Source organism: Phaseolus vulgaris, chromosome 2, assembly GCF_051622355.1.
Source record: "Phaseolus vulgaris cultivar YP4 chromosome 2, ASM5162235v1, whole genome shotgun sequence".
Taxonomy (NCBI): domain Eukaryota; kingdom Viridiplantae; phylum Streptophyta; class Magnoliopsida; order Fabales; family Fabaceae; genus Phaseolus; species Phaseolus vulgaris.
In genome coordinates, this window is record NC_143499.1 from 34,670,014 (window position 1) to 34,806,618 (window position 136,605).

Sequence of the window (136,605 nt, forward strand, 5' to 3'; positions counted from 1 at the left end):
CACATTCTTCATAGGGGGTCCTCCTTTGTCATCGCTTAAATACTATCTTCATCTTTTTCTTTCAACTTGTAACATCTAACTCATACCTCAAACATGTTTTCAACAATTCAAAATCCTTCCTGTATAACATGCAATCATTAGGAAATGCATGTATTTTTTTTATACATCATACTCATCAGACAAAGAATCTTTTTGACCTCATAATTATGATTAGGTAGACTATTTTCCTGTAAAAGCATTTCCTTCAACAAAACAAGCAATTTTGTGAAGTTTTTATCGGTACATCCATTAATTGCCTTCAAATTCGTCAATCATAACATTGTCGACAAGCATGTAAAATTAGTTGATCCAGGATACAAGGGAACTTTGCATCGCTAGACATACTTTCGTATGATTGGTCTTATGCAAAAGACTCAGCTCCAACATCACAAATCATGTCCTTCAATCGGTTTTCCTTCGCTCCATTATCCATGGTAGAATCAACGTATTCTTGAGATTCACACATACTTACTAAAGGTAATAATTCACCGTGTCATACGATGCTAAAAATTATTTAGATTCTAAATTTGGTAGCAAAAATTTTGGTTTCTAATTAGATACCAATTTAGAAACCATTTAACAATTATAGAAACTAATTTAGAAACCAAATTTTTTTTAGTTTCTAAAATGGTTTTCAATTTAGTCACTATAGCAACTAATTATTTTTTGTCTATAAAAATTGGTTTTTATTTCATAACTTTCTAGTAGTGACACTTAAAGTTCCATTTATTTCTTCTTTTGAATTTGCCTCTCCAAACAATTATTAAGTCAATAGATGTTACATTTTGATATATCTTAACAAGAAAAAAAGAAAAGAAAAAAAAAAAACCAAAGTTTTGAGAATTTTAAAGAAAAAAATTTACAATTAATATTTAAGATCACATATTTATACTCAATACTTCTTATTAATTTAAAATTTAGAATTCTCTTCCTTTTTTAAGTAAACAAGAAAACACAATTCGGAACTAAAACTGTATATTAAAGTACCAATTACTTGTAAAAAGACTATTCTTCCAAAAAATTTAATTAATTATTTAACAAATTTTGAATGAGCTTTTCTTTTTTATTTATATAAAACTAAAAAGAAAATAAATATCAAAATCACATCCAAATTTTAAGGGTATTAGATATAATTTTTTTTCCAATATTTCCTTCCGAGGAAAATCAGAAATAATATATATATATATATATATATATATAACAAAATAAATTAGTTTATCTTCTTTTATCTATCCCTTTCAAATCGACCAAATATTTTTATTTTATTACTTTTTATGTTTGAATTTAGTGTGTGTGTATATATATATATATAAAACTCACTTAACAATACAAATATTTTTCAAGTTAAATTAATTAATATCTTTAATTAAATAAATTGATAAGCTTATTAATTGCAAATGCTAAATTATTTGATTATAATTAATAATTATAGAACTTAACTCCTAAATATTTAAATTATCTACTGACAAAACATAACATAAAATTTATAATCTTTTAAATTAGTTTTGTATTTGAACTCTAATAAATTAAAAACAAAAGAAAAAAACAAGGACCAGGCGTATGAGCCGGTGAAATAGCATTAGATATCGAAATCGAAGCAGTGGGCACTGTGGTTCAGAATGAGTTGCATGCTACAACCTTTATCTATTGCCTAATCGTGTACGCAATTCTTTTCTTCAACAATTACACTTTCCATCATTACATACGTAAAATACACCTTATCTTCAACCTTATTTTCATGTAACTTTTTTTAATAATTACTTCAAATATAGTGATTGATTTTAATCATATAATCTCCAACAAACTTGAATTCGAACAAAAATCAATAATAAATAAAATAATAAAAAATACAAAAGAATAATTAAAATATGTAAAAAAAGTATTGATATATTTATATTAATCAACAGCGCTGCTTATATGTGTTGTATAAATAAATATATAGAAATTGATATGTATATATATATATATATAGTATTTTATCTCATAAAATTACAATCTGTGTCTATATATATATATAAGATACATTTCCCTCCCTGATCTCTGTCTCTGGTTCTCTCTGTTTCTGGGTTGGAGAAGTTGCAGTTTGTTGAAATAAAGGCATGGCGTTATCTTCAAAAGAACGCTTGGTATTCCGTGTTGTGTTCGTAGCTGCTGTGTTGTGCTCGTTCATCACTCCTTCTATGGCCGAACTTCCCAGATTCAAACACGCTCCTAAGAAGCCACAACAATCTCTTCATATACTGGTGGTTGGAGATTGGGGAAGACAAGGAACAAACAATCAATCTTTTGTAGCCGATCAGGTTTCATTTTCCTCTAATCTCCCTCTTCTTTCATCTCACAAAATTTATCATTCTCCTTCCATGTCTTCTTCTCTGCACATCTTGCTTCTCTCTTCGCATGCACATCGTGTTTCAGATTACGACGTCACATGTGTGAAAAAAAAACTAATACCATTTGCAAAATTCATTTCAAAAAATTGATTCGATTTGAACCATATCATCCAATTTTTTAGTTATACATCGATACCGATTTCGATTAGTCTTAATCAGTTTATCAAATTGAATTCGTGTTTAGTTTTTATGTTAATATATTTCATCAAACTATATCAAAATGTAAGTCTGATTTCATTTACAAACGCAAGTTTAAGGCAAATTCGTGAAATTAGTTATACAACCATCTTAACTATTATAAATATATATTTTTGGTTTAGTATTAAACCAATGTTATAAAATTGATAAATATGATAATCCAAAATCTCATATTTATAGTTTCACTTTCGATCAAGCCAAAGAGAGAATCGAATGAAAATTAGCTCAGAATTGAAAAAGCAGCATAAAAGAATGCAAAACTATAGGTGCCATTTTGCTAATTAAGTTATAAGTTTGTTACAATATCAGCATCTATCATATAGAATTATAAAAAAAAATAAAAAAATATGAGAAAGAATATTTTTTTCTATTTTTTCCTTTCTTAAATTAAAACAGAGTATATAAAAACAGTACACTCATTCTAGAGGTTGATAAAAAAGACAAAATATAAACAAAGAGTCATTAAAAGCTATAATAAAAAAAACTACACATATAAAAAAACAACAAAAAAATAGAATAAATAAAATTATTATTAATTTTCTTCTAAAAACTTGGTATCCATAAACATTTTTTTCTAGAGTTTTTATAAAATATATAATTAAGCTATTTATTAAACACCCTCTTAATTAGGTAGCAGTTATTAACTGATTGAATGAAGGAGTACGTATATGTGCTCTAATATCTCTTTGAGCATATTCCATATGCTTCGCATAGATGCTGATACCAAGTTTCAATCAATCATCTCTGGCCTTTATTATGCCTTCTCCTTTTCTCTTGGCTTTATCATTATGTTATTATATATATTAAAATGCATTTTGCATACTTTTTTTAGTTATTTTTTTCTTACCATATTTAATTTATTATGAGATACTTAAAAAAGAAAAATTAATTATAACATTTATTATTTCATGTTTCTCTTCCAATCCATCGTCCACCCAAAACAAAAAAGGTTATCCATAACCTAATTTTATCAGTTACTTTTTTTCATAATATTCTTCTGTCTATCTCTGTCTTCCCCTAATTACTTAAATACAAACATGTCTCTGCATCATCCTTTGCCTTTTTTCATAGTGGCAGTGGCATCTTTTAACTTTGGGATATAAGAGATATGCTATTTTTCATTCCACTTAATTTCTACATATTATAATTTCTATACTAAAACTATGGTCTAACAAAGAACTCCTGAACCAACTTTCCTATATTTAAGAAAAAATAAAGTTACCATCAAAGGCATTTAATAGACTAATTTTACTTTTTTGAAGATGTCTTCATACTAGAATTTAACAAAGGTTTAAATCTGGTCCTGGTAATGAGCATAAAAATAGATATTTTTGGGTTCAAGAGTAAACATATTAAATATGAAATTAAATATTTATAAATACTCTAACAGTAATTTATCATAAACGATATAATAAATTCAATAAATTTCACTAAATAAAATTAATTTAATTTTATAGAATTAATTTATAAAAGGTTTATTTTTATTTATTTATATATTATAATTTAAACATATTTATAGGAGAAGAAGGATTTCCAACAAAATCCTGCTACACAATACTTGCAAAAATAAAATAAGTACTCTAACTCTCAAATCCATCAATAACAATATGTGTAAGAATAAACGTAATCTTCGTTTAATTAGATGAAATAGTTTATCTTTCAACTTTAATAAGGGAATAGTTAACAGTGGCAAGATATTCTAGAAAAAATTCAAATATCAATGTCTTTCTTTCTTTCTTTTATAAGTGATAACTTAAAAGGATATTTTTCAGTTGTGATAGTTTTTACAGGAAATTTTTCACCAAATGAATAAGGTCATCCTCATCAAAAAGAGGTAGGACTCTCTTGTGGTGAACCCACCTTAGTCTGATAATACAAAAAGTAATATAGGAAAAGAAAAACTCATTAATTATGAGATGATAAAAAAATTATGCTTAAATAATAATTTCAATACAAAATTTTCAATTCTATTATTTTTTATTAAAAAATTACACAATTAATCATAATTTTAAATTTATTAACAAAAAATTACTTAAAAATATTTATATATTAACATTAATTTCTCTTTAATAAGCACACAATTATTAAATAATTAATACAATTAAAAAAGTTGTACTATTTTTTTTTTAATTTTGGTAAAGTTTTAAATGCGTATTTAATGCATTTGGGCAACATTGTGCGACCAATGGTTTCAGTTGCACATTGCAAAGACTTTACCCAATACCTATTATTTATTTTAATACCTATTATCTTCACCTTGAATATGTTGGAGATAAAACCCATCCATCTTCCAACAGAACACCCAATTTCTCCAAGGTATATTCCAATAGAACATAATGATGCTAGTAATTATTGCAATACACGTCACTTGGAATCTTTGAAGAGTTTCAGAGGGACAAGCATATTCCAAATATGATTTTCTTAATGAGGTCCACACTTCAAAATCAACAAATTATTATTCACTCCACCCACTATGTTGTAGAGCCTATGATTAACCCATGTGTTGTACAATATTTTGCCCTTCTAAAAGAAAATATAACTGGTCCTATGAATTGTTATTATATTAAAAATTCTGATTAATTAAATACCATCTTAACTTATTTAAAACTTGACAATGATAACCATTATATAATGTGTTGATTTGAATTTTTTTAATAATATAGTAAAGTATGACTAGACGCTAGTATAAAATTGTAATTATATTCATATTCATTAAAACGAAGTTAGTAATTTTAGTTGTTAAATTATGGAAGCTTATTTTTGCAGAAATAGAAAATATATGTTTCATGAACCTATCCATTAGAATAAAACAAAATACACATGAATACTGTAATTTAGATTAGTTCATGACAGCTCTGTTATTTTTAAGTACATTTTTTTTTTTACTTTTGGTTATGGACTAATAATCAATTGCTTGATTTTTGTAGATGGGAATAGTGGGGGAGAAATTAGATATAGATTTTGTGATCTCCACTGGGGACAATTTTTATGAAGATGGGCTAAAAGGGGTTGATGATCCAGCATTCTACAGTTCATTTGTTGACATATACACTGCCCATAGCTTGCAAAAGACATGGTACAGTGGTAAGTTAACTAAGTTTCAATATTGAAGGAAAACAATTAACATTACAAATACTTTGGCATGGTGTGCAATTGTCTAAAAACAAATTGATCTTCCTTTTCACTGTGGCAGTTCTGGGTAACCATGACTACAGAGGTGATGTTGAGGCACAACTGAGTCCTGCTCTAAAACAGAAAGATAGTAGATGGCTTTGTCTGAGATCTTTTATTCTCGATGGAGGTATAAATTCGTTTAATGAATGTTTGATTTTGATTATTTCAAAGGGGAAAAAATGCTACTTTAGATTCTCTGAATAAGATTATAATAAGCTGTTTTAAACACAAAAGAAATCAATGCAGACATTTGTGTTTAAGAGATAACAGTTGAGATGATCCATTTTTGTTTACTCGTGCTTATTGCCCTTGTTTTTGTATAGAAATTGTGGAGTTTTTCTTCGTGGATACGACTCCATTTGTGGACGAGTACTTTGTGGACCCAGGAGAGCATACCTATGACTGGGAAGGCGTGCTTCCTCGCATGTCTTACCTTTCACAACTCTTGGTGGTTAGTTACAGCTTGCAAATCCAAATTTGTTGTCAAGAAATAGTGTCTGGTTAAAATTGGGTCATTTTCGTATTCAAGATTTTAAAATGAACTCAGTAGAAAACAATGACGTGGCTAAGGAACTTGTAACATCACATAGATTCAAATAAGTAAAAGATTAATGACATTGAATTTGCATTATTATGTCTTTCATGTCACTGCGCATTAGCACTTGAAAGGAGGGAAATGATGGAGTGTCCTTGGTATGTTTCTGTAGGATGTTGATTCAGCTTTGGCTAAATCAAAGGCAAAATGGAAGATGGTGGTGGGTCACCATACAATCAATAGTGCTGGGCATCATGGTAACACTGAAGAGCTCAAACAGATACTTGTTCCCATCTTGGAGGTAAACAAATCAAATTTAACATACAATACCATATATAATTCATTTAAGGTTCAATTTGTTAATCCAAACACACTGTTATTAAGTAATAATAATTCTTATTGATACGTAGACTACTCATTTAGATTATTCATATTTTTGGTTGGTCAATTATAAAAGAGTATTGCATAATCTCGTAAGCAAGATAAAGACAATAACATTGATGTGACTTTTTTTAATTTCCAAACATGTGCATGTAAGACACCAACATATCTAGCAAAACAATTACCGAATGCCTACTTGTCATAAAGATGAAACATGGACATATAGCTGAGACCATCATAAATCATAACGAAACATATAGCTGAGACCATATTAAAACTTCAGTTACCTAATCATTGTTGAAACCATGGCATGAAAATGTACAATTTCTGACCAGTTAGTTTGTTCACTATTGGTCCAGGCATACAATGTTGATGCATACATAAATGGACACGACCACTGCCTGGAGCACATAATTGACAAAAATAGGTAAGCATGTCTTACTATTAAATCGTTAGCTTCAACATCATCACAGTTCTGACATCCATGACTCTGTGGTTTGCATGAACAATCCAGTGGAATTCACTTTCTAACAAGTGGAGGTGGATCAAAGGCGTGGTCAGGCGATGTCAAGCCGTGGAGCTCGGAAGAACTGCAATTGTATTATGATGGGCAAGGTTTCATGTCTATGCAGATCACCGAAAGCAATGCAGATATCATATTTTACGATGTTTATGGCAAACCCTTGCATTCATGGAGCATATCCAAAGACCGTAAAGAATCAGCCTGGATATAATAACCTATAGTAGACATACATATTACAATCTGTGTTATGAAAATAGAGCTCCCTCAGGCAGAAATTTCGGACAACTTAAAAATGTACTATTTGTGATGAAAAGAAAAAGAAAAAGAAAAGGATGTGTAGGAACGTGTTAATGAGCTTGCAGTATGTAAATTGCACCTAAACTCGTGCATATATTTAAGAAATGTATACAGTCGTTTGTAGTTTATTCAACCTAGTATTGAATATTGATGCAGAAAAATAAGAGTGCACCACTTAGCAGGATACTCCCAGTCCTAATTGCAGAGACTAACAACCCAACCTACATAAAGTATGAATAACACTTACATTTATGATAAATCTTGAAATATCTGTTCGTCGCATTTCTCATTTCTCCGAGAGCACATTGACTCGAATAGTGCTATCATGGATACTACTCATCTAATTGGACATTATAGATAGATTCATACATTCTCCAGTAAGGAAACTGTAAATGAATTTGTTGGCTTAAGTTCACTGCATAATCTTCCCAAGCAGCTACTGCAGCCAGAATTCCTGACCAGTCAAAGCAAATGCACCCATTTTCTTCCGAAAGCATATTATAGAAAACTTTGGAAGCAAAATCATCATCATTCGAAAGTACAGAATTCAGACCACTGATTTTCTCTCTCTGCACATCTGTCACTTTTACTACCTTGGAGTCTATATTTGATACCTTATTCAGTAAAGCTGAACCTTTCCAACAATAGAAATGCACAACCTGTTAGAGTAAAGACAATCACTGTAGTTAAGAAATTTTTCCAAAATCAATATATTATTATTAGAAAGAAACCAATGATGCATAAACAACAGTAATAGACATAGTTGAATTAAAATGAAGGAATCAGATTAGATCATAAAATGAAAATTAATCAGAAAAGAAAGGTCAATTTTAAGTCTCTTAAATATTAAGGAACCTTCTATTACCATGCCAAAATAGTTAGTACTCACAAGAAAAGAAACACGTCCTTCACAACAGAAGTCCAAAAACGATCTAAATTTAAGTTTAATTCTTCTTAACGTTAATATATAAAAAGTCTTAGTTGACATGATGCACCCAGGTTGACAGTTAGCCCTATACTTTCCAGAAAGCATTCTCTGTATATTAAAAAGCAAGAATTTGCCACACATATATGTTGACAGATGGTCCGACTGTTCTACACAAAACATTTTGATATTCTTCATCAAGTAAACCAACTCCTCTTTATAAAAAAATCAGTCTTCAGACACATGAGTCTCCCCATTTGGAAAACTAAACTTCTAGTTAGTATTGTTTGCCTTGTCTAGCACGGCAAGACTAAGAGTACCAGTGGCATTTATAAAAACTAATTTTATAGAGGGTCATAAAGAAGAGCAAAGATCATGGTCAGTTTGTATAGGCTTTTGATGTATTATAATTATGTGCATTTACACTTGATCTTTTAATATTAACGGGGGAAATGCAGATAGGATTATTTAAAATACCTGAAGTGCATGCATAATATTGACAAATTCCTGATCTAGCAACTCACTTCCCCTCACTAAATGCACTGGCTTTACCAGTAACTCAGAGACATCAGACTCACAGCCACTGTCTTGAGAAATATATATGTCATATCCAAGAACATGCAGTCTAGCCCAGCATATATTAAAACCAAACTGGTGATCGGAAGCTTGGCCATGAGAAAACCAGTACATATTATCGGATGCGGGCAAAGGTATGTATGAATCAGCCACGTTCTTACGCAATAGGTGTTGTGAAAGAAGAGAAATGAGCTTCTTGTCCTCGTCATGGGAGCCATCACGACTGAACCATAAAGCAACTGTGAGCCTTTCTCCTTCAGTTATCTGACAAAGATAACTTCAGATCAGAAAAAAAGATTTAATAAGGTCATACTTTTTTGAAGATTGAACTACCCTTTGCTACCTGATAGAGTGATTTCACATCAGTTTAGTTCTTCCAAAACAAATTTATTTACAACTGTTACCTATATCAGTCTCAATTTATTTAATCCCTGTAACAGTTTTGTGCCTGGGGGTGTCATAAATGCAATTAAAACATAAAATAACAGACTGCATATAGATAAAAGCAGCCTACTTACTCTTTGCACTCAGTGGAAAGGGAACGAAAATAATTTCTCGTGTTATGGATGATGTGTAATAGTTATATACTGAATCGATCCCTTTCATGGACTAGGATCAAAAAATAAAAGGAAACAATGCAATCAAGGAAATATTACACTAAATCAGGATTGTTAAGGCATGGGTGACCTAATACGAATCCTATATCAATCAATATAGTCTTGTTTAATACGCCATTGGTTTTGATGATAACAAGTAATAATAAGTTTTGGTTGATCTGATCAAAACTACTAAGTAGATGAAAGATTAAAGTCTATACAAAAGCGTGAAGCATTAAACAACATTACATGAAGCTTAAATGATGTTATGCAAATCTTAGATGATGCAACACACAGCGTTAGACGCTACACCAAGCTTAGTGGATGCTACACGAAACTAGACATTCACATGAAGCTTAGACGATGCGACATGAAGCTAGATGTTCAAACAAAGTTGAGATGATGCTACACATAATCTATCCAGGAGCTCAAGCAACTAGACAATCTCCAAGATTAAATGAAGACTACATTGCTAGCTAAAATGAAGACTAGATAATATCCGAAGACAAAACAAATTCTAGAAGACATCAACATGAGAAGTAGATGTAGTATACACATGAATATCACAAGACACAATTTTGAATTGTTTGACCATCCTTGTCTATACACGCCACAAGTCTATCAAGCGATTCCTTCAAAGAGAACTCCACTTGTTCTTGGACTCTCTTTGAATCTTTAGCTGCGTCTGTTGATGCCTCCTTGAATTTCTCCTAGGTCATAGAGACTTCATAAAAAACATCTCTATTAACAATCACTCTTCTTTCAGAATGTGATCAAACTCAAAATATCTTCCCTCTACAAACACTCCCTGGATCTAGGCTAAAACTTTCGATTGTCTACATGGTAGAAAGTTGGACACCCAAATACCCACAACGTTGAGTTGTTCACTGGCTAGCCTGACAATATCTCAAACGAAATTTTGTATTGTATGGCAGCAAACGGAGAACGATTCACTAAATAACATGATGTGCTCACAACCTCAATCCAGTAGTGTTTGTCCAAACTAGAGTGCGATAACATGTTCCTTGTTCTCTTCAACAAGCTCTTGTTCATCCTCTCGAGAATTCCATTCTTTTGTGGCATATGACAATTAGTCAACTGTCTCACTATGCTTTTATCTCTACAGAATTCATTAAATTATCTAGAGCATAATTCCAAATCATTTTTAGTTCTTAAACAATTGACAATTTTCTCTCAATTTGGTTAAGCATTAGGAGCACCCAATGCTTAAACTTCTCAAAGGCTTTTGATTTCTACTTCATCGTGAACATCCATATGAATCTTTAAGGCCTAACTTTTGCAATGGTTTAGCCTAAGAGAAATAACAATAAACACTTTACCATTTTCTCTCAATTTGGTTAAGCATTAGGAGCATCCGATGCTTAAACTTCTCAAAGGCTTTTGATTTCTACTTCATCAATGACATCCATATGAATCTTTAAGGCCTAACTTTTGCAATGGTTTAGCGTAAGAGAAATGACAATAAGTTAACATTAAGGATGGTAAAAATCGGGGAAAGAATTTACCGGAGTGCAACCTCGCAATTCCTAGAACATGAGCCTTGATACCACAACTTATGAGAATACAAAAGGGGGGACCGTTCTGATATTCAATTTGGATAAGGACATTGGCACCACACTCAAGAAAGATGACAAGGTGAGTGATAAGTCGTGGGGTTAATCACCACAAGATACCTTTATAAAATCAAATTTGGGTTCTTAGAACTCCATAAAGTTCTCACAAAGAGAAACTCAATTTCTCTCATAATTCATGTCTACCTGATTACATTACATCCTTTTATAGGTTAAATTTTGTAAGACCCTCTACATTTTACATTAATTCCCACTAAATAGCCTTTAATGTCACTAGAGCTACTTCTAATTCCCACTTTATGCATCATTATTTACCATCATGAAAATATGAATGATTTTGTAATTTTCCCATGTGACAATTCAACCACTTAATTAAAAATATAATAAAAGTTACAAAGAAAACTCAAAATTATATTGACACTCTCAACATCACCTCACGTTCTTGCATTTGCAAAGGCATCTTGTGATTTCCACATGTAAGCTTCGTCTACTTCATTTTCACTTGTGTGATGTAAAAAGCTTCATCTATTCTTCGAGTAGGGTCTGTCTCTTTAGCTCTTGTATAGATTGCATATGGCGCTTCTTGTAGATTGCATCTTAGCTTTGTATGCATGTGTCTAGTGCTTCTTATACATTGTGTCTACTCTTCTCTAAAAGACTTCATATAAGATTCTTATGCATGTGTCTAGCACATTCTTATATCATATGTTTCACACTAAGTAGAATTCTTAACACAAGAATAGTATTATTTCTTATCATCAAAACTGTGGGTGTGCATGTCAAGACTCTAAGATTTAAACTTGTATCTAATTATATGAAAAATCACCAATGTTTCACCCCCACATCCTTTAAATTATAACAAAAGGGGGGGAAGTATATAGTTATACAATTTTGTATATATTATATAACTTCAACACTTATAGATTTGTATAATTTACATTTTTTAGCTTAAACACACATTATTTTGTTATTGCATTAAGAATCACGCAGAGTCTTCTTTATTCCTTTTAATGCATAAGTGTCTTTTAATTCCTTTTACACAACTTATATTTCAAGAATCAAAATGATATAATAAACCTACCATGCAGGGGAGGATGGAAGAAAAGATAGTTATAGTTAATGCTATACTCTTGAAAATGGTAACTTAAAAGGAACAAACAAACACCACCACAAATTTTGATGATTTCCTCTATGTTGATTATCAATGTTGACTTAAAACGTTTATTATTCAGCTAACAATCCATATTCATAAACAAAGAAAATTGACTTCTCATCACTGAAAGAAAAAATAATACTGAAGTTTGATCTTTGAATATACAATAATATGTTGTAGATGTAACAAACTAAGAGACCACAAATAAAGGCTTATAAGATGATGGTCTGTATATTCTAAACATATCCAGGACCACTCCATGGGTAAGCATAGGTCCAATCAAGAGGAAACCTTACCAATAGGTGTAAAATATAAATGTCAAAAGATGAAATATTTAAATCAAGTGGAATCCTCCCTGCTGGGTTAGTAGGTTTACCCTGATCTATGTACCCCCAAGTATGAATTCATCACCTAAAAATTTTGCCAAAGACAACATGAAAGTGGAACCAATGAACTAGTACCAACCTCAATTTTTTAAATAAGAACTGTATAAGCTCTCTTACTGGTTAAGTATTGATAACAACACTCACACTGTTGAAAAACATTATTATGTCATAATGAATTAAGGTAATGTGTTATCAATTCAATTTCTTGCAGATACAGTCAGACTTTTTCATATCCATGTCCAAAAAAACTAATTGATATTCATTATCGTTATACTCTTTATAAGGGAAATGATTCATGCTTGAATTAGGGAAATTAATTGTTGGGATGGCAATAATCAAGATCAACTTTTGATTAAGGTTTTTGATGAGAGAAATGATGAAAACATAAGAAGCCAAATCATGTTAATTCACAAAGAATGTTTGTTCTTAGGGCCCTGGCTCAGAGGTTAGGGAGGAAGCAATGAAGATTTGATTCTATCAAACACCCTAAGAATACAACAAACTAATTAAGCGCCGCAAAGAGGACACTTGAATATACCTCATCGACAGAATGAATGTTATGGTCATCTGCTGTATACATCACAACATCCTGAAATAGACAATTAATCATTCTCAAGTTCAAGAAACATAAACAGAGTGAAAGACTTGTTTCTTTCCTACTTCGAATTATGAATGAACACATCATAGTTCAATAAAAAAATTCAAACACATATGCAACCGTGGGAATGTCCACAGCAGATTAATTATTAAATAACATTATAAAAAATAGGGAAAACTCACTCCGGCCTTTGGCACAATTGACGTGGGCTCACCATCCTGGAAGTGAAATATCCCACCACTGAAATCCTTGCCATAAGTATTTAAATAGCACACTGCCTTTCATGGTATTACCAAAAGGGAGAAAAAAGTTATGCGAGAGAGTGTAGAGTATAACCAAAACTCACTATCTTAAAAAGGGGCTAATTGGTTGAATGACACTCACTGAGAAGTGACGTTGTTTGAGATAGGGCCTGTTATTATCACTATGCCATCCAATGCTTGCTCCTTTGCTCCAGCTGATTCATAGCACCATCAAACAATATGGTAAAAATGCATATTAACAGAGAATAGAAGCCAAACATTGAATTGAGGTAAGGTAAAGGATAACCAACCTGATTAAACCAGTGAATTCAATGAAGAGCTCATACTCACACTTGAAAAACTCCTCTAGCCTGTCTTTCAACCTTTCTGCCACCAAATTTGAAAACAAATAAGGTAAATTCAGTGAAATAAATTTCAAAGAGATTGACACATTTTGGGTGGGGGGAATGAAGTTTTGATGTAATGCCTCTAATGGGTATAAAAGGAATGACGAAATGGGAAGAATTGGTAGCTATGAGATGGGAGAGAGTGGTGGAGAAGACATTGGGTCTGTAACCCACGGTGCTGCTACTCTTGTGGATGAACTCCAATTCCTTCACCAAAATCAAAAATCAGAAAGAATAAGGACCAAATTTTAGCAAAGAAAAAACAATGAAAGGAAGAAACTAACTCTGCATTCGTCAAGGGAGAGAAAGTTGGGGATGAAGAGGCGTGGATGTTGAGGTTCAAAATCAACCTCGGACATTACTACTCAACTCAACTTTGCTGTCGTGTGTCTCTGTTTCTTCAAATATTACCTCGTACAAATGGAATTAGCATATCTCTTTATACCTCGTACAAATGTACACACGGATATGTACACTCATAACATGGAAATACGTATCATTTTTAACTTCATATAGAAATTTCTATATATTATATAATTATAATTATATAAATTGATAATAAATATTCATGTATATAACTATATTTCAGATTTTCTTAAGAGAAAAATATGTTTTTATGACTGGTTCAAAAGAATTGTTTTTTATTTTTATAATCATAATAAAAATTTATACAATAAATGAGTTTTTAGAAAATTATTGTATTTATTCTTTTTAAAATTTTGTTAGAATCGTGTTAGAATTTTCAGAAATCCAATAAATATTTTTTGAATTAAACACTTCACCGATAAGTGTTTTATAAGTGTCATACGAGTGTCAACATCGATATGTGTGTCTGACAGGGATACGTCATTTCAAAGAAGTGTCCAAACCTCGTTGCTTTATATTCTTAGCGTAACAAATAATTAATAACTGCCTCCTCCACATTCCGCATTCACTTTGTCATGTACTTTACCCACCTTTGTTACCAACGGGTTAGGGTTTAAGTTATTCAACTGCAAAAATTATATTTATATTATACATAAAAATAATGAACTTGGCAGCGGGGCGGGCCGCAAAAAAAAATTGACTTGGCAGCAATGGTCAAGTGGAAGAGTCACAACTTTGAATGAAAAAAAAAATAGGTTTTCACTCAAAATACAACGCAGATATGTTGATGTGATTCCAATAGCCTCATAGAAAAGGTTCTTGACCTTCTTAGGAATCACCTTGAGTTGAACATTATAGAGGCACTTTTCTTAGAGTTGGATCATTGTTCTAAGACAAGAACTCACCAAAAACTAGTACCAAATCCCAAACTCATTTGGATGTTCCAATTATAGTCAAATTGAACCGATTAAAGTGGAAGAAAAAGCAATTGCACCAAACATATTACTTAAGGAATGAATTGAACCGAACAAAAGAGCTAGAAAAACAAAGGAACAAGATGAATGGACAGAATTATAAAACTGCCGAACCAAAAACTCACAAAAACAGCAAGAACACCAAACCAAAACTCAAGAACACAAGCTAACAAAAACAATTGAAAGAGGAGAAAGGAAGGAGAGAAGAATTGCTCATGAAGATGGAAGAATGATGGATGATCTCGCCACTAGAAGTGTGGAATGCTCCTAGATGAGAGTGCTGCAGCCACTTGAGGACTCCATGGATCCATCAAGATAAGACTAGAGAAGAAGGCTCAAAAGCTCTCCAATGATCACTCAAAATTTGAGTAGAGTTTTCTTAGATTAATTCCAATCTGAATTTTACAAAGGAAGCACCTCTATTTATAGCCTATGGTGCTGAAAAAATAGGTGGGAAATTTCAAATAAACTCATTTGAAATTCCCACAAAAAACAAGTCAGATGGGAGGTGTGACCTTTTTCTACTATGACACCTCCCAAAAACTACACCTACACCACTATCCTAAGTCACATGGGTAATGTGACTTTATTTTACATTTTCACACTTCTTTATTTAAAAACCACACCTCCTAAAACTATACAAGAGTATTTCAAAGCTTGGCCTTGCCCCTCATGGGATGGACTTGGGTTCTTTGGGCTTTGGCCTTCTTGGGCTTGGGCTTGGGCTTTGGGCTTGGGCCTCATCTTTATTTTATGTTTTCTTTTAATTTTGAGAAGACTAGAAGGAAGAACTTCAAATGTGAGGGTGGATGTCCTCTTCCTCCATTAATAAAAGCCTCTTTTATTTGATTCTCATCATACTCCTCGAGTTGGAGAGAATTCGTTCACGAATTCTGAATCCCTGCATATAACAAAGTCAGTTTAGTTTTACAATTAAAAGTGGAAGAAAAATGTAAACATGACTTAGCATTTGTAAATAATGGGATTTCAGAAAAGGAGGTTCTATAAATCGACCAAGTTGGAAAAATTTGTTTGGGAATGATGTGATGTTTTGGAAAAAGACCTCTTAAATGGTGACAACCATTAGGAGGTATGAACAAATTATCCGTAACAGTTTTTAACCAAGATGGTGGTGAAATAGGAACCTTGGGCAAGGAAAAAGATAAGGAAGGAAAACACCTTGGAGGTGAAAGGATTAGATCCATGTCAACTTGGCCTTCTTTGTCTTTTTCTTTTTTACTTGTGGTAGGTGGGTGAGGTAGGTCTTGTTTTACCTTTTTTATCATTAAGATTTGCTTTTGTGGACAATGAAGAGTTATGTGCCCAAAACCTAAACATTTAAAACATTTGATATTTGAAGGTTGGGTAGGTGACTTAGGATTAGAAGGATTTGTAGTAGAAACTTTCTTTGGAAACATGGTTTGTTTGGAAAAATTGGAAGGACAATTTTGAGTAGACATTTTGTTGGCATCCTTCCTAGAAGAGTTGTAGAAATTATAATCATGAGTATTTTTGAAAGTTGTTTTCAAAAGATAGGATTCTACCTTGATGGTTTGGCGAAACACTTTCTTTAAAGAAGAGTACTCATTTAATTCTACAATTTCTCTAATATCTCTTCTCAAACCACGTGCAAAGCATTTTAGCTTTGACTCTTCATTAGCATGCATATTCATTTTAGTCAAAGTTGTTTCAAAATCTTTAATGTATTCTTCTACCATCCTATGTCCTTGAGGAAGCCTTTGGAACTTCAACAAGTGTTCCTTCCTAGAAGGAGGAACAAACCTCGCGCGCATACACTCTTTCAAAGCATTCCAAGAAACCACAGGAGGTTTCTTGCGATATATAATGTCCATTACAATTTTATGTCACCATTCTTTGGCATAGCCCAAAAAGGATGAAGAAACTATCCTAAGTTTATCGTCATCTTGGACCCTATACACATGAAAATAATGGTCAACCTTAGTCTCCCAATCTAAATACACATTAGGATCACTATCACCATTAAAACTAGGGACTTTTTTACAAGCAATGTTGAACACTTGGTGATATCTTTGGTCACAGTTATAGCTCTCTTCATGAGAATGATGGTGATGCCTCCTTCTTCTATGTTCTTCTTCACCAAGGACTGAAGCTTTGGAAGGAGAATGCTGTTTGTAAGATGCACCACTTGAATAGCCAGCCATTTTGCAAATAAAAAACAGCAAACACACAAAAACAGCAAACAAGTTAAGAAACAAAATTAGCAAAAACAGTGAGCTTGACAATGAAATTGCCGAAGTGAATGGAGGCAGAAAAAAGAGGTCACTCTCAAAGAAATAATGTCCTTGCACCAATCTGATCTTGAGGCCTTGGAATCCTCAAATGAAAGATGTCAAAGCAAGCACACCAATCTCAAAAGCAACCACCACAAAACCAATGAAACAATAAAGACAAACAATAAAAGGTATAAGCAAAGAAAGGTAATTGCAAAAGGAATACTATATGTAAGACAAACTCAAAGATTAATGAATGAAAGACAAGCAAGAAAATAAAGAACTCAATGAAGAAAGAAGGCACACCAAAAGAGTCCTAGAGAAAAGTACTAGAGTAGATTTAAGAAACAAAAAAACAAGCTACTGGAAAATATATTTTTTATGCAAACTGTCCTATGTTTACAGATTTAACTGGAACGATTGAAAGCGAACTGGAATGTGAAAAATTAACCACAGAAACTTCAATGTCTCAACTCAATAATGGCGCTGGAACGAAGTAAAAACAGTAAGCCAATTGAGAGAAATAAATTTTTAAAAATCGCTGCCCAATTACCGTATTTTTTTTCGGCAGCACTGTACACTTTCCGTATTTTATTTATCATTTTTTGTGTACTTGGAATTTTTTAGTACTTCTTTTTTCTATGCTTTTATAACACTTTGAATATCACAAATCCAGAATTTCAGAATTTTCCAGTGAGTAAATCAATTGCAATAAGGAAAACAGTAAGCACTCTTTTTCAGAAACAAATGCACACAGCACACGACGCACTCTCCATTGCAGTGTCGTCGCTCGCTCCACCTGCGACTCCGTGCAGCTTCGCCTGCAACTGTCGTTCCGCTGCTGAACACCGCTGCTGCCTCCAATCCTCCTCCATGTTTCAAAAAAAATTGTGGATCAGTCCGCGAGCCAAACCGCATGCGGGACGGGCCATGAAAACCAGCCCACATTTTGTATGCGGGGCGAGGCGGCCCGCCTTGCCACCCCTACACTTGATGGGTTTTGAGACAAATCTATTTGATGAAAAGAAACAAAAAAAAAAACAAGAAAAAAAAAGAAAGAATATCAGAGTGCGATGAAGCATAGCGGGACGAGCCCACTCTGATACCGTAATGAATCCATGAGATTGAATTGGCTAAGAAGAAAATAATGAAGAAAAGAGATTGAGGCAGTGTGAAATCTGAAAATAATGTTATATTCTGGAAAACATAATTTTATGTATATTCAAAAGTGCTTGTAAAGTTAAGAAACAAAATACTTAAATAAGAATACAAACCTAATAATTTGGCCAAGAGAGAAAACGACTCAAAGACCTACAAAGAGAAATCCAAAAAAATCCAAAAGAAACATTGAAATTTCATTAGGTCTTTCTATCCAGGTGTTGGTAGTCCGCATCTTCACGAACATGTCTATTTCACCAAGTCTATGTTACGTCTTTCGTGCAGGTCGGAACTTATCCGACAAGAAATTTTGCTACCTTAGGATCGTTACAATTACGGTTGTCGTTCACCGAGACTTCAGTTGTCGGCTCCCCTATCATCAAGTCACCAACTTCCTTGACCTTTCGGCACTAGGTAGGCGTCAGCCCGCATACATGGTCTTACGACTTTGCAAAGACTTGTGCTTTAGGTAAGCAGTCGCTCGTGCCTGGTCACTACAACCCCCTTTGTGAGGAGGCACCCCTTCTTCCGAAATTATGGGGCTATTTTGTCGAGTACTTATTATCCAAGGTTATTTTGCTGAGTTTTCAAAATTATGAAAGTTTAGAAAACTTATTTGTAATGTAAAGTTACATTTTCAAAATTTTAGAGAACTTAGTTATAAAATATATTAAAACTATATAGTTTTTAATTATTTATTTATAAATATATTTAATTATATTTATTTATTGAAGTTTGAAAAATTTGGAGTGTTTTATTAAGGTTCTACAATAAAATCTTTGAAATTTAACGAAGGTTAAAAAAACCTCTATTATTTTGTTGAGATTTTATAATAAACCTTTGAAACTTAACAAAGGTTTAAAAGACTTCTATTCATTTGTTGAAGTTGTAGAATAAACATTTGGAACTTACTCAAAATTAAGTTAAAGCCGTTATTTTTCTAAGGTTTTAGAATAAACCTTTGAAATTTAACGAAGGTTAAAAAAATCTCTGTTTATTTTGCTTAGATTTTAAAATAAACCTTGGAAATTTAACAAAGGTTAAACAAACCTCCATTATTTTGCTAAGGTTTTAAAATAAACCTTGAAAATGTAACGATCGTTAAAATAAACCTTGGAAATTTAACAAAGGTTAAACAAACCTCCGTTGTTATTTTGCTGAGATTTTAAAATAACTTTTGGAACTTAACAAAGGTTAAAAAGATCTCTGTTAACTAAATCAATTCTTAGGGTTATATTAAATTTCACTAAATAACTTCCATTACAAAAAAAAATTCTTGTATTATTAGTTGTTGATTGTTAATGTGATATGTTATCTTTCTATTTAAAATTATATTGTGAATAAAGTTATTAAAGGAGTTTTGGTTGAGATGACAAATCACAATACTTTTTTTTTTCTAAGATATGATAAGATACATTGAATGAATATAAAAGATTGGATTAAAAAAAAGATAAAAAAAGTATATGCTTCTTCACAATCTTCAACTTGCTTCGCACTAAGAAGTTTAAAAACATAAAATTGTTTGAAACTTAGATCTTTTCTTAGGTTGCAAACCAATGAAAAGAATGATGAAGGAATAATAAAATTAGAGACCTTCAAATTGGTGGAGAGGGAGAGACTTTTAAAAATTTATGAGAGAAAAATATTTAAAAGAATGCATACCTCTACATTATTTTAATTTGTAGATTAAAATTTCTCCATAGCATAAATTTGTAGATTAAATTTATGCTTTTGTAGAAGGACCTGAATAATGTTTAGACTAGGTTTCTAAAGGCAGTTTCTTCCTGCACCCCTACATTTTTCTTCCTGCACCACCACAATTTTGTAAATTCCGAAACTGACCCCCACAATTTTGGGATCTAGGAGTGTGCTACGGATTCATCAATCCGGAAGTGAATCATGTTGCATTCCGGATGAGGGGGTATTCCGGAAGCAAAGTTTTGCATTAATTATTGATTTCCAGATTGCTGAATCCAGAAGCCTAATTTCTATTATGGATTGGTGGATCCGAAATGATTTTTTTCAATTATGGATTTCTGAATCTGGAATGCATATTTTGAATTACGAATTGACGGATCCAGAATGGTTTTTTCAATGGATTTTTTGCATTTTTTTATTTTGGATTAACACTATCATTCATGTACTACCGGAAGCATCAATCCGAGAGATTACCGGATGCGCCAATTCAAAAATTTACCGGAAACGCTAATCCGAAAATTTATCAGATTTCGTAATCTGGAATAAAAATAAATAAATGTACAATTTATATAGGGACACTTTTGTCTTGGAAGAAAAATGTAGGGGTGCAGGAAGAAACTGCCGTTTCTAAAATGGTGCTGTATCAGTACTGTTAATGGGTGTTTCTTCCTACACCTCCAACAAATTTATCCCTACACCCCATCATTTTCAAAATAGGTTATTTTATCCTTTTAAAAATGACTTCTAAAATGTTTTCCACAATACTTTATTAATCATATGAATTCCAAATTTACCATTTTAAAAGTAAAAAAAATAAAAATAAATATGTTCCTGAAAGAATATTTAAGAAATATTTTTATTTTCTAGATTTTCTATTTCAAAAACACCTTTTACTTACAAAACAATCCCTATTCCAAAATTATCAAGGAAATCTGGATATTTCGAACAATGTAAGAAACAGCCACTCTTAATTACTCAACTGAAAAGTTTCAAATGGGATTGAACCTATTACTAATTTTATTTACCCATTTTCAAAAGAATATGTTGGCAACTTCTATTTCCTACTCAATAGGCCATTCTGCATGCTTTCAACTGGTTTTAACAAATCCAGTTACAACACATACACTATTAATGCTACTACTACTAGATCAAAATTAACAGCAACTGGCATTAAAATAAAATATGAAAGGGAAAGACCAAAATTTAGTATTAAGAATGCGTTTCCTTCCTGTAAGAGTTGGTATTTTAAGAGAAGCAAAAAGGAATGGAGCAGAGAAAGGATTTGTATAGAACCAAAAGTTCTACCTCCTTCCCATGTTTTCCCCAGCAGTATGATGACATCTCGTGTTGCCGCCCTTTACAATTGTCTCAAACTCAAGTTAAGTTCACAACCTATCATGTTCGTGTCACAAGCTTTCCTCTCTCTCTTTTCTCTCTATGTACGTTACATCTCAATCCTCCCTAGACTCCAGGGCTGCTTCATCTCGAGTTCCATCAGTATGGCCATTGCATTCTTGCTTTTGCACCTTTCCTTTTGGTGAAGTACTACTACTATTATCATCATTACTTTTCCCATTTTCCTTCTCCTGCATGGTTGTTGGAGTTTCGATGCTTGGATTCACTTCAGCCAAAGTACCTGCTGGTAACTGTTGCTGTGAGTTACCAGACCCCGGCGGAGGTAGAAAGACTCCTGTGCCAGGAGCAGGGATTCGAGGAGGGGGATGCCTTGGAGGAGGAGCTGTTGTCCATCCGGCGGAACCAGGTGGGATTGACACAGGTGCAGGATATGGCATGGGAGGTACAACTGGAGCAGCAACAAACAATGGTTGCATGCCAACTTGAGCTGGAATTTGTGGTCGAATGGGAGGAGCTGGCAGTACTCCAGTAGTTGGAAGTGCAGCATAATGCTTGGAGCCTACAGAATGTCGAACATGATTGGGTGATCGGCTTGGTGGCGGACCCCACTGAGAAGATGCTGCTGGCAAGTAAAGACGTTGAGCATCACTTGGTACTGACTTTTTTGGTTGGGACTTTGTGAAGGTAACAAGTATGCGTTGCTTGCGTATAGAAGGAAGAGCATGCTTGGCAAAATCACAGGATTTCCCTTGCATAGCCAGAAGGGACCTACAGCAGCCAGAGTAAAAAATCATACATCAGATCTCAAGTATAGAATCAGCATAAGGGGTGCTCACATTTCAGATTATATTGCAAGTGTACAACATTAAAACATTTAGCTCTCCCCTCATATTGAATTCTGCACACACACAATGCAGAACGCACAAGAGGTCTACTCTCAAAACATTAGTCCTACAGACTCATTCAATAAACAAAGAACACTCCATGTGATAAACAAAGCCTTCAAATTGTAAGTTATAAATACCCATGATAAAAGACTAATATTGTCACCCATAAAAAATAGAGCATTCTCTTGTGCATCACACATGTATAGTCACGGTCACTAGAAACAAATTACAATTTGGCTAAGATCATACTCTTTCCAAACAATATCATATCATAGTAAAAGATAAGGTTCAGAAGCATTACCCGGGGACGAGAGAAAGCTTGAGACTGCCCCTATAATCCCCAGGATGTTCTGAGGCAATTAATCTTCCGAAAGTCATTTCACATTCTGTTAGGAAAAGGGTGTAAACGGGCCTTCCAAACCATGATGGCCAACTGTGGGGCTGTGAGTGATCACCCTATAGACAATTGTTTTACCAGATTGGATTAGCAACTCTGATACCAATAATACCCCAATAAATAGAAAAGAAGAATGCCAGCAAAACATTGTTTGCCACTCTTCTCAGCACACCATTTGTTATTGAATAAAATCCATGTGAGACCTACCAACATGAATTTCATCCAGTAATAGAATTTTGAAACTAATGTGTCAGCGAGTGTTGCTAGCTTTTCACATATAAAATAGAATGTTATAAAAACCAACCTCATTATAGAAATCCACAATGCAACAATCAGGCTTCGTAGTCATTACTTGTGACGAAACCATACGCTCAATAATATCTTCAAACAGGGAAGGTATAGGTTCCACATTCATAACTGCCAGATTCAATTGGTAAAACATTCATCAATAAAAGACAAGGATGGCAAAAGACTGCATATGGGGAACTTTTGTAAACTATAGTAGATTGATATCGAAACAAAATCACACAATATAACATGCCTTTGGAGGCTCCTGTCATGTTTTCCCCTTCTACTGGGGCATCAGCAATTGGAACACCCAACTGAATCATTTCCCTTCCATGCCCTTTCATGGGCCTTCTTGAAACTACATATGCCTGATTTCCTGCTTATAAAAAAATATTTAGCAACTAAAAAATATATTTTTAAAAATAAAAACAAGTTTGCATGATCTATGGTGAAATCATTTCCCAGCAGGAGGATATAAAAATAAAATTTAACGATCATACTGAACATCATTGTCTATGTATTGCATGTGCCCAGTTTTTTCAATTTGAGCATCGACCAATATGAATGTCAGATAAAATAGGGTGAAGTTTATTCCTATTTTCTCCTTATCTCCTCATTAGTCCATTGCAAACCTTATTGTCACATTCCTGGGTATGCTAAGACATTCTATTTGCTCTTCAATAGTTCAATATTTTTATCATTATAAGACATAACATATTCACATTAATGATAGCTATAGTCAAGAAAATACGGCTTGGACAAAATATTAAGGGCACAAATTACATTATCTCTCTCCTCTTAACTCCAATCCATAGATTGAAACTGTGATGACATTTGCTAATGCAAGAAGCTCCACATTGAGTGAAATAGACAACTTAATCTCACAACTCACAACACGTATAATATTCTACAATTGTTATTAACGAAGAATAGTGCAAGCTGACTCTTTTGTCCATGACTTTTCAACTATTGAAATGAACCAAAGACAAAATATATACAAGTCAACCACATTTTCTTACAAACCAACTTCAAGAACATGGACAAAGGACCTGCTGTGCAATTGGCACAGCTATTTGCTATCAATGAAGTCCTATTATAAAAAGTGAAACAGTGACAATGAAGTACATTTACCTTGTAACTGTCCTTTTTTCCCAGAAATCCTAAGATCATTGACCAATGAAACAAGGTTTGAAACTTCGGTGCTATCAAATATATCTTCATACAACTTCAGTCCATCAGCCAAATTCACCTAAAAGTGAAAGAAATAAAAAGGGACATCTTAAATATAGAAAATAAAAGATAAAAGGAAAATAATTGAAAACTTATGAGAAGGCATATACACATCAACAAAACTAAAGAAATATTTTAAAGGACCCTACCATCTTCCCGTCAATCATTTCATTGCCAATAAAAGTCTTTGCTATGGTAGAAAAACTTTGGCTTTGATGTTGACTTTCCACAGAATCTGAATCATTCCCTGAAAACACATTTCACAAAGTGTTAAATATCATTTAACTAATAAGTGTGCAAGTAAAACAAAGACGTTTAGGAAAAAGAACCCAAAGTTAAAAATTACTAATTTCAAAGAATAGGTAGATAAGATTTGAGACAGAAGAAATTTTAATATAATATCTAAACTAATTAATAATTTGAAAATGTTAAAAAAGTACTAAATAAGGTTAATGTGCTACAAAAGGAAAGAGAATAAAAAAATGTCTTCACATTCATCAGTAAAGACATATTTTATAATATAAGGATAAGGATTGATGATAAACATATATTAAACAAAAATCTGCATAAAAAACAAGTACTGTAAGCTGACTCCGATCTTATAAGTGCATGAAAATTAATTCTCGGTGTATGATCAAACAAGGGGGTCACTACCTACACTTTTGTTAATTTGTACCCAAATTTAAGTACATCACATTCATGTAACAGAAAATGAGGTTTGTACAGTCCAAAAATAACTTCATGAATGCAATACTACTAGCATCACTCTGCTGCCCTCAACTAGTTAAAAATGACATATAATATATCTTCACTATCATCATTGTGAGGAGGAAGAAACCTTTAGAATTAGATATAAATTCATCATTTACAACAACAGCTTCAGATTCTAAATTGGACAAATATCCTTCAGAACTCCCTGTGCTCTTCAAGTTGCCATCAGTTTGATGCTTTATAATAGCATCTGCTCACACAAGCAAGAGAGCAAAGAAGTTAATAAACTGCAGCCATTTCACATGTATTAATGATCAGTGAAGTTATCCTTCTATTTTCCATTAATAGGATGGCAGAAGGCACCAGATCATAAGAAATAAAAAACAGAAGCTTGATTTTAATGATCAACCCTTTAAAATTTTAGTTAGAGAAAGTTTAGAGTCTTCCATGATTTATCTTTTGCATTTATTCTAATTTAATAATAGAAAAGGAGTCTTTCCACAACGTTTAATTAAAAAAACAGGTTCTTTACTTTCCCCATATCAAAACTGAATTCTTATATGCAAACAAATGCATAAAATGATCTGATTATCTCCACTGAATTTTCTACAGCCCAACAAACACTGTTGGCACTACTTCAATATAACCATACGGTTCCATTTGAAAGGCCTAGCAAACGAAGCCAAATTGAGAAAACTTCCTATTTCTAAATTGCACCAGTAAGACAAGGCTGACGCAATTAGTTTTCAAGAATGCCCCAGAAACTCAATCATTAAGGCTTTATCACGTATTGTTTCAATATTATCAACAAAGAATGGCTACAACACAACAATGTCACTACTACTTGGATTATAATGAACACAAAAGGCTGTAATAAAGACAATCACTCAGAGTTCCGGATTCGCCATATCGTAGCATAAATAAGTGCATAACATACAGATTGATTGAGCCATTCTTACCTTTCTTCTCTTCAGGAGATGCTAAACCCTTATCCCCCACTTTCTCAACCTTGCTACCAGATTTATGTTCTTCACTCTTATCAACAGTTGGAGTCCCTTTCTCCATGCCTCTGGTAAACGTGGCATTTCCATCGTGACTATAAGACTCTACACTAGAATTATAACCTTCCTTTGAAGGCTCAAACCTATGCCCATACCGGTATCCCGGACCAGGTTTTCTAACTTCCTTTGCACCCACTTTAACTGGATCAAGAGGCCTCTGTTGCTTCCTCCACGCCACTTGCTGCAGTGTATACGTCACATCAGCCACAGAAAAGTATTGCTGCATAAGCAGGACCTGATTCCAATTACACCGCCTCTGCTGAATGGCCCCAATGACCATATCATACTCCCCAGGGTCCCCAACCACACGTAAATGGTGACATAGGGAGTCTATGATCGCATTGGCAGCTGCAAATTCGCTTCGCAGCCAACCAATAAGCCCATCCCTCTCATCAACAAACCATTGCTGGCGGTAATGGTGCTGTTGGATCTCTCCAACACCGGCACCACCTCCACCATTTGGAAACTGCATTTTGTCTTGTATAACCACATTTCCCGATGGCATTGCCATGAGAACTCACTACAGAGAATATACTACAACCGCATATAAAGCATACCCCAACACAATTAGATCTAGATAAGGAAACAACGAGTCTATAACAAAAAAAGCAGCGCAATTCAAGAGGACCCCACTAAATGAAACGCAGAATTCAGAAATATTAAAGCAAAAAGCAGCAAACTTGTTCAGAAACAAGATCACCCAGCAATGATTCAGGCCAAGAAAGAGTGAAAAAAATGGATAATATGAAATGGGTTTGGCGTTGAAATCTGTCAGAGCGTTAAGGTAAGAATTGTTGAATTGGATAGATCTGAGTTTGAAAAGGGTGAAAGTAGGATTGAAAGTGAGAAAGTGGTTGAGTTGGGGTGACGCAAAGGGATGAGCTTGAAGAGGAAGATCTAGGGTTAATGAAGAATGTGGAACAAAGGGAATGGCTTATTGATCACGCATATGTTATAGTCTTAAATGGTGGCTCATATTCATAAATCGCGACACAACACAACACACTCTCTATTTGTAGTTGCTGTGCATCTGAGGACTGATGGGTGCTGATTTTGGATTTTACAGAGAATATTCTGGAAGAGAATGGAGATTTTCGTCATTGCCTTTCTATATTTAGCCATGGTTGTTTGAGATTGAGTCTTAAAATAAACAATTTTGTAAATTTGTTTCTTTGAAGTTCGATATTTTTTTAAAAATAAATACTCATTTGTAAAATTACAAAAACAGAATTCTTCCAAATTTAATTACAGAAACATACTTTGTAAAATAGGACCCAATTCTGCCTCATGTTTAAAATAATATTTAATAAATAAATCTTATTTTTTATATAAAATTTATAATTTATTTATAATTATATTTTAATTAATTTTTTAAAATATAATAAATTATAAGTTAACTAATTAAAAACCATTAATAATTTTTAAATAAACTAGTAAGTTGAAATTTAATTTATGCTCCCTTATTTTTTAAATTTAATTATCTTAATTCTTAGACTTAAATAATAGGAATAAACTAAGAGTAAGTAAAATTGAATTCTTATGATGATTAATTTAATAAATTATATTTTTATAGAATTTAGAAAATCATTTAAATTTGATAAAGTAATTGATTAAAAGAATTTCTTAGAGTTGTTTTTTAAGCTGCAGTTATTTTTATATATATTTGTTCTCATACTCTAATATTTATGTCATTAAATGTAAAATACTATTTATATTTATGAGGAACTTTACTTTATTTTTATTACACCAAACACTATCCTTCTTTATTATGCTTATCTTTAACTATGTCTCTTAATAATCGAACAAAGAGGTTAATTTCCAAAATGTGTTAAATAGATAAAAAAATTATTTTTGCAAAGCTAGTATTTTTTTTTTCTATTTTAATATCGTTGTCCTTAACTTCAATTGTCTTGTAATGGTTAGCCTAGACAATTTTAAAAGACAATTAGGTTCACAAGATAGATATTTTCAAATAAAATCAACAAACATTGAGTATCATGAGTGAACTTTAAATCCCACTATGATTTATGGAATTCACAAATTTCATTTGTTCTCTTCCTCTCAACACGATTTTGAATATAGTTTGCATCGCAAAACCCTTATAATATGAAATTAATATCTTTCATGTAACACAAACATAAATTAGTGGTTCCCACAAGATATTAAAGATTCATTTTACAACCCTGAGATGAGAATCCTTAAGATCGAGTTGGAATCTTTCACATAGACGGACATTATGCATAATGTTAGATATATTGGAAGTAAGATAAAGTAGAGAGCAAATAATACATTTGTAGATCGTCTAATCTACTTTCTTGCCATTGCCATCCTTACTTAGGCTTTCAAATGTATGTATTGGTGTCTTCGTAGGCTTTATGTCTGACTTGTTGAACTTTTTCAACATCTCCTTTATGTATTTTTACTAGTGAATAATGACTTATCTTTGTCTTTGACGAATTTGGAGCCATAAAAAGAACTTAAATTCTACCATCATGCTCACTCAAAATTCTCCTTATATCAACTTAGAAAAATTATTGCACAAGAATTCATTACTATCACCGAAGATGATATCATCTACATAAACTTGTACTATTAGAAAGTCTTTTCACTACACCATTTTATTATATATTAATGTTATTATTTTTATTAATGGTATTGTAATTATTTTATTATTATTAACAATCTCTCTGTTAGAGAGAATCGAATTCAAGTCTCATGAGTAAACATAAAACCTATAACTACAACACTAGACGATTTTTGTTGACAAATTATGATTATTATTATTAATATTATTATTGTTGTTATTGATAATATTATTATTATTATAGCTATTCATAAGTCACATTTGTAGTGTTGTCTTTTTAACTTTTAGACCACATTTATATGTTTGTGACCACTTTTAAGCCAAAATTTTATTGTTTAGCCGACATATTAAAAAGGCAACACTTTAAAAATGTGGTTTAACTAAGCAATGGGTTTACAAACGTGATCTTTGGTAGTCATTAAACCACACTTGTAAAATTGTTGCATTTTTTTTTTGTTTAGGTAACGATTATATAAGTATGATCTTGTTTAGTGTGACCACGTCTTTGTGTCTACGTATATGATATATTAAAGTAAAAAGGTAATAAATTACCCACAATTTAAAAAAATGCGACCTAAAATGTTGTTTAAAACACCTACATTTTGAAAAACATTGTTTGAGGTACCCACATTTTAAAAAATGCTTCCTGAAGTACGCACATTTTGATAAGTGTTGGCTATAATTGTCTTATGTGTTTATAACTTATTACTTGAAATAAATAGATAATGTTTCCCATATACTTTGAGTCAAAGACAAATAAACAATACTATATAGCAAACAATTAAAAAAGGTTGTTTGTCCCTATTTCAGACAATGCTTATCGTTCAATCTATCGTGCCATGCTCTAGGAGCTTGCTTAATACCATATAGAGTCACTTTTAGTTTAAAAACATGGTTTGGGTTATACGTATCTTCAAACTATAAGTTGCTTTATTTATACTTCCTCTTTAACAAATCATTTAGAAACACATTGTTCACCTCCATTTGATATAATTTTATGTTTTTATAAGCAATAACACTAGTACAAAATTCTACAATAACGACTCCCTTTAAAGTCGGTTTGAAAACAACCATCGTTAAAAACGACGCGGTGGCAATACCGTAAATTTTTGAATTTTTTTTGCACTTTTAACTACGGTTAGCCCCACAACCGTCGTTAAAAGTTGGACCTGGGACTTACAACGACGGTTCGCGCCAGAACCGTCGTTAAAAGCATCATTTTTTAAGACGGTTCACTGAGAACCGTCGTTAAAAGCCCTTCCCGCTCTAAAACTAATTAATTTCCTTCTTTCTCACACTCTCATCTTCTCTCTTGTCGTTGCCTTCTTCCTCACTACCGTTGCCGCGGACAACCGGACCTCTTCACTCTTGACCTAGCCGCCCACCGCCCTCTTCCGCGACCTAGCAGCAAGGTCGACCGCGCCGCGCCGTCTCACCGCCTCACAGGTCGACCGCACCGCGCCTCTTCCGCGACGCCCAAGGCCGTACTCGACACCCACCGCGACGCCGTTCGCAGACCGTAGGAAACCCTACCGTGACGCCCAACGCGCTACGGCGCCCACCGCGACGCCGAACGCGCGACCGCGCCCACCGCGACGCCCAACACACGACCGCGCCCACCGCGACGCCGAACGCGCCCACCGCGACCCGCGACCCCACCGCGACGCTCAACGCGCCACCGCGCCCACCGCGACGCCCAAGCGGACCGCGCGAAACCCAATAGCGACGCCCAACGCGCGAACCCGACCCCGCCGCGCCCACCGTGACCCCACCGCGAGGGTTGCTGCTGCTGACTGTCGGTTGCTGCTGCTGTTCTGCCGCGTCTCCTTTCCTTTGAGCGGCGTCATTGTTCCCACCGTGCCCTCCGACCGCGACCGCCGCCTCTTTTGAGGTTAGTATATTTTATCTATTATTAACTATAGTTTGAAAGTGTTTATCTTGAGTTAAGTATTGATTTTATATATTGAACGAACTGATTCTGAGTCCGAAGGTGTCCGACCTTCGGCGCTTTTGATTAACTTTCAATGATTATATATTGTTTTGAGATATTTAATCTGCACTGGTTCTGAGTCCGGAGGTATTCGACCTTCGGCAATTTGATTTATTTTTTAATGGTTATATATTGTTTTGACATATTGAACGCACTGGTTCTGAGTCCGAAGGTGTCCGACCTTCGGCAATTTTGATTTATTTATTTATGATTACATATTAAACGCATTGGTTGTGAGTCCACATTGGTTGTTAGTTTGGCAGTTCTATGGATCGGAGTTGGATTAATACACCACGAATAAGTGATACTTACGAAAAAGGGGTGGAAGAATTCATACAATTCGCAGAACATAATGCCGTTAGTTATAAGAATGAAGTAAGGATAAGGTGCCCTTGTGTCAATTGTTTAAATGGAAGAATATTGAGTGTTTCCGAAATTAGAGAACATCTTTTGTGTGATGGATTTTTGAAAAGTTATACAACATGGACATGGCATGGTGAATTGTTAGACTTGCCAAGTGTGCACGGAGGTTCCGAGGAAGTTCATTTCTCAATGGATGATAGATTAGAAGACATGATTCGTGATGTGGGAGCAGAATCTTTTGCTAATGCAGTTTTCGAAAATATGTCTAATGATAGAGAGACTCCTTTGTATCCTGGTTCAACTAATTTCACACGATTATCTGCAGTGTTAAGGTTGATGAATTTGAAGGCAATGAATGGATGGACTGACAAAAGTTTTACAAAATTGCTTCAATTGCTTAAGGACATGCTTCCAGAAGGAAATACCTTGCCTAATCGAAATTATTTGTCCAAAAAAATACTTGCCTACAGCGTGTTACACTTTGTCAAAGAAAGAGAAAACAAGTTTTTGTGAATGTCTTAAAGGTGTTAAGGTACCACAAGGCTACTCTTCAAATGTGAAGAGTCTTGTATCTATGAATGATTTGAAACTAATTGGTTTAAAGTCACATGATTGTCACGTTCTAATGCAACAATTATTACCGGTGGCTATTCGTGGAATCTTGCCCAAAAATGTTAGGCATACAATCACTCGACTATGTTCATTTTTCAATTCCATATGTAGTAAAGAGATTGACTCTCAGAAGTTGGATGAACTTGAAGAAGAAATAATTGTTATCTTGTGTCAACTCGAGATGTTTTTTCTTCCATCTTTTTTTGATATTATGGTACACTTGGTTGTTCATCTTGTAAGAGAAATCAGATTGTGTGGGCTAGTTTATATGCGATGGATGTATCCAGTTGAACGATACATGAAGATTTTGAAGGGATATGTGAAGAATCAATGTCGTCCAGAAGCTTCCATTATTGAAAGATACATTTAAGAAGAATCTATTGAGTTTTGTTCTGAGTACATGTCAAAAGCCAAATGTATAGGAGTTCCTGAAAAAGGTTGGCACTCCCGTAGATTCATAAGTAAATCTTCAAGAGGTGTACATGTCATAAGCAAATCTAGAGAAGAGGTTCTGCAAGCACACTTGTATATCTTGAATAACACTGATGAGGTGTTACCATACTTAGATACACACAAAGACATTGTCAAATATAAAAATCCAAGACAATCAGAAAAATGGGTGTTAATTGAGCATAACAAAACTTTCATGTCATGGTTTAAGCAACAAATAATGAATGATCCATCAGCATCTGAAACATTAACATGGCTTGCAAACGGTCTCAAATTTGATGTTTTATGTTGTTCTGGCTATGAAGTAAATGGTTGTTTGTTTTACACAAAGTCTCGAGATGATAGGAGTACAGTGCAAAATAGCGGAGTCACCTTGGAGGCAGAGTCTATGCAGTTTTCAACGGCAAAGGATCAAAATCCTGTTGTGGGATCAATGCCTTATTATGGTGTCATAGTAGAGATTTGGGAAGTTAATTATACCAAGTTTACTGTACCTGTTTTCAAATGCAAGTGGGTTGACAATAAGACTGGTGTCAAAGTTGATGAATCAGGAATGACTTTGGTTGACTTTCGAAAGATAGGTTATCATGACGAACCATTTATAATGGCACATCAAGCTTCCCAAGTTTTCTATATCCAAGATCCTACGTCTGACCACTGGTCTGTTGTGCTACATGGAAAAAAACAACATAATGACCCAGAAGATACAAACAATGACATTTGTGAGATTGAATCACTTACAAGAACGACCATCAATAAAGAGTACGAGGATGTTGCTGATGTTGTACATGCAACTCGAAATGATCATGATGAAGGAATATATATTTGTATGTACATGTGATTCATGTTTAGTTTTACAATATATTTCATTTTCATTATATTTCATATTCTTAATGCTTATATTTTTTTGATAACAGGAACATGGCAGATGATAAAGTTTCCCATTCAAAAACTGGTAGAGGACCTACAAGATTGAAGAATATGTTTAAGAAGATTAGTAAAGATGACAAAATACCTTTGTCTATTGATATCCACACTGGTGTGCCCACTGGGCAACATGCAAAGAAATATAGGAGTTATCTCGGAGTACTTTCTCGTGAAAGGATCTCTATCTTAACTCAGTCCTGGGATCACGTGACTGACCACGAGAAAAACATGATTTGGCAAGATATTCTGGTATGTAACTGTTTTTACTTTGCTAAATCTAAAGTTCTTTTATACTTTGTTTTTGTTTATGAACTAATTCTTTCAAACAATGTAGACACATTACAACATCCCGAATGTGGAAACCTTGAAAGCGAAGGTTCTTTCAGATGTGGGTGTCAAGTTTCGTCAGTTTAAATCAAAATTGATAACAGATTATATATATGGGAAAAGGAAAGAAGAAAATCCTTGTGCAAAATATGCATCCATTGATGAAGAAACTTGGCAGCAGTTTGTCAATATTCGACAAACTGAAAAATGGCAGGTTAGTATCACTTTTATATTTGAATATAGTTTATATTAACGTATTACTAAATTTTGAGTGTTATGATAGGAGGTTCGAAACAAAGCAAAAGCCAATCAGGCACATAATGATACCCCACACTTATTGTCTCGTGGTGGTTATAAGTTGCCAGAGCAGAGGATGCTTGAAGAAAAGATTAAAGCACGTTCTACTTCCATTGAGGAAATGAATAGTGTAGATTCTTTAAGACCTCCATCCCCACCACTCCGACATGAGATGTGGAAGGGTGCCCGTATAAACACATTAGGGACATGGAGTTCTAAGTCTACAGAACAAATAGTTGAACGCATTGTAAGTTTGACAATTTCTTTTCAATGTGTTATTTTAAATTCTATGTGTTATTTTAAATTCAATGTGTTGAAGTTTGTCAATTTCTTTTCATTTGTTTTAGGATTCTCTTAATGAGCAATCAACACAGGGGACTTTTAAACCATGTGGTCACAATGATATTCTTAATGTTGCTCTCGGACGACCTGAACACCCTGGACGTGTTCGTGTAGCTGGATATGGGGTTGGGATTCGATCATACTTTGGACCTCCATCACACAGCAAGGAACAATTGTCCAATGAACCTAGCCAAGAGTATTTACTACAACTACGTGAGCAGTTAAAGACTGAGGTAACTCAAGAGCTTAAAGAAAGCTTCATGGAGGAGTTTAGTGCGCGAATGGAAATGGAGTTCAAAAAGCGGTTGGAGGATTTAGGACACTCACAGCAACCACCTACTATGGTAGAAGATGAACCACCTCCGCCTCCTATTAAGAAAGTCAGCACTAAAGGGAGTTGTTCGGCAGTTGATCTATCAGGGGATGACTTTGGCTCAACTAGCCAATGTGAATTATATGTTGAGTGTAATTCTTTGACCCGATTTGTTGCCTTGGGTAAGTGTTATGAAGGGGTCACAATGTTACACAATGTGCCTCTTCCTTCTAATTTCATGAAGGTCACGGTGGAAAAGGTCCTCTATGGTGATCTTGCAGTTCCTGTGCCGACATCAGAGGTGACAATTGTGGCAGAGGCATTACATACTTTCGTTGCCTGGCCTAGACATCTCGTCAGACCTATAGACTCTATGGTATATATTTGCACTAATATTAATAGAATTATATATCAGATATATTACATTCTAACTAATTTAAGTATTTTTTTGTTTTGATGAGTAGCAGGAACCTAAGACAAATCTGCCTCTAGGAAAGAAGAAAATAGTCTCCATTGATGATCCTCTGGCGGCATTGGTAGAAGTTGCTACAGCTTTAGATACAACCGTGTTAGAGGTTCCATGGGATGCCAATGTTTTTGGAAGGCATAGTAATCTACCGTTGTACGTTCACATGTCTGATTTGTTGGACCTTGCATCCGGAGATCAAGAGATTAACATAACAGTTCTGCAATTATGGATGATGTAAGTTCAAATTTTAAAATCTTTATACTTTTGATTTATTAAATATATTAGTACTAACTTATTGAAATTTAGGTATCTTTCTGGATTATGCTTTGATGAGGGGAAACACAATATATATGGGTTTTTAGACCCTCAAATCACTCAATCAATTGGAAACAAGAAGTCGGAAACACAAACATACATCACCACTGCCTTAAAGAATGGTGGAAAACACATTTATTTTGCTCCGTACATCCATGAGTAAGTTCTTATTTAATAAGTTTTAATAAATTATTGAAATAAGAGAAACTAATTAACTGATTTGTTATACAGGCGTCATTGGCAACTATTGATCATATATGTTCAAGATCATACCGCTGCATGGTTTTGCTCCTTGCATAAAAAACCTCCTGCCTATTTTAAAAACATTATAGATAGGTACGACAGTTTCATTTAACATTTATTATTACTTATATATTATATAATGTTATGTATTTTAACATGAAATCTTGTTATTTTAGTGCTTACTCTGGATATAATATGTTGTGTGGGAGGAGAACTTCAAACGCACAAAAACTCACTTGGATGTACCTTAAGGTATTTAAAGTATATTTGTTTACTTAATTTAATGTGTTTCACTCATTCATTTAATACATTTATTTTCACATGCAGTCCAACAGGCAACCTGAAAATTATGAGTGCGGTTATTATGTTATGCAGTGGTTGACTATTTTGCAAGCTGAAATTAAGAAAGGTTGGGATAAGGTAATACCTCAATACAATAAACACTTTAAAATTTGAGATTTATTATTCATGCACTAATTCAAAATATTTCAAATGTCACAGTTGTTCAACGACCAACACCCGCTAGATTTAGAAGCATTGGAGTATGTGAGAACAACATGGTCAAAATATTTTGTAACCATGTATAACACTCTAGTATAGATAAATCATTACAATGACAATTTTTTTTATATATTACCAAACTTTTTTTGTATAATGTTATAATTTGTTGTATTTAATTTTTATGTTTAAATTATGATTTGAAATGTTTTTATTTTCTGGAATTGAAAACTTTAAAAGGTTATTTGAAATTTAAAATTTTTTTGTTTTTTTTAATCACGACATATAACGACGGTTCCACTTGGAACCGTCTTTAAAAAAACCATACTTATAACGACGGTTCCTATGGGAACCGTTTTTAAAAGTGTCTCACAATTTTTTAAAATAAAAAAACGCAACCCATCTTTAACGACGGTTGTGGGGAACCGTCGTTATAAGTTGGAGTTTTAACGACGGTTATGGGAACCGTCATGAAAAACCCATACCTTTTAACGACGCCAGTAATAACGACGGTTCCAGAACCGTCTTTAAATGTCGATTTTAACCGTCGTTAATTTACCTTTTTGTACTGGTGTAAACTCTAATAATATTCTTATTGCCTCAAGATGTGCAATTGAAGCAAGTGTTTCTATTGATTATGCTACTGATCTAGCTTTATTTATTACCACCTTGCCTTCTTCGTCTAACTTGATTTTAAAAATACATATAAAATTAATCACACTCTAATCAAATAGAGGTGGCACTAACATCCAAACATCATTTTTAGTGAATTGATTTATTTTTTTCCATGGCTAGAATCCAATCATCATTTGACAATGATTATTTTTGGGCTAAATCTGAGATACCATGACCATTTGAGCTTCCTTTTTTAAAGAAGATCAGGTTCTTACGCCACCAATTATCTCTCCTAAAATTTGGTCATGTGGGTGAGAAAAGACCTATTTCCATTCCTTCTGAATGATTTGTCTTAAGTGAGATGACACAATCGTCTGATATGTCCTTCTCGTTTGTTGCTCTGCTTCCCTATGATCCCCTTATTACATCTACAGATGAATCAACACTTTCTATTTTCTCACTTAGCTTAGTAATCTGCAAATTGATCTTAAAGACCTAGTAGTTTTCTATCAATCTTAGAAACATCATCAAATTTGACATTATCGGTTTCCTCTATAATCAATGTTTGAGAGTTATAAGCCTTTGAAATTTTTTAGTAACCTTGAAATGTTCCTTTATAAATTTGGACTCAAACTTTCCAATTTGACCCTTGGTGTTAAGGATATAGAATATGCAACCAAAAGAATGAAAATAACATATGTTGGGCTTTTGGTTTCCCCTGACAATTCATAGAGAGTATTTTCTAAAACAGTCTTATCAATATTCTATTTTGTACATAACAAACAAATATTAACTACCCCTGCCTATAAGTGATTTGGTAACAAGTTTTCACAAAGTATGGTCCTAACCATCTCTTGGAGAGTTTTGTTCGTCCTTTCCACAAACTCATTATGTTGAGGTGTTCTCGATGAAGAGAATTTATGGTGTATATCATTTGATTCATGAAACTTTTGAAATTCTCCATTTTCAAACCTAGTTCCATAGTCACTTTTAATGCTAAAGATACAATAACATTGCTCAATTTATACTCTTTTGGAGAGTATTTCAAAGACATGGAATGACTCACTCTTGTGGGATAAGTAGAAAACCCATGAATAGTAATCGTCAACAATGACAAACTCATATCACTTACCACCTAGAGTCAAGGTTCTCGTTAGACTAAATAAATCCATATGTAGCAATTCAAGAGGTTTAAAAGTGAAAACACATTTTGGTTTAAAAGAGCTTTTTTAATTGTTTCCTTTTTGATAAGCTTCGCAAAGAAGATGAGTTTTCCAAGAGAAGTTAAGCAAACCTCAAACAAGATTTTTCTTTGAAAGTTTTGAAATATATTTTAATTTAAATGCGCATATTTTCTTTTCCAAAGTCATCTCTCATCTTCTCTGGATATCAAGCAAGTAATTGTTTGTTTACTTAGATATAAGAATCAATCTCATATATTAGCATTTCATCTAGTTGAAGATAATTTGTCCACCAAATGATGACACTTTGCAAGTGTTTTTGTTAAAAGAGACTACATAACCATTTTCATATAATTGACTTATATTGAACAAATTATATTTTAATCCCTCCACATATAAAACATTTTTAACACAAATTAAGAAGAATATACCTATTGGTTCAATACCTGTTGATGGAAGAGTGCCTTCATTCTTGGAGGATTGTTGGTGGAATTTGCGGAAGCTTAATGGAGGTTCACGGTCAAGGCTCTCCTATGAGATGTGGATGCCTTGGAGGTGCATGTTAGGTATGAAATGAGAGTGGTGAGGCCATCTCTCTTTGGTAGAATAGAAATTGAAGATCAATAGTCTAACCTTGAGAGGTTTTTGACAAGTAGTGATATTGGCTCAAATTTGGCAGCAATTCACTATTATATTAATCTTCCAATTACATGAGTCAAACTCTCTTATTTATAGTGTTTAGATGGCTGAAAATTCAAATGAAAGTGGAGGGAAATTCAATTGAGAAGCATTTGAATTTGGAGCCAATTCCTAGTCACAAGGGAAGTGTGACTTGGTTTCTTTTTTTGGCACCTCCTAAATCTACACATACACCTTCTTTTTATGTCACATGGAAGGTGTGACTTATCTTTATACATTTGCACATCTTATATCTATATCTACACCTCCCTTTATGTTCTACTAAAAATACTCAAAAGTAATTACAAAAAAAGGCATCCAATGGTGCTTAGTTGGCCCAGATCTACTATTTGTTGGGCTTGAGCTGAAGCTTGAACTTGTATTCGGGCTTGGGCTTCTTCTATCATGGGCTTGGGCCTCTGCCATCACCTGTTGTCTTACCTTATCCAGTTCCATCAAAGGCTAGTTTTCATCCTTCATGTTTTTAGAGGTCCAGGGATTGTAGACTTAGTGCCCGTCATGTGTCACAAGCATCATCTGTTTAGGAACTGAATTTGCTTCTAATATTTTCCCATATAGCAAATCTGTAATGGGAATTATGAGTATATTAGATACCCAAACTCTTTTGGGCCTTTCTTATTAGTCATGTATAATTGTTTATTGTGTTTGCATCTGCCATATGTATGTTAAGATTTTTCACATTTCTGACAATTACTTTTAAAAGATTTCATAAACATATTTTTCTTTTATTTTGTCTTTATTAAATCATATCCAAATTTAGACTCATCATATGCATGTCTAGGTTTTGCAAAGAGAAGATTTAAAGCTTTAAAGGTTTCAACAAAATTTTGAAGTCATGCTTATGACATGTTTCTTGTTGTTGCAACAATTCTAAATTTTCAGCATATGCCTTTTCGTTTATTAAAAAGAAAATATCCTTTCACTGGTTGTAACTTGATCCCTTTGAAGTTTATCATTTTTCGAACTTATAGTCTTGAATATTGTTTGAGCTTAAGATATTTTTCAGAAAATAAAGGTACAACTATTGAAAAGATCTTCAAAAATATATCATTATTCTCATTTTCACCAGTCAATGAGCATGATGTGTCATATGCAATATCACGATAAAGATCAAGTTTAGATGGTACCTCTTTTGTGTCTACCATGAGACAAAGGTTGTCATGTTCACTTGTGCAGAGTCGTTGTGTTTGTAGGTGGGCATCAAACTTTTCTTACTTGGGCCATGTCTTCTTCTTAGTTTGGGGCACTCAAGTATCATGTGTCCATCCATGCTGCATTTGAAGTAGATGATGTCTTGTGAAATGTCTGCATCATTTTGCCTTTATGAGTTTTCTTTTCTTTTATTAGAAAATCCTATGTTTCCTTGCCCCCCCCCCCCCCCCCCCCCCATTTTTTTTAAAGAAATTGCTTGAACCCTCTATATATATAAGGGATAATTTATCATTGATTGAATAATTTGATTCCTCTCCAAATACGTTTCCCTTATTTTCTCTTTGCTTGGTGATCGTCTGTTTTAAAGAGAATCTAGCTTGTAGTCCTTTCTCTACCGTGGTCACAATCTTCTTATGTTATCTGTCTTGTAGATGAACCTCATGAACTCTCGTAATCCCAAGAAACTCATCCCATGTAAGATTTTTGAGGTCTCTGGCCTTAATGATGGTTGTTGTTTTGGGTTTCTAGATCTTGGACATGTTGTCAAACAACTTCATATTTGTTTGTGCTAGGGTTTTAGACCATTTAGAAGAATCTGCATTCTTTCAAATATGTCATCCATACTTTCTTCCTCCTTCATGGTTATTAACGAGTAAGAGTGACCATTTTTCGGAGCTAAACATTCGTTTTTGGAAAGTGAATAAATAAGAGTATACATTGTCTTGTAATTGAGTTACATCTTGTTGTAGTCTTCCTTATCGTAGTCTTTTCAGGAGATGTGATTTTTATAACACTATCAAACACTTAACCTCTGCAACGTTCTCCCTCTCTTCTTCTTATACGTCAATGATGGTGCAACAACTAAGAAAACAACAATGATAATGATCGTGACTATGGCAGTGTGGTGTAGTGAGGGAATGAATTTTAGTTTTTTTGTTTTAGTAGTAAGGGTTCAATTAGTAATGATGGAGGTATAAGAAGCATATTAAAAAAAATAAAATTGGAAAAGTAATTACTTCCTCCATCCCCATTTTTGAGCCCACACATCCACAGTTGGGTGAAATAACTGAATTGCTTTGTTTACTTCTCCCTTACCGCACCTCACCATGCTGCCACCACCATTGTCGCATTGCAGAAGAAGAGAAGGATAGCGTTAGAAAAAGTTCTTGCTCCAAAGAGCTTGTTTTGGAAAACTCATTCTAGAAAATGCATTATGAGAGATTTTGTATACATTTTGGAAAAATTGTTATGAAAAGCTTATTTTGGAATATAATCCATGTGTTATGCAAATTTTATTACATAAATTTTGTTCTCAAAATCTAATCCTATTTTGAAAAATATGTTCTAAAATGTATTTCATTAATTCCAAAAAGTGTGTTTCAATTTTTTTTTCCAATACAAGTAATCACGAAGTCACTTTAAAAAAGAAAGTTGTAGGGTGGACGTTCAAATTGATTGGGTGCAGAAAGTAATCACCATTTGGAAAAGATAAAGCCCAGCCCACTTACTCTCCTTCCATCGTTCATACCTATCCAACAGCAATGCAGCTTTTATCACTACCAGAGACAGCACCATTTATAATTTTTGCCGTTGCTCTTAAACCCTCTTCTTCAAACAACAAAACCCTCCCTTCACTCATCACCATCTATGAAATGAACACACCACAACAATGATTCACAGAACCTTCTTCTCCACATCAACAGTTTCTTCCTCACACACTCCCTCTCTTCGTAACTTCATGGTCACTCTCTTTTATTCCCTTAATTTTCTATTTTTTTTTTAAATTTATCTTGTTATCGTGTCAATAACGTGATTGTGTTTCGGTTGGGCGTCGAATTGCAGTTGCAGTTCAGGGTGCTGCAGCCTCCCACAAACGCGCTCTCGCCACACGCCACGTCAGCCATCACCGGCGCCACCTTCCAATGTCGTCGAACGTGTTTGTTATTCCCTTGCAGCGCGCAGAGGAGCCCTATCCGTTCTCTCGCTGTGAAGTCCACGACGTTGTTTGGTGACTACTACGGTTTTCCGTTCGCCGGGAACTGCACAACGCCGTTTGGCCACGGGCTCTTCTCGAAGGGGTTCTCGACGCGCGTGGCGGATAGTGGAAAGCAGAAACTGGCGGATACTGGAAAACAGAAACTAGCGAAGGCTGCAGTGGTTCGGGGAAAGGAGAAGGACGGGAGTGTAAAATGGGACACTGCGAATGAGGATGCGAAAACTGCGGAGAATAAAACGGTGAAGAAGAAGAAGCCTTCGCCGAGAAAGAAGGTGTCTGCTGCCAGCAAGTCGACGCATGAGGAGTGTGTTGCAGCAGTTCCTGAAAAATCTACCAAATCGAAGAGGAAGAAGGTTTCCAAGGTTAGTAATTGAAAGTTTTCAATGAAGGAAATAAGGATACCTGCTACTGACTTTGTTGACACCTGCAGGACTACTGCAAGTGTGGATAAACTTCTGAAGTGTACTTACAAGAAGAAAATAAAAAGAAAAATAAACTAAATATAACCTGTAACTAACTTAAAATAAGTGGAGAGTTATATGCGAGAGCTTTTATTAAGGTTGAAGCGTATTAGTTGATTTTAGATTATATGAGAAGCTTATTCATCTTTATACCTAATGTCTTAGAGAAGGTTTCAAAGGTTCTTAATGGTAGTTAGTTACTGGTTTTCAAATAAGAAAACAATAATGCATGTTATTGAACATTGACATTCGCAGGAGAAAAAAATAGGAAGAAAAAAATTAGGTAAGTCTAATTTATGGGTGGAACTTGCTTTATTTATTTTTCTTCGCTTATAAAAATGTTTAATCAATGAGAACCTTGATCGTATCGGGCTTTTAATTTATTTTATGACTTATGCTTAAGTTAAAATTAGTAGCTTTTGAGAACTAAAATGAGGAAGCTCTTGTAAAAGTTGGAATTGCAAGTTTATTTTAGCCCTTGGGAGAAACTTAATTCATTTTACTTGTTTATTTTCTTATGTTCATTGTCTTAGACATTTACTGCACGGTAAATTTGAATACTTTTTGTTGTATTGTTATAGATTGTTCAGAATTTTATTTTATACCAATACACATCAAAATACTATAATAATCAGACAGATTTTAGTATTTATTATGTGTGTGACTAGTGCTTACTTTTAAAACATTATTTCTCGTGATTTAAAGTTTTTCTGTTTTGTTAGTTTTAGATAATTTTGTATATCATTTTGTGTCCTGTATTTGTATTTCCTAGAATGACTCTGATATTGTGGTTATTCAGAAGAGTTCAGTTGACAGTGCAACTGAAGAAATAGCCGATAATTCTGCCTCTGTGAAGGATGAGTTGAAGAAGAAAAATGGAAAATCTAGTGTGATTGAAGAGGCGAAACCGCTGTGGAATTTTACGCACAAACCATTGTATCCTCCCTCTGGAAAGTCTGTGGTGGTTGTAGAGTCTGTAACGAAGGCAAAGGTTATCAAGGGATACCTTGGTGATATGTATGAAGTCTTGCCAAGCTATGGTCATGTGAGAGACTTGGCTGCTAGGTCTGGGTCAGTGCGACCTGATGAAGATTTTAGCATGGTGTGGGAGGTTCCCTCCCCTGCCTGGACTCATCTGAAGAGCATCAAGGTTGCTTTGAGCGGGTACATTTTCCCATCCCTCATCCCCTTGCCTTTTCTTTTGGCAGCGTTGGATGGTTATACTAGTATAATGGTTATTTTGTGGGCTGTGTTTTGGTATTACAATTATGTATAATGTGTCTAGAGCTAATTCTGGTGTCTATTCGATATGATGTTACTAGATTAAGGCAGATGTGTCATTATTACTTGTGGGTTTGTTTCCATTCTATCTTTTAATGAATATGTTGACTGTGCTGCATGGGTGTGGGTATGGGTATTGGGTACAATATAATATATAAATATGACAGTTTTTCTTTTTAAACGAAGATACGGCACAGCACATCTGAAGTACAATATAATCATTATTATAAATTGCCTAGATATTATTTGTTTGATTTTCTTTATATTTTAATATTACAGATTTATATTGGTTGACTATCATCATTGTGTTTTAACCTCTTGCGAAATTGATTAGAAAAACATAATTCTTTGTGAAAAAAATAAGAAATGATGAGGATTTTCTAAATTTGCTTCTGTAGTCAAGTTACCCAGCATTAGCATAATTTCAATTTATACGGAGGATTGCAAGATAATAATGACAAATACAATTCACAATTCAGTGAGAAATTAAAATTACACTATATTCTATGGTACATATTTCATATGGTACATTGGATTAATTATGATTGTCTACTAATATGATTTATTCTTTGCACTATTATTTCAATTTCCTATACTCCCCTTCAAGCTGGTGAGTGGGCATTCATTCTCCATTTCCAGCTTTGATACTACTCTTTAAAAAATGGGGCTGCTTTGCTTTGTCTTTGGTTGAGCTATCCACAAGTTGTTCTTGTGAGTGTATATACAAAATACAAATTAATCTCCAATTGAGTTTTTCTTTGATAAAATGTCTGTCCACCTGAATATGTTTAGTTTGATTGTGTTAAGCAAGATTGCGAGTTATGCTGATTTCTGCCTAACTACAACAATAAACCTTCGGTAGTCCATTCAATATAATCTTCAAATCTTCTCACATAATCTTTAGCCAATCTTATTCCCAAATGCCTTGAGCCATAGTCTAAATCTCAGCTTCAGCACAAGATTGGTCACTTTGTTATGCTTTTTTATAGTTATAGTGACTAGATTTCCTTTGGTAAAATTACAGTGTCTTGTAAAGGTTCAGTTCAATAATGGACATTGCATAATTGGCATCATATAAGCCTCAAGAGTTGCATTCCCATTCCTTCTTTATAAAATTCCTCTGTAGCAGAACTTGACTGCACGTAGTGCCTTGTTAAGTTTTCAGAGAATCTAGCACTCCCAAAATGCCCAGCCAGGGTTTCTACAAAAAGTTGTCTTCGGCAGTAGTGTTCCCTTAATTTGGGAGCTTTGATACCATGTAGGAATAAGAACTTTGGGTATAGAGTATGGTTCAATGCATATACGATGCCAACTTTGAAGTATCTTTGCATTATAGGCAGTTGGCGACATGTATCTTGCTTAATTCATTTTATGTTATTTGGCAGAGCAGAAAACCTTATTCTTGCATCAGATCCTGATCGAGAGGGGGAGGCTATTTCTTGGCACATTATCGAGATGTTACAACAACAGGGTGCTCTACACGACAACATATCCTTAGCAAGAGTAGTCTTTCACGAAATAACTGAAAAATCTATAAAAGTTGCCCTACAAACACCGCGGGAGATTGACATAAATTTAGTTCAAGCTTATCTTGCTCGGCGGGCTCTTGATTACTTGATTGGATTTAACATTTCTCCACTACTATGGAGGAAGTTACCGGGTTGTCAGTCAGCCGGAAGAGTTCAATCTGCTGCACTTGCTCTTATATGTGATAGAGAAATGGAAATTGATGAATTTAAACCGAAGGAATATTGGACTGTGGAGGTTCAATTGAAAAAGAAAGATCCGGGATCAAACCAGAACTTTACATTTCCTTCCCACTTGACCCATTTTGATTCAAAAAAGTTGAATCAGTTTTCAATTACTTCTGATGCCGAGGCAAGATATATTCAAAGCAATATAAACTCAGCCGATTTTCATGTTGTTTGCTTGAAAAAAAGCAAAACTCGAAGAAATCCTCCAACACCTTACATAACATCGACACTTCAGCAAGATGCTGCAAACAAGTTGCATTTCACGGCAAGTCACACAATGAAGGTACTAGATTTTTTATTCATTCCTAATCTATTTCCCTATTTATTCATGTATGTTGAATTAATATTTAATTATGTTTAAATTTTAAATCTAGAATTATTTTTATCCTTATCTCAATTGCCTTTTGAGTGCAGCTTGCACAGAAGCTCTATGAGGGAGTTGAACTTTCTGATGGTGTAGCAGTGGGTCTGATAACATACATAAGAACTGATGGGTTCCATGTAGGTATCTCTTAGGTTGCATCAATGTGTTGGAAAAATATATGATTAATTTGTCCATAAAAGCTGACTGTGCCGTGTCCAAATATTCTTGTATGTTGTATCCCCTTCCCTCCCACCCACATTTCTCTTCTGTAACAATCATTTCACGAGTCTCGTCTGTTTAAAAGTGATCACCAATCACCCATGATTTTCCCAACACAATTTTTTATTTTTTCTTTCTGGTTTGTTTGTGTGGATGACATGTTTAGAGTTTCTTTCTGTGAACTCAGTAATCTTGTTTACAGATGATTGTTTTTATTTTAACAACTTGCCTCGAATTTACTTAGATTTCTGATGAAGCTGTTGCTAATATACGATCGCTGATTAGTGAAAGGTATGATCATTTCTCCAGACCACCTTTGTTCATATCATATATTTGCTATCAAAGTTTCAGTAATACTACTGAGTTTGTATCATACATGAGCGACCATTTAGTAGCTATTTAACTGAACACATATGTAAGATGGGATTTAAGCCTTACAGATGCAATGATGCTAGTGTATACTATAACGTTATATAGTTTTCAAAAGAATTTGATAGATGGATTTTACATTGAAAGGAAGGCAAGAAGGTTGTGTGGCAATATAATTGGGACCTGTCAGGATAACTTTTCTATAATCACTTATAGGAGAAGAAAATTAGAGGAAAAAAAGGAAATATACTTCTCCATGAGCTAATTGTAGAAACTTTCTCATATTACCTTTTCCAAAATCTGATTTTTTTGGGATTACTTTTTCTCCTATGAATTCTTATGGAACACTTATCCAAACAGACCTTAGGTAAACTTCAGAAGTAAAACCAAGCCATATAATATATTTTTATTGTTTTTCATGTGCATGAATGAGAGTTTACTGTATCAGGTATGGACAAGATTTTGCGGCACAAAGTGCACCAAAATATTTTAAAAAGGTGAAAAATGCACAAGAGGCCCATGAAGCAATTAGACCAACCGACATACGCAAGTTGCCATGTATTACAACACATGCTTCTTTTGTGAATATTTTACTTGAATGGTGTACCAAGGGTGACTGCTAATAATATTAATTGTTGATGTTTTTTCAGCAATGCTTGCTGGGATACTTGATGAAGAATCTTTGAAGCTCTACACACTTATTTGGTCACGAACAGTTTCATGTCAAATGGAACCTGCTGTCATTGAGCAGGTTAGACTACTGAATGTCCTTCAACGTCTATTGCATATTTGCACGAACCTTAAACTGTATAATAAACTAGCCATTAATTATATAATTTGTACCTAGTATTGACTCAGATCAATTTAGAATTAAAAAATGTGCAGCTTTTTTGCTTTATTGGTAGGTTAATGAAATTATAAGAAAAGATCAGAGATATCAGGAAATCATAACAAAGAGCGAATCTAGAACCTAGGTGATAATGATCAAACATGAACTAGAAGCAAGATAGTAAAAACTCAAGATATTACTCAAGATCGGAAAGGGTAGTATGAATTGTAACACAGATTGTAAGATCCTACTTATGTGGAATTCATATATACACGCACAAAATAATTATATCTCACTCAAAAATTCATAATTGAACTTCAATTCAACATGATAAAAAGATAATAAATGTATAAAACATTAAAGTATTAGGTGTGAACACAACATCCTAGTTGTAGAGGAGTAATTCCTTCCTAGTTACAAAACAGCAAACCAATTGCTCCATCCTGTTTCCTAATAGGAATTCTATCCTAGTAACAAAATAATAATCCATTTAAAGCAAATCATCTTGTAAGTTAAAATCATAGTCTCCATAGAGACCTTCAACTCCATCATTTCCATCTCCTTCACCATTCAAATCAGTAACGTCAAAATCATGTTGATGTAGTGTTTCATCATCCTCAACTTGGACTGGAACCAAGTTTTCATCCAAACCTAATGCTTCATTCTACTCATCTTTCAGAATCCACTCATCATTGGATAAACAATCATCAATATTAATTTGAACTGGTTTCTTATTTGCTTCTTCTTAGCTAGTTTTGAATTATCCATAACAATAAAAATAATTCATTGTGCTTTGCATTAGCATATTTCTTCTCTGTGTGGACTTAAAACAAATGCAAAGACAAATATGATAATCAATTAGTACACTAGTAATTATATTCTAGAGATATATTTAATACTAACTTACCATCTCAAAGGAACTCCAATTACATTCATTTCCAGAGGAGCTATATGTCTAGCTCAATACATAGAATGTCAAATTTTTGGAGTTCTGGATGCTCACCACCATAGTACTCCCACCATGTAGGGGATTGCCTGATAGGGATCTGTTTGCTCTGTTGTATGGGACATTAATTTGTTAGAAATGTTAGTTATTCATGGTAACTTCATTTACTCCAGGTGTATTGATGGTATATTCTTTTTTTGTATTACAGAAAGATCATGAACAATTTCTTTGTTGAAATTATGCTTGTATTCAGATATTTATCTGCTTTGATCTGACATTGTTATGTTTGTCTGGACATTTTTCATACTGTTCTTTTGACTCCAGATACATATTGATATTGGAAATGCTGACGAGTCTATTGTATTACGTACCGCCAGTTCAATGGTTGAGTTTCGTGGATATCAGGCAGTTTATATGGTATGGTTGGTTCCCGCAAATAAGTGATGGTAGCATACAATATGTAACTATTTATGTAGTGATGTTGACAGTACCTCAAATATAATGACTTCATATTTATATTTATTATTATTGTTATTTTCAATCAACTAAGTTATTATTTTACTATTAGTATTGTCTTGAGTTACGTACAAGTAACTTGCTATTGGATTTAAAAAATAGTGCTTCTTGTAAAAGTAAATTCCCAAAGTTCCAGGATTTGAAGTATGTTTTCTTCTTACTAGTTAATATAATGTTTTGATTTTGAACAAGGTCTCATAAAATGTTCTGGAAAGACTTTTTGTCTTGTTTGCTATAATGCATGCAGGGGTTACTTCAGAGTTTCCACATCCCAAAAGAAGTATAAAATTAAGCATGAATATGCTTGTGGTTCTAATTTGTATGGATTGCTGGATAAAAGGGACTGAAGGTTTTAATAATGGTCACATTTGATTCAAATCTGTATTACTTTTAGAGGCTCTCACATGACACAGAATTTTTGTTTCATTTTTTTGCTGGGCTTTTCATTTATGTTTCTGTGAGATACCTACTCTTTAGGTCAACATGAAGGCTGCCCAAAAATGGTTTTGTTTCTCAACTAATTTCAGCTGTGGTAGAGAATGTCTGCATGTGCCTTTTATATGACTACGAAACTAGAAATGATTTGTTTTCCTGACTTACGTTCAGTTTTTCCTCCCTTCTAGGACATTGCAGCTGAAGGTGTTCAAGATAAAGACCGAGTTAAATCCAGCCCTGATCAAACATTTGGATTACTAAATTCCCTGAAGGTAAATATTTGTGAAAACTTAACATACAATCTATACTACATAAACTATTTGATGCTTTCTTCATATGGCAGTCTGCTATTTCTGTTTGTTTAGATAGGTTGCTGTTTCTGGTTTCCTTATGGTTTGCTTTGTCATTTGTTTTCTCAAAAAGGAAGGGAGCTTTGATAGACATACAGATATAGACCCACAAGTACCCTTATAGTAATATCATTTTTTTTTCTTTATAATTGTTTTCGTTTGTTAGATAAAAATAAATTCCTTAAAGCTTATGCTGTTGAGAAGAAAAATATCTGAATATTGTGCCAGAGAAGGTACAAGTGTGCCCTATTTAATAAATAAGTTACAACACAAAGTGAATCAATCATAAATGCAACTGAAATCCTGAATATGATCAAATGACTATTTTAGAAGTGTTAACATGTGCCTTATTTTCTTTAATATTGATTTCACTAGGGACAGATATCATTTTCCTTTTGGATTTATCCCGGTCATATCCAAGTATGCTGGAGATGATTGATGTTGTCTGAGGTGCCAACATAACTATTTGATGCTATTGCATACTTGCTTTTAGTAATAAGAAAAAAGTTATAACTGTGCATAAAATATGCTATTTTAATACCCTTCTCAAGCTGAAGAATAGGTCATATTTTGCCGTGCTTGTTACAAATATACACACCTGCAAGTTCGTCAACAATGGTTTTGATGTGATACAAAAAATCTTTCATTTCTTGTCATTGAGAGATACACAATGAGTATCAATACGAAGTTGTCGGGCACTTGCTCTTGTTTGAAGATTAAGTTACTCATAAATTGTGTTGTAAACCTGGTAGTAGTTTGTGGAACCAATCATTTGAGAGAGAATCAACTTCATTAATGTTGAATAAAGCCATGTAAGAAGTATTTGATCCTGAATTTCCCAGGATTTGTATGTGGGACTCATGATCAGCATTATGATCTTGATTTAAGAGATATCGTGGAGGGATTGTAGGACTAGCAATGAATTGCTGAGACAATGCAATTCAATAACGGGTTCATCTTGTTAATGGCTGTGAAATTAGTTGGAGTCATCAAGTTTTTCACCAAGGGAGAATCAACTTCGTTAATGTTGATTAAAGCCATGTAAGAAGCATTTGATCCTGAATTTCCCAGGATTTGTATGTAGGACTCATGATCAGCATTACAATCTTGATTTAAGAGATATCGTGGAGGGATTGTAGGACTAGCAATGAATTGCTGAGTCAATGCAATTCAATAACGGGTTCACCTTGTTAATGCCTGTGAAATTAGTTGGAGTCATCAAGTTTTCACCAAGGGAAGTGGGAAGGGAATAAGGTGTGAAAGCGGTGGGATTAGCAGTAGCTATGAACAAAAAAGGTATAGCTAAGGTTAACAAATTAAAGGCTGCTACCATCATATAGAAAGGATGTTATATTTCATTTCTGTGATGTGTAAAGCAAAATACAAAGGGAGCATTTATAGTAGCCACTCTTGAAAGAAAAATGACAAAAAACCCAAGAACAGAATCACTAAAACGGGACCGATGGAAATAATCAATTAAAGGGGAATGTTGAGCTTCTGTAATGGGAGAGAGAAGAGAATACCTTTTATATTCTTTATTCTAGTATATTCTAATAGAATAACATATAACATAATTAGAGTACAAATCAAATCCCTACTTATAGGCATGACTTATCTTATAGATATTAACATGTGCCTATTTAATTGTAGCCATGTAGAAAAGTAAAGCATTTTAGATGGTGGCTCAAGAATGTTTCCATGTCTCTAAAAAGCCTTTTTTCTTTGTTAATTGCTCTCACTTTTTCTTAGGCTTGGTTTGCTATGCATCCTTTTGTTTTTTTTTTCTTTGTGAATTCCATTTTATTATACTGATAGTCATATTACTCCACAGCACCTGGACATATGCCTTTAGCAGAATGAGACTTATTGTTGACTTCTTTTTGTATGTCTGACATTATTACTCACGATATATGCCCTTTACAACACACTTCATTAACTTTTATGTTGTAGACAGGGGATCCACTATCCGTGGTTCAAACTGAACCTCTTGAGCACCACACACAACCGCCACCACGGTACTCTGAAGCATCATTGGTAAGTCATCATGTTTCTGTCATTAAGTTTAAATGAGTGGTGGAGTACTATTTACTTTTTTTTTCAAATATTATTTCTACAGGGAACTATGAAAACAATAAAATGTTTTCACTGTTTCTTATACAAGTCTTTGAACATAGAAAAATGACACTTTTGTTATTAAAAAAGTAAAAATTGAAAATAAAAACAGAAAACATTTTATGCTGCTTTAAGCTGGTACTACTCTTGTTGCAATGTGAAAATGCTTGATATTGGATAATTCTGCGAAGGCAATGGCTATACACAAGTCTTGTGTAGGGACTCATCTCTTTATTAGAGAATGGGGTGACGAAAATCAAACTCTAGATGACTTGGCCATAGGTTTTAATACCATGTCATGAACAACTGTGCCAATTTGCAAGGGCTTGAACTATTAAGTGAAGACTCGTGGATGATTGTGTATTTCTTCTCTTATTGGTTATGTGAATAGAGATTACATTTTATTGTCATGGAAGTGTGTTAAATACAGCCATTGAACTATGTGTTTGTAGTTTTAGATATGTACTTTTTTTGCTTGTGTTAGTTAATTTTCAAGAAATTGATTCATGATATGATTCTTTCATTCTGTGTTTTGACAAATACACAACAAATGGTTTTGCCAATCGTTGCAGCAAATGGGATGCATATAGTAACTTCTGAAAAGACCTGTTTTTTTTTTCTATGACACCCTTGGTTGTTTTTTATTATCTTGGCATCTTTGGTTCTACAATGTGTATTTTTGTGAAAGATATTATTCTGATCCATCCATTAGCTGAAAAATATTTGATGGTGGCTTTGCTTGCCAGCCAGTTGCGTTTAGTTGAAGTATTCAGTTCAACGATCTTGGAACTTTATATTCCAATACTTTTCTCTTGTTTTATCAGAGCAATTGAATTAAACCTGTTTTTATAAAACCTTAGTGACATTTGCCACATTAGCAAAGTTGTTATTTCTGTTACATATTGTTGAGTTTAGTCCCATAAAAAAAGTGATTATTTTTGTTAAGTTAGTCCTACAACAGTGAAGCTTGCTTTACTAGCTTCATGATTGTATTGTATTATAAAATGTAATTTCCAATCAACTATTGTGTTGATACCAACTATTGGGTTCAATACTTCTTACCCAAGAAACATGTTAGATCTTCCTTTCCAAAGATTCACCAGGAAGTGGCAAACAAAACAGAAATGCTTTGATACCTGAGATGGAAGTATGGGAAGAATGCTTAAGAGAGAGTGTATGATCTCTTAGCTCATCCATTCATTTATAGGAGTTCCTTGCATAAAAGATACAAAAAAGTTGTGATTTAAATAAGTTAACCAATTCTAGCAAGGTGACTATTTTAAATAAGTGACAATTCTAACCCTACTCTAGTAATTTACTGTGATACACAATTGCTTTAAGTCATTGTCATAATCCAGTTCTGCATTCAAGAACAAAAGATATTGAGCTAAGCATTTTTTTTATCAGAGAAAGATTTCTCAACAAGTCTTAATTGTGACCTATGTGCCTGTTGTAGCTCAAATTGCTCATATTCTTTCAGAGGCACTATCTAAGTTTTACTTCTTTATGGGACAAACTCAATGTTTTGAGTTCCTCTCAAACCTGAGTAATAGAGTAATTGAATAAAACCTCTGTTCTTGTAAGATTGAGTGACATTTGCTACATTAGCAAAGTGGCTATTTCTATTACATATTATTGAGTTTAGTCCCACATCAGTGAGCTTGCTTTACTAGCTTCATTTCTGTTACATAAATTGCAAGTCTCGCATTGAGAAGACAGAAAAGCAACAACAGAATCAGTGTTTTTCAGATTTAAATCTTTTTTTTCTTAGATCTAAGTTTTCTTTATGTTTTGCTGTATTTTTTTTCTTTCTATTTAAGACTGAAAACTGTGAAGACTGTAATAGATAAAATTTGATGCTTTCTGCCTACATCTTCTTTCTAAGTACAAGAGTTACTGTGTTAATTTTATCCATTACATAGTTGACTATAGGTAATAACACTTTCTCGGACTTTGTACCCTATCCTATTTGCTCCTGCACAGGAAGGTTATAATTTTAATTTTATTAATTGTTATTAAGGACTTTGGTTCATGACTTCATGTTGGGACCTATATTTGGCATCATATGCTATGTTCAAAATTTCAATATGTCCATATTATGATTTATAATTTTCAATTATCTAACATAAATAGATGTGTTGCAACATATAAAGTTCACCATGAATTTATAACATGATTTGTGCTGTCAAGAAGGAGGGCATACAATGTTCATTTCTTTTGCACTTCGCCTCTTGTTTTCTCCATTTAAGATTTCCAAATGATATTATAGGTTAAGAAGCTTGAGGAGCTAGGGATTGGAAGGCCATCAACATATGCATCCACAATAAAAGTTTTACGGGTATTTTTCTTCTGGAACAGTAAATGTCATTAACATACATATCTTATTTATTTTATCACATCAAGTGTAACATTTAAATTGAATGTTGTAATTTATTTAGATAACTGTATAAGTTATTCTGGTCTATTGATTTAGCACTAGTGTTTTTGCGGATCTAGGGTTTGTTTGTTTTCTATTTATGAAAAATGTAATGAGTGTAGTTTATATAAACTTTCTCATTCATTCAGCAGAACAATGCACATTGGTGTTGTGTAAAACAAGATTGCTTTGATTTGAAGAGAAATCTTAAGCACTAAATCCTTGTACTATGACGAAACCTAAAGTAAAATAGTCATCAATGATTGCTTATACATCATGGTTTTTGATGTATGATTGTCTTTATTGAGCTTTAGATGTTGTGTTAGATAATCCATTGAAGCACTTAATGATGTTGCATTGTAGAATTGATAATCCAACCTTGTCTAAGCTAAAAGTTAGTTTTATTTTATTTTAACGTGCATTGAAAATCAAGTTTTATAGATTTCTGAGTCTTCAATTTTTTTGTTCCCTCAGGACAGAAACTATGTAACAATAAAAAGTCGAGTTCTGTCTCCAGAATTTCGCGGACGCATGGTAAGCTTTGGGCAATTTTGAATTTGTTTAGTTTGGATGAAATTGCATTGTAATATATATGGGCCCGCTTTGCCTTTTGATAATCGACAATAAAAATATGGTTTTTCTAATGAATAATTGATCTGTAGTCTTCATACTAATTTTGTATCTTCTCTTATATGCATATATATTTTAATTAGATAAACTAATAGATAGAAACCATATGATTATTTGACTGGACAAAATTTGAGGACAAACAACCTCCTCACAGTAATTCAAAAGAATAATAGAATAATCATTGATTGCCTTCTTTCATTCGTGAAAAGAGTATTTAACTAAGTATAATAACAACCATTGGCTCACCACATTTGTAGGAAACAAAAAGAATAAAAGTGAAAAGGAAATAATGTAAATGGGAGTTTTAGCAAACTCGTGTGTGCAAATTCCTTACATTCCACTTACACCTTTCTAGATATACATCAAGGTGCAAAGGTCTTGTATGATTGCGCTCATCCAAAGTCCAACCAACACACAATCATGCACTCTCATTGTCGTAGCCAACGTAGGCATCTGTGTCTCATGTGTCTTCTTCAAGTGGTTGGAATCTTTTTTGGAGCACCACATTTCAACTTGCTGGAGCACTCTGAGCCCATTTTCGCCCTTTGTTCTTCGTTTTAGTTCCATTTGGTGAGTCTATTGATATGTTTCCCTGCCTCTAACTTGTTCAACATGTTTTTAGGAAGTGTCTCCTCTTTTTACGGGATCCTTCCATAACATTAGAGAAATTAAATGGAGAAAACTACCTATCTTGGTTTGCTTCAATTGAACTTTGGTTCCTTGGTTAAGGTTTCCATTTTGGTAATTTTGGAAAAAATTGCACCATTTCTATTCTTTTGTCGAGGATGACCTAAGCATTCATGTAGCAGTTTAGGAGATGAGGATGCAACACAAGATATAGATGAGCTAGTACCAAGGTAGTATAGGCCTCCAAATTCAGGTCCTTCACTAATCATGTGACTCGTACCACGTTCTTGTATAACAAAAGAGTTGGCATTAAAGATTATTGAACAATTCAATGATTCAGTTAGTTGGCTTAAAGAAGTTAGACTAAAGGGACAAGTAAGAACAAAAGAAAAGATTTTAAGTTTAAAAAGGGAAAAAGAGAAACTTGACCAATTCCTTAGGTAGCTCTTTAGACATTAGCTTAGGTTATATGGTGTTTAAGGAAAGGAGATAGAAGAGAACAAAGAGATTTTACCAAAAATATGATTCGATGCACCTGTTTTAATTATCCATGGCTTTTAACTTTCCACAAATTGTGAAATGAAGTTGTTGACAAATTGGGAGTTGAGATGATTAGGTTGGGCTAATGGACTTCAACCTTAAATATTCTTGATATTCTTCATCAGATACCTTGGCTAACAACCATCGAATTTGGAAATAGATTGCCTTGTCAGGAAAGCCATGGAAAGAGTAACAATTCTCTTAGGTGTACCCACTTATTTTACAATATGTGCATGGAGAACGTCTTCTACCACCACACGCTTCTCTAGTGCCACGGTTTCCTTTTCTACGAGTAGAAAACATGGCAAAAGACTAACAAATTCTTGATTATTTCTACTCTTAAGAGTTGGAACACAGGGTCATTCTAATTCATTTTGTATTTTTCTCAAGTTGGGATTAGAGCGGGTTGATTCTGCTATGCCTTTCTCTGTCCGGCAAAGGAATCACCATCTAGTCATTGTTCGTGTCGTCTGTGTTGTGCATTGCTAGAGTTTCATCCTTTGATGCTTGGGTCCAATGTGACTTAACACCTTAGGGGTCGCACATCCAAACTTTGAATGACGTGTCGTCTCCGTCTCAACCACCTTATGTGCCGGTTTCTCATTCGTCTCATTCGTCGCTTTCCAGTGGTCACAATCTTTCTTGACCACCTCAGTTCAATTCACTGGAGCATTCTGAGGCCATTTCCACCCTCTGTTCTTTGTTTCGGTACCATTTGTGGAGTCTTCTAGTATTGATCATAGTTCTTTCTCTGTTGTATTATTGGATTTTGTCCCTACCTCTACCTTGTTCTATTTTTTCAGGACTTCTTCAATAACTTTTGAGATATTAAATGGAAAAGCTACCTAACTTAATGACCATGTTACCACCTAAATGAGTAGTGTGAAAATTGATGAGGATGGTCTTGAAAAGGTTGACCAAATCCAACCAAAGCTTGCCCTAAAAGAGAATGAGTCCATTATAAAGCTGGTATCAACATGATCAGTAGGAACTTTTACGTTGTGTTACAATGAATATAATTTAGGTTTGGCTTTAAAAGTTAACTAGTAGATGGAGAAAAAGTGTGACATGGTCAAAACACGATATTGACCTTAAAATTGTTTTGGAACTCATGATAAGATGTCAACCACTACATTTGGAGAGCCCTTTTTGTACTTACATATTAATATGGTTCCTCCTTAATTTGGAAAAATAAAGATGTTGGTCGTACATTACTAGATGTTTGAGGCTTTTATCATTTGTGTGGATGATGAAGGCCCCTTGGGTTCATTGTAAAAGGATGGAACGAAACAAGTCTCCAATGCTTGGAAGAGGCAGTCAAGCCTTGCATAACTTCCACTAGTACCCTAAACCAACTTAAGGAAGGACAATCCTGGCACCAACACATGCTTTCTTCCTTGAGTGTATGCTTATAGTCACAAAAGTGGTATATTTTGATTATCCATCCTATGGGATCGTGGGCATAACCTAGGGTGTTTAAAGGATGATGCATTGTTGTTGGGGGAGGTGTTTGGGGTGTAAGGATTAGAGGGGACAAGGATCACAATCAATTTAGTGGTGGGAGGTAAGGGGGAGAACTGCATCCTTTAACTGGTCGGTGGTGGACTTGTGAATATTATGATCAGCCATGGTTGTCGAAAGTTGGACCATTTGATAGAGCTGAGTTTGACTTCCCTGAATTCAAGGAGTAAGAACATCCCAAAGTTAATTCAGAAAAGTTATAGAACAATCTTTCACTGCCTTCTTTCATTCATCTAAAGAGTATTTAATGTACAATAAAAATCAACATAGTGATGCTTTTGCATGCCTAATTTTTTATATGCAAGAAGTACAGTAAAATCATTGGCTTATTGCATTTGTAGGAAACAAAAAGGAATACAACTGAAAAGGAATCAATGTAAATGGCAGTTATAACAAACTCATATGTATGCAAATTCCATGGATATGACACATACACCCTTGTAGACATTTTCCTCTTGGTGCAAAAGTCTATCTGTGAATCTAATGGGCCTAGAGATCTTTGGGCTAAGCCATTGTCATGGGCCTCATTACTATCTATTTCTTTTGATAATGCTGTGTTCCATGTGCCATGACTGTTATATTGGTATATTCATTCCTTTGGTCACTGCTTTAAGAATATTTCTACTTTTGCCTTAATCTCATATCCTCTGGTGCCCTGTTTTCCATAAAGAATGGGAAATTTAATTCGAATACAAAGATGAATTTTGGTTACGTGTTAGTCAACCACTTAAAAGATGATTAAGACGGTCTTTTTTGGATCCATTTTAGAACACCTTATCTTCTGGTGCCCTCTTTTCCATAAATAATAGAAATTCCAATAGAAAAAAGGTTAATTTTGCATCATGGGCTGATCAACCTAACAGATTATTACCCCAGTACTCACGTCATCATTCCAATTCAGCAATACTCTCTTAGTAACCCTTTTAGTTCAACACCCAACAGTTCTTTTTTGCTCAAGGCATACTGGGAAATAGGATATATTTTATTTTTCTATTTCAAGTTACTTAATTCAAGTTAGGCTTGTTCTTTGCCACTTTAGATGAGCTTGATATGATGTGTATTTTATGCAATTTTTTGGGTGATTGTTAGGTTTCAGCTTTTCTGTCGCATCATTTTTCAGAGGTCACTGACTACAGTTTTACTGCTGATATGGAAACCGAGGTATCTACTATGATTTGGTTGTAGCTACATTTGGCTTTCTATTTTATGTGTATTTTAAATGAGGATGACAATGGGATTTGAATCTAATGGGTACCCACAAAAATTGCCTGCATTGGGTGCATGTGTACAGGAATCCATTGGGTATGAGCATGACCATTGAGGTTTTTATTAGCATGGATATCATCATTATTTTTACTTGTCCTTATTTTCTTTAAAAGTGGGGATGAGTACAGGTATTTTAGTACCCTAAAAAACCCTACCCCTTGTCATCTTAAATATTAAAACTAGGAAGCTGTATTGCTATTGTAATTGACACCATTTATTGATTCCTTTTCCTTCTCTATTTTAATCTGATTCTTTTATCTACAATTTGATTGAGTTGGTTGTTATCTGCATATTATTGTTTGTATTTCTTATCTTATGCCTCTTTGATCCAGCTTGATAATGTTTCTGCTGGGTTAACTGAATGGAAAGGCCTCCTTAGAGACTATTGGACGCGTTTTAAATCGTACTGTGAGCGTACTTCTAATGTTCATATTCATCAGGTGTGACATCTGTTTTCGCTCAAGACTTGGAATTTGTTGATCTAAAATTCTAGCTTTGTTGTTATGCTTTATTTTGCGATTGTGAATATTTTTCTCCATGCACAGTTTATGTTCACGTTCACAAATTCTGTAATTTTTTTTGGATCTTTACTCATGAAATGGTTTTTTATGGTTGTAGGTTGAGAAAATGTTAGAAAAAAAATTTGGCGATTTTTTATTTGCTTCTTTTCCAGATCAGAGTCGGGTTTGTCCAAGGTAAAATATTATACTTTTTGGATGGAATTAGAATTAACTTATAAAATGTTGAATGACATGTTGCAGATTCTGCTACATAAAGGTTTTCTTATTTTGTTTGGTAGCTTTAAAAATGCTGAGTTTGTCATAGGAGGATATTAGAAAATGTTACTGGATTAAGAGTACGATACCAAGCCATGACATGCACATCATGAGTTTGTATGATTATATAACGACTCTTGAAGAATTTGCAATTTTATGAGATTGGGAATATGAGTCTCAATACATCATTTAGCTTTCCATGCAAACAAATGAACCTACTATAGAAATTAATAACCTCTTCGTATCTAAGGGGATTAAATCTGGTGCAATTGGTATATCTTTTGTGAAATTAATGTTTAAGGACCAATTAGGACAGATTAAAGTTTAAGATATTTATTTATGTACAGTGTAAAATTTAGGATCAATTAGAGTGAAACCTAAATTTGGGGTGTTTATTCGGAAAATAGTTTAAGTTTAAGGCGGTTAAATACATGTTGCAGGTTCTGTTACATAAATGTTACATAAAGGTTTTCTTATTCTGTTTGACATTTTAAAAAAATGCTGGGTTTGTCATAGGAGGATATTAGAAAATGTTACTGGATTTAAGAGTAGGATACCAAGCAATGAAATGCACGTCATATAAGTTCGTATGATTATATAACGACCCTTGAAGGAGTTGCAATTTTATGAGATTTGGAATGAGTCCCATTACATCATTTAGCTTTCCATGCAAACAAATGAACCTACTATAGAAATTAATAACCTCTTCGTAACTAAGGAGATTAAATCTATTGCATTGGTATCTCTTTTTGAAATTAATGTTTAAGGACCAATTTGGACAAATTAAAGTTTAAGGTATTTATTTATGTAGAGTGTAAAATTTAGGCATCAATCAAAGTGAAACCTAAATTTGGGGTGTTTATTCGGAAATTAGTTTTACTATAAGGTGGTTAATTACTTGTTCCCCTTTATTTCTTGAAGTCAAGTTTTCTATACCTTTTCCACCCACATTCTCTTCAACCAAACCAAAAAAAGTACATCATTATTTCTAGTTTCATATGTATTTTCTTTCATCCCAAACATACCATTAATCTCAGATAGAATTAGCTATGTTAAAACAATATTGGTAGAAATGTAAGTCTCACATCAACTAGAAATAGTGGAAAATTACTGTATATAAGTGGGGACAATTCTTGCCTTACTAGCTAGTTTTGTACGATTGAGTAAGTCTAAACCACTTTCTAAAATGATATCAAAGTTATTCGTGTATCAAATGCAATAGTGTTGGATGTGAGAGGTGTTAGATAGTGTTAGATATCAATATATAATTGATGCAAATTCTAACCTTACAAGTCGATCTTTTAAGGGATTAGTTTGGCCTCAACCATTTTGTAAGAAAGAATGGAGGAATCTCTTGGATGGAGATCCTTTAAGAATGATATGTTTCCTTGATTATTTCATTTTCAACCACAAAAATTAATCTTTATTTTCTCTTCTCTAGTTTCTATTTTGGGTTACAAACATAATATTTGACTCTTTGTGCTAAGATTTGATACAAAGATTAAAAATGTTAGTGTTAGGATCCCTTGATTTATGCAGCTCGAAGCTCTGTTACGGTTTTGTTCTCAAGGGAGGAAGGCGTATTTTAATTGCCTTTGGCCTCGACTCTGAAACAGTGTGGGATTATTGGACATGTCGAAACATCTCGTCTGGTCAAAGGCTAAGGGGACCGAAGGTTTGTCTTCGGAATCACATATCCATTCCCCTCAATAGAGGGCTTAGAGAATGAGAGTTTGTATTTGGAATCACTTCTTTATTCCTCGGGGAACGAGGGTTCGTCCTTGCAACCACTTTTCCATCCCCACAGACGACATTAATGTTTTGACCTCAACGTTGTTGAGATAAGTTCATTGGATCAAACACCACATCCAAGGTGTTGTTCGCTTTGGAGTTTGGAACTTTATAAATGTTTTGTTCTAAAAAGGCATTTCAAAGGGTTAAGAGAGGAATGTGTATTTAAATTGTCCTTGTCAACTCCTAAAATGATATGGGACTTAATGGACACACCGTTACAACAATATTTTCAACCTTATCTTTCATGCATTGAAGATAAGGATAATTCATTATCAGAAAACCTCATTCTTCCAAAATTAAGTCCCATTAATACTCCACCAACTATTGAGTATAGTCCTGTTCTTTGGAGGACAAACTGATAGTGCTACCTATTGAATGCATGTATACTCATGGAGGATGTATGTTATTCAATCACCACAAGTCCATGAATTTGAATTTATTCCTAAAATATCTAACATTTACGAAGAATAAAATATATCAACCATTGAAGTTCAGAATCTTCTAGTTGCAGTAAGGAAAGGTGTTAGAGTAGGTACTCAAAGCCAAGGTACCCATTGTCACATTTTGTGTCTTATGACAAACTATCCAACCTTCATAAAAGTTTTCTTGGTCATCTATATATTATTAATATTCCAAATATTGTGGATGAGGAATTATTAAGGACTTGAAAATTCTATGAAGGTTGAAATGGTTGCTTTAGAAAAGCACAAAACTTGGGAGTTGGTGGATATACGTAAAGGAAAAAATCTTGTTGGATGTAGGTGGGTATTCACTATTAAATAAAAGGGAGATGAGACATTAGAAAGTTATAAGGCATGGTTAGTAGCGAAGAGATATACTCAAACATATAAAATTGAGTTTCTCGAAACTTTTTCACCTGCTGCAAAAATGAATACTGTTTGAATTTTATTGTCTATAGTAGCTTTTTATGGATGGAGTTTTGCAACAATATGATGTCACAAATACCTTTTGTCATGACAATCTTGAGGAAGAAATTTACATGGAGGTGCCATATGGGTCTAAAGTCGAGGAGGGAAAGGTGTGTAAACTAAGGAAGACACTCTATGGATTGAAACAGTCTCCTAAAGCATGGTTTGACAGGTTTACTATTGTAATAAAGACGATGGGGTACAAGCAAAGCCAAGGTGACCATACACTTTTTATTAATCATTCAACTTGAGGGGAATTATTGCACTATTTGTTGATGTAGATTGTATAGTTGTAATTCGAAATGATTAGGGAAAGCCTTAAAAAATTGTTTGATAATAGAATTTGAAATTAAGGAGTTAGGTAGATTGAAATATTTCTGGCACTTAAGTGATCCATTCCCGTCATGGTATTTTCATCTCCAAACAAAGATGTGCTTGATCAATTGGCTGAAACTGGTAAATTAGAATGCAAACTAGAAGAGACACCTACTGAACATAATCACAAACTTGGTGAATCAATTAAGGATGTAGCTATGGATAGACAATCTTATGAAATGCTAGTTGGGAATTGATCTACTTGTATCACACTAGGCTTGACAATGCCTATGTAGTAGGGGTTGTAAGTCAGTTCATGCATAATCCAAAGGAGACTCGTCTTAGGGCTATTTATTGCATTCTACAATGCTTGAAAGGAATTCTTAGAAAAGAAATTCTTTTTACAAAGGGGAATGAATGATCTTAGAAGAAGCCTACACAAAAGCTAACTATGTAGGTTCTATAGACGACAAAAGGTCTATCGTTCGATATTGCACCATTCTTGGAGGAAATTTAGGCATTTAGACGAGCAAGAACCAACACGTTGTGGCGAGATCAAGTGTAGTGGCAGAGATTAGAGCCATGGTCTAAGGGATTTGCGAAATACTATGGCTAAAGTTCATTTTAGGGTTTAGGGTTTAGGGTTTAGGGTTTAGGGTTTAGGAGACCTGAAGATTGATTGGAACAAGTCAACAATAAATATTGTGCATAATTCCTTAAAGCATGCTGAAGTAGACAAACATTTCATAAAGGCGAAATTGGATAATGGGACAATATATACACCATTTGTATCTTCTAGAAATCAAATTGAAGATGTATTGACAAAAGAGCTTAGTGGTGAAACATTTTAGTTTATTGTTGGTAAGTTGGGAATGATGACATCCACTCACCAACTTCAGGGGGAGTGTTAGAATCCCTTGATTAGTGTTTTAGATAATATTTCCTTGTACACTTATTTTTATAATTAGGATATTTAACTACATTCCATAATTAGGAGGATTAATAGGCTGACAATATATTTTATATTTATTGTACAAGATCATTGATCTTGAATTTTAAGGATATATTGTATCCGTCATAAATTAGGATTTTTTTTGTTATTAAGTCTTTGTATTCTATTTAAGAGCAATTGCTCCTCCATGTATTATCATAAGCAGTTTTTTTGATAGTTAGTGAGAGAAAATCAAAGAAGCTGACAAAAAGAGAGGAAAATACTTGGATGACAATGAAATTTTCATTTTGTTTATAAATACAGTTTCAATTTTACAATCATGACAATTCATTTTTAGTTTGGTTGGTGATGGGCTAACTAGCAAACTAGCTACCCGATAGACTACACTAGAGCTTAGTCAACATTTCCTAAGAAGATTGCTGCTGCAAAAATTAAACCATGTGAACTTGATATCGTTAAATTGGGCTAATTTTGTAGTTTGAGATTATTTATGTCTAGAAAAGAGCACTGATTACATTCACTATGTGTTGGTTTGTATATTGATTAGATTTTCTCTTGATGTTACGTTTGAACTTGTTTCAGTTGTATGGAAGGTACACTTACTTTTAAAGTAAGTAGATTTGGTGCTGGCTACTTTATTGGCTGTGATAAACATCCAACATGCAAGTGAGTATATTATTGCATATTTATCTTTTAGGTCTTTTGTCTAACCTATCTTGCAAGTGAGTATATTAGTGCATATTTATTTTGTAGGTCCTTTATCTAACATAACTGATGTGTAAAATGTGGTGCATATAAATTATATACATAACATTTTTGTTCATCAAAAGACTATTAACTAAATATTTGTGGTGATCTCGTAGCGGTCCAATATAAGTGACACAATAGGCCCAACAAACTTTGTTAAAGTAGACTTTAATACCAACTTGAAGGAGTATATATGAGAAAAAGAGCTTGAGAGATTACTTAGATCTTTTTGTTGATTTAGATTCATATATATATATACATGCATATGTGTATGTATACATACACACACACACATACATACGAACACCCACATACACACACATACATATGTATATATATATATATATATATATATAAGATTCATAGCCTATCAAGACTCTTCTTTATTTCCACGCTTGAGATGTCCAGTCCTTAGCACGAGGGGGTGTGTTATAGATCCTATGTCAACTAGCAATATGACCATATTATAATAAATAAATGCGTGTTAGCCTCAACTTCAAAGCCACGTTTGTAAAGTTAGGCTTAAAGTCTTCTTTCCAGTCATTTGATGTATAAAAAAAATTTTAGGAAGAGACATTGGGTATACAATTCAGAGGACTTGATCATTGATTTAATCATTGTTCCCAGATGATCAAGTTCTTCATAATAGGTTTTCATTCGAAACATCGAGGAAATAAAATAAAACACACAACAAAGAGTGCCCATTTGCAAAAGAACCAAAAAGCTCGGATCTACTCAAATTGGAGCGAAATGGGATATCACAACCCCTTGGACTGTGCTTATGATCTCTCAAAAGACATTGTCTGTGTTGGTGATGAGGAATGGACTTCATTAGAGCTAGTCAAGTGGGTTATTTGTGTCGATATACGTGGTTGTGCATGTCAATTCTATTGCCAATGTAATTGTTGGTGTTGTGATGGCTTGTGTGGGCTATACTTCTACCCATCATTAACCACAATGGTAGTGGTGGCAATAGGGTTCTCGAGATCAAGAGCTCCAATGATGGTAGTCACACCAATTACTATGCATCACCAATTTCTAGTAATCAAATAAGAAAATAAAAATATTTTGAAAATGAATATGAAGATTCTGAGTTTGTTGGCTCCATTATCAACTTGCAGACATTTTACCAAATCTTGAGAGGACCTTGGATTCAATGTATATGTTCCATGCTTGGATTAGTTATATGTTCCACCTTGAGGTGGGAGTGTTAGAAAAATTTATATGATATTTTGAGTAAAAGCTGTGTGTTGTACCTATCTGTAACCTAATATTGTGTATATGAATCTGAATCAGTATAGATATCTCAAGCTCTTTTTCTCATATATACTCCTTTGAGTATTGGTAAGTACATTTAGTGTCTAGTGTTTGAAAAATAGTGGATGAGCACTAAGCTTATGGGATCTCATCTAAGTTTTATGAATGCTATTTTTCTTGTACCTATTGACTTACCCTTCCTTTTTATAACTAAAATATGCAAACAAATTTGTGATGAGTTTTTCTTGTGTTTCTGAAAACAGGTACATTGCTAAAACATTATATGGTACAGAGGAGGAAGAGGATGCATCTCAGCCAAGCACTAGAGTGGAGGAGCCAAAACTCCTAGGTGTTACCAGTGCTTCAAATGAAAAGGTTTGTTTTAGATGCTTCTCTTGCATGTTATAACAAACTTGTTTTAGATGTAACTTACATGTTATAACAAAGTTTTAATTATCTTGTGGGGCTGCTTATTTTTTTTCAGGTTCTTTTGAAAACTGGTCCTTATGGATTTTATGTTCAGCTCGGAGAAGACAGGAAGGGATACATACCCAAAAGAGCCTCTGTGTCTCATGTATGTCACGTTGCTGTTTTCAACACTTTCATTTTATTTTACTGTTTTTTTAGGCTATGGTTGCGTGGTATTCCAATAATAGTTTGTATCTGTGACAAATAGATGTTGAATATCCCATGTGTCTTGAAAATTTAAGAGGGAAACGTGTTGCATGCCTGCATAATATGTTTAGGGGTGTCAAAATAGGTCAAGCTTAATAGAATGGTCTGATTAGCTGATGCTTGCCTTGGGCTTTTGTCCCTGGTAGAGTGATACGTGATAGTTAACACAATTTCTCCGTTTGTTGTATAGTTTTAACACATATTAGTTCATGAGCAATGCCATTATGGGACAAAATATTAGACAATTCATGTTTCACATATTCAATACTAATATTTTAGACCTAATTCTTTTTATGCTGTTTTCAAATTGATTCTAGACAAGTCAAATAATTTAACAAAGCTTTGAAATATCTCATTTTTACTTTTCATAACATCAACATCAACAAAAGTAACAAACCATTGTGTTTCAAAATATAGATTCTAAAACAGGCCCCTAAACATCAAAGTGATTTCAATTGAATGGAAAATTACTCCTTTCACAATGGTTTGTGATAGAATGTGTGACGTGGCTTTGATAGTTTACTAATATCACAATTGAAAAAGTCAACAAACTTTTTGGTAAACAAACGACCAAGCCTTTTGTTATGAAGCCATATTTGGGAATTTGCTCATGTTTATGATGTTGCTTGTTGGCTTGTGACCTCCTTTGTTTTGTTTTGGTTCTTAGACTCAACAAATACAACCCACTTTGCTCCTTATCAATTAAAATTGTCTGCCTCATGACAAGGTCTTTAAATAGACCGTAAGAATAGAAAAATAGTCGCTGAACAGTTTTTGGGTAAACTCGGTGGACTCGATCCAGACTCGGAGTGGACTCGTGACTCTGGTCCGAGTTGGCGAGTCCAACTGGGTTTCTTTTAACCCCAAAACGGTCGATCAAGCGGAGTGTTCGCGGGTTGCAGGTGGTTCGTGCGGTGGTTGCGGTGGTCACGGGTTGCAGGTGGTCGCGGATTGCAAGTTGAAAGTAGATTCTTACGAGTCTAGTCTGCGAGTCGAGTCTACGGAGCTCCCACGAGTCTTCATAGACTCGCGAGTTTGACAATCTTGGTGAGACATATTACAATTGATGATTCTAAAGTTATATTCCTCGATCCTCTTATGGGTGCACTATCACTTTTTGCAATTGTAATGAGTTGTTCTCTAGTCATTTTGATGTACAAATTGGAGAGCTTAGGAAAAGGAGTCATGGGATTAGCTGCTCTTGAATTGAGGATCCATATACTCTGAGACCAACGACCAATAGTATTGAATGTACTCTTACCTTTCTTGGGTAGGCTATACATTTTGAGGACTTAATAATTCAATTATTGTTCGCAAACAATCAAGTTCCTCTTTAAAAGCTTTCGTACTAGACATTGCAAAATAACAACAAAAAGAAGCTGAGTCATAATAAAGGGAATCCGTTGGCAAAAGAATCAAAACAATTAAGATCTACTCAAATTGGAGTCAAATGAGATGTCACGGCCCCTTAGAATGGGCTCAAGAGGTACTGATGATGTTGTCTGTGGCAACAGTGAGTGGGGCACACATTTCTATCCCACCACTAACCTCAACAACGATGGGATGGAGAACAATGGTCGTGGTGGCTATTAACGAGGCAGTGGAAACAAGGGTTCCAAGATCTGGAGCTTTGATACCGACTTAAATTATGTTACAAAATAAAAAATTATTTTATTTATAGCAACAATTATGCCAGTTACATTCTGATCATCTAACAATCAAAACCTTTAAAATAAGTAAAAAAGTATGCTGAAATGTATAAGAAGATTCTGAAGATATTTTTTCCTAATTAATATGGAGATATTAAGAATATTTTTATCCTAATTATCTGCTATTTATAACAGTAAACTATATGCCAATGTTGGGTAGATATTTCATGAAAGGAGAATAGTAAAAATATGTCATAATTGTTCACGTAACCTTGACATGGTTTATTTTATGTAATATTGGCTTCACAGTTCACACCTCTAAATTTACTGTAAGTTTGGAATCCGCTAACTCAAGTTTCAAAGGATCTTTTTGACAAAATGATATATCAGAAATGTATCTGGTTGTCTTTATGATGTGATAAAATTTGGGAATTTGCTGCACTTTAATTGTTGGAAGCATTATGAAACTTATGTGATCTGAAATTTAATTCATATTTCATAATGCTACAGAGAATCATATTTGACTCTATCACACTGTAAATATAAGTTGCATTTTTGTAATGGAAACAAAAGAATGAAAAGATGTCTTATGTTTTTGTATTGAACACTACTGAATAGTTCAATGACGGTAAACTTGATTCTCTCTTTTGGTAATTATACTTCAATGAAGTCATTCTATTTCCTGTCTAGGGTAGCCTTTTTTGTTCGTTTGGGTGTAGGAGGGACCATTTTTAATTATTTATTAATGTGACTTTGTGTTTGCTCATGCTGCGCTTGCATTTGTGCAACCTCTGGTTGATGTCTGGTAGGTTTTTCGATGTGTTAAGAACTGTTTGTGCAAATATGACCAATTATTATCTCTTCCAATGAAAGGAAAAAAGTAACAATTTGGGTTGTTTCAGGTCAAGGATGTGGGTTCTATCACTCTTGAAGATGCACTTGAGTTGCTACAATACCCATTGACATTGGTATGTTTCTTAGTTCTCAATTTGAGCCGTAGATTCTTATCATATTTGTTGTAATGTGTTCTGGGTTCTTTTATAAGTATAGCATATTAAATGCATTTAGCGTTTGTTGGAATAAGTATCGCTTAGCCTAGGATGTAGCATATGAATCAGAGTGTACGCAAAACCATTTGACCTTCGTGGAACATGAATCCAATACTGGAGTTGCTACAATACCCATTGAGATTGGTATGTTTCTCAGTTTTCAATTTGGCCTTAGGTTCTTATCATATTTGTTAGGATATGTGCGCTTGGTTCATTTATAAGTATAGCGTATTAAATGCATTTAGTGTTAGCCTAGGAAGTAGCATATGAATTAGAGTGTATGCAAAACCATTCGGCCATCGTGGTACATGAATCCAATAGTTTCACGTTGACGCATTTTATTTGTTGGAAAGTGAGAAATCAGTGTTGAAACGTGAAAGCACACCTAGTTTACGTGATCAATATTCTGCATAAAACATATATATTGCATAAGAAACCAACATCGCTCATGCTATTCCATCTCACTAAATTCAACATGTTATCACGGGCGTGTACCATTCTGTGACTTGTCCCATCACAATTTCACTGCCACATTCCTAAAATATGGAATTCTAGTTCTTACTTTTTCTTATATTGTCTCTTCTGTCACATCAAGCAATTTAAAATTCTTCTTCAAAATGCTACAATGTTGATTTTGCATACCAAGTTTTAACTATAAATATAAGATAATCTCATGTGCAGTTGGTGTTATATGTGTGTGGGTATTGTTTCAAAAAGAATATTTGATGTTAATTCTATAACCACTGTTGTGTTGTGTTACAAAATTTGTCCATAGTGAATGATGTTTTAGGAACAAGATATGTACAACATGAACTAATTAAATAAAGGGTTTTTTTTTTTTTCAAAATTCTCAATCTTCAAAATATTATTCATTTGTATGATATTTTTTATTTGTGTTCTAGTGATAACGAACCTTTTGCCTGTCCCTGCTGCATTTTTTAGTCTTGCTGACTAATTCGTTTGCTTGTGGTTAGGGTAACCATCCCAAGGATGGACAACCTGTCATAATAAAGCTTGCAAGAGTTGGGTTTTCTGTAAGACATCGGCGCACAATAGCTTCTGTTCCTAAGGTATGATTGTAGTTTTAAGCACTTTCTAATTTTAGATTTTATTTCTCCTCCCGACTATGCAACCATAGCAACATAGTTGTTGAGCATGCGTTTAGGGTTTAGGGTTCTCCTCTTGACTATGCAAATACAATTGTGCTTGATCTCTATTTTGTTAATTTTGGTTATCTTTTAGTATGGGTTCTCCTCTTGACTGTGCAAATACAATTGTGCTTGATCTCTATTTTGTTAATTTTGGTTATCTTTTAGTATGTAATTTGTTGGGATGCAAACAGATACACTACGGCCATACTACTAATCTAGCATAAGAACCATTAAAAGCTGTTGAGGAGCTACATAGAGAATTAAAGAAAGATTGATATCAATGATGATGGGTAGCAGTTGAGTATTTCCCTTGTACACACACACAATCCGAGTAGTGGATCCTTTTTGACATATATGAAAATGCGAATCACAACATTCCAAAGGCCAATATGAGGATTCTGCATGAATTGATTAACAAGTCCAACTGCATAAGAAGTCTCAAGTCTTGGAATACTGAGATAAATGAGTTTCCCACTAGCTTTCTATATCTTTCTGGATTTAAAAAGGTTTCACCTTGGTCCAATATTTGCTTCTGATTTGGGTTTGTTGGATTATCATTTGGCTTGCCATTTCCACGACATATTTTCTTTGTGAAACTACAACACCTTCCTTTAACTAAGCCATTTCAATACCAAGAAAGTATTTCAGATAGCCAAGATCTTTGGTCTCAAAGTGAAGTGACTGAATAACTACTCTTTTAGCTGAGAAATCTGAGTGGCATCATTTCATGTCATAACTACATCATCAACATACCATTAGACAAACACACTTCCTAGGGCAAGTATGCCAATAGAAAACTAAATGATGTGTCTCACTTCGTTTAATCCAAAGATCTACACAATATGACTTTATGTTTTGGAACCTAGCTATGAGCGGTTGCTTCAGGATCAATGGCTATTGGATGTTTGCCATTTACTCCTTTCTAGTCTGTCTTTCAAAGGCGACGCCCCCTTGTTCCTTTTGGGGTTGATAGGCTCAATTATAACCAAAGCTAACAAAAATACTTTTTGCATCTATTTTACAAAGAAAATAAAGAACAAATCCTACATATTATGAGTCCAAGAAATGCAAAATATAGAAACTCATTTTTTTTTTGTGTGAACTAGAACATCTTTTGTCATGCTTATGGTTTCTCATTGGAATGATGTGTCCATGCTCTTTATTTGTCTTCATTCATGCACTGATAACAACTTAAATTTAGAGATGGCCAAAAAATCAGCTCTCCGTTATATATGTATAAAATGATGAGTATAAGTACATCTCAAAGAGGAAGGCTACCGTCTATGTTCCTTAACCTAAAGCTAGGTACACTCAAAAACAGCTTTTATATAAGCTGTACAGCAAGACAATATCACCTATTTCAACATTAGGATGCAAAGAGCTTCTCTACCGCTACAGACACAATAAAAATAAGATTGATATTTCTTCATTCATGATGATAGCGCAATGAGTGATACAAATTTATATCCTAGTTTTTGTCAGTAACAACCATACAGGTGTCCTAATCTAGTTTTAGTCTTCCAGTCATTTGGTTTTCAGAGCATATCCTAATATAGACAATGAAAGTATGCCTTCTAAGAAATGGAAACAAAGCATGTAACATCGCTCTTTTCCTAACTGCTGACTTTAGATGTTGACGTATGTTCTCGGATTACAACTGGTTAAATTTTTTTGTTACCAATGAAGCAAACAGACGTCTATAATGTATGTTAGAAATCACATTTGTGGACGGATACGTTTTTGTTATTTTTCCCCTTTGTTTAGTTTTAGAAATTATGGCCTAACCAGTAGGGGGCAATAGGCTATTCCAGACTTTGTTGTTTTCTTCGTTGTCTTCGACTACGATGATTTTGTATTGTTTCTCACCATGGGTGGTGGAACCCTAAGGTTGTGGACTTTAATTTATATTTATAATATTAGTTCTTCGGATTGATTTAAATTAACATAAAGTGGATAAATCACTTTTACTATTGATGTCTATTCTGCAAAATGGTGTACATGGTTTTACATTTGAACAACTAGCTAGACAAGCAAATGTTAGGCCTGAGACCGAGGCAAGAAATGTTTCCTTTCACATTTTTTCTTCACCATCCAATCGGTAATCGAACACAGCCATTATGTCAAAGTAACATTTCAAAGCTTGTTTTTCCAACGCTCAATTTTTCCTAGTGTGACATTTTTTTTCCTTTTGAAATTGACATTTAGAATATCAAGCCAACTGATGTCACCCTGGAAAAAGCCCTTGAATTTTTATCCGGAAAAGACGTGAGACGGTCTGGTCGGCCAAAAGGCAAATCTAAAGCTCAAGAAGTTGAAGTTATTGAAGCATTCTAAGTTGACCTGTATTTTTAGCATGACTGCAGGTTGCCTTTAGCTTCTTGGAATTTCCAACTATTCTCCAACCAGAGAATTTGTGAATCGAGTCCCAGCTGCAAGATTCTTTTATTGAGCCAAATGTATATTTATAATTGTTCAAGAAATTTTGTAGTCTTTCTTTTGATAAGTGTCTGTAACATTAGACCAACATAATTATTTACTTTAGAATAAGGAATATTTGTTATAGCGAATATTGGTTAAACCTTTTTTTTATCAGCAAGGATTGATATTCTTTTATCTTAGCTGCCTTGTAAATCCATAGAAAAACTCGTACCTTGTCTTTTTTAATAGGTTTGTCTTGCTCTTTTTATTTTGTTTTCTTGGTGTTTAGAATACTTGACGTTGCTAGGGTTTACGACAGGCTCCTTCAAGATGAAAAGAGATAGACTTATTGTAATTTATGTAGAGATATATTTGTGGAAAGAGATGGTGGCGATAAGAACTAATACTCTTCAAAGTATTCGTCAATGTGTGGAATGCTTATATGAAGTTAATTTTACTTGAATATGGAAATTTCGTTTACAATTTTTTATTAAAATATTTTTCCTCAATCAGCTAAACGATTAAAATTAAGCGATGATATGATAAACTTGTTAGCAAATAAAATTGAATGGTTGTCCCACTTTTTATTTAGGTCATGTCATTACTTCTTCCACTTTCATATATTTCATCCATCTATTTCATTTTATACTCATAAATATGAAAGTTTTTATTTTGGTCTTTTTGAATTATGTAATCAGAAATTTTTTATTTATTTATTTTTGATTGTATATTGTACAATCTTGAAATTATTTGAATTTTGTAATTCAGAAATTAATTTTTTTATTTTTGGATTATGTTTTGAAAACTTATTTTCTTTAAAAAAAAGTTTCAAATTATACAATTTAGAAGTTTTTTTTATTCGATTGTGTAAGGAGCTAAAAATACTTTCGAAATCCAAAATATAGAAATTCTTTTAATTTATACAACCTGAAATATATTTTTTATTTTTAAATTGTATAATCTAATAAAAGGGGAAATTAGCATATTTATGGAGATGGGATACGGAAGACGAAGATATGGAAGTGGAAGAAGAAATATCCTTTTATTTGTCATGAATCACTTGAAGTTTACATGTCATGAATCACTTGAAGTTTACATGTTGTATGGTTATTTTAGGACGTTTAAAAGACTTCACTACTTTTAAGATTGTATTTTCGAGAAAATGTAGATATTTAAAATTTTATTGTTGATTATATTTGATCAAGAAAGTTATAAATAAATATGTAAATAAAATTAGAAGGTTCAAAGAATGTAAAATTGAAATTGATGACATATTTCTTAATTAGTTTTGATGAACACATAAGAATCAAATTAGTGATTTACAAAGTTAGATAGCCTTACATTAAAAGACAAAAAAGGTGAATGATAGGATTGATAATGTGAAATATACAAACATCTGTATGAAACACTTAAGTTATGCTTATAAGGATTCAATCAAATTAAAATTCTTAAGGTTTTTTTCGTTTTCTCCTCCTTTTGGCTTCTCAATTTTTCTGCTTTTGGTCTTTGGGTATCTTGGTATCTTAATCTTGGTGAAAGAAGAGTGAAGGCACTCTGCTCAAATAAGTTATTAATGTAGTCTGATTATATTTGCCTGGTGGACCTTAATTGTTCAGTTAACTAGCGATTTGATCTTTCTTAACATGATAATTTTCTAAAGGAAATGTTGTTGTTTAAACATGTGATGGGGGCTTCTCTAGCTGAAGTTGAGAAGTTGAAGCAAACGAATGGTACAGTTGATAGTGAATTAAAGGCTCTGGTAGAGGAGTACTCCAACTGTGACTCCAAGAAAAGAGTCTTGTGACCGTAGAGGAGGAAAAGCTTTGGTAGGAAGTAAAGGGCTTGTGACAGAGTTTGATGGACATGGCCTTGTCCCACCACTTGGAACAATGCTGACATGAGAAGATTGAAAAGGAGTTGGAGAATGCCCAACAATTTGTGTTGGACCAACATGAGCTTGGCTTCAACAAGTAGTCCATTTCAATAAACTCCCTCTCCACATAGGTGACTTTGGTATGGGCAAGGATTTTTTTAAGGGTGAAGTTGTCCCTTTCAAGGGTGAGGTGCCTACGCTTGAGGGTTTTGAAGATGTTTGTGTGGACCAGGACATTAACATTGAGTGATCTTTTGTGGTATGTTTTTTTGTATACACGACCATTAGAGTTGGTTTATCTTGACTATAGAGTTATCTATTTTTATGTATGACTTATCTTGCTTATGCGGTTTGTTAAGTTTTAAGATTTTTTTGGCCTTTCTCCCTTCATTTACCTTATTGTTTCGTAGTTGTTGTTAGTAGAGTTTAATGAAGTAATTAGTGGAAATTATCCTAGAAGGGTGTGTGAAACTTAATTGATAAGGATTCACATTTGTGGAAACAAACAAGCTCGATTAACAAAATTTAATCAAGAGGTATTCATTTCATGTTTGTGAAAGCATCCTCAACTAGTAAGTGAGACTTAATCAAGATGTATTCACATTTGTGAAAACATACTCGATTTATTAGTGAGACTTAACCGTGAGAGATTCACGTTTGTGAAAGCGTCCTCGGTCAATTAGTGAGAAAGAGTCTAATTTACTAAGTACACCACCCTATTCTAACTTATTCTTCTATTTGGACCCCTAAAAAGAGTCAAAATTATTGACATAAACTTGTCTTGTAAAAAAACTAGAAGAAAGAACATTTGATGTATAGTTCTTCTTCTGCTGAGGTTCTTTTGATGTTTGGTAGGGTCTTGTTTGGATGCTGAGATGACTGACTCAATTGTAAAGTGTTTGTGGCCTTAGTCATTTGTTTTTCGAGTTGGGTTGTATCATCTTTTGTTCTCTCTGGTTGAGGTCTTCCAAAACATGCTCTACCTCTTCTAACGAACATGGTTAGAAATCTTACTCGGCCCCACAGTCGATGACAAAATGTTCTTACAAGGACCAAGTAAAACCATAACTCTCAAGGTTTTCTTTGGTTTCTCTTCCTCTCGGCTTTCCATTTCTCTAATTTTGGTATTTCGGTATCTCTGTCTTGGCAAAAGTGAGGTGTACCTGCAAAGGTATTCAGACGTTCAAATAAGTATGTCTTAATAATTAGTCAACCCTGTTATGTCTGTTTATACTTGGGTTTTAATTGTCAGGGCCTCTCCTAGGCCTAATTCACCTGCTAATTAGCAATTTGATCCTCCTTAATAGAATAGTTCTTGATTAAGAGGGTAATTAGGTTATTAAGATAAGAGGTACATAGTTGGCCTTATTAGCATCCCGAACCAAGAGGTCGAACGACTTGCTATGGCCAGATAAGATCGAGAGGTTGAGGTACCGATTGATACTTAAGCTAAAGAAGATAAATGTTGTAAATAGACAATTTTATTAAACGTTCCAAGTTAGATTATGTGTATTTGAAGGTCAATTAATCTCTTTAAATAACTTGATAGTAGACTCTAGATATACTTCAACAAATTCAAATATTACGTAAACTTGCTTTTAGGAATAAGATTGGTGAGCATTTAACTAGATTTTTCAACATATCTATATGAATATTTAGCAAGAACACAACTAGTGTCACCGTTATAGACGAAATCAGACATACAATTGAGGTACGTAAGTATATGATTTACCATTCTAATAATTTTTTTATATATCATAGATTTTTAAATATTTATTTTTTCTTTTACTTTTATATATATTTTAAATTTAAATAATTAAAAATAGTAATATTCATCCTCGTATGAAAAGATTTATGTTGCACTAAAATAGAAAGAAATTTAATTAATTTAGAACATATGTTATGTAATAGGATATCAAAACAATTATGAAAATTTCAAAATTTTATTTAACATTGAGTTTTTCCATTTCATAATTACTTATCAAAACTTTGATAATGAATATTCATGATGAATAAAAGTTTGAAACATGTTCCATGCCTTGTAATTATTCAAAATATGAGTTTGAAACTAAAATGAAACAATACAAGTCATATTTATATGCATGTAAAAGTTACATAAAGATTAACAATTGTTCAGATTAAGAATATTGGAGAAACTTGGTTCTCCTTTTACCAAGTTTCTCCTAGATGAAAAATGTATTTTCAAATTACAAGGAATTTCTTATCCTCCTTTATGCTCAGTTTGTTTCAATTATTGTTTATGTAGACATATTTGAGAAAGATAATTGTGTTTATATTCAATGATTTAAGGGAATTTACTAGTTCAGAAATGAGAGAGAGTATCTCTTATATGGTGCTTATACAAATACAAAACTATCCTCAATTTTATTTCTCTCTCCAACACCTTCTTAATAAATAAAAGGTAGTGGCACATATATAATTATTTATAATAAAAATAATATTAATTATAAAATTAAATATAACATAACAATGTTATTTAAAAGTATTTTTTATTGAGTTTTTATAATTATAAATATTCAGATATTATTTATTTTTGATAAAATTTTCTTTTAGAATTTTTTTAATTAGATAATATTTTATTTTTTTAACTAACATATTTTATTAATAATATTTTAATTTTAACAAATATAAATAAATAATTTATTTTTTTTATTTTTAATTAATTATAATATTATATTTTTATTAATTAATTATATTTATTATACCATACACAAATTTATTATAATTTAAGTTTTAATTTACACAATTGACAATTTTTAATATAAAAATATCTAAAATAATTTACAAAATTTTAATTAACTCAAATTTATACAAAATTATTTCATAATTTATTATTTAAAGGCTTTTAAAAACAAAGATAAATTTATATTACTCACACTCATTATATTACTCACTTTCGGTTATTACTCACTTTCAGTAAATCATTTCCATAAATCTACTTTACATAATTTTAAATAAATTTAATACATAATAAAATGAAAATAAGGGTATAATTAAAAAAATACTTTATCTTAAAATTTTAAAATTTTCCTTCAAAAAATAACATTTTTTCCTTAAAAAAAACAGTTACGTAAAAACAAGAGGAAAATCTACAGTATTTTATTAAGATCCCTCCCTTTTCAATCAGCCTTAGTAGTTTACTTCTTACTTTATAAAATTATTGCTTACCTCCTACTTTAAAGAGATTTCAACATCAAGAGTCTAGATTCTCTAATATTTTTGGTATCATTCCTCTACTGTAATTTCAAAATACACACTGAATTTAATATTTAGAATATATTAAAAAATGAATATATGAAAACAGTGTATTTTAAAAATTAGGTAATATGGTCAAAATTAAGTGGTGGAGGATCTGCAGCACAAGACCTTGGAATCCCATTCAGATTGATAAAACTGAGAAATATGACCACATAAACTATCACTCATGTGTGTCTGTGATGAGAAATTGTAGTTAAAAGATAAGCCATGCTAAACAAATTATTGAAACGCTGAGGTGTGGTCTAAATAATACAAAATGAAAGATTTTAATTTGTGAATAATAAGACATGAATTACAAAAACAAAATACCTGGGAACCTAAAGGTATGAACTATACACATACATACCCACCACCACCAATAACCACCATATCAAAACTATCATCATATTCAACAATTCTATTCCCTCTTCTCTATACACCAGAAAGAAAAAAAGAACATAAAAAATGAACCCAGGAATTTAACTAAATGAAGGATATGATATGAAATAAATGATGGAATGGAATGGAACCCTCTTAAAAAGATGAAGCTGCTTCTGTCTGGCTTCCTCTGGTGTGGCGGTGGTGTCGTTTTCCATGGTGCCGACCGCTACCAAAAGTTACTGGATCAAACTTTCTTAGCCTATCAGCTTCTTGGGAATTTATTACACACTCTGATGGAGCTGCTTTGTATCTGAGTCTGTCGTAGCAGTAGGAGTATGTCATGTGCTTCTTTCTGAAATTCTCCATTTTGATTCTTTGTGCAGCTGTAACACTAGAAGGAATGGCTTCAGAACTTTGATCATTCTCACACTTCCCCACCTGCTCAATTGGATCCACTGCACACCCATGCAGTACAAGGTCAGAGAATTTGGCAACATAGGGTGCATACTTGTAGTTAACCCTGTATTTCCCTCCATTCGTAGCCCAATCAGATGCATCCCATATTGTTGCATACAGTGTCATTGGCTTAGAGGGGAAATCTCCTCCCATAGATTCTGTTCGCTTCACTTCTCTAATAGGAACATTGTCCACATAAAATCTGGACATGGATACACAGTTAAGAAAAACTTGAAAGACAATAATATAAAATCCATATTCTACATTTTACTTTCTATTTGAAAAAAAAAATCACTCCCACTCTTATAAAGTCTATGTTCTAATTCTTCATACAAGAATTTATATGCTTTAGTCTCTCTATGTAACACAATTTAGGTGTTCGAATACTGCAACAATCGACAGTAGAGGGGTTTAACATCAGTGATAACTTTGTAGCTGTACTAGAGCATCTAAAGTACTTGACAAATGACAGCACATACTAAAGCATGATAAAATTGCTTTAACCAGAAACGTAAAAGAAATACTTATACGAAGACTAAATATATATTTTCAAAGTATAGGGACAAAAACACATATACTCCAAAAGATAAACACTTTACTCCAATATAAAGACTGAAAGTACAGTTTGAGAGTGTAGAAGAGCATGAATATGATTAATTAAAGAAAAAGGCTTTTTAATCGAACAGAGGATTCGGTAAAAGGAAAAAGAAAACTAGAGGAAATGTTTTAATAAACGAAAACACACCACCAACAAAATCTATCAAATTTCTACTAACAAACAAGAGATCATCAGACTAAAGTGTGAGGGGTAGTTGTAAGAAATAAGAATGATGATAAAAGTTAGCAGAACAAAGAATAAGTAGGACATAATGGAAGATATAACCAGGTAGACACTCACATGATCTGAGAATCAGTCCAGACAATACTGTACTGATGGAAATCATCGGCAGGATCAAACCAGAGACCATATCTTTCCTCCCTGCCAATATTGGTGCTACCATTGCCATAAACATTAGTCTGAATCCTCCAGTTTTTGCCTCTGATGTTCCCCAAAAACTCAAAGTCGATTTCATCATGGTTATTCTGGAACATGTCACCGTTTGACATCTGCAAACAGATAACATGATGAGATAAATTACTTTTCCTGTTTTCCGAATACAAGTTAAAATCAACACCAGAATACTTTTCCTGTTTTTACTTTTGCCAAGTAAGAAGTCCTAAATTTTATCCTGAATAATCCTAAATTTCATTCTCTACTGTTGACGATGAAAATGAGAACATATGGACTTTCTATTTTATCAAAAAAACTTATTGGTATTCTTCAAATCCAAAACCTTACCAGTAAATTCCTGAGAGCTGTTTGGCTTATATTTTAAAAAATAAAAAAAGCTGTGATTTTGAGAAAAAAAAAACGATATTATAAAGACTGGTGATGACTGGGGTGAAGTAGAAATCTTCATTAAACGGAAAGCTGGTGATGACAACGGATGGTTGAGTTTTCAAAATAGGAATAAAATCTAAGCATAAAAGAAAAAGATATCACTTTCAATAATCATAAAATTGAAGCAAAATACTCACATAGAAGGCAACCACAACTCCAGCAGTGTAATCAGCAGGCAACTTAATAGAAGCGCTAAAGTACCCGTGAAGATAAAGATCATGCGACACAAATCCTGAACCTGCAAACACACCCCAGATATGGAAAAACCAAAAAGGTGAAGACTTTAGCCACAGAAACAACCATCTCAACAACCCCACATAGATTAACAAAGGTGGCAAGAGAAAAAGAAAAAAAAAAAAAAAAAAACCTGTTCTCTCATCCAGTGAAAGATGAACCGATTTGCCATCCCTGTGGATGACCAAATTAGTGTCCCCAAACAAGGGCTGGTAACCTTCATCAAAGGGTATGATGGGGAAGTTTCTGGAGGAGGCAGAAAGGAAGGCAAAAAGCATGGAAGAAAAGAGTAGGAAGGCCATATGAGAGGCCTCCATGATTGTGTTTCCTGGGAGTGCTATTTTGAGATATATAAGGAGTGGTGCAAAGAAGGGTGATGAAGAAGAAGGAGAGGGAAGAAAAGGAATGAGAGAAAGAGAGAGGTTTGGAATAATGTCTACAGCTAGAAGCGATAGAGAGAGCCGAAAGAGGGTGATTAGAGAGAAGGACAAGGTTATTTGTATTGGAGAGAGTGCTGCAGTGTCTGTCAATGTAGACAAAATTGTTTTTATTTCTTCATTTAATTCAACTTTGTTTTTTTCTTCAAGAAATATAGTGATATTTAATTCGGGAATATTAATTGTGTGTGGAAAATGAGAAATACGTTAGAAATGTAGAAGAAGCTGTCAGCTGTATGAGTTCGAAGTGTGGTTTGTTTTCAATGACTACAAACACTTCTTCAAACAATTTACAACTATTTAAAATTTCTATCTAAATTTATATTTCAATAAAATATTATTTCTGCATCTATTTTAATAATTATAAAATAAAATAATTTTTAGTGTTAAATTTTATAATCTCTCCTTCTGCACCTCTTTTATGTTTCACTTTGATTAAATTAGTTGAACGTGACCTAATTATTGTCTTAATTGTTGATCAACCTATATCTAAATGTGATTTATCTATCTTTAGTAGTCTAAGTGTAGTCTCTTTCTTATTACTTTGGACCAACAAGGTGTGTTCGTGAAAAAATCTACAATGCAAATTAATTAAAGAATAAATGATGCAATAAATGTGTAAGTTGATGAACCATGTCAACTCTAATTTGAATTAGTGGTTAAACATTCTAGTTATTGGCCTACTATTTATTTATCAGTGTATAAATCAAGTTATTTATGATTTTAATAGGATATTATCACTATTTTCTATAAAAAAAAATCCACATATATACATATATACGGATAGCTATTCCCACATGTTATACATATAAGATAAATATTTAATTTCATGTAATTAGAATTATAATAAGTACATATTTTTTTCTCTAAGTTATTTAATTAAAATATCCTGACCAAAATATTTTTATTATATAAATTATATTATAATTTAATATAAACATTATTTTTTTTAAATTATGCACTTCTCCAATTCACTTAACTAATTCTTATTTATGATTAATGATTTGCCCAATTTTGACATTTAATATAAAAATGGATGTTAAAAAATATAAATTTTGATATATGTGGAAGAATATTTAATGTATTTAAATATATGTATCTAGATAATAAGAAAATTACTCAAATAATCACTTGAGAATCTATTTTTAAGGGTAATATAATAATTAGAGAAAATCAACTTATGTAATTATAAAGGAAAAAAAAGGAAGAATGACAAAATAACGAGTATCAACTAGTTATATAAATTTATTGGAGTATTAAAATGTGAAAAAGATGTTAAGAAGAATGGATGATTAAATTGTGTTTAAGACTTTTTGTGTAATGATGTATCCCTAATAGTAACTGGTCAAAAGATAATTTTGGTAAGTCAAAAATATTTTCTAAAAATTGATAAATATAGCCATAAAAAATAAACAAAGAGTATGTTAAACTTCTAGCCATAAAAAATAATTTAGATAATTAATTATTTTATCAAAATATTTGATAAAATATAGAAGTACAAATATAGATATACTAAAATAAAATATAAATTTCATATCTATTTCATATATAAAAAATATGAATAAGTAGTCAAAGTGACCCTCGTTCCACGAGGTTGTATCCTCTGACTAATTAACTTAATACCTTAAATTTTTGGATAAATGATTCTCCACACTCTCAACGTACACTATTATGTTTATGTGTCTATTGCATAGTGCACTCACTTAAATTATTTGCTTAAAAAATGTTATTTTTATATCACATGTCAGTGGTTAAGAAAACATGCTAGTGGAAGTAAAATATTATCAGGAATAATAATTTTATTCTTCTCATTTAAAATTTATAAAGAAATAAACCAACTACCATTTTTTAAAATTCATTGAACATGTGCAGGGGGCGAATACACTTGTATTTTAGGTCCCTGGAGGATTTTTTTTTTCTTAAAAAATCATAAGAATGTTTTTTATTTTTTACGCACACAGTTATGTAATTTTAATTATTATAAGTAAACTATTTTAGTTTAATACATTTCAAAGATCTTCAAAATTTAATTAATTAAAAAATCATATGCTTAAAACATTTAAAAGATTTAATCATCAAATCAGAACTCAAAGCCTAGCTATGAAAAATAGTTGAATACAACATTGGAGAATGTGATTTCTTTAGAATTTAAAATATTAGTAAAAGGGTGGAATTTAAAAAACTGGGGAAAATCATGATAGTAAACATACAAAAGTAGGAAAAAGGAAGAAAGTAAGTAGAGAACAGCAGAGGCATACGAATGATTATAGGGAAAATAATAATATTCTTTAAGCTTTTGGCACTCCAAAAGGAGGACCCCTTTATACTTTTTATTTCCATTTCTTTATGATAAGGCTAATGAATTTAAAATACTATATTGTGTAATTTTATTTTATTTTAATTTCCAAATCAAAATATTTGGTTGAAAAAAATAAAATATTAAAAACTGTACTTTTTTTTTATTTTTAGGTATTTATTTGATGGATTTCATTTGAAAATAGGTAATAAAAGAAGCAACCCAAAAAGTGATGTGTAGAAGCGCATAAAGACATGAATGGGCATGGCAAATTGAAGGAGAAATAAATAACAAGAGGAATGAGAATTGCGTGGACCATGGTTCAAAATTCGGCTCCATCCCACCCAATCAAAACCCATCATTCTTTCATAATAACAATAATTACTTTTAATATAATAATATTAAATACTTTTACTACATTAAAGAATATTAACTGCAGTAAAAGTAAAATTGAATTCTTCATAAATAACATAGTTTTCGTAAATTAGTTAATTCATTAGTCATTCAGTATCATTTAATTACTTCAAACCTTGCACTAAAACAACCGGTAATAACAATTCATTGTTTTAGTATTGAGAAACATGTATCTGCATGTAATGTCAAATTAAATTTTAAACTAAATAAATTCACACTTACTTTTATAAGTTTGAGTCTAATTTTTATGAGGCAGCATGGGTTTAATGATAATTTTGTTTGAAGATTTGTGAATTAAAATGAAAGTAAAGAAATGTATGGTAGTTTGGTATTATTAAAATATATATTTAAAAAAATATAGTTTAATTAAAAAAAAGTGGATGATGAGGAAGTTTGTTGAAGGTGCTTGACAGCTGAGGAGACAGAACCAAATAGCCGTTACCTTCAGTGGACCCCACCTCATCTCAATTCCCACAATCCCAGCTTCTTTCCCGTCACTCACGGACTCTTCTTAACATCACCCTTCACACCTCATGCAAATATTTTATTTTATTATTATTATTATTAGGTTAAATATTTATTTCGTCTATTAAATTATTAATTTTCCAAATTTTAGATTATTCAGCGTTTATACAATAAAAATAATTAAAATAAATCATTGTATGTAAAACTAGTTTAATTTAAAATTTTACTTTATCAAATTGAAAATAATTAAAATGAATATCATTTGCAATTAGAACAATAATTTCGTCTATTAATATTATTATTATTTTCACTGCTGAACTATTTTACTGTAACTAAAAAGTGTACTACTAATTTGTATGCAAGACTAAATAAAAGTTTTCCCTTTATTTCTCCATTGGGAAAGGAGCCACAATCCAACGGTGTGGTCTTTATTATTTTCTGCTGCGGCGGTGCATTTTAGACTAAGGAGAGAGAGAATCTCTAACGTGCATGGGGAGTGAGGCACGCTTGGGTGACATGGGGATGGGGAATGGGATCTTGCATGAGTGGATCCCAAGGTGAATGGTATTGGTTGATGACATGCACGTGAATTTTGGGTACAAATCTCCACATAATTATTCTTCTTTCTTTATTATTTTGGTTTTTCTTCCTGCAAAATGTTACTTACCTTTATTCACTTCTAAGAAAACTATTTTTTTATTTTACTTAAACTATTTCTATTCAAAAGAGAAATAAAGGCATCTCCAATTTAGGAATTATGAACTTAAAGATTTGTGTCTTATATTTCACCGAGCATTCTAGTGTCACAAAAAATAACAAACACTTGTGTGGATTGAGAATATTTTTTATATGAAATAAACTATGTTGAAAGAGAAGACTAGCTCAATCAATGCATAACATATAGGATATTATTAGTTTTGGAGCTCAATATTTCTGTTGTAATTTTTTTCTTAAAAACTAATCTTGGTAGATAAAGAGAGATGAGTGATTATAAACTATAATTAACTCTAATTTATAAGTGACGTGATTCTTTTGGAGCTGAACTGCTGAAATAAACTTATTAATGGAGGGAACCTAAAATTCTTTTTTTTTTCAAATATAGCGTTAATGTTCATATAGAACATTTTTTTTTATAAAGTTTTCGTGTTAGGCATCATTATGCAACTTGACATCTCAGCTAAGCTGACACCTCAAGTAACAACAATCATCTGCCATCACATGAAAAAAAATATTATTAAAAAAATACAAAAATACAAAAATATGGGGGGACTAGACCAAAACTCATATGTTAACACAAACGATACATAGGTAGATTATACCTATTCATAAAGAATTCTAAGAACAGACTAGCTGAGAGTCTATTATACCAATGAAAAGATTCTCTATGAATAAATCCTAAATTAGCCAACTTATCAGCACACGCATTCCCTTCACGAAAAATATGAGTTACCCTAAACCTGATTGTCCCACAAAAATTAAGACAAGTATTCCATCGATTCTGAAGCATCCACGGAACATTAGTCCTAGCAGCATATAGAACATTGAATGTCTTTGGATCGAGATATTCTATTTGTAGACTATACTGAGAAGTGAGTATATCACTAAATGAAGGCTCATTTGTAAGTAACGTTTGTCAATTAAGTTAATAACTGAATAAAGTATAATGAAAAAGTAATTGTAAAATTTGAAATAGTGTGAAAGAGAAAGTAAATATGAGTTGAAGGAATATTTAAAATGACTATCTATGGATCTGGAAAAAAATTGTTGAATAGTAACCAAAATCATTAACCAAAAAATGTGGCCACTATCAATGACCAAAAGTACCTTTTCATGATTTAATGGCCAAAATTAATTTAGTCACAAAAAATTGGTCAAGAAAATCGATCATTAAATCGGTCACAGAAAATTGGTGACTACACTAACTTTTTATTACCAGAAAAAATTTCATGGTTATGATTTTTAATTTTTGTTTATGTTTTGTTTAGCTATTTTGAAGCTGGAAGAGGCTCATGAGATGAATCCCAAGAAGCATGAAACCATTTCGTGCCTTAGAAACTCTTACATCTCGCAAGCGTTTTTAGTTATAGATTGAGAGGAAACACTTTGTTTTGGTTAGTTCCATTTCTTCTTCCCTTTTATTTCACTTTCATTCTTTCTTTCTTTTGTTGCTTACCTTTACTTCATTTTCATTCACTCCATCCTTATTTCTTAAAAAAAAAAAAATCCATAGAATCTTTAGTTGATCATATTAGAGTTGACTTTCAAATCATTAGGAGTTATCTTTTGGTTATTTTATATCTATCTTTTATTAAGTTATCTCATATTGTTGTAGCACTTGTGCAAAAAGTTCTTTTATCTTGTGTCTACTATGCTGAATAGTACGAAATCATTGAAAAGAAATGAGGTGACAATTTTATAATAGTAGAAACACATTCTACTATTATAAAATCATTAAATAGAAATCAATTTTGGAGATAAAAAAATAATTAGTTATAACATTGACTAAATTAGATACAATTTTATAGACTAAAAAATTATTGGTATCTAACCATTAGCTACCAAGGTTTTAACTACTAATTTAGAATTTAAAATATTAGTAGTTAAAACTTAGGTAGCTAATTTAGATATCAACTTAGAAACCATTTTATAAATTTTTATTAATAATAGAAAGTACTTTAGATACCAATAATTGTTTAGTCCCTAAAATAATATCTAATTCCGTCAATATAGTGTGTAATTATTTTTTGTCTCAAAATTTGGTTGTTATTTAATGAGTTTTTTTGTAATATAAAACAAGATTATGATGTTAGAATTATTTTGATTGTAAAATTCTTATCAAATCAATATTTTGAGTAGTTGGTGGAGTAAATATAGTTTTCGGCCGATTAAAGTTTTGTTTTGGTAAGAAGAATCAACCTTATTTAAGTTTTATTCGTTTCTTCTCGTATTGAGGGATGTTTAAAAGGAGGTGTTGTCAATGTAGGATTAGGTTCTAGAGTCTTACCTGGGTTGTTTGGATTCCTATAAGTAATTCTTAACGGAATTTTGATAAAAATATGTTCAATTCAGGTAAAGGAAGCTAATATTTTTTAAATGTGATGTGATGTTTGTTGGATCTATTAGTGTCTAAGTTCAATAGGGAGGGGAGGTGAATTGAGCCTTTAAATATTTTGCAAATATAATTGTTTTCCAGTAATCCTGAGAAAATGAACATATTGATTTTAAAAATAACATATACAAGCAACCAAGAACATCAGCTTATCCGCTACCCCGACATGCTTAATAGCTCTTTGCATGATACTCAAAATTTGGGCCTAATTGTCGTCTCCTCTCTGACCCTTATCTCGGGCTCCTCCTTTTCAATAACGTATGGAACATACCTCAGATCCGTTCTCTTCTCGATGGAGGCTTCATTGCTACTGTTGGAACCGTCTCAGTTGTTTTCCTTGTGTCTGGGTTGCTTTGACTGTGAGTTGCCATTTTTCCTGAGCACGACCTTCGGCGATAACCCGCTCGCGTACCTCGGATAACGTCTCCGTTGGATTCCTGATTAGCGAGTCACTTGATAAGTGTCTAATTTTAGTAATATTTCATATTAAAATATAGGCACTTATGAAAATTTATTGCTAATTTACATATAAAATAATTCCCAATTTATGAATTTATATCTTTTTATATTTTTTATGAGTTTTATTTGAATAAGAGCATTTTATTTCCAAATTTGGTGTTAATTGCATATTTTTAGGGAGGATTGAAGATTTGGAGGAAACGAGAATAATTTGAGCTAAAAAGAGAAAACTAGAAGGTCCCAGAATGGAAAAAAGATGCAAACAACGATTGGACATTTTTTAAGTTTTATCACTTAGGGTGTGTTTGGATTTGAGAGAGAGGATTTGAGAGAGTGGATTTGGAGTGATTTGAGAGGAAAGTGTAAAGAAAGTGAAGTTGTTTGGATTAGGGTATATTAGAGTGGATTTGTGAAGAAAGTTTATTGAAGTTTGTGAGTGATATGATAGTTGTAAGAAGATTTTTATTTTTTTTAAATGTGTAAAATAGAAGTTTACAAATTTACCCTTTTTAAAAAAAAAAATTTAAATAATAAAATATAAGATTTTTTTATATATAAATTTTAGTTAATTAAGATTTTATAAATATATATAAAAATATTTTCATAATACTATTATTATATAAATTATCTTTTATTATAAATAATTATATTTATTATTATAATTAATTATTATTATTAATATTATTAAATAAATTTATAACATCAAGGATAATATGGGTAATTAACACTGTCTATGTGGCTTTCTTCGTATATCTTCGGGCACAAGTGAAGATAGAAAAAGTTATTTTCGTGCCTTTCTTCGCTTACAAATGCTCGGTAATTAATAGAAACAAACAAAAATAATCCATGCCTTTCTTTCTTCGTGTACAGTGAATAGGCAGAAACAAACAGAGGCTTAACTTATTAGCGCAACACAGGAAATGACCTAACCCTAGAGAATTAGGATAAATAGGGGGTTAGAGGCTCAACCCTGGGGTGCTAGGTTGAGAGGAAAACACCATAGAGTGAATTGTAACCCAATTGGGAGAATGAAAGGTGCTAGAAATATGTGTGGCTAATTCTACCCTTTGGGATTGGGAGTAATCTGCTCAAACTCTTATGTATTGAGGTGATATTTTATATATTAATATTCAGTTCTTGATTGATTATTGGCATTGTTGTTTTACTTTTAACTTTCTGTGACAAATTGAGAATCTTAAATCTGACCACGAGGTATTTTTAGGGTTTGGACCTAAACAACAATACTTAACATATTTGAGTGCTAGTAATAGACTTGAAATGTTAATTGTTATTAAACTATGAGCTTCGTTATAAGTTGTTCTTATAATTATGCGAGAGATCGATAGTTAGGAAACATTCTTAAGGATTTTATATGCGAGGAATCGATATAAATGATTTTTATATGGGCATCAATTTCAATCAAAGAACTTAATATTGACATACTAATCAAAATACATGAGAGTGAGAGAGATGAAACCTAATCCCTATTTTTCCAACTTGAAACAACCAATTCTTTGTATGTTTTCTTATTGATCATCACCAACACAACCACTTTGAACACTCTTTTAATTGTTTTGTTCTATATTTAACGATTATTGTACTTGATAATTCACTGTTCCTTATGGGATCGATATTCGTCCTTAGGGACATTTATTACTTCAAACAAAGCGATGCACTTGCCGTAAAAAGTCATCAAGTTTTTGGACGGGCTTGCTAACATACCTTGTTCAAAAGCGACGACCACCATCTCCTCATCTTGCGTTTGAAGTCTTACCGAGACTGCACAAAATCTATTTAAGTATGCCTTGAGCGACTCCCTTTCGCTCTGTCTAACATTGAACAGGTCACACAGTTGTAGGAAATTGACCTTATTCGTCGAGAACTGCTCTTTAAACATTCTAGAAAACTCGGGGAAAGAAGTGATATGACCATCCAGAATCCTACTGAACCATTGCAGGGTCGTTCCTGTGAATGTACTCATGAACATCTTACATCAAATTACTTCACACCCCCCAAAGAGGATCATTTGAGCTCTTAACGCCTTTAGGTGATTCTCAGGATCTTCTACACCAGTGAACAAGGTGATCTTGGGTGTTATGTAAAGGGGTGGCACGAGCTCGTCCATGATTTGCTGAGAGAACGGCTTAGGGTCGTCCCTTGATGACAAATCTGGGGAACGTTCCCGAGCGGGACGTCAATCCTCTTGGCGCAAGCTTCTCTGCAACTCCTCATTAGTCCTGCGCAACTCTTCATTGGCCTGTGCATGCTCCTCCATAGTCACTCGAGAGGCCACGATCTCTGCCATAAGGCGTGTCTAAAGACGTTGTTCATCTTGGGCCCCCGCTAGTCGCTCTTGCTCTGCCTTGGCTTCTTCTCGAATTTGCTCTTGCTCTCGTCAATATTCTTCGTTTGCCTCTTGGAGAGCCCTCATGGCCTCCATCATTTGTTGCAAGGCGGGGGCCTCACTTTCTTTAGATCTCAATGGTACTTTCCTCGTGTTTCTCATTATGCAGAATGCTCAGTTGCGAATATGGTTGGGATCAAGTTTTATCGGGCCCTACGGTGAAAGCCAAATGTTCTCGCTGGTTGACCTCGATTGGATTGAATGAGCGAGCTCCACTTCTGACCTGTCTCCAATTGGTGCCCCGAGACACTGCTCCATTGGGATAAAAGAGACTTTACCTGTAGATCACATTCCGACGATCAAGTCAGTGAGAGCATTCAAACTAAAAACTGTTTCAGTCTAAAGTTTTTAGAAAGCATACCTTTACTCAGGGTCTCAAACCCCCTTATAGACATTCCTTCAACAATTTTCATCCACCATAATATAATCTCAACATCCAGAGTATAATATTCAACAAAAATATGTTCACCGTGTACTTGTTACTTTTGGGTACTAACATTCTTAACTGGTTTTACTTACATTTAGTAATATTCTTCAACTAATTTAGTTATTCTTATATTTAATGATATTTTTCAACCAATTCAATTATTTTTTCTGTTATTTTTAATTATCTTTCTTACGTAAACTTACCAGAAAATCTAGACTGACCTCGTAACACACCTTACCTGACCCAAACCAAACTAGACATAACCCACACATTCAAGTTGACCATACCTAAACACTTGAATCGACTGGGTTCTTCATATGAAAATCTTTACTACTCTAATTCTTTTATATTATAAGACATTTAAATGATATTTAAAATAAAATAAGAATATAGATATACAAATTAATCTCTCTTGACAATCTAATTTTAACTTATTTATTTTTTCTTCCAAGATAATTTATAAATAATTTTACTCAAACAATCCTTAACGGTATGTTATTTAAAAAAAAAAAATCATTCTTCTTGATGGAACATAATTTTTAATTATTTTATCAATACTTTTAAAATATAGGTATAATTTTTTTTTGTACGAAAAAAATATATAATGTAATAAATACTATTCTTTTCATATCACATCAAACTGGCATCACTGCTTGCTGTATTATTAGATTGTGAGGTTAATTGTTGCAAAAATTGAAGACACATTGATGTTGTTGACTTATTAACAGTGGCGTGTACCTCTCTCAAATATTCTCTTCACTCTCTCCTTCATCACTCATTTGGACCGTTAGAAAAAAGAAAACAAAAAGTAAAAGACAAATTTAGTAATGGTATTATTATATTTTATAAAAATATATTTTTTATAGAGAGAATTTTATTTGACTTGAAAAATATTAGAATAAATTTCATTAAATACTTTTATATTTTTTAAATTATACATGACTTCTTTTTCTAATATTCACTGTAATTTCTTTTGTGAGTATATAGTGCAATGTGTTTTTAATAATTAGAGGTTAGTTAATAAATAAAAAGAAGTAATATATATAAATTATTAACATAAAATTATGAAAATAAATATTGGAAAAAAGATTGATGCAAAATCTTAAGATATCAATGTAATTTATTCATAAACTACTACAAACAATAATTTAAAAAAAAAATATGTAATATAACTATACATTTAAAACTTACCTAAAAACTAGTAACTAAAATAAATTATTCTCCGTCCATTCGTACACTTTTTCACTGATGAACAATATTATTGATTTCAACAGCACATTTATAAGACTGACAGATGGGAAAGAACCCACTAGGGTCAACAACACTCTAATTTTCGTATAAATCAAATCATAAATTTAAATTTAAGTTATCAAAACTAAATATGTACTCATTTGTATTATTGCAATTATTTATACAAACATTGAGAAAAGAATAAAAAATGAATTTATTTTTTATAAATTAAAATAAATTTATACAAAAATTAAAATACAATTTGAAGAAACTATACGATTTTTTTTTAATTTTAGACAGAAACTAGTTGAAAAATGTGGTTTTATGGAAAAGTAGAGTAAATGGAGGGTCAGGGAGAGATTAGGTGAAAGCAAGTTGCAGGAAAGGGCACGTGAGGGAGAGGAAAGGGATAAAAGGGTAATAGCAATAATGGGAAGGGTATATTTGTCATTGTACATGATTGTGCTTGCTTTGAACCCTCTCACCAAGGTAATGCCAAAGAGACAAGAAAGAAGATAGGATCTTAAGGGCATGTTTGGCTGAGGGTCCAACAGTGTCTCGGCAACATGCGTCTTGCACTGCACTGCATGCATATCTGCCACGTCATTGCACCTTCTAAGGTCACTCTCCCTCTTTCCTCTCGCGGATTGCGGCACATATCTTTTATTCTTTTATTATTATTACTATTTTTATTACTATTATTATTTATTCCTATCCAACACACACCATATAAAATCTATAAATAATACATAAATACAAAAAACTTTATCCATTTCATTTGTGGCTACTGCCCACACTGCCCCACACGAGAATTTAAAAAGAAATATTCTAATATATTGACCAAAAATATGATATTTTTTAAAATCTGACTTACGTTTCTTAAACTATCTATTTATCATACACTATATATATATATATATATATATATATATATATATATATATATATATATATCACTGTTTGCTACTAAGCACCAAACATTCCTTACTTCTGACTATTTTATGCTTTTATAGAGGCCAAAGCAAGTAATTACTATAGAGTACCGTAGGCTTCAAAAATATTTTTTATTACTACTTTATACTTCTTACTATAAATGTGCCAATACTTAGAACATCTTAGTCAAGTATCTAAATGTAATGGATTTGGTTAAGTGCATGTTTACTAAGATTAGCTTATCTAAATTTAGATGTGCAAAAATAAGATCGTTCATACATTAAGGCTTAATTAAAAATTCATTTTGTTTACTTTTACATAAAATATACGATTTTTTTTTTCAATTTAGTTCTTTAATTTTTTTTTCTTTTATTCTTTAATTTTTAACTGTTCATAACTTTGTTGGATTTTGAGTTCAATTATTCATATTTTTTTGTTTGTTTTTCAGGTAAGACATTGGAATTGAAAAAGAAAAAACGTACCATACTCGTAATTTTGTTCATGATTAAAATGGTCACCGAACGTAATTTACTCTAATAAGTATGGTACTTATAATAACTTTAGACAAAAAATGAAAAATTGAATAGTGAGCTTAAAAATTTGAAGGAGAAAAAATTAAAATAAAAACTATGAGAAGATACCATTTTTAGATGATTATTCATTAAAATTAGACAATATGATTTTAGAGAACGAGAAGAAAAATAATTAAAATCTTGACAAGGAATTGATCGATCCAGAACAATTAATGATAATTTAGCTGAGATGAATGAGAAATCTCTTGGCCATGGCTATGAAACACATGAAACAAAAGTAAAATTGAAAAAATATCACCTTGCTTGAAATAAAAAGGAAAGAACTTAAGAAATACAAAGAAAAAAAAAATGGAGAAAACACTTTCTTTTTCTATCTTATTTATTATAAGAATTTTTTATAGACTCTATTAAGACATTTCATAGCATATAGGTAGATATATAAACTTTATTTTATAAGTTGATTTTATTAAATTGAATTAAACTTAAAATTCATTTTTTAATTTAGTATCAGAGTCATTTATAGTACATCCTATCAAAATTTTGTTGAGTTTAATAAGTCACTCATTACCGAATTGTTATCGGATCATCTATAAACATATAATTTCACACACAACTTGACTATCTATATTGAAAATCTCATATCAATGAGAGATTAAATTATTTCATAGTATATAAATAAAGACAAACCTCATTTTATAAACCGATTTTATAAAGTTGGGTTAAACATAAATTTCACTTCCTTACCTTTTCATTTCAAACCTTCAAAAATCTATCTGGAAAGTTTCCTCTCTTTATGTTTCCTTATAATTACAAAACTTAACTAATCATATATAATTTATTTAGTATTGGTATGAATGTTGAAAGAGATAAATTGATTTTATCTTTCCCATCATTTAGATACTAAAGCATAAGAGTAGATGTTTATAAGAATCGTGGATTGTAAGCAAAGATGCATGAATAAACTAAATGGTCCATGTGCATCTTAGATAACTGCGAATTATAAAAGTATATTATTGCATCCTACTTTCCCAACAATCAGATCTTATATTCACATGATTAGATCTTATTATTTCTATCATGTAACGCTTATTGCTTATTACGTTAATTTATTTTTGAATATTTTGATGCATATATATTGCTGTTATTTATGTAACCCAAATAAAGTTAGCTTTCGCGCTCAACCCAACATGCTCCCCGCTAGCTTTCTTGCCAAACAAGAACCATCAAATATTGTCATACCAATCATTGAACTATTTCTTAGGTCATGTTAAAAAAAAAACACTAGTTTTGAAAGTTGAAAAAGTTTGTTGTAAATGAAAGCTAGCTGATTTGTTGAAAGTAATTAAGTTATTTTTTTTTAAATTATAAGCATTGGATTAAATTATCAAAGTATTTAATAAGTGTAAATGAAAATTAGATATGTATGTATAATAATTTTATACAAATATTAAATTCTTATATAAAATATATTTTCTCTCTCAATCTATCTCTCTCTCTATATATATATTAGGAAATACATATGGTATATTTTTCATTGGATTTTCAGGATTTGTAGTTGTCATTTTTAAAATTCTTAGATAATTGGTTTCATGACTTGTGTTGATTAGATTCCTTACATTTTCATAAATAAATTGGTTTTAAGAATTTTTAGGTTGAATCTTGTGTGACACAATTGTTTGATGAGATTTCAATCCTAGTATTGGATGGAACATTATATATATGTTATCTCTTTATTTTTTTTATTTTTTTTATTTTACTTATATCTGTTTATTCTTTTGAATTTGACTTGATTCTTTAATTTGCAACTTGCTTCACATGCATGTATTGATATTAAGGCATTCTTTATTGATATTGAGCTACAAGTCATAGCCCTTTGAGCTTATATGAATCTTAATTCTTGTTTTTAAAAGCTTATTACAAGACTTAGAGGAGAAAAATCATGACGTGTTCCTACCATAGAGAATAGAAGAGCTTTAGAATTATTTTGGGAATGAATTCTTAATTAAGTGAGAGTTTAATTTATTTTATTATCTCCTTATGTTTTAATAATTCATGTCATTTCGCTAGTTATACACATATATAGAGGTAGATCGGTAGATATATAGAGGTAGATCGGTAGATGGATAAATAAATAAATAAAAAATAAAAAAATGTTTTGTTTGGATTTGAAGATAGATTTGAGAAGATTTGAGGTGAAAGTGAGAAGAAAGTGAAATTGTTTGGATTAAGAGAAAGATGAGAAAAAATGAAGAAAAAGTTTACAAAAGTTAGTGAATGATGTGATAGGTGTGATTAATAAAATATTATTTTTAGATAAATAAAATGTAAGATTACAAATTTATCTTATAGTTAAAATTAAATTAAAATAAAATATGATTAAATTGTTTTATGTATAAACAAAACAAAATTTATGTAAAAATATTTTACAAATTTTTTGACATGTATATTTTAAACAAATAAAATTCCCAAATTATTAAAAAAAATCCTAAATTATTTAATATAAATAAACAAAATCCTTAAATTATTAAAAATTCTAGATAAATACAAATTAAAAATATTTCATATCAGTATTTAAATAAAATATAAAATAAATAAAATTCTTAAAGTATTTAAAATCTTATATAAATAGGAATCTAAATTATTTATTATCAAAATAAAAAAAGTATGTACCGTGTGTGTATGGCTAGAAGAAGAATTTTTAAATTTTTCAGAAAGACAAAAACGTAATATGGTCTATGTGGATTTCTTCCACAATCACTGGAAGGGCATAAGGAAAGTTTTTTCTATTTCTTTGCTATTCTATCTGCATGAATAATGTTCATGCGGAAGCAAACATGCACTAAAGGAAAATGTTTTAAAAAATATTAAGATATTTTGCATTTATTTTGGATTTATGAATGCCTAAATAAGAAGTGAAACAATAAATGTACCCCTTTAAAAATACCACCAAAAGTATGGGATATCCTTTAGTAGTCTATCTATTAATTTTAATCCAGCTCACATTCAATAATATTTTTCAAATAACTTGACCAATCCTAAGATCTTTCTTAGGCTTATTTTTTTTTTTTTATATAAAAGTATTTTAAAGTAGAAAAATCAACAATATCATTATTCATTTAAAGTTTTAGAAGAATTACCTGATAATGAGATATAATTTTTAATAGTACTCAAAGTCAATTCCATATCAATGTTCGTTGAAATCTAGAATAATTTCTCATTCTCTAAATTATTTAAATAGAAAAAATAATAGTAACCAAGAGAAAATATTTAACAATAGGATTACCTCCAACTTTAATTAAACAAATAATATCAATAGGAGAATAAAATTGGGCAACAGAAAAATATGGTTCAACCAAGATCAAATTTGAAGTTCTATATTACACTCAAAGAATAAATAAAAAATGTTTTCCTCCTAATTTTTTCACAAAGAGAACACATAAAGAGACTAAACAAATCATTACATTCAACCTGCTTATTAGTAGAGATGCTATTATGCAACAACTTTCATAAAACCAAATTTTTAGCATGTGAAATTCACCCAAATCAAACTACCCTAATCATAAGAGGAATAAGGAAATATAAAGAAGTTCTTGGCGATTTTTTGAGATAACACGCTAGAATCCTCTAAAGACCAATTAGGCACATTAAGAAACTCATAAAGAATCAAATTCTTTAAATTATCCAAACTAGACATATTAGAAGAAAGACGAGATAAAAACCAACTATTTATCAACCCAAGCCTAACAGACTTTAGTAGAAAATTTTAACCTCTTACTACCAAAAACACCGACCATCTCATAAATGTAACATTTAGAACACCAACTATCATTCCAAAAATTAAAAATTAATGTGCTCTCTATTACCAACACTTGAACAAGTATTATCTAAAATAGTATTATACCATTCATTAATTATACTAGGTTAGATAGAAGAGGACTTATGCCAAACAATTTTCTTATATTTAGATTTTAAGAACACAACTCTCATAAAAAAAAAAAAACTTAAGGTGCTAAACTATATGAAAAATTTCAAGCCAATCTAAGTAAAAAGGTTTTATTTTCCGCAAGAATATTAACAACCTGCAAGTCACCTTCATTCTTATTAGCACATAAGTTTCTCCATTTAACAAAAAAGTAAACCATTTTATTAATATCCCCACTCCATATAAATTTCTAATCCATCTATCTACCCCTTTAAGAAGAAGACAAGAAGGTCATTTATAAATCCAAAAACTATAAGAAAGAGTTCCAACAATCACAAAATTAAGAGGTTGAATTATATTCACCATACTCAAAGTTTTGCCTTTTCAAGGGGTGAGCTTGAGGAGAATTTTATCAACAAGAAAAGCATAAAAAGAGCTTTGGATGCACCCATAAAAACAGGAACTCCTAAATAAGAAAACACAAAAAGAGTCTTATGACAACAAAACAAATATTTAATTTTCCTATTAAAATAATAAGCAGAGTCATTTGTAGTGTAACAATGACTCTTAACAACATTCAACCATTACCATATGTTTGAAGGAAATTAATGAGATTAGTAAAAATGTGTTAAGTAACTCTAAAAAAAAATCATTAACCTATAAAACATAAGACACAAAGGAATAACCATTCGAACTAGTGATAGGAAACATTTTTTCATAATCCACCAAAGTTGATATCTCCCTACTTAACACTTTCTCAACTAGACAAAAAAGAATGGAAATTCTCTATAACACAAGAAAAAACCTACAAGATTTCAATTTACTTCTAAAGAAAGAGGAGCTAATTTTAAGATGCTAAGAATCTAATCATTAAAAATTTGATGGAAATCAAACCGTTGTTGAACTTGGATTAAAATATCCAAACTAAGAGTATCAAAATCTTTTTTTATTGTAAATCTTGAAGGTCATATTCCCTGTTCAGTTTTTTGATAACATATTTGTCGCTTCAGAAGTAATACAAATGCACTCTTTAGTTTACATTTGTAATAAAATATCAACTTAGCAATGCAGGAGTAGCACCAAAAACACTATCATCAACAACATATAAATTTTTATAGAAATCCAAGATACAGTCTTCAATATGCTCAAAATCCTCCAAAATTAAATCTCCTTCTTTTTTTAGGCATAGCATGAAAAAAAAGAAGTGTTTCTATCTCCATCCACAAACCAATTCAGCTTTGTTTTTTCCTTCCAAAACATATCTCGCAGCTACAAAGCAGGAATTAAGGGCACGCTTTTTAATGCATCATCAGTATAAATTTTAATAAAAAATATTATTTTTTTAACTGCTTTAAGAAAATTCTTTAACATTTTTTTATAGAAGAACATTCTTTAACAGAAGCTTTATATCCAAATATTTAATATAAATAAAAACTAATTTTAAAGATAAAAAATAATTACTTATTGTATTAAATAAATTAAATATTAAAACAAATTAAAATAATTTCTAAATTTATAAACTAGTTTTTAAATTAGTTACCAAGACAAACTAATTTAGATTTATAAATTACTAGCTATTTAATATATAAACTAATTTAGTTAATTAAATACTAATTTAAAAATCAGTTTATAAATTTAGAGATTATTTTAGATATTAATAATATTTTAATTTCTAAAATATTATAATGACTAATTATTTTTTTCTAAAATTAATTTTTATTTAATAGTTTTTGTGTGTGTAATATATGGTATTAATTTTAAAGTTATACAAATTAATTTCATTTATATTATCAAGCCGAAATACTTCAACAATGAAAAAGTCTAATATAAGAAATACACATTTACAAAATAAATAAATATATATATATATATATATTCTATTTTTAATTTTTCAAAAATGTCATTTAAGAATAAAATTGTAATAAAATTTCAAAATAAATAAAACCTTAAATATAATGATTAACATTTCAATGTTATTTCAAAATCCCTGATATCGAAATAATATATATTAATTTGACTATAGCTGTAAAAAATTTGGGATTATTGAAGATATTTTAGTTGTCTTGTTTATATATTTTTTCAGGTTTCCTAACTATCTTGATTAAATTTGAATGGTTTTTGAGAAAAAGAAAAAACTATTTACATATGCTTTAGTGTTGATATAAAGATTCATGCATGTCCGGACTTGATAACTTTTGTAGTGTGTAAGACTGACTCTGTAGGCATCGATCCAATGCAAAAAGAAAATGTATGAATAAATAGAAGAAACAAAAAATGTTACCATAAGAATATATACTTTAGAAGCAGCTAGACCCAAAGTTTCTTGTTCATTCAAAATTCCAAAACCAATTCATCAAGCAATTCCCTCTTTTCTGAACTTTATCAAAAGGGAACTCTATAAGACTGAAGCACAGCAGAATGAGACGATGTCAGAAGAAGCAAAAAATTGTGTTAATTTATAACAACTTTCACTCTCTCTCACTCTCCTAAATCACCAACATGAATTCATACGGTACCACAATTTTTGCACACTTATTTGGCCTCCTTGCTCTCATCCTCTTGCTTGTTTGGTTGCTGCATTATCGTGAGGGCATTGAATATGATTCTGACGATCCATTTCGCGTTTTCAATGTAACACTTTCTGTTTCTTACTTTCTTTAACCACAAATTCACATTCTACTGAGTCTGTTTTTTCATCTTGCAGGTTCACCCTTTCATGATGTTCTTCGGCTTCATTTTCCTTGTTGGTCAAGGTACCTTCTAATTTAGCATATTTCATTTACTTTCAGGAATTGATTCATCTTGCTAAATGGAAATAAGGTATGATTAATTAAGTTGGTGTGAAATTTGAGCAGCAATGCTAGCATATCAAACGGTGCCAGGAACGCATGAAACGAAGAAGATCGTTCACCTGACACTGCATCTAATTGCTTTAATTCTTGGAATTGTTGGTTTGTGTGCCGTTTTCAAGTTCCATGATATGGTGAACTGGGCAGACCTATACAGCCTCCATTCATGGATTGGCATTGGCACCTTTTGCTTGTTCGGCTTGCAGGTATCATATCATCTTAAACTTCTTCTTTACATTTTAATTTCTTTTACGTTTTTTCATTCTTCTACCTACAAATTGGTTTAACATTACAGAATTGTTATAATTATAAACAAAACCTATTGAAAAAATGTATAACTCAATCTTAAAGGTTTGTAAATGTTAAAAAGTTTGATGATTGGGTTTGTGTGTGAAGTGGCTTTTGGGACTAGGGTTCATGCTTCAATCATCTGAACGATCAAGAGTTGCGATGGCTCCATGGCACGTAGCAGGTGGTAGAGCACTATTTTTCATGGCAATTTGTGCAGCACTAACAGGGTTGATGGAGAAGTATACTTCCATTAAAGCAACCCAGAGAGAATCTCATTTGATCAACTTCACAGGTCTAGCAATTCTCTTGTTTGGAGTTTTTGTTGATATGGCTGTTGGTTTACGTGTTCGCTGAATTGCTTTGTTTTTCTCCACTTCATCCACCATTTTTTTTTATTTTCTATTCCTGTTCATCGATCACTGCAAATGGCTTCTGTAATTTCTTGTAATATCTTAATTTGGATTCTTGTGGAATATAATTTTACCGATTGAGGTGTTTGGTTAGAGATGGTGCTGCTAACCCACTTTCTTTTTAGTTACAATTCATATGATACTATGAAATAAGAACAAATGTTTATTAGATAACATATGAAGTAAATTTTAATCAATAATAAAAACATGTTTAAGAGAATATGTTAATAATGTTCTTACATTACAATTCACATATTTTAGCTTACACGTTATCCCAAATATACCAAATAATCATCAATATAATAAAAGTATTTTGCTTAAGCGGTTTTATGAATCTTTATGTTCTCAAGACACGTGTATAAATTTGGTTTTGATTTTAAAATTAGAAATGAAAAATTAGTCTCTCAAACCTTTTTAAGAATTTGGTTCCAAACATTAAATTGGAAGAACTAAAATGTCTATGGTTATAAACATTTTGAATTGTTATGTCTGAAATTCAAAAATATAATCTAAAAATATGTTTTAAATTCTGAAAATATATTTTAAATTGTATAATAACTATATTTCTAAATTCAAATACATAGTTTAGATTGTGTATTTATTTTATACTGTATAATCTAAGTTTCTAGATTTTATATATATATATATATGTATATTGTATAATTCGAATACGTTTTTAAATTGTATAATTTAAAAATTTAAAATATATTTTAAATTATATAATCTAAAATAAATTTTTAAATTACATAATTTAAATATTTGAAATGTATTTACAAATGAAAATGTATTCTGGTTAAGGTCACTGTCACTAGTATTATCTCAAACTATGAGCAATATATATATGTGTTAAAAAAATGCTATTTTTTTCATTTGGATGAAGGCATGCATGAGAAATACCTATATTAATAAACAAAATAAAATGTTTGTATTTTTATAATAAAATTTACTTTGATTGTAATTTTAATAATTTCCTTTCATAATATTTTCTCTCATTTGTAATTTGTTTGATAAATTGTAGGATTTAAATTCTTATAAATGTAGGTATAATTTGTACTATTTAGACTATTCTTAGTGGGCTTATTCAAGCCCATGTAGAAGTCATAGGGGATGCCCAACAATAATTCAAAGAGTGCAAGAAGAAAAAGTATCATGTTAAACCCAAATTAAAGCTCAGGAAAGAAAGTCAACTTTTAGACTGTTTTTTCCTGCACCTCCATATGTTCTTCTGCCACCTCTATGCAAAATATGAAAATACCTTTTTATCCTTCTTGTGTCACCCCCATATTCTAGATTACATAATTCGAAAGTTAATCTTGGATTCAGAAATAGCTTACGGATTATAATCCAAAATATACTTTTAAAAATTGCTATTCTGAATTATATAATCCGGAAGTCTGGATTTGAGAGTAGCTTATGAATTATGTAATCCAGACATGCATTTGAAAAAAGGTTTCCGAATTACATAATCTGGAAGCTAATATCATATTAGAAAAGACTTCCGGATTATGTAATTCGAAAACTAATTACGAATTTGAAAAAAGACATATGAATTATGTAATTCGAAAACTAATTATGAATTTGAAAAAAGACATATGAATTATGTAATTCGAAATATTATAAAGGGACTTTTTAGAAATACGGAAATTTATGGAGGTTAGAAAAGAATATGGAGGTGGAGGAAGAAACATACCAATTTTCAACATTATAATTAAAGCATTTTCAAGAGAGGCGTGAGAAGCACGTGGAAGCATGAAATGAAATGCAGAATATTTTTACCAATTTCCATAAGTCTATTGAATTTATTTTTGAATTTTTAATTTTCAAATCTCCCTCCATCTTTTGGCTTTTAATTTTTGACCAAGGGTCATAGTGTTTTAGAAGTCATATTTAGATCTCATAAATTTAGGTTAATAAATTTGTTTGACAAAGCTTATAAATAATCACAATCACCTTTTGCAAATAATTTTGGATTATATATGATAATTGTGTTTTGTGAGAGTAATCTTAAGTTTGAATTTTATCTTATGCTCTAAAAAGTCAAATGATGATTCTACATAAAAATTGTCATGAAGAAGACTTATTTTTCATCTTTAATTGTGTCTCTTGTTCTCTTTTCTTCAATTGTTCTTGAACTATCTTATATTTCCATTCCTATATCATGTTCTTATTTTATATCCACCATTCATTCTTTAATTTATTTACATAGTCATACACTTATCTTGAATATAAATACCCAAACTTATAGAATCCTATTAATGTCCACTAACAAACATATACCTATAAAAGTCGAATCTTAATGAAATATAATTAAGTATCTCAGTATCTAACTTGTTCCACTGGGAAATAAAAGTACCTAACTTGTTAGTTATTATTTCAATTTGAGATGGTAATTTGGAGTATAATGATTACATTTCTCAAGCATGATATAAATTCGATTCTACCTTATAATATCATAGAAATTGAAAGTGTGTAGACCTCATAAATAAAATAATCGATAAGAATAAAAGGAAATCAAATTGGTTGGATTGGACGTGACTCACTGATATGAACAATGGAACTATGAATGTATTCAGATTCTTTTTCATTGCTGAGAGTGTCAAAACACACCATAACTTAAACAGATGCATCTTATGGTGGAAGAAACCGCAATTGACGGTGATAAAATAAAAGAACCCACACATAATACTCAAGCCAAGTGCTTTTGATCATTATGCTCTCCTTTATGCTCCATCCACTCAGATTAACAAAACTAATCATGTCAACCTTTCTCTCTCCTGCTTAATGGAGGATCTTAATCAAATTACACCTATTCTTTTATTATTAGCAGCAAAACTTTCTAATCATATCTCTATTCCAACCAGTTGTATGAAAAAATTAAGTTGTGTTTCGATATTTTCGATATAATTTCACATCGTTTAAAAGAAAAAATTAAGTTGTGTTTTGATATTTTCGATATAGTTTCACATTGAAAAGTCAATATAAGAAAGTTTATATACATTTATCTCTTTTTACTCTCTAAACTACCCTTTAAAGACAAAATCAGTCTATATACATCCATTCCAAGATATCTTCTAAAGACAAAACCATGAGTTTTGAACTTTAAAAGTAAACAATACCTTGAATAATAATTTTTGGGTTTAAAATTGGAAAATAATTTGGTTGTGCATTCAAATTTTATAGGTTTGAATATACTAAATAAATTAAATTCTTAAAGGGCAATGTTAAAATGAAGAATGCTATAAATCAATGTTCAACAGTGATATGTGATTCACAAGTTTTAGTCTCACAAGTCACCTATAAACAGTAACAGAAAGTGCAATGCTTTTCACATAAGTTGTCCAGCTTGACATTTGTCGACATTTGTCCTATCTCCATTAATGGGGGAAATTGAAACAAAGACTAAACACCAAAAACTTGAATTTATCAATTCAAAGCCATTCATTCTGGGAACAATCAGAATACCAAGACAGAATATCAATAAATTACACACATTTGAGCAGCATTCTGAGAAAAGAAAAAACAATAAAAAAGGGTATAAACTAAACCCATTGCTGCTTTGTTGCCTCCATTCTCCGCAACAAACCATCAATCTCTTCTTGCATTCTCTTTTTCATTTTATAGTAATCAAAATAGGAATTTTCCAAGACTTTCAGTTCATCCATTTTCTTCCTCTGTGTTTCCTCAGTTTCGTGCAAGCAGAGTTTGGAAAGCTTTTCAGCATACTCTTCTTCCATCTGGGCAGTCTTAGTCCTGATCATCCTCTGGAACCCTTCTGCCTCTCTTCTTGCTTCATCTGCCTTGGTTTGGAACATTCTGGCTTCTGCCTCCTTTATCCTCACAATGCTCTCCAAATTTTCAAGTCCACCTTTTCTTAATAAAGCCCCCAAATGGAAATCAGCCTCATTTTTCAGTTCACTCAAGATGGAATCTTTGAGGTCTTTCTGAAGCAGTTCACTTGACATGGCATCAGGATGTGACCTAGAATAGCCCATGTCATAACCATATTTTGGTAATAGAGGGTTATCTTTTGAAAGAGATGGTGTATTCTTTGTAAGGTTAGTTTGAGAGGCTGCCAAATCCTTTGAAGAAATACCAGCAGATGCAGGAAAGTCTGACATGCTGTCTGCGTCTGTTTATCAGAAATATCATCTGAGAGTTAGATACTATTGTAGTAATTTTATTAAAGCAAAAACGAATTAATCCAAATACAAAATGAAAAGGACCTTCTACACAAAAGGACATTTCATAAAAGAATCACAGAGTCACATGTAATTTGATCTATTCATCAAACACATTAAAAAAAGTCAAAGAGATAATAGTAACTGTACCATACTAGCCACTTAAATTTATAACACATCTTTCCAGTTTTCCTAAACACTGACATTCCAATGAGCTAATACATTCCAATGTTTCCATCATTGAAGTACTTGAGTACCAAATGCAATGATAAGGTGTAAATATCTTAACCAGGAAAGGAAGAAGACGCAAAAGGCTTAAAACTAAGAATTTATGCCGTTTTAGGTATGGATGCTCAATGTAGCTCAGTGTGTAAAATAACATTCCTTCTTTATTTCTAATCTATGATAAAAAAAAAAACTTATTGAACTTCATCAAATGTAATATTGAGCTCAACTGATTTAAAGACTACAAGATGATTCCATTGATATATATACATCATACATATGTTGCGGTATCAAATACTGACAATATTGCTCTCACCATAGAGCTACACAAAAAACAACACCCGAGATGGGAGGTAAATACCCAGATTGAATGGTGAAAGCAAATTGGATGTGGTAAATAAACAAGCCTGATTGACTGATACAAAAAACTTGAAGCAGATAAAAATCCAGCAGTTTGAAATCACTTTATAAATGACATTCAAATCCTGTATTTAGTGTGTTCTTGTATAAGCTTTTACTTTTAGAGAAGCACATAATCAAAATCAGAAGACCGATTTTCGGAGATTTTTCCTTTACTTGGATTTAGGGTAAAATAATGATAACCAAGCTAGCCTATATTTTAAAAACACTAACAAAAGTTATGGTTCTCCATTCTCATTCTTAATGTCCAAAAATAATTTCCCAACTTCCCTGAATTTTCCACCTCAAACAAAAGTTGTTGCCGGAAAACTGTGGTTGTCCTTCCTCATTTCTAATTTTATTTTTCGACCTTGGACAGAAAAACCGTAAGGAGTGTAATTATATTTTGGTCAAGTGGAAAATTGGTTCAAAGTTTCATAAGTAATTTGTAAAAAGAGCATATTTTTTTTAGTATCTCATTTTTATCAATCCGTGTATCTCCATCTGTCAGAAGCACAATAAGTTTTATCAACAATAATGCTTTACCTCCACAGCATACACACATAATCCTCCCTTATTCACTATCCTACCAAATCACAAAAAGAATCACTGGTTTTTACTCATTTTCATATCATGTGAAAATGTTTTCATGCAACTACAACACTAGATTATACCGTATTAAGAAGAGCTGAAAGATTAGCACATAAAGTGTTCTTTTAACTCTCAATCCCATAAAAGAAAATGGATTGATCATTTACTCCTCAGTGAGACCAAGCAAATCATTATGCAATCATAGTGCATCCATAGCACTTAAATGCTGTATCTATGATTATCCCCTTAGCACTTATTTATGAAGCAATTTTTATAATTTTTAAATCCAAACAAATTTAAATATGAAGACGAAAGACCCAAGTTCAGACGCTTACAGTTGAAAAATTGTACGATGTAATTGCAAGCGTCCAAAGGAGATACCATTTTAGTTTGAAGCTTTAATAGCAAGTCATCAGTTTTAACATGCAATTCCTTCCCTTTGCGATCTTCACTTGCCCTGAAGATCCTCCTTACACAGTCAAGCTCTTTCACCAAGGTTTCAAGACCCCAATCCTTTGCACAACACAAAAACACGTCTTTAACAAAACCAAACATTTCCGAGGCATGTCCACAACCGATACAGTGAAACTGCATCTCTGATGTCCCTGAAGGCCCCTTCAAGCTAGGTCCAGGCTTGATAAGATTTCTCTGAATGCCACAGGTAGCATGGCACCAATGAGAACAAACATCACATCCTATCCAACTACAAGTGTTATTTGCACAATCAAAGTTCAAACAGACAGGACACATGCAAGAACTACAAAAGCCCTTATTTCCTGAGCAAATCTTGCAGTCACAATCATCAACAGGAAGCAAATGCTTGCAGGTTACATTCCTACATCTCTTATACAAGAAAATCTCTACCATCTCAGACAAGTGAACTTTGCTAGACAGGAAGGTTGCAAGCCCCATCTTGACAGCCGCTAAAACCTCTAATTGTACATTGTGGCACTTTGAAAGACTCTCCTTTGTAAGGTCAGATCTTCTATCAAGCCGGTTTTGGAGGCTCACCAGTTCCTCTTTCCTGTCAGGCTTCTCAATGAGATTCTTTAAGTATTCCTTAGTTGATGCTATGACGTCATCAGTAAGCTCCTGAATTGTCAATGCCATGACAGTGATAGACTCTGAAACAATCTCCCTAACAATTCTCTCGGGTCTAGAATGCTTCCTTACCTTTCCATCATCCAAGCCATCCAAGATTCTCAGATTCTCAGAGTTCCTTCCCCTTGAGTCCCCTGACTGAGCCTCAAGCCTTGGCCTTGCAGGCAACTCTGAAGGGAAAAAAGAATGGTTATCTGAACTAGTAGTTTTATACTGACTATTACCTTGCATGAAGGAACTAATACCAGCACCATGGTTGGAAAAAGCAACCCCGTCTCCTATTGGCTTGAACCTACTATGCACAGACCCATTGGTCCCCTCCCCACAGTTCCAAATGTGGTCATCTTTGCTCATCGAGTACTCAAAATTATCGGTTGAATTGCGGGTTATTGAGCAGCTTGGGTTGTGAGAGAACGGGTGGGAATAGGAGTAAGACAAAGAAGCTGCTGTGTAGTCATTGGAATATGAAGTGTGAGTAGTGGTTGGTCTACAAGGTTTAGTCCTAACCAGTTGATCACCATTTTGCAAAGCGTTTGAAGCTGTGAGGGAAAGAGACACATCAGGCAAAGCAAGAGAGAGATTGAGCGTCTCCAATTTTTGCTTCTTCTCCTTATTACTCTCCCTCTCAACAACTTCCTCAAGGGATCTCTTGGAAGAATCCTCTCTTGGCTCACTCAAGCTGAGAAAATCTCTTTCCACCCATTTTCCATCCTGATTTGAGTTCTCACAAGCCAGGACCTCTTTCCCTTTGTGGCTTATTCTCTCAAAGGAATTCAGCAAGCTTTTACCAGGATTCTCTTTCTCAGCAAAACTCAGTTTTGGGTTGTCACAAAGGTAGCTGAGGGTCAACTCTTGGAATCCCGAGCTTCCAAGAACAACCTCGGTGGGTTTTGGGTGAAGAACCCCATTAACACCTCCACCACCACCCACCTTTGAATCTCTCAGAAATTCAACACCTTTCTCATCTGGGTACTCCTTGTTTGCCTCAAAATAGTGCCTTGAGAACTTGCTCCTAGAGTTCTCACCGTCCGATTCAGCAACACGATCTTTACTTCCAATCATGGTCAGAGGAATGAATGAGAGAAGAGAAGGCTACGAGAAAGAGAAGAATGATGGGGGCAATTCAGAAAATAAAGGGAGAATCAGAGGTTTATTTTGTTTTATGTTCTGGATATTGGTTTTGGTTTGGGAAACTCAGGAAGCAACGGCAGGAATTTCATGTTTTTCTTCTAGTCTTCACACTCGGTTTAATAAAAGACGGCGATGCTTTTGCGCGTGTGGTAGATTACAGTCTTACCCCTTGAAAGTGGAGAGAATTACTCCCAAGTGGACCACTTCTTTTCTTTTTTCACTGCAACTGTCTTTTTCATCTAACAGCTCAGCACCATGCATTACCAATTCAACACATTTGCCATACCATCACTTTCTCTTCAACTCATTTATTATATTTATAACTATTCCATAAAAGTTATTCCTCTTGAATGCTTTTAATTGAGCTATTAATGAAGTCTGATGTGTGTGAGATGAGCAAGAAAATTCATCAATAAATCATGATGCTAAATGAACAAGTAAATAAGAAAATAATGAGCTATTAAGAAGGGAACAAAAAGTTATAAGCCTTAAAAAAATTAATTATTCAACTGAAATTATACGGAAATGACGTTAAATTCAGTTAACATTTGATATTCAAAATAAAAAAAATAAAAAAAATGTTATACTATCTTGGAATCATAAATTACACATAAAAGTGAAGTTATTTTTCTTAATTATGCATACCTTATTAGAAGCTAAACTTTTTGTTGATGATTAGGAGTTCAAGTAATCAACTTCCACTATATCAATGTATTAACAAAAATTTAAGTACTAACAATAGATATAGAGAATGTGATGACACAAAAAAGAGAATGTAGTGACGAAACATAAAGAATATGGCAACTCAAAAATGTTAAGCATGAGAGAAGCTAAAATAGCAAAATATGCATAATTGATTATGCAATATCCTCTTAATATATGTTGCATGTTACTTAATTTGTGTTTCTATTTTTTTAAAATTGTTAACTTTTTTCTAGTAATATATGTAAATATTGAATTTATTATTATTATAAAAAAATATTATATAATTAATAATATTATTTAAATTCAATAAAAATTATATTTTATAAATTATGAATATTAAGTTATTTATTTATATCTAAAAATTTTAAATTTTTACATATTGATAATTTTTCATCTAAATATTTTTACAATTATGAATATCAAAATTTTATTTTTAATGCAAACACAATTATTTTATGATAATTTTGTATTTTTTGAAAAATTTACGTAATCATGTTTTTAATTACAAAACAACAAAAATTTACAAATAAATATTTTTTTAAATTATTTTAAATATAACAGTGAAATTGTATATACTTTATGACAACTTTCTATGGTCAAATAATGTTAAGTTTTTTTTATCAACATAGCCAATTATGTGTTGAGGTTTTTAATATTAAGTGTGACTCTTCTGAATCGCTTCATGAAGGCTATAAAGGCTCAAAGGGATTCAATATTTTCTTGTCATAGGTTGACGAGGGCTATTGAGGTGAGGTGATGAGGTCAGTTGGTGGCGAATTACGTTTCAAACTTCTTCACCAAGATATCAAAGAATTCAATTGAATTTGGGGAAAGCGAGTGAACCAACTTAATGCAATTCCTTTTAAGGAAGTCAATAATACTTCGAAGAGGATGACAACGTCTGAGGTATACAAACTAATCTGCATGATATACATGTCGATGTGCTTATCAGAGCCTGTGGTACTTTCGTACCTATCTAGGGTTGAGCTCTTTCGATTTTGCGGGAGTGCAATTTCCATTATACCTTATGTGAAGGAGTGTCAACGAGAAGAGGCACCGAAAATGTACATAGAGACTAGTGGTCGGGATTGAGCATTCTGGAAACTACTAGCCTCTTGAGCTTTTGGGACGATTGGTACATTGGAGCTAGTTGGATCTTTGTGTTTGGTGTTGGCCTGCAAAGGTATGGTCTCACTCCCTTCCAACTTCTGCCTCCTTCTTGCATTTTCAGATCGAAGGATATCAATTTCTTTTGCCTCTCTTGAGTGTTTCTATTTCTCTACGCAACTCCTTTATCATTTCCATTTGATTAATGTAGTTATCACGGGGTTCCTTGTTCCGAGTTTATTATTCGTCATGTTTCATGTGGTCACCATGTAGTCCGTCAAGGTGTTTTCTTCAATGCCACGGTGGGTGCAACAATCCCAAAATGACCTTATATGGCCACTAACTTCAACTCCCACTACTCAATCATCTATGTGTTGCTTTGTGTCTCAGATTTATTCTATATCTTAGTCTTGATCTAGTTTGGTCTCGATAGTATCAGTCTCGACATGTGGTACCTACAACCACTCTGATGTTCAAGTTAGTTAATCATGATTTTCAAAAGTAGGCAATTATAAGGAATCACTTAAAAATGTTTTTACCTAAGGATACCTTCTTATTTATATAGTTTTTATGGATATAGACATGTACAAAACTCTATAGAAGGCCCAACTGAATCCTAATTACGATTTTAGGATGTGTTTAAACATAATATGTTTGTTTAATCATACTTAATTATTTAGAAGACACGTGTTAGTTGAGCGTGTCGAGATTGCAACATACATTCACCATACTTAACAGATGTATGTTAGTCATTAGAGATGTGTTTGACTATTCTCAATTGAGTGAGATGATATTGATCTAGATAATACAAAATATATGTTCTAAAAAATATTTAAGTTTTTAATATTAAGATAAAAGCAAGTAATTATGTTTAATACTTCGTAAGCTTGTGAGAAAAAAAGTTATAGGGTAAAATTACATTAATTTTAAAACAGAACCACCCTTGATATCTTTGTTCCATTGAATCTTTGCTTCCTCTATCGTCCTTAGCCACCTATGGCTATTTGAACTTGAACAGTCCACTGGAACATGGATGAAAATCTTCAACCACAAGGAGTCGACTTTGAAGAAAAATTAGTATTGCAAATTGGTTTTCTTATGAGTTTTTATATCAAAATGATGATGAAGATTCTCACTTTTAAATGACATGGACTGGACTTCACAAGCATAGTTATAAAATACGCAATTCTTTTAAACAACTTAAACACGCAAAGTCAACATGGACGGAAAAAAAAATCCTAGTTTATAAAATAATGTTCGCGATTCTTTTACCACTAGCCAACAAATGCATTGCATGACCTCTTTTTCCAGATTCACGGTAATTTCTTCTCAAATCCTTTCAAGAAGAAAACAAAAGAAAATGTATTTTCATAAAAAAGCAATTAACACATAGAAATTAAAAATTAAAAAATTATACTCCAGAATTTCTGACAAATGAATTCATATCAAACTAATTAAAACGCATCCCAAATTATATATATATATATATATATATATAATTGACTATCTCTTGATAAAGAAGTCTTTCTCTCATTTTCTATATAAAAGAAACTTGTGAGAAAGAGAAATGCAAGCAAATGAGAAGAGCAACATAGAGAGTAAAAAAGAGAGTTGATATTCATCATAGTGTGAGATTAATTAGAAATCCTAGTGAGAGGATAGAGAGATATTGTATTCCATCATTGTTGGGTGAGATTGAGTGTTATCTTCATATAGTTAGAGAAACAAATATTGTAATCCTAATTTCATAGTGAAGACATTTTATGAACTAACTAGGTCTGTGAGTTTTTATTTCTCAATTTGAGAAGGTTTTTCCACGTTAAAAAATTCTCGGTGTCATTATTCTACTTTGCTATATTTTCTTCTATTTGCTTATTGCTTCCGCAAGTGCCCATTTTGTATCTACATCAAAAATGGAGAATTAGTTATGATTTTCCCAACAGTGGTATCAGAACTTGGTTTTGATACAAGATGGAAGGAGCCATTTATGATGGAGACATGTTCAAGTTGATAACGGACAACTATTCCTATTGGAAGTCCATGATGGAGGATCACTTATAATGTAAGAATATGCATGAGCTAATTTTTTGCAAAGACAAGCCAGAAGGTAATAATGATAAAGATTGAGAACTTTTGAATAAAAAAACTGTTGCAATGATTCGAAAGTATATTGATAAAAGTTTGTTTGAGCATGTGTCCACATACACAAATGCTTATGAGTTATGGTTAAAACTTGAATCTATGATTCAAAAGAAAATTCTAAGAAATAAAGCACCTCTTATCAGAAGACTGGTAAAACTTGACTACACGGATGGTCAAAATATGATAGAGCACTTGAATTCATTCAAGGATCTTGTCAATCAATTGACAGATTGATGATGAGTTGCAGACACTTTTGCTACTCAGTTCGTTGCCTGAAAGTTGGGATACACTAGTAGTCACACTCAGCAACTCAAATCCTTGATGGGAAGATCTCAATGGACATTGTTTCAGACAGTTTGTTGAATGAAGAATTTAAGAAGGAAAGAAAGAGGTACAAATTTTCAATATGAAGCAAATGTTATTGAGAAGCGAGGAAGAGGTGAAACCCGTGGGAGAATTGATTCCCGTGGAAGAAACAAAAGCAAAGCCAAAGGTCGTTCTCAATCTCACACAAGAATAACAATATGCTATTATTGTAGCAAAGAAAGTCATAAGAGATTTGAATGTAGAGTTCTGAAGAGAGACCAAAAAGTCGAAACTATTCATCCATACTTAGTTGATCCAAAGAAGAAGGATTGTACTCCAACCACAGTCGTTGTTGTAGACGATGATATTTTTCTTATTGGAGAAGACAATTACCTAAATGTTGCATATGGTGATTTCTCTTGGATCGTTGACTAATGTAAGTCCACATGAATATTTCTTTTTAAATTATAAGAAAGGTGACTATGGTACTGTGGAAATGGGAAACGATGTTACAAACAAGATTGTAGGCATTGGTGATATCGTGTTACTAATAGACACATGAAACAAGTTTGTACTGAAGGAAGTGAGGCATGTTCCAGAAATGCGTGTCAACCTCATCTCAATAGGTAAGTTGGATGATGCTGGCTTTATAGGCACTTTGGTACTGAAAAGTGGAAACTAGCAAAAGGGAACCTAATCATTGCTAGAGGTTCAAAGGTAAGGAAAAACTTGTTTTGGAGAAGCAAATGTTGCTACAGACTCCAAAGACCTTTGACATAGACGATTGGAGCATATGAGTGAGAAAGCATTCCAGATGCTCGTCAAAAACCACTTGCCAGGTATAAAGGGTGTCAAATATTGGAATCTTGTACTGATTGCATTTTTGGTAAACAATGCAGAGTTAGTTTTCAGAGATCAGACAATCCCTTAAGGAGACCAAAGACACTTGAACTTATAGGGGAGCTAGATTATTGATACCCCTTAATTAAGTCGGGAAGGGGGAGATTTGTTGGGAATCCCTCCTTAATTTAATAGGGACGATGACCAATGAATCTTGATAATTGATCCATTGAATATATTCAATGATGACCATTCCAAAGTCTTGGAATTATAACTTTCTCTTGAAAATGTGATGAGCATTAATTATCCACTATCTCTTGAGGAAGAATCCTTCCTCTCATTTTCTATATAAAGGGAACTTGTGAGGAAGAGAAATGCAAACAAGTGAGAAGAACAACATAGAGAGTAAAAGAGAGAGTTGATATCCACCATAGTGTGAGATTAGAAATCCTAGTAAGAAGTTAAAGAGACAAATCCCAATTCTAATGTGATAACATGGGCATAATCATAGGCCTTATTGTTATGATTGGAACTCTTACATGCAAAATCTACCCATGAATCACATTCGTACCTCATGTTTCAATCAAACAACACTTATATTACACATTTAATCCATAACCATGAGTGCAATATCATCAATAATGAAGTAAAGCACAGATTATAATGTGAGATTAAATAAGCTGAAATGGCCATTGGAAATAAACATCTGACTGTACAAAGCACGCCCAATTAATTAATAATTTCACTTCGGAAGAGAACCAAATACTAAAAAATCTTAAGAGAAGTGATACATAAGCATATAAAACTCTGATAATCAAAGCCCTCACAATAAAAATGAGTGGTTGAGAAATTTTGGCTGGATGTAATGAAAAGCAATGGAAGAGTCACTTCTTAGCCACTTATTTATTACTTTGTGAGGCCTTTTGTTGGTGTATGTATCATTCTGAGGTCAACTTAAAGCTTCAATGTGAGATCCGGAGATGCAGAAGCTTGTGGTGGAGGAGGCACTATTGGAACCACACTAGCATTTGAACTTTGAACATGTCCTTCATTAACACCAGCTCCTTGGTCTACCTGTCTGAAACTTCCAGGCCAAAATAAGCCAACATCATCATCTTCCATGAAAACCAGTGATCCAAAATGGTTTCTCTCAAATCTTGCAGCGGTTCTCATATCAGGAGTCCTCAGTGAGGATGGGACGTGTCTTTGGTGCATTGCAGAATGAGCTTCAAGACCAAGAGACCTAAAAGGTGAACCATGAAGAGGTAGAGATGCCAAACTTGTGTATCTCTCAGTGAACATTCCCATTCTCAATGCACGCTTAGCCATCGTCCTCTCCCTTTTATGAGCATTTTGATGACCCCCTAATGCCTGCGAACTATAGAACTTCCTCCTGCAGTAGTTACAAGAAAAAACCCTGGGAGTTGCTGATGCTGAAGCAGGAGCTTCAGCTCCCACTTCACTGCTTGCATCACTAGAACCTTTCAACTCACTATCACTGGAATTGAAGTTGAGTGTCAAGTCAAGGGTAACAGAACCTGGATCAGTTTCATCCTTTGTCAGACACGAAGAAGTGGTGGTGCTGCCCTTCGTAAGATCATAAGATGCTTCATGCAAGGATACATTGGAAGCCACTTGGCTACTTCCTTCTGAGTGATTTTCGGGTTCCAAGTTCAAGTTTGGAGTCATCATGATGTATGGACCTGCTAAGAGTTAACTTCAAAGTTGGGAGTTTTGTTTGTGTTTGTAAAATGGAAGATACAAAGTTCTGGCATTAACATGAAGTTGGCAATAATATGAAATATTATATAATATATCTAGTCTCATATCAACTACATGGTCTTATACATAGGCAACTGCATGGTTTCTATTGTGTTTATCCATCGTGTGTGCAAAAAAGAAAAAAAACTAGTCTCATCTCATCAATGAAATTAAAATATCATTTCAGAAACATAAAAAGATATAGAGCAAATATTACTGATGATTATTATGTGGACTATTCCTTCCACGAAACAAAAGAAATCAGATACATATTAAGATGCTTACATAGAGTCATGTTACTCAAGTGCTGCTAACAGAGTACATAGTATTATCATTGCTCAAATCTAGAGCACAAACTGTTACTTTTTGGTAACACAGTTCACATCACATGTAAGTGCTACTTTGAACGAAATATCAGCACACCAAAAAAATAGTTACCAAATTTTCTTGTTGTCTAACATGCCTGTTTTTATCTTTCTTCATAGAGACTCATCATGAATGATAGAAAGTGAATAATGTCCCAGAGAATAGAAATTCAAACCATTAAACACGCACTCAGATTCCACATATGAAGAATTAAGAGTGGCTTTCTCTGTTCATATCTTTTAAGCTTTCCATAACAACAATTTAGAAAAAAATGTTTTCAGATGAATATGTTCTAATGCAAGAATAAACACCCAAGAAAAATAATTAAATAGAAATAAACTTTCTTTATCTTATTATTTATTTATTTCGTACAACAGAAAGAAACATAGGTTGGATACAAGATAAGACTTAAATACAAAATGTACCATGTGGGTTCTTATCACAGGAGATTTGGTGCAAAATGTACCTTATGTTCCTTATCACTTATAATTCTTAAATGAGCATTATTATGTTATGTATTTCATATCTTTTCTTCTACTTAGTAGAATCTAGCTCGTCTCATGATGTTTGGCAAATTTTATTTTTGTGTCAAATACTAGAATAAGAAAACCTCGGTGGATGTTTAGTTGGTCATAGCACAGTACATTCCATTTCTTCAAGACACTGTAGATTCCCACTCAAGTTTTCACCCTTTGTTGCTACTTTAAAACGAGTGCTTCTCTGATGCACTAAATTAAGCAAAAGTATAAAAGTAGCATTTTTTATTGTCGGTTGTTGTGAACTATAACTATTATGTCCATCAATAGTAAATTGTGGAATTGTCCTCAAATCATGAGTCTACAAGGTATTTCCATGCCAAATTTTACGGATATAAATCCTTTATTTGGTGGCAAAAGCAGATGGTATTTTCAAATATACTGAGATGAAAAGGGTCATGACAGGAAATTTTCCAGGAGTTGCCCCAAGATAAAATTAAGATTGCAAAAATGTATTATTTAAATCAGATAGGTTTAACAGAACACTGAAAAGGGTTATTCCCATAAATTTGTGAAATCCAATTCCATGCTTTCATGGAAATAAATTATCTCCAGAGAGTGACCAAATGATTCCAATATGTCTAATCAATTGACTTACTCTCACTGAAAAGCAGTTCTCATAGCGTACCTATTAACCACCCAAAAGCAGTTCTAAAACAAGGAAACCAAACTGGTAATCAGAAGACTACAAAAACTCAAAAAGGTAGTTATCATCTTGAATGGTTATAGGAGAAAAGAAGATGAAGAACAGTTGGAATTAAGATTCACAAAAATCACTAAAATATAGAATACAAGAAAAGGGAAGTCATTCACCTAAAATTCGTTGCTTCTGCTTGATCTTTACAAGATAGATCTAAATTTTGATACTCAACTAGTAGGTATAATCCTTTTCTTTTCTTAGTAAACTGACAAAGCTGTAATTACCCATCACAGAAACGGTTTCAGATTATCACATAAACCAAACACAAAATCCTCAACATTAGCATAAAAACTTTTCATTTCTTGCAAGCCAAAGAGGACCTTCATGAAACTCCAAAAACACAATAGGAGAAAAGCAGTACAGCAATTAGAGAAAAAGTGAAAGAAACAAAAAATAAAAGAGAGTGAAGAAGGAATGCATGGAGGAATTAGAAGAAAGTGCATAACCAAAAATAAATCTTTTTTTAGTGATGAGATGGGTGAAAAAGAGAAGAACTTACATAACAAACTATAGTACAGTACGATAAAACTGCAGGTTCCTTCCCTCACATGCTGTTGGTAGCTACCTAGTTGTGACTATGAGGAGTATCAGCAACAACAAACAATAGAGGGTACCATGTTTTTTAGCATGAAGCAGTGTAAAGGGGTGAGTGAATAATTAAAAGGAGAGATAAGATGACAGACAGAGAAAAGAGAGAAAGAAAAAGAGTTATGTTATGGGAAAGCAAAGGAGAGAGAGAGAAGGAAGTGATGGAGGAAAGTCAGATAACATGAAGACATGAACCACGTCTTTTGTCGAATTTGAGGTTCTATTTGCCACTGCTTAACTTTAACTGATAAGGGCTAATTATGAGTTAGTGTGAACGTGTCTGTGTTTGTGTCTGTGTGTGATGTTAAAAATGACCAAACATCATAGACAAGAAAAGCAATCACTACTTTACCTGCCAAGACCCACCAGCTAGCTAGCTAGCTACTCAACTCAACCAGACGCATGCTGCTGCACAAAACGTGAAACATCTAATAAAATCAAATGTGGCTAATAATTTTAGCTATGTTTTTATCTTGATAAATTCTGATCATGGTCCCACTCACTGTACCAGAGCATAAATAATAAATATGCATCAGTTTTATTGTTCATAATTCAAATAAAATAGATTTTCCTTAATGGTCGTTTTGCGTCCACTACAAAAAAGAAAGTGGTCCCCTTCTGTTCAATATTTAACGTTAGCTTTATGTCTTTAGGTGTTATAATTTTTCTATTATTATCTGCTTCAACTATTCAGGATATTTTTCTTTACCATTCATTGACCCAGCCACCTTTGTCATATTCATTCATATGGACTCCCATAACTTCCCCATCTTTTCCAACCTCACCATTGCATCTTTCTCTTTCCTTTTCTCATTCCCCACTAATACTAATACACTTCCACACTTATCATCACCACTCTTCTAATTCTCTATAAAACTATCACATCTTTTATACTATACTTTGAAATATTTTTGTTTATAGTCTGTTTTGAGATCTCTAAGAAATTATTTTAGAAAATTTTTAGTATGTTTTAATTATGTATTTCGTGGCCTGAGGTGTGAATTTTCACAACCAATATATTCTTTAATTGATCTGAAAATCAACAAAAAAAAAAAACGTAAGTACTATCAAACATTTACTGCTTTACTTAACAAACAAAATAAAACAGCTCAAATAACTTGTGCGTTTTTATGTTAATTGATATAGAAAAAACAACAAAAACGCGTGGTAATAATGTGCTACCAAACACTTCCTCTATACATTAAACAAAAATTAAAACAGCTGAAAGGGTAAGGATATTTAGCTATAATTAGGGATTATTGTCCCCTAGTTGTTTCACCCTCTATCGCACAAAATAACATAACTTTTTGTGTAAGAATACATTAACATCAATTTTATTAAAAAATAATTACCTTTTATTATTAAAGTGTCAAAAAAATTTATTCAATGTTTTAAGGATAAAATTGCTTTGACACTCGTAAAAATAGCTACTTCGCAACTTTTTATAATAATATTCTTAATTAAAAAATAAAATAATATAATCAAAATATTAATTTATTAGGGTGTTAAAGTGAATGTTTTTATCATTGATGGTCTCAATATTTCACTACCCATTTTTTAAAGATGATATGTGTTTCAGAATTTTGAGAGGTAATTTGACTTGTTAGTTTGTGAGTAAAAAAAAAGGCCATTTTAAAGAGATTTTTCAATTAGCAGACTTAATTTGTGTTTATTTATAATTAAAAAAACATTTTTATAAATAGAAGTGTTTATTGTTTTGGTATAAATAATCTAGAACTGTTTTTTTCTACAACGAAGTTTCATTAAAGATAACACTTTTAAAGTAACATCACTGTCTATAACTGTACTTTTCGTGAGTATTAAAATTGTAATGTGACATCCAAATGTAATTAAATATTTTTAAAAACACTATATCATAAATAATTCAGTGGTTTTTCTGAAAAAATTATATAATATATTTTAATATTAACAAATACTTCATAATATTAAAAAGTTATATTAATTAGATTTATTCAATGGGATTTCAAAAGACTTTTCTCGCACAATTTTTTTTAGATTTTAAGAGTTTGTAAGAATGCAATTATTTTTAAAAATACTTTTATGATTAGGATTTTATAATTTAAATGCTAAAGAATTCATAAAATACAAAATCATCAAATTTGAAAGTATTTCATGAACTTACATAATATTAAAGAATTTGTGTTCTAACCTTAAATTTAGTACAGTATATTTTCAAGAAAAAAATTATTTAGCAAATGTTGATATAACTCTAGGAATTGATTTAATTAGCGAAGATTTCTTTTAACATTTGTTAAGTTTCAAAGATTATTCAAAAATCTCAACAACATAAGAGGTCTTTTAAACTTTCGTTAAATTCTAAATGTTTATTCTAAAACCTTATCAAAGTAACAAAGGTTTTTTAACATTCGTTAAATTCCAAAGGTTTATTGTAAAACCTTAGCAAAATAACAGGTTTTTTCAACCTTTGTTAAATTTCAAACTTTTTTCTAAAAACTCAATAAAATAATGGAGGTTTTTTAACCTTCGTTAAATTCCAAAGATTTATTGTGGAACCTCAATAAAACACTCTAGATTTTTCAAACTTCAATATATATATATAAAATTAAATCTATTTATAAATAAATAATTAAAAACTATATAGTTTTAATATATTTTATAACTAAATTCTATAAAATTTTGAAAGTGTAACTTTACATTACAAATAAGTTTTCTAAAGTTTCAAAATTTATTTTAAAAACTCAGCAAAATAACATTGGATAATAAGTATATCAACAACTAATTTTGGACAATAAGTATTTCAGCAATATTTGCATATTTTGTATGATTAATGGTAGTTGGTTTATATAATTCCTAGTTTTTTTTTACGAGCTCATACTTAAAAAAACTTGACTTATTTTGTTTAAGCTCATATCTTGTACATATATTTTATGTACAATTTTAGTTTTAGTTATAATTGTTAATATTTAATTCTCCTAATTTTGAAATATTTTAAATTAAGGTCTTTATTTTAAAATGCATCTAATAATTAATTCACTAGAAAAGTGAGAAGTGATAAAGTTAATTTCTCTTTGCAATATGTTCTTGCAATCTTTAGCCAAGAACACACATGACTTTAAAGCCCACATGTGATAGATAATGCAATTACTTAGCACATGTAAAAGTTGTCGAGTTAGGTAATAGTGGCTTGTGACCCAAGTTGGATAGTAAGGTGATGGAAGAAGCAATATTGGAGTAAGAAGAATATAGTGTCTTATTTAGTGTTTCTTCTCCTTAGATATAATAGACATAAAGCGAGGCTGAATTGTGATTCCTTGTTAGGACTGTCGTCGACAACCATTGAGCCTGTGCCGGAGAGTAATGTGTCTACGATGGAAGAGAGAAGTCAGGAGGATCGTTAGAGATGGTGGAAAATGGGGTTGAAGGTTATTTCAAACGGCAAGTCATTTTACGAAAATTTTGAAACTCGTGTTATTTTACTAAGTTTCTTAAACCCATGGTATTTTATGGAGGTTCTTAAACCCATGGTATTTTATGGAGGTTTTGAAACCAATGGTATTTTACGGAGGTTCTTAAGCCCATGGTATTTAGCAGGGGTTCTGAAAGGCTTTTCCTAAGGTTTAAAAAACCCTGGGGAACTGCAACCCTGGTTAAATGACTTAATAGAGGTTTTAACCCTAGATAATGTAAAAATAAACCTCCATTAAAATCATTTTTTCTTGTAGTGATTAGATACTTGAATGGGATCATATAATGATTTCATAAAAAGGTTCACAAAGATTTTCTAAAATATCGTACGGACAATCAAGATATGCATTGCATAAAAAAATAGAGATCATAAATACTTTAGTTTTTATAACGCTTCATTTTTAATTTAGGCTATATCTAGTATTCCAATACAAATAAGGGTTTTATTAATAAATGTAAATGTTATAAGTATTTTTTTTAATGTCATTTCTAGTTTATAAGAGTATATAAAACCTTTTTATGATATAAACAACGAATTGTTTACAAGATTTCATTGTGAATATGAAATACAAATACTCATTGTTTAAAGTTTAACTTTACACAAATGTATACAAATTAAACACTTTCTTTTACAAGTCATCTAGAAGATTATATTTATCAACATTAAAAGCTTTAAAGAATGAAATAGCAAGATCTAAGATATGTTTAAAAAGTAATGATGAATGTTTCATCAAGTCTTCATTATTAAGCAAGTTGATTATATTCAAGATCTACACTTGAAGAGTCATCACATGAAAATGTTTTCATGATAAAAAAATATCCATTGTATTGTATGTTATAACTTTCTTGATTGAATGTGTGTGACACATTCATATTGATAAATATTTTATCTATTTTTAGAAACCACAGGTCACTTTTACAAGATGTTTAAAGATTTTTGAAAATAGTTTAAAAATATTTTATGAATATTTTAATCAATTATATATATAAGTTGGATAATTGGTTATCATTAGTAATATTTTAAAAAATCCTTTTCGCTTATAATTATACCCTTTAATAATCAATTAAGTATTGATTGTTTCATACTTCTGAAAAATATTTGTTTCCCTTTTAATCGAGTAATCACTAAGACAATTGTTTATGTTTTTGTTAAGAAAAAGTTTAAGACCATGATTTTGATTAAGTTTTTAAATACAACAATGCATAAAAACATGGTCATGCATAATTGTAAGACAAATGCTTTATTCAATAGTAGATCATGTAAGATATAAATGTTTCATTTGTCAGATGATAGAACATTGTGTAGTCTTTTCTTTAAGTCTGATATGACATTTATATATGCTCAAACAATACGTGCATAGTTTAAGCTAACCTTGTACTTCTCGAATATCCATACGCTTATTCTATTTTGCAGGAAATGTTCATTCCTTTTGTCTACCAAAGAGATATGTTCAAACATAAGTCACATCAAGTGGTCTCTTGGATAAAGAGTTAAACCATTTTCTTCAACAACAACGACCACAATGTGACACAACCACTTTTCAACTTTAGCCCAACTATCAATATAGTTTGGTGCAAAAGGCTATGCTACTTAGGGAAATAAGTATTCCCAACTATTCATGATGTTGCATAAAGAAGAAAGTTCATTTAAAGTTTCATGGAGTGTATTTAATACCTAGTCCACTATCAAGCTTCTAAGACCAGAAAGGACATTCAAGCGAGTTGAAGTTGCTCAATAGCCAAAAGCGGTTTTGCAATATCTATATTCCTTTAATGCCTATATAAATCTATCCTTTAAGAAGAGTAAGCAAGATGAAATTGCAATGTTCTGAAATGCTACTTAAATTTTTTGTGCCTCAAAAAACTTTTTAGAGAACACTATGAGTGTTTATCTAGCAAACTAAGAGAGAACACTTAAACCTTGTAATCATCAAATGATATAATCTCTCCCTAGTAGGAAAAATTCATTATCTAATGATCATACCTAACATTATTTTCTTATCTTAGTCAAGAGTGATTTTTGAAAAAGAATACTCTTTGAGCTTAGAGTGACTTTTGAAAATAATACTCAAGAAGATTAGCCAAAAGTAGTTACGATTCTAAAGGATACTTGTTATGTCAGGAGTGGCCTTTAGAAAGAACACTCAAGGGGTTAGCTAGGAGTGACTATGATCCCAAAGTACACTCGATTGGACCAATAGTGACTTTTGAAAGAATACTTAAGGGGTTCCAAGAATGGCTACAATCCCAAAGAATACTTGGTTGAGTCAGGAGTGACTTGTTGAAAGAATACTCAAGGGGTTAGACAAGAGTGACTATGATCCCAAAAAATAATTGCTTGAGTCAGGAGTGACTTGTTGAAAGAATACTCAATGAGTTAGTCAGGAGTGGCTACAAGCCCAAATAATACTTAATTGTACTTTGTAGCATTAGTTTGTTTAGTGGAACTTAATCTGTTGATTGAGAACTAGATGTAGTTTGTTAAGATAGACGAACCAATATAAAATATAATGTGTATTCTTCTATTTTCTTATATATTTTTGTTAGAGTAAAAGTCCAACACTTTGTAATTTTGATTAAGTGCTTAAATCAATAAGGCATGAAGTTGCATTTGATATGATGAAGACCAGATCATATGAGTGCATTTTTTGTCAAACGATGAAAGCACCATGATTGACCAACCATAGCATTTGTTGAACATTGAAGATTTGATTAGAAGTACAATCAAAGACCAAGCTAACACATTCATGGAGAATGTTCTTGCAACTTGAGTCTATATTACAGAGAATGTCTTTTACATCTATCCCAATAACTGCACCAAACAAAAAGTGTTCAAATATATCTTAGGAGTAGATCTAAAGCTTCAATATTCACCAACTCTATTACCACAAACTATTTTAAACTCTGGCCCAACTATATGTCTTGTATGATGTGCACTTTTAACTATTGTTTGGTGTAAAAGATTCTGCCATCGAGGAAGATAAATATTTATTAGAGAGATTGCGTGAAGAAGAGAAGAGAAATTGTTTTACATTCCATGCATTTCATGCTTCTTAACGTAAAAATTCACTAGACGACAGAAGAAGAACTAGACAATGAAGAGAGTTCAAAGCTACTCAATGACTATAAAAGGGAATGAAATGACTACATTTTCCAAATCTATATAAAGACATACTTCAAAGAGAAGAACAAGAAGGATGACCATAATTTGCAAGTGTTGAAACTTTACTAAAATTTCCTTATGCCTTAAAAGCTCTGTAAGAACATAGTTTTGTTCATTCTAGAAAACTACTAGAGAGATCTTAAAACTTATATACGTCAAAAGAAACTATCCTCCTTATTGAATGAAAAATGTGGTCTTTTGATCACTAAGACTTTGTAATTATCTTAGTTAGAAATGGCTTGTCAAAAGAATAATTAGTTAAGTCATAAGTGTCTTGTGAAAAGAATACTTGACGGGGTTATCTAGAAGTGTCTGGGAGCCAAAAGATACTCAGGTTAAGCCAAGTGTGACAGGTGAAAGAATACTGCATTAAGCCAAGAGTGACTTGAAAAAGAATACTTGAATGGGGTTAGCCATAAGTGGTTGAAACCAAAGGAATACTTGATTATAATTCACAACAATAGTCTACTTACTGGAACTTGACTAGTTGGTGTCAAGAAGTAGATGTAGTTTGTGTGATCAAACGAACCAATATAAAAATATTGAGTATCTTTTCTCTCCTTAATCTATTACATTTCATGTTTGATTGTTAAACTAACTAATATAAGAAGGAAGCTTTTAAAACTAATCATAAAGTCAACGCATTATCAGTTGTGGCAAATCATCATAAAAAGAGACATAAAAATCATTTCCCTAGAGAAGGACTATAATGAAGAAGAATATAGTCAAATGCAAATTGATAAAAGGAAGGTACCCACTCATCTATACACTCTCCAAAAATGAATATAAGAAAGTGTGCAAATTAAGACTGTAGAGGAGATGTGAGATTCCGTAATAGTTAACTATGAAGGAAACAAATATGTTTAACTTCGAAAAGATGGCACTCCACTCCCAAATATGAATCCTTCACATGAAGGATGAAGAAAATATAAACAACATCATTGAAAAAATGCAAGTTCTTTTTAACGATTAGAAGCTCTTAGACAAAACTTCTCCAAGGCTCAAATAAATTTAAAGTAGCTAGATAGCATGCCCAAGATTTGGGAGCCAAAGACAACAACCATAACAAAGACTCAAGATCTAAAGAAGCACCATGGGATGAGCTTCAAGTTTTTGTAAGAGTACATGAAACTCATCTTTAAGATTATAGTAAGAAAGAAGCTTCAATCTCATCAGATCGAGGATTAAAGGCTAAGATAAAGCCAAATCTTGTCAGACAAAATAAGCTAGAGTTCTAAAGGCTCTAGAAGAAGTTGAAGAAGAGATATATGCATGGATTTGAAAACTCAATAGACAAAGATATATTTCTTATGTCTAGAGATTTTAAGTAGTTGATTAAATTAAAAGGACATGGAAACAAAATGTTTTCTTTTAGAAGAAAAGAAGGACCTTATAGACAAAAGGAGAATGAGGTTTCTCAAGAAATTATTTCTTATCAATGCAACAAGTTTGATTAGATGAAATATGGATGTCCCAAAGTTATAGAAAATGTCAAAGCTAAAAAAAAAGTTTGATGGCTAGTTGGAAAGATACAAACTTTTAATTAGACTCCGAAGTAGATGAAACTAAATTCATATATTTCTTTAAAGATACAATTTTAGTATAAGTGAATTTTAAAAGTATAAAAATTTATTTAATTAAAAAAAATTATAGCTCACTTAGTAAAATGATTTTGTTTATGGATAAATTCATTATAAAATTTGATGATTATGATGATAGTTTTTTTTATTATATTTCAAATTATCCTTAATGCTGAATCAACTTCAGCTTGGAGTCAAAGCATATGCCTAAGTGATAAGTGAGTATGATCCATCTCATCAACCAAATATAAAAGTGTTACATCACATAAATTTCAAAAACGGTAAAAACATTCATACAAGTTAAGGACAGACCACCGCCTCCACGTGAAAGTCACGTGACGTAATTTCACATGTCTCTGTTGGAATGTCACCACATTTGACCATCCAGTAATAGCCCTCAGATTCATCATGTTTTCAATTCTATAAATAAAATAAAAAATAAATTATACTTTTAGTTTTTATCTTTTTATTATTATAGTGATCCTCTTTATACGTTTGATGTACATTTAATACTCTTAAAACTTAAGAGATGCGTATATATAATGTCAAATATGTGAAAATTAAATAATTTTAAAATAAAATAAATGTTTACGTAATTTTTTTAAAAAAATAGAATATCAATATAATTAAAAAAATCTTACACTACAAGAATGATTAACTGTAAGAAAATAGCATCAACCTTAAAAGGAATATAATTAGAATCACCCACACTCTAACAGGAAAATAAAATATTTAGAAAATTGAGCTTTAACTAAATGCACTCTACATCGACATTACAAATTGATAAAGATAAAAATAAGAATAACAAAAATTAATTTGTATCTGTTTGGGATTAAAAAGATAGTAAATTACATTTTACATAAAATAATTATATTATATCGTCCATCTAGCGAACATAAAATTGATTATAAAAATAAAAAATAAAAAATAAAAATAAAGTTTGCATGAATTTAATCGATTACTCAAGTAATTTTTTACTTGCGTCAGTTTGGGGATAAAAAGGACACTGACATTATATTTTACATTATATAATTATACTGTAAGTCTATCTAGTCGATACATAACTAATTATAAAAATGAATAAAAAAAATAAGAATAAAACTTGCATGAGGAGGCATCCATTTTTATTAGTATTACCATCCATTTTACTTATGCTTTAATTAGTGAGATATTAATGTTGATTACATGACGTCTTATTGATGTATAACAAAAAATAACATATTAATTAATAATTGTAGCACATGAAGGTTAAGCAAAATAATTCTTGTATTTTCTAGTTTTCTTCTTCTTTTACATTGTGTGAGCTCTAACATTATTACAACATCATTACTTCCTAATTCTTGTCATTCCTAGAGAGAAATTTTATCTTTGAAGTTACAACTTCATAAGCTTAGCAAGGAATCAAAATCTTCTATATTTTACATTGGTGATTAATGTCTATCGAGAAACCTTAAAACCTCACAACTTCTTAAAGTAGAAGATGATTGATAAGGTGGTCATGAGGAGACATAATAAGTGGTGTCTCGATTCAGGTAAAGGCTCTTGGGTGGAACTCAAACCCTCAACAAAAAAAAGTGATTTAGTACATTATTAAATTGTAATATTTTTGTGTAACTAGTTTCATAGTTAAGAAAAAGTTCTAATGAAGAACTAAGAAAGAATTCTCATTCTAGAAAATGATTTAAATTCCACAATGAGCAATTTTAAATACAATAGTCAACAAAAAAATATCTTATATACTATGGACATTGATGCAAAAACTCCTAATGTCCATCCAATAAGTCTCTTAAAAGCTAGAGTCTAAAAAGTCTCTAATTACAAAAATAATACAAAAAGAAATACAAAGCCCAATAAAGGTCTAATACAAAAAATAGAAAACAATTGCAAGATACAATAAAGGTTCAAAACAAAAAGTTACAACAAAAATACAATTTTTTTAATTCTAACTTCAAGCCTCCTCCATGATCCATTAGGAGGTCTCATCTATAATGTCATAATGACACTAATGATATCTCGAGCTCTACCCCAATGGTAACGTCATAACCTTCAAACTCTTATTAGAGTCCACTCTTGCACCAATGCAATGCCAACACTAAATATAACTTGACATCAATCTTTTGTTATTTGTGTTGATTCTTAATTGACACTAAAATCAACTTTTTTTTTATAAGAGATTTAAGTATAATTTATTTTAAGAGCGGAGGTGTAATTTATAGTCTAAAAATTCAAAATTTGAAATAATTTATTCCTAGTTTTTTTTAAAAGAAATACAATGAATATAAACTATTTCATAGACAAAATCATGTGCAATTATTTTATAAACATGGATGATCCTCACCCTCAACAACAGGTAACAGTTCCAAAACACTACATAGTTAAGATAAAGAATAGATGAACATGACAATTAGTATTTGTTACTACATATAAATTGTTTTAGCAATAGAGAATAAATGAAATTAAAGTAGAGTACTTAAGGGACATTCCAACCCTTATACAAAAAGTCAGACCTTAAACAAGTTTAGGATGTAGCTATGACCCTTCAAATACCAAATGATCAACAACATTTGACTAAAAGATCTACATATTATCCATGCACAGACTAAAATTCCTTTAAAGGATTCTAAAGCCAGTCTGAACAAGAAAATTTGGTATAATTCCTAATACTACATATTCCTTAAGTCCTTTCTCTGTAACGAATACAAAAAAGGTGCAACAAGAGTTTAGAGTTGAACATAATTTACTCTAGAAGCATCATAGTATTCCTCCAAAATTACAAATCATGTGCTTTCCTTAAATGCTTATCTGACTCATCCTCTTCCTTGCAAAACACACATCTAACATTATTGACTTGTACACTTTATTGATTAAATGATTAACTCATATGAAAATCGTGAAATCAATCACGTTGTTTGTTCTCCATAACTACACGCCTTTTGATTGATTCTCTTTGAAAATATGATTGATGGTCTTCTTGGTTGGTTTTGATTAAATGTTAGTGGATGATGGAGAATGCTCTAAGATTGCTTTCACCTTTCATTCTTCTCCGCTACGTAATCCACTTGAGGGTTTGATATTGATCTCGACATTTACAATAGTAACAATACTTATCATATGATAAAATGGTTTCAATACATGTTTATTGGTAAAGTACTTCAGTGGGTCTCTTTCTTCACAACTCTATCGTAGACTCTCTTTTTATCCCACCAAAAATGGATTTAACTATTTAGGTTCTTCTATTCTCTATTATCTATCACTTTACAAGAGAATTCCACATTCACTTGCATTATCTTCAAAGTTTTGTTAGGCAGCAAGAAGAAATCTCGATCGAATAAATACTATTCTCAAGCATCACACACTTTAACTCGTTAGGTTTAATTTTAAAGAAAACTTTTCTTAATTTATAGTTTTATAAAATGATATTTTAATTGATATAAAATAAAGTAAATTATTAAAATACCCGAGTTTTAGTGATTTAAAGATCAAAATGTTAACCAAGAGAAAGGGGACACATAGATTGTAGATTAGATAGGAAAATGTTGGAATAAGTTAGTGAAGAAAATAGGTTGATGAAGACTAGTTTTGTTAGTGGTGAAGACTGTGGCAGAGACGACTATACGTGAGATTTGTCAAAATCTTTTGACACTAATTTTGAATCCCTTTACCACTGAAAATGACTCCCCTGCTATAATTTTAGACCAATTGTCAATATATATTAACCTAATAATTTATATACTTTTATTTATTTCTAAATAATTAATAACTTTATATAATTTTTTTATTTATCTTAGCATCAGAACTATAATCCATCAGTAATTTTAGTCCAAAGTTACTCGTAACTGTACATATGTGTTTATACAAGTGATGAGTAATCTCCAAAATTTTAAATGTAACTAGATTAAGAAAAAAAAGTTATTCCTCTTCCTTTTTCATTTTTTCATGATATTTTAATTTATAAGATTAAATATATTTTCATCCCTAATTTAATTTTCGTCTCTAAATATTAGATCTCATGTGTAATAAAAAAAGTATTAAAATGAGTCATAGTCACTTTTATTTTTACGTGACAAATAAATTAAAATATCTCATGTTAATTTATTGTCTATACTCGTTTGTTAAGTAAAGAAAAGAATTGTTAAGAGTATTCTAATAGTTTTTTTTTTTATTAAAAATAAGATACCAAAATTTAAACTAAAAAAATGATATTATAAAAACGAAAAAGATATTTAACTCTAATTTATATAAGTATTTAGGAATATTTTTCTATTATAAATCCAAGGTGTAACTAAGTGATCCTATAGAATTTTTTTTTCCTTTTGATTAAAAAGGAATCTTCTGATCATGGAAAGTCTGGCAGAACAAACTTTGGTTTGACTCCAATACAGAACCTCCACTGTGATGAATTGTGATAAGAGTATTACAATAATTTAATAAAAATTAATATAGTATCCTACCACAAATTGAATCTGTTCCTTCGTATTATTTTATCTTGTATTCGTAACAAAATTAGGTCATTCTAAGTTTATCATATTTTAAGTATGTAGAAAGATTTGATTAAGTGGAAGAAGCGAATAAGATGCGAGGGCAAGAATAAGAAGAAGAAAACAAATTGATAAAAAAGATAAATGGAGTTTACGAATCAATCACAGAAGATTACAAGAGAGACCAAACATCAGAAAATATATAGTCTTTAATGTAAACGTCCAAAGGAGCAGTTTCTTATACTCATTCACTCCAAACATTGGATATTATCTTGTTTCTATTAAGATTGATATACAGATATATGTTTTAAATTCTATTTAAATTATGATGTTTTTTTATTTATATTTAAAGTTTTTCATATCTTATAAATATAACTGAAGTTGGTATTTTCTATATATCAAATAGAAAATTATGCTTCTATAATGCGTTATATATGTAAACAAATTATAATTAAAAGAATATTTACATTGTTTACTAGTATAAAATATGCTACTTTAAAACGATGTATTTTCTACGTTGATTACCAATTTAATTATTATAATAATTATTTTTGAGATAAATTATTATGTAAAAGTTAAGAATTTAACACAGTGGATTGGGTTTGAGATCGCCATGATGACAAAGATACAAGGCCTGACATATTTATATCCATGAAGATGATACAACAATGATTGTAGTGTAACAAATGTAGAATAAAATAGCATTTTATGTTATCGATCTATATCAATCAATAGCATACGGAATATCTTTTTTAATTGATGTAAATGTGCATTTTTGTAGTTTTGTAGTAGTAGTTGAGACTTAACTAATAGTTTAGTGAGTACATCAATTTAATATAAGGATGTAATATTAAGATGAATCGCTTCAAAATCGCCTTCAAGTGACTTTCAAACATTAAAAAATTAAACTAAGTCATGAATTTTATAATGGATGAATTTAGCCAATAAAAGAAATAAAGAAAATTGTTGGGTATGAGAGTTCAAGAAGTTCACAAACACAGACACATCACGTTAATGGGAGAGCATAAACTAATGTTAGGTTTGTGTTATTTTCTCTCTTTTGAGAAAATTACTTTAATTTGATGGAGTATTCAAAAAAAATTTCATCGTCCATTTCTTTTGATACAAGTTCTTTAATCTTTACTAAATGACACAATATCTATAGTCATTGGAGAATTAATTTGCACAGGTAATTTCTCAAAAGTTTGAGATTGCTTTTGAAGCACACAATTAGCCAATCGATTGATTTAATTCTCTATTATATTTAGGATAGTCTTACTATTTTGTTGAAATTGCATGTTATTCATAACTATTTGCTTCATAAGCTCCTCTAGAAATAGTTGTTTAAAATTGGGAGTAGTATCTATGTAAGTGTTGTACAAATTATTGATGTTATGACATTGAATATTGTTGAAAGCATGATATTGGAGACATTCATTATGATAAGATTGTTTACATTAGGATTGATAGAGTTCTTGTGACTCATAATGCATTTAACTATTAAATTTTTGAACATATTAAAATGAAGAATAGTTTTATATGAATTTATCATTGTAAAATTAATTTATGAGTATGCCGTTTGATTAACATAGAAGTCAAATCCATATTAAAAAATAAATAAAAAATATTATAAAATTCTTTAAGTGAATGGACAAAAATTCTCATGAAAACAAAAATGAAAACTAGTGGAATAAATTTACTAAGTGCATGAAAAATTCATTAAGTAAATTTTAACAAAATTTCAAATATAATAACTAAAATAAAAAACCACAAAATCCCAATTTTGTTTTGTTAAGCTTAAGATAAATTTCCTGAATAAATTAGTCATGATTAAAAGATAGCGAAATGCAAAAATGACCAAAATTAACTACACACAATCCTAATGATTTATAATGATTAAAATCAATTTAAAACACTCGATAACACATGCTTACATGAACTAAACTAACAAATTTTTAGAAAAAAAATATTAAAATCACAATATTTTTTGGGATTTTTATTAGACACAAAATAAACAAGAACATGTAAAAACAATGTTTACATTATCTACAATATTAACAATAACACTAATCCTTCCATATAAAATTGAAAATCAATATTTAACTCGACAATTCTCCACAATGGATGGGGCATTTTCATGAAGCTTTAGTTGCATTAGTCTTTCAAACAATATTTTATAATTAATATAGAGTTAGAGATTAACTAGTTTGTATTCATAACACTAGTGAAGAAATGTAAAACAAATGCGACTATTTTAAATTTACAAATGCGGTCATAGAACTGCATTTATAAATTAGATTTACAAATGCGGTTACTTAAAATAACCGCATTTGTATATTATTCTAAATGAGGGATGAGGGTTAGGGGGTTTAGGATTTACGAATGTGGTCTTGGTAAAAATCGCATTCATAAATCACATTTACAAATGCGGTCTTGATAAATGACTACATTGGTGTTTAATCTCATCTTTAATTTCAATTTTTAAATTAGGTTCGGGGGTTTTATGATTTTGATTATTCTAAAGTCTAAATCAAAATCTATAGAAATAAATGGTTAATCATGTAAAATTAAGTTTTAGGAATATTAATAACCATAAAATAATACCTTTATGAATTCTTAAACATCCAAATCCCAAATAGATAAAAGGAATTGATCTACCTTATTTAATTCAGATTATAGTTATAAATTCAATTCCAGAAAAAAAAAAACAATGTAATCCTAAATTCAATTCAATATGCAATTGAAAGAAAGAGTTTGACCGAAAAAATTAACTATATTTCAAGAACATTGAAACTTGATCATTTAGAATCATAAAAAAAACAAATCTCAACCAACTAACCTAGAAATCTAAAAATCAATTAAGAGCATAAAAGTAAATTGCATGATTAGAAATTAAAGAGATTAAGAAAAAGAATAAGCCGAATAAATCTTGAAAACAAGAATTACTTAATTAACTTGTTGAATCTAAAAATGCTCAAAAATATAGATGAAAGCTTGTAAAGAATAATTTAAGCTAAAACTAGGAATTCTAAAACTTGTAAAATTAAAAATATCTCAAAAAATCTGAAAATTAAATCTAATTCATTACTAACTAACTTCACAAATTCCTATATATGGTATAATACTACAAAAGTCATACAAGGCCCATAGAAAAAGCCCAACCCATTTTAGATTGTTTTTTTTGTTTTTGTATTTTTTCCTTTACTATTATGTAAGGATCTTATTTTGTAAGGATCTTCTTAGTGTAAAAAGATTTGTTGAGTAAATTGGTCATTTTATTGATTCATCTTCATTGGACTAAATTCATTGAGTGAACTCTTCTTGATTAAGAGTTTTTGCCTATTTTTATATCGTCATCCTCCAATATGAAGATTATAATCAATATTAGTGAAAATATACACAACTAAGCTAATTTCTTATCAATTTCTCTTTTATGGCTCATTTACCAAAACTAAGTTAAGAATGAACATTTAATAACAAACAATCCAATCAGCTTTGCTAAAAGTGTGAATAAAATATGTTCATCAACCTACTTTCTAAGTTGACTACATGAGCATAGTCTAGTTTAGTGTATAACATCGCATACATCACAATCCTAATTACACTATCATAAGGAACACATACCATAAGGAACACATACCATGTATTCTTATTGTGACTCTAATAGACTAATATTGATTATATATATGAATATACAATATTAGAGGAGTAACAACTAACTTGACACCACTTCTTACACCCTAAAAAGGATTTGGGAAAATCATAAATAATAATATATGTGAATATTGAAATTTACATAAAGGAACATTTACATAACATAATATTTGGTATACATTTATATTCCCAAATCAACTATACAAAACCCAACTAAACATGAATCCATATAATTGTACATATGTGTTTACAAAAGAAAAATAATACAAAGATCTTTTCAGAAAGATAACTACGTAACTCATAAGTGGAATGAAATTAAGTTGTTTGTATAATTCACTTTTGAGCATTTTAATATGAAATATATAAAACTATGTAATGTTAACTCAGTGAGCGATAAACTAACATAAAGTAAATGAGCTTTTATAAGTTGGTATTTCAAAAGTAATAAAAGAAATCATATCTCAAATATGTCTAAGTGATTAGATCTAAATCAATGAATAGTAAGGTGTGCTTCTCTCTAAAATTCTCTTGAACTTTTCTTCTTTTGTCCTATTAGCATAACATTGAGCTCAAACATTCTAAGAGGCATCCCTCTCATATTTGTCATAAATTCCTAATATTTATACCTGTTAGGAAAAAATCAAATACATATGATTTTGATTAAGTACTAAAAACAACTAAGTGTAAAACATTTTCATGCGTCATTTGCAAGACGATAATTCAACAACAAATCATGTAAGACACAAGTGTTTCGTTTGAGAGTGATTGTTTGGTAAAGAATACTCAGTTATTAACCAGGAGTGGTTGCGTTCTAAAGAATACTCATTTTAACCTAAAGTGGTTGTGGTCCAAACAATACTCATTTTAGCTAAGAGTGATAATGGTCCGAATAATACTCAAGGGGTTAGTCAAAAGTGACACAAGTCCGAAGAATATTCAAAGGAGTTAGCTAGGAGTGCTTATGAGCCAAAAAAAAATACTCATTTGTACTTTGCAACATTATTCTTCTTAGAGGAACTCAATTTGTTGATCAAGAACCGGACATAGTCTACTTTGACAAAAAAATTAGTATAAAAAATATCGTGTGTATTTCTCTTTTCTCCTATCTATTTTACTTTGCATGTTATTATAGTTTGTACTAATCTAAGAGGGAGAATCACTACAAAAAATAAGTTTGAAAAAAACTTATAAGAAGTAAATTTGTTAAGATATAAATTTGCATCTATCACATTTCATTGTACAAAATAGAGGTTAAAAAGACGTTAACATATCGTTTGTCATATAAAACTATTGTCTGAGTAATCATCCTTAAACAATATTTATGAAAAAAAAATCAAAAGATATTAAAACACAATTCAACCCATCATTCTTGTTTTTTTTTTTTTTTATGTTTTCTATAGTTTGTATTAGAGTTTAGCTCTAAAGGGTTGATTGTCTAACAACGTATAGAGGAAAAGATCCAACACGATGTGTATGGAACAATAGATGATAACTGAGGGAGAATCCATCACATAACATTCTAAGGAGAAGACTAATCGTACTAGAAGGATAGAATGTAAACATACATCAAGTTTACACAATATCGGCTATGGTATATCATGACCAAAGGAGATATGGAGATCAAGGCTCTAGAAGAAGACAAGACACAAGTTGAGTTCAATCCGATACAACTTAATGACAAAACTAGGTATACTTTAATTTGCACTCTATCAAAAGATGAATATAAGAAGCTCTATAGATTAAAGTCAACTAAGGAGATATGGGACTCCTTAAATATCAACTATGAAGAGAATATAAAGGATCACTCAAATCCTAACTCTAAAGTTAAACAAAGAGAAGACAAATCTATGGCTAATAGCTAGACAAAAAGGTCCATCTTAAATTTTTCTTTAGTTTTATTTAAGTCTCTAATTCTTCACACTCATCGTCTGATGACAAAGATGAGGGATCTTTCCTAGGAGAAACTCATCAACAATTGTAAATCTATTTCTGAGCAATATTTAAAAGTAATCCTGATATGATTCCAATAACAAGATATAGATGTTTCATAGACATGTTATGGAGTCAACTTGAGTTGGAATATGAATAAACACTTTTCTAGAATTGGATCAATGTTCTTTCATTCAAGAACTCACCAAAACTTAAGCCACCAAACCAAAACTCATGTAGAAACCCATTTCTTGTCAAATGAACCGATTAAAACTACCTAGAAAGCAAATGAACCAAACAAAAGCATGAAAGAAAGCTATTGAACCGATTAAAATTGCTAACAATTTAAATGAACCGGAAAAAACAAGAAATGGAACAATTGAACCGAACAAAAGTGCAAGAAAAGCCTAATACATGTTCTAGAGTTTATGTGGACATGGAAATGGATGAATAAGATGGAAAAGAAGGGAGAACTTATGTGGTTGAAGTCCTTGGAGAGGAACACGCCACTTGGAGGATGCAAGGCTCCAAGATGAGTGGAGATGCCGCCACTTGAGGCTCCAAGATTGCTCTCAAGATAAGACTAGGTAGGAGAAGACAAAAGTCTCTCAAGCACTCACCAATTTGGGCGAATTTCGGTAGTCAAAATATCAAATCTGTATTTAGAAGGACTCAAGCCCTCCTTTTATAGGAGAAAGGCCGGTCATGAAGTACAAAAAGCTTACACAAGAAGCTATCCAAAAGTCCCTTGCACATCTCCCACTTCTAGCGCCTATAGTGAGGAATGAAGAGTCATCTACTAGAATGTTCTAAAACTAATATCTAAAGATGCTAAACATAAGAGGTATCTTTAGGTTTCCCTCTTAGCACCTTCCTAAAAACTATATATTTAAGCATTTTACATTTTATATAAAAGATACTAAAAAAAGAGAAAACATTTGACCACTACTACATAATTCTTTAAATTTGCTCCTTGTAATCCTTTGAGGTAAAAAGGATGATGAGCTAATATCCTTTTGAGCATCTTCATCTTCGGCTTCTTTCTCTTCTTGAGCTTGATCTCCATCAAATCCTAATTTAACTAACTAAATATACTAATCATAAAATATATAAAAAAATGAAAAAAAATAGTTACGAACCTGCTGCAAGAGTGGTGGTGATTTGTCATACACTTTAGGATGACGAGGCAACACGGTGGTGTGACAATAAAACAACATAATGGTAATTGGTTCACTAGAGCAAGGAACTCACAACGATAACTAACCTAAGTTATAATATCATGGAGAAAGTGTTGCTCACAATGACTCAGAGAGAAGAGCTAGAAAGAAGATACATTGTTTGCGGTATGGAAGAAGAATAAAACTTGGAGACAACGAAAAATAACAGGAAGCATTGTGAAATGAACAATATAAAACACATTTTATATTTGTTAAAATGAACAACTAATGTGAAAATTCAAACTTAAACCGCTTATTACATTGGTTAAAACAACAACAAATTATAAAATTTATTAACAAAATATAATATCAATTTTTTCTCATCAATTGTTGCAATATATGCTTCGTATGCTTTCAATGTGCACATTTTACATGGATGCATAGTAAATGATATATTTTCTATTTCATTATTAGGAAATTGTGTCACCACATTTGCATTACACTAGTTGATGGAGGATCATCCTAGCCACCTAAATCATCAGGCTCAGAAGAGAAGAAATGTTGAATAGAAGAATCTTTGCTAGAAGA

General features: G+C 31.9%; 8 protein-coding genes and 1 pseudogene across 23 annotated transcripts; 4 read left to right on the forward strand and 5 right to left on the reverse strand.

Moving 5' to 3' along the window:
- Positions 1–1,932: 1,932 nt before the first annotated feature.
- Positions 1,933–7,665, forward strand: LOC137811616 (purple acid phosphatase 8). Its single transcript, XM_068613415.1, has 7 exons — positions 1,933–2,339; positions 5,555–5,711; positions 5,821–5,928; positions 6,125–6,252; positions 6,509–6,637; positions 7,077–7,144; positions 7,232–7,665. The coding sequence occupies exons 1-7, from the start codon at positions 2,139–2,141 to the stop codon at positions 7,449–7,451; spliced, it is 1,011 nt and encodes a 336-aa protein (XP_068469516.1). The 5' UTR covers positions 1,933–2,138; the 3' UTR covers positions 7,452–7,665.
- LOC137811615 (2-oxoglutarate (2OG) and Fe(II)-dependent oxygenase superfamily protein) lies at positions 7,605–14,481 on the reverse strand. 7 transcript variants are annotated; one of them, XM_068613414.1, is made up of 8 exons: positions 14,297–14,481; positions 14,093–14,219; positions 13,917–13,992; positions 13,748–13,820; positions 13,546–13,641; positions 13,304–13,354; positions 8,940–9,302; positions 7,605–8,196 (listed from the first exon to the last, which is right to left on the reverse strand). In XM_068613414.1, exons 1-8 carry the CDS (start codon positions 14,369–14,371, stop codon positions 7,870–7,872), a joined length of 1,188 nt encoding a protein of 395 aa, XP_068469515.1. In that variant the 5' UTR covers positions 14,372–14,481; the 3' UTR covers positions 7,605–7,869. The 7 variants fall into 7 exon arrangements, with proteins under 7 accessions (XP_068469515.1, XP_090154792.1, XP_090154789.1 ...); XM_090298666.1 differs by having other exon boundaries at positions 13,917–13,988; positions 14,297–14,430; XM_090298663.1 differs by having other exon boundaries at positions 13,546–13,637; positions 14,297–14,430.
- Positions 14,482–21,649: 7,168 nt separating this feature from the next.
- On the reverse strand, positions 21,650–27,526 carry LOC137811618 (RNA demethylase ALKBH10B). 4 transcript variants are annotated; one of them, XM_068613416.2, is made up of 8 exons: positions 26,289–27,526; positions 25,457–25,579; positions 24,768–24,865; positions 24,520–24,637; positions 23,642–23,764; positions 23,405–23,517; positions 23,005–23,159; positions 21,650–22,584 (listed from the first exon to the last, which is right to left on the reverse strand). In XM_068613416.2, exons 1-8 carry the CDS (start codon positions 26,899–26,901, stop codon positions 21,912–21,914), a joined length of 2,016 nt encoding a protein of 671 aa, XP_068469517.1. In that variant the 5' UTR covers positions 26,902–27,526; the 3' UTR covers positions 21,650–21,911. The 4 variants fall into 4 exon arrangements, with proteins under 4 accessions (XP_068469517.1, XP_068469518.1, XP_090154795.1 ...); XM_068613417.2 differs by lacking the exon at positions 25,457–25,579 and having other exon boundaries at positions 26,289–27,520; XM_090298669.1 differs by lacking the exon at positions 23,005–23,159 and having other exon boundaries at positions 26,289–27,476.
- Positions 27,527–32,216: 4,690 nt separating this feature from the next.
- LOC150029134 (uncharacterized) lies at positions 32,217–36,970 on the forward strand (annotated as a pseudogene).
- A 4,317-nt stretch (positions 36,971–41,287) lies between these two features.
- LOC137811619 (DNA topoisomerase, type IA, core) lies at positions 41,288–72,311 on the forward strand. 2 transcript variants are annotated; one of them, XR_016518667.1, is made up of 23 exons: positions 41,317–41,508; positions 41,610–42,125; positions 43,024–43,388; positions 44,891–45,542; positions 45,674–45,760; positions 46,087–46,133; positions 46,660–46,769; positions 46,862–46,962; positions 48,311–48,403; positions 49,126–49,209; positions 51,238–51,321; positions 53,669–53,737; positions 54,290–54,349; positions 54,801–55,015; positions 58,223–58,294; positions 58,732–58,839; positions 59,018–59,094; positions 63,748–63,831; positions 65,433–65,544; positions 65,654–65,743; positions 68,396–68,461; positions 69,517–69,612; positions 71,899–72,311. XR_016518667.1 is itself a non-coding variant. In XM_068613418.2 (22 exons), exons 1-22 carry the CDS (start codon positions 41,437–41,439, stop codon positions 72,025–72,027), a joined length of 3,174 nt encoding a protein of 1,057 aa, XP_068469519.1. In that variant the 5' UTR covers positions 41,288–41,436; the 3' UTR covers positions 72,028–72,311. The 2 variants fall into 2 exon arrangements, 1 of the variants encoding a protein (XP_068469519.1); XM_068613418.2 differs by lacking the exon at positions 54,801–55,015 and having other exon boundaries at positions 41,288–41,508.
- A 5,190-nt stretch (positions 72,312–77,501) lies between these two features.
- On the reverse strand, positions 77,502–80,279 carry LOC137811620 (putative xyloglucan endotransglucosylase/hydrolase protein 28). Of its 2 annotated transcripts, XM_068613421.2 has the most exons (4): positions 79,888–80,279; positions 79,658–79,758; positions 78,978–79,186; positions 77,502–78,281 (listed from the first exon to the last, which is right to left on the reverse strand). In XM_068613421.2, exons 1-4 carry the CDS (start codon positions 80,069–80,071, stop codon positions 77,777–77,779), a joined length of 999 nt encoding a protein of 332 aa, XP_068469522.1. In that variant the 5' UTR covers positions 80,072–80,279; the 3' UTR covers positions 77,502–77,776. The 2 variants fall into 2 exon arrangements, with proteins under 2 accessions (XP_068469522.1, XP_090154798.1); XM_090298672.1 differs by having other exon boundaries at positions 79,658–80,244.
- An 18,519-nt stretch (positions 80,280–98,798) lies between these two features.
- LOC137811621 (Cytochrome b561/ferric reductase transmembrane protein family) lies at positions 98,799–100,026 on the forward strand. Its single transcript, XM_068613422.2, has 4 exons — positions 98,799–99,014; positions 99,088–99,136; positions 99,239–99,438; positions 99,629–100,026. Exons 1-4 carry the CDS (start codon positions 98,883–98,885, stop codon positions 99,875–99,877), a joined length of 630 nt encoding a protein of 209 aa, XP_068469523.1. The 5' UTR covers positions 98,799–98,882; the 3' UTR covers positions 99,878–100,026.
- A 3,204-nt stretch (positions 100,027–103,230) lies between these two features.
- LOC137811622 (protein OBERON 3) lies at positions 103,231–107,850 on the reverse strand. Of its 2 annotated transcripts, none has more exons than XM_068613424.2 (2): positions 105,708–107,654; positions 103,231–104,062 (listed from the first exon to the last, which is right to left on the reverse strand). In XM_068613424.2, exons 1-2 carry the CDS (start codon positions 107,487–107,489, stop codon positions 103,850–103,852), a joined length of 1,995 nt encoding a protein of 664 aa, XP_068469525.1. In that variant the 5' UTR covers positions 107,490–107,654; the 3' UTR covers positions 103,231–103,849. The 2 variants fall into 2 exon arrangements, with proteins under 2 accessions (XP_068469525.1, XP_068469524.1); XM_068613423.1 differs by having other exon boundaries at positions 103,334–104,062; positions 105,662–107,850.
- A 5,474-nt stretch (positions 107,851–113,324) lies between these two features.
- LOC137811624 (zinc finger protein 4) lies at positions 113,325–116,986 on the reverse strand. 4 transcript variants are annotated; one of them, XM_068613425.1, is made up of 3 exons: positions 116,521–116,841; positions 116,135–116,235; positions 113,325–114,361 (listed from the first exon to the last, which is right to left on the reverse strand). In XM_068613425.1, the coding sequence occupies exon 3, from the start codon at positions 114,348–114,350 to the stop codon at positions 113,613–113,615; it is 738 nt and encodes a 245-aa protein (XP_068469526.1). In that variant the 5' UTR covers positions 114,351–114,361; positions 116,135–116,235; positions 116,521–116,841; the 3' UTR covers positions 113,325–113,612. The 4 variants fall into 4 exon arrangements, with proteins under 4 accessions (XP_068469526.1, XP_068469527.1, XP_068469528.1 ...); XM_068613426.1 differs by having other exon boundaries at positions 113,325–114,364; XM_068613427.1 differs by lacking the exon at positions 116,135–116,235 and having other exon boundaries at positions 116,521–116,986.
- Positions 116,987–136,605: the final 19,619 nt, after the last annotated feature.

Excerpts from the sequence above, each read along its gene's own strand:
- LOC137811616 (XM_068613415.1), top strand. The coding sequence starts at position 2,139 with ATGGCGTTATCTTCAAAAGAACGCTTGGTATTCCGTGTTGTGTTCGTA. Across the intron at positions 6,253-6,508 it reads ACCTTTCACAACTCTTGGTG|GATGTTGATTCAGCTTTGGC; the intron begins GTTAGTTACAGC and ends ATGTTTCTGTAG. Across the intron at positions 7,145-7,231 it reads CACATAATTGACAAAAATAG|TGGAATTCACTTTCTAACAA; the intron begins GTAAGCATGTCT and ends TGAACAATCCAG.
- LOC137811615 (XM_068613414.1), bottom strand. The coding sequence starts at position 14,371 with ATGTCCGAGGTTGATTTTGAACCTCAACATCCACGCCTCTTCATCCCC. Across the intron at positions 13,355-13,545 it reads CAATTGTGCCAAAGGCCGGA|GATGTTGTGATGTATACAGC; the intron begins GTGAGTTTTCCC and ends TGTCTATTTCAG. Across the intron at positions 9,303-13,303 it reads ACATTCATTCTGTCGATGAG|ATAACTGAAGGAGAAAGGCT; the intron begins GTATATTCAAGT and ends TATCTTTGTCAG.
- LOC137811618 (XM_068613416.2), bottom strand. The coding sequence starts at position 26,901 with ATGGCAATGCCATCGGGAAATGTGGTTATACAAGACAAAATGCAGTTT. Across the intron at positions 25,580-26,288 it reads ATCTCCTGAAGAGAAGAAAG|ATGCTATTATAAAGCATCAA; the intron begins GTAAGAATGGCT and ends TTGTGTGAGCAG. Across the intron at positions 23,518-23,641 it reads CATGACAGGAGCCTCCAAAG|TTATGAATGTGGAACCTATA; the intron begins GCATGTTATATT and ends TGAATCTGGCAG.
- LOC137811619 (XM_068613418.2), top strand. The coding sequence starts at position 41,437 with ATGATTCACAGAACCTTCTTCTCCACATCAACAGTTTCTTCCTCACAC. Across the intron at positions 43,389-44,890 it reads ATCAAGGTTGCTTTGAGCGG|AGCAGAAAACCTTATTCTTG; the intron begins GTACATTTTCCC and ends GTTATTTGGCAG. Across the intron at positions 45,761-46,086 it reads TAAGAACTGATGGGTTCCAT|ATTTCTGATGAAGCTGTTGC; the intron begins GTAGGTATCTCT and ends GAATTTACTTAG.
- LOC137811620 (XM_090298672.1), bottom strand. The coding sequence starts at position 80,071 with ATGGAGGCCTCTCATATGGCCTTCCTACTCTTTTCTTCCATGCTTTTT. Across the intron at positions 79,187-79,657 it reads GAGTTGTGGTTGCCTTCTAT|ATGTCAAACGGTGACATGTT; the intron begins GTGAGTATTTTG and ends ATCTGTTTGCAG. Across the intron at positions 78,282-78,977 it reads TGGACTGATTCTCAGATCAT|ATTTTATGTGGACAATGTTC; the intron begins GTGAGTGTCTAC and ends ATCCATGTCCAG.
- LOC137811621 (XM_068613422.2), top strand. The coding sequence starts at position 98,883 with ATGAATTCATACGGTACCACAATTTTTGCACACTTATTTGGCCTCCTT. Across the intron at positions 99,015-99,087 it reads ATCCATTTCGCGTTTTCAAT|GTTCACCCTTTCATGATGTT; the intron begins GTAACACTTTCT and ends TTCATCTTGCAG. Across the intron at positions 99,439-99,628 it reads TTTGCTTGTTCGGCTTGCAG|TGGCTTTTGGGACTAGGGTT; the intron begins GTATCATATCAT and ends TTGTGTGTGAAG.
- LOC137811622 (XM_068613423.1), bottom strand. The coding sequence starts at position 107,489 with ATGATTGGAAGTAAAGATCGTGTTGCTGAATCGGACGGTGAGAACTCT. Across the intron at positions 104,063-105,661 it reads CATCGTACAATTTTTCAACT|ACGCAGACAGCATGTCAGAC; the intron begins GTAAGCGTCTGA and ends TCTGATAAACAG.
- LOC137811624 (XM_068613427.1), bottom strand. The coding sequence starts at position 114,350 with ATGATGACTCCAAACTTGAACTTGGAACCCGAAAATCACTCAGAAGGA.